This window comes from Hermetia illucens, chromosome 5 (genome assembly GCF_905115235.1).
Source record: "Hermetia illucens chromosome 5, iHerIll2.2.curated.20191125, whole genome shotgun sequence".
Lineage (NCBI taxonomy): Eukaryota > Metazoa > Arthropoda > Insecta > Diptera > Stratiomyidae > Hermetia > Hermetia illucens.
This window is the reverse complement of record NC_051853.1, coordinates 53,297,822-53,442,000: the sequence shown is the minus strand read 5'-3', so window position 1 is coordinate 53,442,000 and position 144,179 is coordinate 53,297,822. Positions and strand designations below refer to the sequence as shown.

Genomic DNA, 144,179 nt, shown 5'->3' with positions numbered 1-144,179 from the left:
TGTATAGTGTGGCGCGACCTTCGAGGTTCCCTCCTTGCCATAGCATTCTAAGGCCATCATATTGGAGAATGCCCCTCATGAAAACAGTTGTACGGAATTTAAGAAGAGTACGGGAAAAGGAGATCCTCAAATAAAAAAAATTAACTGAAATTCATGTTTCCCTATTCAGTCAAAACAATCCATAAAGATGCCGTAAAATAAATAGTAAAATATAATGATAAAAGAAATAGGATAAAATGATGAAATAAAATAATTATATAAATACGTAATAAAAGTAAATAGTCATAGCCGGTCCCAAGCCCGGTTGTGAAAGGAGGAGGGATGGATAGCTTCAGTCTGAATGTCTGTACGCCACTGCAGCGTCTGAAGGGGTAGGTGAAGAAAGTGAAACAACTTTGCAGTCTTGCAGATTAGCATGGCGTCGAAACCGCTAATCGTGGGGCAGTTCGACGTCTAGGCTTTACAATGACCAGGAGCATTGCTCCGCTGCCGCAGCTGTTTCACCACAATCTGGGGCGACCATTAGGTTCACGTAGGCAGGGGATGAAGTAGACTGAGGAAATGAACTTCTTTATCATCCGCTCTTACTACGAAATATAAGCGGGGGTAATTATAACAGTTTACCGCTCCTTTTTGTATACGAGATGAGAGACGAGACTGTGCAGTAAGTCGTAGACCAGCATCGCTTTATTACTCGCAGCGATACAATCCCGGCCATCATTGGGGAGCGTGCTCGACTTGAGGTCATCGTGAAACTGGTGACCAAGAGTCGATGGGGCGGAGGCGGCGGTATCAATAACATCACGCCGAATTGCTGACAACAGTTTCAGACTTTGCCAAAGCACTCTTTTTCACCGTTCAACTGAAGTCTCCGCTTAGGTTCAGAACGAATTCCAAAGAGCATGCATTGAATTCTCGGAAATGGATCCTTTGTATTTCCATACTGCAACTATAATCACTTGTGTATCGTGGCGCAGTTGCGGCTGTCAGAACATCCATATTCGCGTTATTGGTTTGCATGACCGAAGAGAGCTACCAAGGAAAATTCGTCTGGAACATTGGCGGAACTAACTAAGGCAGGATATTCCTAAACTGATTCAAATCAGCTCTGGCAATGCCAGCAGGCGGGTGAAGAATAAAGTGCAGCGGGTTTACACTAACTATTCCATCCCGAATGAGACACCCGTAGGGGAAATTCTGGACCCACTAAAGCAGAAACTTTCTGTCGTATGTAGTCGGTTGCGACGGTAACCCAGACGTGTCCAGAATCCAACATACGCGAGGAATCAGCGTATTTCTTTTTAGATTATTGAACGAATCCCAAGATAATGTCCAGACAGTAGAGTACAGAGGGAATGAAAGCAAAAGAATATTGGGATGGACTTTGGGGGTTACCCACTACGCCTGGCATGAATTTTGCGGATGTTATCGAAGAGGAGATTCTACGAGCCATAAATAGTTTGAAGAACTGGAGGAGTCCCGTCTGGATCGGTTACAGAATTACTGGTATAAAAAATTTACTAGTATTCAGAGTCGGTTGGCACATGGGATAAATCAGGTCATTAGTCGGCCGGAGGAATGTTCACCTTTCTTCACTGCGGTATTACCTACCTTGTCCCCTGAAAGGACAAAAAGGACACGGTGCAGGACTCATCAGACACAAGACCGGTTCCTTCCTTACTAACTCTCTATAAATTCATAACGTCCATTATGAGTGGAAGGGTCAATGTGCATCTCGAGGTCGACAACATTCTGTCCGAGGAGCAGAAGGGCTACTGAGTCGAGTGAGGGGGTTGCAAAGAGCAATCCATTGTGGATTCGGTAGTTGTATGTTAGTTAACTAGAGGCCGGAGAAATCCATTTTGCTATATCGATTACACTAAGGCCTTTGATAGCGTCCCACATACCTGGCTAATCGATGTCCTACGTCTGTATCGTATTGATCCTAACTAATTAAGTTTTTGACGACATTCATTAAAGGCAGCATAGCACCTTATCAGCGCGTTCATCTGAGGATACCAATAACTCAAACCCTATCCATATACGGAGAGTTATCTTTCAGGGGGATTGAGATGAGTGTCCTTTGGTTTTGAATGGCACTGAGCCCACTTTCATGGCCTCTGAATGGTGCTAGACGGCATGATTTTCTGATAAAATATTACCTACGCTGACAAACTTAATGTGCTTAGATGAAATCTAGGTGCATGCTGCTTTGATGACCACCTTAGGAGTCTGTTACAAATAACATATTTGTTTAGCCGTGATATTCGTTATTACGAGCCGCATGCCGGACATAGCATTTGTGATCCCACATCCAAGCTATGATAAGGACAGACTTCTACAAATACCTAGGAATTCTGCAAGGAATCTATGCTCAAGTTGGTAATCTGAAGGATGCTCTGCTGTCCGAATTCCTGCGACTTGTAAAGCTGGTATTTAAATGGCATCTCTCGGGAAAAAGTGAAATAAGCATTTTGAGTGTATTCGTCATCCCATACCACGAAATTTTTGAATGCATTCTTGGCAACCGTATTTGCGAAATCGGTCAAATAACGGTGAATCAAGCCGGGTTTGTCAAGAATTGCGGAGCTACTGACGCAATATACGCTGCGCCGTTATTTGTGGAGAAACACGATGAGAAACAGCTCTTTGCATGGCATTCCTGGATCTGGTATGAACAAATCTGGTATGCTCTACGCCAACACTTAGTGCTGGAGGAACTCGTGTTGGGTTAAATTGCTTCATCACGATCCGAAAAGTAAAGTTCGAAGTGTGGCGGGTGTATCAAAACTGTTTCGTGTCTCTGCCGGTGTTCATCAGGGAAACGCCCCCTCAACACTCCTCTTTGTTCTTGTTATGGCCACTCTCACACGGGACATACAACGTACTGCACCCCATGCACAACTTTATACAGATGACGCCCTCAGCATCTCCTAACAAAGATGATTTCAAGCAATTTTTCCAAAAATGGAATGTTCACCTAATGCAACATAATCTCACATTCAATCCGAATAAAACAGAATCTTACACGATGGCAGTGACATGCCCAAATTTGAAGGGGTTTAAATATCTCGGGTTAATACTACCAGTCAATGGAGACCGTCGTTATAAAGCTGCACGCATTAGCATAACTTGAATGAGATGGCGTACCACAACTGGAGTTTTTTTGTAGATGACGTATCAACGAACGTCTCAGATCTAAAATTTACCCCAGTATCGTCCGCAATGTCGCCCTCTATGATTCTGAGTGTTGGCCGACTATAAAGAACAATAAACGGTGTCTTGCGGTAAAGGGAACGAAGATGTTAGTTTGCATGGTTGATCACGTCCGAAATAAGTATATCCGTGATAAATATTGGTTTCCACCGATCGTGGAAAAATTGTGATAGAGGCATCTTCGGCGGTATGGCCATTTAATTCGGCCTAGAGAGAATTCACTCTCTAGGATTGGTCTGGGAGTTGATGGTAAACGACTAAAAGGTCGGCCGAAACAATGGTGACTTGATACGTTGGATGGAGAGAAAGCCTCGCGACTGCATCCAGGTTAGGCCTTTGATAGAATAAAGTGGCGCAACTGATCACGACGAGCCGATCCCGCTTGTGAACGGGACAAAGGCGAAAGAAAAAGACGAAAAATCTCACTTTGTGCAGCAGGTATTTGGGATTCACATTGTCACTTTGTGACAATATGTCCTTTTCGTTCGCATCTTCTTCTTCGAGTGGGAAGGTTACTCTAGTCGTCTGTGTACCACCATATGCAGTTCGTCACCGCATCGAATTCAAGTATCGAATCTAGGTTGAGTTGTGTCTTTAAGGCCTCGCATATCTCCTCTCTTGTGGTTTTTTAATCTAAGTTCCAACACTCCATCCCAACTTGATCCTGTCTCACATTCCCCAACCGCCCCCCCCCCCCCCATTTCTACTGTTGACTCGATCATGTTATGGAGATTGTTGGACTTATACTTCTCGGGTCTAAATTCAAGAGGTAAATCACCATTCTGCGTGCATTTTATCTGGTTCATGAGTTTGCTTAAGTACTAGAGGGAACTGTCTGTCTTAACTTTCCGGCAAATTTTTGCGTATGTGAGCTTTCCTGTTGCTGTTATAATCAGCGCATCCGGCCGCGATTTTTTTTGGGACCTCTCTAATTTAGTACAAGTAGAGTCGGTTGTGTGTTTCTCCAGATGGTTGGGCAAACTTTTCCAGGGTAAGTTTTCCGAATGAACCGGTTGTGCTTTCCCATTGCTGCGGTTGTCAGTTAGCTCTGTCGATTCTCTACTTGTGTCCCTCTATCCGTCTGTCTGTCATATGCACTTTTCTCAGAAACGGTTATGTTTATTGATAGGAAATTTGGTAAAAAGGTTGGACCTGCAAACCATGCGAACACATGCGGTGAATGTTCACGATTAGTACTTTTCGGAGCAGATTCTATTCTTGACTTTGGGTATAAAGGGGGGAGCCCGGGGAAGCGAAGGGTCAATTATATTAAGGTCCTATTGCCCATGCACATGGTATCTAAGACTCAAAATACTCTTCGCTACAATATGTATTCAAATAAACTAATATATTACTTTATTTTAAAAATTTACTACGAACGTATGTAAAGTTTGGTGTAAATCCGTCGAAGCCAGTATCGTTCATATTTAGCGTATATAAACTGCGAGCTATGTATCAATGGAAACATCTTTTAACTAAATATTCTTACATAAGAGATCCACAAAAACCTTATCTGAAGCGTTAAGCTTCCGGATTCCGAATTGTTTAAAAAAATTAATTGAAGAAATCCTCTGAATTCAGATAAATCAAATATTCAATTCTCTCAAACTACACGCACCCGCTACTCCCAATCTCACTTAGGCTAATACATATGTTTCCATATAGGAGAATTCAATTAAAAAACAATCAAAATAAAAGTAGTAAAAGTTTCCATAGGAAAACGATTATTAAAAGGGTAAAAATGCGGAAGTTTGTTACTGTTCCATGGTGGCTGTCGAGCTTTTCGTTACCAATAGATTGGATCACCGGGATATCATGTAAAAACATTTCCTACTCAGCAGCATTTTTAAGCTGGTCATTTGCGAAATTTTTCCTTCTATTTATGCATAACCACAGCACATGCCAATATATAAAAAATATGTCAAAGGTGACATTTTTAACAAAAACGGGCTTTCATATGTCAGAAGTTTGTACGCACAGTGAAAAATTAGCAAATATCAAAATGTATAAAAAATCTCAAATCTCAGATATTATCTAATTTGCAATTGAGTAATTTTTCGTCACAAAACGGATCATGGTATTGTGATGTCGGCGAAGTTGGCGTGTAAAAATGTTGGCATGTAAAAATGCACTCAAGGTTAGCCTCACCTTCGTTTCGCGGTGCGCGCCGCAGTTTTCTTTTCTGCGCTTGGTATTTGAAGTCGTCTGCAGTCACGGGGAATCTCTTAATTAATCATTAATAATTCGGAGAAGAAACTGTGATCTAATCCCTAGATTTGTTGTCGATTTCGAATTCGAAATTAGCATTAACGCCTCGAGGTCGCGCTAGAATAATTATATTCGGAAAAATTTGGTACGAAAGTTTGCATGGAGTCATACCCAGTTGTCTAGTCATGGACCAAAGTTGGCTGTGAAGCGTTTAATAAAGGCGTGTTCGCCGATGCACTTTTATGACCCAGCGAATTCAAGTTCGTTAACCATGCAATAGATAATTGATTGTATCTCATGATTTTCATGGATATTGAATCATGCAATGTTGAGTTGTTTCATTGCTGCAGGCATTTTAGTGAATGCATGTCTCCGTTTGAAAGTTTCGAGACGTGAATCATGTTGAATTTCGCTACAGGCGTGTCCACAGTGTTTAAAAAAGTCTGTTTCCAAAAATACTGAAATGCAGTCCTATTTCAGCCGTAAGAATTCTGTAGTACAGTCCGAAAGAAGTTTGTTTTATCCATTTCGTTGACCATTTAAACGACTGGAGTACAGCGTATGTACCAGAAATAATCGAAGTTAGCAACTTGCTCACCGGTCTAGACTAGCAAATATTCTAGCTCCAGCGACATAATGCCCGGTGTCATACCTGAAGTATGTGGTTTTGCAACCTGCTCGAAAATTCCATTACTCCCCCATACAAGTTTTTGTTGAGCAATTTAATAACCAGAATGTTAACGGAGATTTCATGCAGATATTCAAAGTGGCTCAATGTAGGCTTCGAAGCTGTAGGTACTGAAAGAATAATTGCAGTTGCGGTAAGGCCAAGGGGGAAATAATCCAGAAAAGATAGCTTAACCAGAAGTAGGCAGTAGAATCATTCAGATGTCACTCGCCATAGAAGGTCATGGTGACTTGTTAAAAGCAGATTCAAAACACAGAAGTGGATTGCAATGTCAGTGCGCATCTATAAGTTCATAGATATTCTCTGTTTTAATGTGAAAACTGTAGGACGACATAGCTTCAATGAAGAGGTTTTCATTATTTTGAGTTCTGAGTCATCAGACCTAATAAACATATACAAATTGTTTGCTTGCCTTTGGGTTATACACTCTCCAAATTATTCGCGAATTCTAATGAAAAAGAGTCAATAACAATTTTGGCTGAATATGTTCCGGAAACCGGAACCAGCAATTAGTGTTTCTTTTTTTCGGGTAGGCTAGCTAAATGCGTTTACGCACAAACTGTTGGACTCCCGCAACGATACGCCGTCAGGCTACCCACTCAACTACCAACCAACTTCAACGTCACCGTCAGGGAGCTAGCCTGGAACCATTTGTCATATTACTTCGGGTTTAACCTGAGCACTCCCTACTTGAGGAGCCTTCCAATCAGGGAATTTCTCTCACAAACGAGAGGGTAGAGGAGGAAGGGAAGTATTAGTTCACGGAACACTTGCTATCCGGCCCCTCTACCGGTCGAAGTCTATCTTCTTTACAACGAGAAGAACCCGAATGTAATGCGCAACACGGCTCCACTTGTCAGCGCTTATCATCATGCCTTCGACAATGTCGTCTGGAGAGTGATCCTTTCTCTTTAAACAAAGTTATTGACGAGTCCCATCCCACCTGTCCTCTTGTCTCATTTTACCAAGTGAGTTCTGTACGATGCCATCATTTTTGACGAGCAACTACCTCCCTTAGATTTTCTGCTGTGCGTTTGTATATGGCTTTACGATCCCTAGCAAGAAGAGCAACGGGAACCACTCTAACAATCACCATCACGGCTGAAGACAGTGCGATAGGCAGACGCTACCTACAAAGCTCCCCATCTCTGTACATACTCAAAGCGCTTACGATATATGTACGTCATTGCCAAGAGCTTTAGCCCATACCTTTGCGCTGTACAGCAGTACAACAGATTGCTTTGACCTCATCAGGAGACGTTACCTGCCAAACGTGGGATCCCCATTTTTACCATTAGTCGATTTAAAGGCTGAAAATTCAGCTGCATCCTTATCGGCTGCTGCTTTGATTTGCCTGAAAAAGCTTATCTTTCAGTCAAACGTCAGTCCAAGATACTTAATCGGTGATTTTGACTCACTTATTGACTCGCCGAATCATATGGAACGCAGGGGCAGGATTTTGTTTTCAGTCGTGGTGACTATTTCGGTTTTTGCCATTGTGAGATCGAAATCATGAACAGCTAATTATTCGCTTACCCGTCGCATCAATATGCCAAATCTGTTTTGCGTCTATTCGACAGTGCATCCGACAATAAGAGCCGCAACATCATCTGCATAACCGACCAGGCGGGACTCTTCTGACATGTCGAGTCTAAGCAGACTATTATAGGAAATGTTCCAAATGTATGAAGGACACATCGGGAACTTCATACTCCTCTGACTCTCCTGCGTCTCATAGAAGAGGGTGCGATTTCTCATATATGATAATCCCTTAATATCCATAAGAGGTAGCTTTGCAAGATTACTTGCATGACAACATCAACTGCGTATCTGCCTGTTCTAAAGCCGAACTACCGAGGCAATAAGTCTCCTTCTTGTCTTTCAACCGTTCCAACTCTTTTACAGAGAAAAGTGATAAGTCGGGGTTCCATGAGGCTGACTACTTGTTTCATTACTTTTCACTGATAATCACTTTTCACCTCTGCAGCGAACGACGTTAGCAACTCGTGAGCGATATTCATCTGCAGGATGCGCATCATACTAACTGCGTCCTAGCTCTTTCCAGTTTTGCTTTGAAGACTGACACTGCCGCACGCCCGCAGTGTGCACAACGGTCTCGTCAGGCATGCCATGACCCCAGCAGCAGCAAGGAGAGAGTTCCTTGCAGGTATTTACTTTATAGCCTACCTGGGCGCATCTGCGGTACGTTGCCCTCCTGCCAGATTCCCGACAGGTTGCAGACGGATGTCTATAATCTAAACATGTGCAACATTTGGTTGGGGTGACCCGGGAGTTTGCAGAGTTGACAGCGATTTAGTTATTGGTTACCTCCGGCTACTCGCAATTGACGGCCTCTTCTACTGCGTTCTTTTCTCGACATGAGCACTTAGGTCTCATCTGACAGTGTGAATATATTTTATGTTATGTGCCATGAGCGCAACATCTGGAGTAGTTCTAAATACACTACAGGTTTGGCACTCTTTGGAAATATATGTATGGTCAAAGCAGTGGAACAGAACATTGGTTAAATTATTGGACGAACTGAATTCCTGCCCTCTGATGCTAATCCGCGTGCTCTCTGCCATTGAAAAGATAATAAATAGTTAAAATAGTTCTGAAACGCATTACAGAGCATCTCGAAAGCTTGATCGACGAAAAGCAGGCCGGCTCCCTTCCAGGTGCTCCGAATTTAACTACATGATTGTATCATTTTGGAGTATTTTATGGAGTTTAGATCTCGCTTCACCTGCTCTCCATCGGTTTTGAGAAGGCTTTCGACAAGGTGAACAGGGAGTGAATGTGCAGAGCTCTACGTAGGTGGGGTATATCGGACATTACACTCAAATTAATCAAAGCGACTAATGATGGTGCATAATGTCTCGTGCTGTATCAAGGTAAAATCTCAAAGGAATTTGAAGTTGAAAGCAGAGTATGCCAGGGTAGCATCTTTTCACTGATATTCCTTTTTTTGTTATCGGTGGTTCGTACAGAGGACCTGGAGGAGTTCCATGGACTACTACATCTTTTCTCAAACACTTCAACTTCCCTGATGACATCTGTTTGTTCCCTCATTGGGTCATGGACCTTGGCCAAGTAGCTCTGGATTTGGAAAGCGAAATAAACAGAGTTGAACTGAAGATAAATACAAACAAAACTAAAGTTATTAGTCTGACGGATTATCGCTCAGTATCTGCATTAATGGGTAGATTATTGAAGGCGTCGATTCATTTGTATATCTAGGAAGCGTAGTTTCTGAAGACGTTGGCAGTGATCTGGCTAGTATCCGACATTAATAGTGCTAGATCCGTTGCGCTACTGCCTTCAACAGTTCCTTGTCGACTGGTGAGTTCGTTCGTTGCGCGAGAGCGGTTGATCCTGACATGCACTTGTTTGCATCTTTGTTGGCGACTTCGAGACTTTGTTATTGCACTTGGATGTTGATCCCACATTGGGCGCCATTTGCAATAAGCTTGTAGACTCTACTCCTAGTTACTAGTTGAACGCCTTCCAGTTTATTTCAGGCTTTGAGAATTCATAGATTTAAGCAGGTACAGAACTGTGAACGCTATAAAATTATATTTTGGGAATGGATTCATAACAAACTTTTCCAATTGTAGATTCAGGCGAGGAATAGAAGAACTTCGAATTTTCAATAAAGGGAAGCAGAAATAGCGATAGCGGTTGTTTTATCACGCTATATAGCGCTTCAGCTGTATGGTAGCCAACGTGGGGTCATAACCAGTTGTTCATATATCCCCCAAGGTTTTTAGTATAGTAAGGGAAGCGAATCAGGACAGGAATTCTCAGCGAAAGTATATCCACCACTTTTGAAGTGAATGAAAGACTCTTTCCACAGTCTCCTCGTGACTCTTCTTAAAAATTATGCAAATAAGGGGAGGGGGGGGAGGGCGTTGCGTGGGAGCTAACGTGCTGCTTTGGTAACCGCCGGTGATGACGTAGGTGTGATTGACGCGCTATACCCCACCAAGGGGCAGATGGTAACCGTATATATTGATATATGTGTGTTACTGTTGCTCATACTTCGCGATAATGATATTCCAGTTCAACGTGTTCATCTTCGTTCGCAGCTACCTGCATACATAGCTTTCTCCTTTTGTTCGTCAATCTACCTCTACGTTTCTGCTTTCTGTTAGGTCTTGTCATATCCTTTCAAGAGGTTGCCGACAATTTCGTCTTCATCAGATCGGGCATATTTGTTGTTACAATTTGGCTTCAATATTGTAGTAATTTATTTATTGCACATTTATTTTGTTTATAAACATTCTAACCTGATGATTTTATATTTGGCAATAGGTTTGTTTGTGCGGTGGTTTCTAGCTCATACAAAACAAGAACAGCTGACTGGGAAAAATATTACTATTCCCTGTGTTGTCTAGTGTGTTCGGTTTATGTGCAGGAAGGAAATTTCCCCTCTGTTAGATTACATTTGGATCATGCAAACGGTGCACATTGGGCATGGGCCGACATTCTGTTTTCTTGTGGGAGAACTCTTAAATCCACTGTTGATTCTCTGGAGATATGCCGTGAATAGTGCATTTGGGAAAGTCGAAGAAATGCGCAATCCTCATACTGTTGTCAATACAGCGCCCAAAAGGGTGTTTCGCGATCACATATCCAATCATAGTACAATCGGATTCCGGCCAACATTCAGATCACCCATTCCGATCATAATACCACCTTCAAGAAGCCTTTCCTACATGGCGTTGAGTTGTTCATGGAAAGACTCTTTCCCCTCAGTATCGGAAGTTTCAAGAATGTAAGGGTGCGCCTTAGAAATGCTGTGGGTTTCAATCGGACACCGAATGTACGCCTAGGCTTGTCAGACTTCAATGACTCAGTGCCGCAGGAGGGAAAGTGGTGTTCCCCCGTGTCCTGCCATTTTATCCCGCTTAACACCTAAATACCTTTACCACCGAAATTTTCACTGAAGTTGCAGTCAGCAAGAATCTTGGGAAAACTGGTGCCCATCACCGCATATTCTAAAATAAGTTGGTAAACCTTTGAAGAAAGCAAAATTTCATAGCCGAAAAGTTAATCCATCTACGAGGGAAAAAATATAATGAAAATTGGCGATTTGAAGGTTGATAGCCTGCAAATCTCCATCCCTTTTAGTTGGCTTTTACATTAAACACCGAGTATTTTTGGTGAACGTTCAATGTCCAACCCAAAATGGAGTCAACATCTTCGCAAGGAAATGCTATTAGCCTGGGAGAAGTTTGTCCCACCTATACCCCACAATGCCTAGGGCCATTCAAATGAAGGTCACTCTTTTTCCTTCCCATACGAGACGGGCTTGAGACCGCATCCAGCAAGTATGTTTTTTAGTTACACCGAGTTTCCTTTCTTTTTCAGCCTTATGTTTACACTACAGATGACCTATTACTCCGAGTTGGATAATTGAGGCTACTAAAATGTTATAATTATCATAATTCGAGCAATTCAAAGTAGGATACCAATTAAGTCTTTCCTTTACAATTTCAAGGATATGAATTCCAAAGTAAATCAACCGTTAAAAGGCAAAAGGTGATATGCAAGCTCTGGTTGATGATGATAATGGGAATATGATTAAACCAAGAGCATCATCTACATCCACCTAAATTCATCGTTCAAGACATCCTTTGCAAATTTTCAGAAAAGGAATTGTGGATTGAGGATTTCGAACAGCATAATGGCCCATCTAACGAGCACTATAGATATCAAAAATATCTGCACACTGGGGATAAACTCCGATTATTGGAATTCTTAATAGCTGGGGATAGTTGAGGGTGATAGTATCTGTTGATTCAGAAGAGACAGAAAACTATTTCTTCAGGCGGTCCAGTTGAAGTGAAGTAGTATTTTATATACCTGTAGAATACAATTTAAAAAAATAAATGATATCTCACCAATATGAACCGGTGGACACTTCTTAGTACCTTTGAAATCAATGCTTCTATACTCTTCATAATACTACAGGATGACTATCCTATAATAATGGTCCGTCTGTTACAGAATATTGTGTTTTCTTGGAATGTTCATTTATTTTCTGTTATCACGGTGAGAATTCAACATTGACTCAGTCAACAGATTTTGTCCTGGAAAATTATATCCTGATAGCAGTACTTGAACAGTTCGTTTATCACTTTCAATCTTTGCTCGTAAGGATATCAAACTGCAGGAAGGCCTTTTGTATCCCTTTCCAGCTATTAACGTACATTCGCTTCCGCTGCATTTGATCATGAAACCAAATGCTTAGGAAGGACATACGTCGGCACATATAAATACGTATATACTATCAATCAACCTAAATGCTCATTGCTCAGTATCAAAGAAAATTGGTGTACCTTGTGCCATCTGACTCTATCAACTTTGTCAAAGCAAGGGAACTTTTCGTATCCATGTCCTAAAGAAGCTCGTGCATCCTGAAGTATCCATTACTGGTACCTGGAATATCAGATAATATCCATACATTCTGGGATTTTGAAGAAAAATTATGTACAAACTATGGAAATATATACGTGTATCCGTAAATATAGTTATGTTCATATTCAAACATGGTAGTTGACAAGAAATACCTGCTAAAGTTCGAAATATTGTTGCAGTGAAGCAAAGTTCCTCTCAACTGGAATATTGAATAAATCATTTGTTTTCAAGTTCACTTACAAAGTTAACTTCCATGAAAGTGGAATTGGATGCGGAATTCGGGATTTATGTTAGAGCCCATGAATATGTACCACAGCGGCGCAGCACGAAAAGAAGCATTTAAGCGCTTTAAGAACTGTAGTCCGTGATGGGCAACTAGATGAATTGCTTATTGTACAACGAAAAACAAGGCGAAAGTCCAAAGCTGGGCCTTTCGAAACCAAGTTCTGAGGTTTTTTAAAGTAAAAAGTATTGAAACTACGAACGGGAGGTCAAGCAGTGGACTGCAAGATAGACTGATGTGAAATGTAGCTATCTTTTTTTTTTCTTTCAGGAGGTGGAAATCTTCAAAAGACACTGGTCTGGACACACCGGCGGTGACCCCGCGGAACCACCATAAGGTATTACATCACGGGGCGGAGTCAGCTCACTCTAGCTTAGTTACCTTTCTTCCATACTTCCTCTGCCTTTCGCAGTTTATTTTGGATAGACGCGATCATGGAGTTGACCGCATTTCAATTCTCTTGATGTGTTAGCATTTTCGGCACCAGATTTTCTGGTACCAGCACCTCCCCTAGAGTCTCCTCTAGATTCCTCCTTTCTTCCACAAATCTCGTACAATGGAAGAATACATGCTCTGGGTCCTCTGGGACTCCATCGCAATTTGGACAGTCGGTTGAGGTGTCCAATTTAAACCTGTGCAGGTATTCGCGATATCCTCCATGTCCCGTGAGAAACTGAGTGAGATTATAATTAATTTCACCGTGTCGCCTCTCCAACCACTCCTTGATGGCAGTAATGATCCTGTGAGTCCACCGACCCTTTCCCGAACATCCTCGCCAGGAAAATAGTAGCAGTGGAAGATTTATCACGGATACATTGCACGTGCTGCTTATAGCTGAGCTTCCTGTCTATCACCACCCCCAAGTATTTGATGGCCGGCTTGGAAGTGATGATATGATTCCCGATTCTAATACAGGCGTAATTTCTCTTCTGGCGTTTACTGATGAGGACCGCTTCTGTTTTTTCTTCCGCAAGTGTCAGATCAGAGCTCTCTAGCCAACTTTTAACAGGACTGACTGCCTCGCTTGAGTATAACTCAGCATCTTCGAGATGCTTTGCGACAACAACCAGTGCTATGTCGCCAGCGTAACCCACCACTGCGGCTTCCTTAGGAAGGGGAAGATTAAGTACATGGTTGTATATGCTGTTCCACAGTACTGGGCCCAATACGGAGCCCTGTGGGACACCGGCGGAAACAACGTATTCCTGGGGTCCGTCATCGGTGTCATACCGGAGCCTCCTTTCAGTTAAATAACTATCGACGATAGCAGCGAGATAGGCGGGAATACCAACCTTCGCTAGGGATTTCCGTATTAGATTCCAATTGGCCGAATTTAATGCATTTTTAACGTCTAGGGTTACTACCACGCAATATTTGCTGCTACTACCCTTTCCGTGAATTGCATCTTCGGACAAGCCAGCAACCAATTTGATGGCATCAATGGTTGATCTGGCTTTACGGAACCCATAATGCCGGTCTGAAAAGCTGCCTTGACTCTCAACTACCGGGAGTAACCTATTATAGATTACCCGCTCTAACATTTTCCCCACAGTGTCCAGAAGACATATGGTTCGGTGTGAGGATAGTTCACCTGGAGGTTTACCAGGCTTTGGCAGAAATACCAACTTCTGCCGCTTCCATACGACTGGAAATATTCCCTCAGACATGCATGCTTTGAATAACTCAGCAAACATGCCCGGCCTGGATTTCACGGCAAGCTTAAGGGCCTTATTCGGTACTCCGTCCAGGCCCGGCGCTTTATTGTCACCTATTCTACCGCAGATCTCCAGCAGCTCGTCTCTGGTGATTGGCGGAATTTCCGTCACATTCAAAGGTGGCTGGAATGTGTTGGTGCCCTCCTCTTGCTGGGGGAATAACCCCTGGATGATTTTCAGTAAGAAGGTGGGACACATGATCTGCGGAGGTGAACGGCCTCTGAATCGCCCCATCACGATTCTATAAGCACTTCCCCGCGGGTTTACGTCCGCTTCTGAGCAGAGCTCCTTAAAGCATTTCCTCTTGCTTCGCTGGATGGCGAGCTTGAGGGTTTTCCGGGCTGCCTAATAGGCACACTATTTCTGTCCCTGATCGACTCTACCTACCACCCTCTGAGCCGGTCTTTTGGCTCGGTGGCAGGCTGATCGATGGCCGGTCAGTTCATCATTCCACCAGTAGTTTGGCCTTCTACTGGGGAATGAGCACCTCCTAGGCATTGACGCGTCACATGCTTTGGCGATGCATTGAGCCAGCTCTTTCAGGTTATCAGGTTGATCTAACTACACCTCTACGAAGGTCTGCTCATCCAAAGATTTCGCAGACCAGCCTGAAATCTTTTTCGGTTTCGGGCATGATAGCTCTTTGGCCTGTGGCTCGACACATGTCTCAAAGAAGATTACCTGGTGATGGCTGTGAGTGTAGCGTTCGCTGACGCACCAGGATATATCACGCGCCAGCGCAGGGCTGAGAAAGGTCAGGTCTACAACCGAGCCTGACCACCCTTTCTGAACTTCGTACCCTCGTGTCGAGAACTAGATTATCAAGCATTTGCTCGAATTCAGACAGTGTCAAACTTGGTGGGGCGTAGCAGCTGTATACATATACACCACTTATTTTCGCCCACACAAACCCACTGGCTGCCTGACTTGCAGTTCATTGTATGGTCTGGCGAACAGAAGCCCATATCCCCGCTCCACCAGTCGAATCTGTGACCCATACTTATGATGGCAATTTCCATCTCAGATTCGAACGTGGTCTGCTCAAGTAAATAGTGAGCGACCCTACAATGATTGAGGTTTATTTGAATAAACCTCATTTTCTCATTGCAGTGAGCGCCTTCCTAGATTCCAGACATTTACCATTTCCGGCAATATGCCGGTTATCCTGTCCTTCTTTTACTTCGCACAATTGGCATTTGCACTCTGCTGTGCTATTGCACTCTCTGGCAATATGGCCATTCTCCCCGCACTTTCTGCACCGAAAAGTCGCTATCTGGGAGCAAGCCTGTCTCTTACTGAGGGTGCTATATGGTTGTGAGTCAACCTGTCACTGCTCGAGGCTAAATCAAGCCTCTAACCTACTAAGATCCTCAGTGGGTGGTGATCGACATATCTTGTACGAAGTGATTATACTATTAACAAAACGCTTCAATTCTAGACTGGAGGTCGAAAAACACCTTCCCCAATCCAGGGTGTTATGTGAGCCGTACCCTTTGGAAAGTTTGTGGTCAGGGTAACTGACTGTGTTCGGAGGGGGATACCTGGTCGTCTCAGTTACTAACTTTGACCTTGCAATGCTGTAGGAGGCTATGGCACGGCGGTCCTCCTAACCCTTACACTTGCCGAAAACAAATGATCGGTAGGAATCAGCCATCAACTATGCTAGTGCGGTCAAGGGCATTCGACAGGCCATGCTGCTGAAAATAATGCATCGGACTACTTCGCAGCGACGAAATCCCGATAATACCAGAGCCTGTAGGTAGACTGGTAAGGTTTTGTGAGAGAAAGGTGGCATCCCTTCTTCTCGGTTGCGATGCCAACGTCCATCACAAAGTCTAGGTAAGCAGCGACACAATTCAAAGAGGTGAGTAGCTTCTTGAATTTATTCTTCGCAATAAGTTAGAAATAGTCCAGTTGAATATTTGATAACCAGCGAAATTCTCAAGGATCGATATGTTAAGGGACAAACTTAGGTGGCAAACTATATTTATCGCGATTGCAGTAGTAGACAAGTATCGTGACGATATTACTTTAGCATATGAGGCGTCGGTCTGGTTGGCTGGTATCACAGCCAGAACTGTAGTAGTTTTCAGTTAAAGGAAATTGTAAGACTTCGAGCGGGATACCAAGTTGTAGAGTTCTAGCTGCTCATCTGAAACTGGGTAATATGCTGGATCATTCATTACTTTGCTTCTGCAGCTTTCACAAGCGAGAAAGGGTTGAAGTCATAGAGGGAGTCGACACGTAAAAGGGTCCAAATATTCAGCTTTGGGTTATGCGCAACAGTGAAAATGTCCACCGTCAGCTGATCTTCTGATCTGACATAAAGGATACTGTCGGTATTATCATTGTTTTGACCATGACAATTCCTCCTTTTGTATTGAATACCAAAGTCCGGAGGACTATTTAGATATTCAAGATATGCTAGCGAGAGAGGTTATGACTCTGAATTTGAAAAGAGAGGGAAGTAGACTTGGACTGAAGCGTGGGGAAGCGTGGTCTCTGCTGACGGTGCCACCGCACAGAATGATTTGTGGAGTTGAAATGCAGAATAAATTGTTTTTATCAAACAAGTCAAAGAGGAGCAGTCAAATTTTTTTTTAGGAGTGATTAGTTAGCGAATAGGGGCATTTCTACTGCTGCGTAAATTCAGCAAGTGATTGGCTATATCTGATTGGTGATAAAAATGGTAAGGAAAGTAAACAAGTCGGGAAACCGTCAGCTTGACGCTTCTGATATAAAAGATTTTGTGTTTTTCTATGTGAGGAGCATGACGCAGTTCTCCATTGGCTGGTAGCATTGACTCGAGATATTTGAATGGCCCAGTTCTGTGAACGGCAGTAACCTCATACGCTTCACACTCTGAGGGTAATTTTATTAAGCAAATGAAAAGAATTTAACCTACTTTAGATATAAACAAGTCGGAAAACTGGAAGTTGGACGCTTCAGGTATGAAAGGTTTTGTGTATTTCTTTTATGAAGACATTTGAGTGTGAATTTGTTCCATTAGTAGGTAACACGTCATATACACATATATTATCCACTGTCGGGTGATATTGACATTCTAAATCATGAATTTCTAAATGATTGGCAACTTTGACCTATTAGAATTTTGTTAGCACTAGTGCGATTTCTACCAAACTTGGTAGAATCAAGCTCTATATTATAGCCGAATATTGCTGCTTTCGTGCTGCTAGAATGAACTTAAGGGGGGTACTGCAGCCAATTACTAAAAATTATAGTCATATACTATCATTAACTTTATTTGAAGGGATATCGGTATAGAAGGTATTTTGGAGCCTAGCCTTTTGATTTTTTTCACATTTTTCGGTCCCATTAAATAAATAATCACTTTCCACTCTCCGCACTCCCTGCCTTTCCAACAAATGTCAAAACTGAGACCAGCTTCGGCAAGTAGTAACTGAGACTTTTGATACCCCACATGACTATATTTGGTGGAAAAAATGTACACTCTCCTTTTGCATGCATGGGATCTCCCCTTAAATTCTACGTAACAGGATGTAACTCACTGTATGCATGAGGAGCGTTCACAGTTCCCACCTTTCCACCAAATTTGGTGCCAATAGCTGCTACAGTCTCCGAGAAAAATGCGTGCGACGAACGGACAGGCAGACAGACCGCAAACCGATTTTAATAAGGTTTTGTTTTACACAAAACCTTAAAAGGGCTGGGGAGAAGTAGGTTCTTCTTGAGTGAAATTTTAATATTTCAGTAGAATTTCAATTATTCTCGTTAATTATGACGTCAACATCTTATTTGTATGCCTTAGGATGCTGGACTGAAGTTGGATTTTCATGAAGCTTGGTATGCGCATGCACGATACTGCCCTCTAGGCCGGTGCAAAATTTAACTTAACTTAAGGGGAGTTTTTCAGTCAATTTCTAAAAGTTAGTAATGTACTATTATAATAGTAATTTTATTTGAGCAGATATCGGAATGGGATATATTTTGAGGCCTAGATTTCATCCAGTCGCACCACCCTGATTTTTTTTCGGAAAAAATGCATGTGAATGTCGTTTTGGAGAAAAATGCATGTGACAGACCGATAGGCGGACAGTGAAGCGATTTTAATGACGTTTTTTTTACAAAAAACCGCAAAAATGAAAACGGATGATGAAAGGGAAATGAACATTACTGTCTGCCTGTCACATGCATTTTTCTCAGAAGTGACTGTACCGATTGACGCGAAATTTGGTGAGACGGTGAACCCCTACACATGTGGTGAATTACATTGTTGCACGTAGAGTTTAAAGAGGGCGGGGGTCTCCGTACATCAGAAAGATGAGCGCAAAATTTTTCCTCACCGAATATGGCCCCTTGGGCTATCATATGAAAGGTACCAATTAGTACTTTTTATAACAGATATTAGTTTTAATATTGGTTACAAAGCAAGAAGTGCCGGAGCCCGAAAGTGTCAATTACTTGAAGGAGCCATTCTCAAAAGTCGAGTGTTACCATTGGACAAAATTCGTTTCCTTCAATAGCTGATTTCGGCAGATTTCTCACCTGATTGATTGCATCAATTGTTGATTTCGTTTTCCGGAATCCAAACAGTCTCCCTCATATACCGCCTTCCTTGTCCTTCTTTGTGTGTATTTAAGAGGCATATTGGCCTATATGACGAAGGTTCGCCTAGTGGCTTGTTTGTCCTCGGGATGAGCATCAATTTTTGTCTCTTCAACTGTGCAAGGAAGATACCCTCTTTCAGGCACGCAGTAAATACTTGTGCGAAGTTTTTGAATTCTGGCCTGTTTCTGAGCGTTGACATCACCTTCTCGCATTTAAACATACAATATTCGTTGATTTCAGCATTCTACCAGAAATTCGGTATTCGCTTCAGTTTTTCGATCACTCATCTTGACTGAAGCTTGACGCATCGTAGCAACTGTAAATATAAATTCCCGTTATCTAATCTCGAGTAAGTCCATTTTCCGCATTTCCATTTGTTTCTTATATAGAACGTGTAATCATCTTTGGAAAATAGGAAGTGTACGTGGAGCCTAGCCGGGAACACTGTTGAGAATCTATTGATTCTCTATCCCACCACCAGACGAAGCTGTGAGCCGGAATAGGCTATTTTCCACTTGATTCTGAAGACCTGCAAGAATTAGGCCTGAATCCAGAAAATGTTGGGCCCCACGTTGGGCGCCATTTGTAATGGACCTAGGACCCTGAGATTAAGAGCCCAGCAAGCTCAGTCGGTAGAGCATGAGACTCTTAATCTCACGGTCCTAGGTTCATTACAAACGATTTGCGCACACAAATCGCAGCTTTTCCACTCTTGTCGCAATAGTAACATTGATCTTGTCTTCATATATGCTCTGGCTAAGTAAATTTCATTTCCGCATTACATATATCGTCTTCATAAAGACTAGACACTTGACGCTGGCTGTGACATGACAGTCATCACTATTCGAGATTCTACAGATGCCTTACCCTTCGCATTTTCGACATAGGTCACATCTTTTATGCAGCCTGGTGCAGTTTTTCGCTGCGTGCTCATATGTCTGTCTGACTGTCACACGCACTTTTCTCAGAAGCGAATGCACCGATTGACATCAAATTTTGTGGGAAGGTGGCAACTGTGATCGTGTGTGGAAATCCAACTATTATTGATAAAGTTGCAGTAGCTCAAAGTTGCCTCTTTTGTGTCAAATTGTTACTCCATGAGGGATAAGTACCACATCGAATTTAATATCGGGTATATGCAACTTATATACACAACAAGCTATATATAATTGGAACCATCGTGTACCCAAATATTCTTACAAAAAATATGTAGTGACCGCGGCTGCGCTGCGGGAGCGGAATCTCATTCGGCTCTTTTTTAATTAATTTGCTTAAATAATGCATTTAATAATATGCAATTACCCTAATGTTCGCCGCAGATTGCACATTATTGAATGCATTCGGGCGAATTGATCTTGACAGAGGCGAATGATTTGCCACATCCGCAGGCGCATGCGCATGTTGCCGCAACATTGACTAGAGAGAGTTCAAGGAACGTAGCGGGAGATGAAGCGGTACTGGGCGAGAACAAAGACGAGAGGCCGAGGACCGGGAAGGCGGTTTTTTGGGTGAACTGTTGGCGGGGGAAAGGAGTTTTTTTGTGAACTGTTGGCGAGAAAAAGAAGATTTTGTGAACTGTTGGCGGGTAATTAAGAGTGTTTGAAACTGTGGAGGAATTAAAGGGAATTTTTGAAGGGACGTGAACGGCACGAACCCTTTGTCGTCTCTGGTCCGGACAAAGGAAGCCTCCGAGACTGCTTCGAAGACTAACCGTGACGCGGTTTAAATTAATATTAACCATCAAAAATTATAACATTCGTGGAAATAAAGTGTTACATCAAAAAACAGCAGAAGAAAGGAGAAGAGGCGGCTGAAATTTTCGGGGAGGCTTTGCCGCAACAACACCTTCATCTAGCGGGGGGTAGAGTTGTTTCCGCAGCCTATGCAGAAGCCAGCGAACATTATAAGGTTTTCGTTTTTAGTTAAAAAAAATAAGAACAAAAGAAAAGCAACAAATAATCTAGTCAATTAAAATTTATATTTTAGGATTGTCATATTCATATCATATCATACTGTCATGAACTTCATAGTACCACAGAAGCATCCTTCGAGCTCGGAGTGACGGCCTGAGTAAGTTTTTTTAAATTTTCTTTGTTTTGCAGTAAATTCGTCGTGGATCTTACCCTCCTTGATCGCGGCACTCGGGTCCGGAGACTTACGGCTCCTGCTGATTTAGCAGTAATGAAACGTGAGGGATCAAAGCGCTCAAAGGACCCCCCCCCCCCCCCCGCAATTCCCAGCCTGGCTAGGACAGAGGCGTGCAAGAACGTATCGAGCGAGCACTTTGATGGAGCTTCAATCTTTGCGGGCGGACCTTCACGGTCAACTTAGATAATTTTTTTTAGGTTTCTGGGATAGCTCTGCCCTCTAGGTCGTTGTCGGCCACTTAGGATGATCGCTCTGATCATTCTACCCATTTAATTTCATTACAAATGGCGCCCAACGTGGGGCCCAACATTTCCTGGATTCAAGACCTAATTTCTTATTTCCAGGTTTTCTGAATCATGAATCAAGTGGAAGATAGCCTATTCCGGCTCACAACTTCGTTTGGTGGTGTGGGATAGAGAATCAATTGATTCAGATTTCTAGTTTTAGGTTTCACGCCTTTTTCCCCGGAGGCAAGTGTTCCTAAGCCTCAGTTTCCTTTCCCACCTTGTAACGTAGAGTTTCCTGCCCTATTCTTGGTAGAATACTATAAGAGCTTGTCGTTTGTTGTGTTTTTCTAGAGATTTAACGTCTCGTAGGTGATTGCCTTCCAGAAGCCTCTGGATCTACGGGCCTTTGCGGCTATACACTGAAAGGTATTGCCGCCCGAGCTTCTGAGGAGTGTCTTTCCCTACCTTTATGTGAAACGGCTATCTCTTCGTTTCAGCATTTGAAAAAAATTAAATATTCTTTCTTCTTCGTAGGGATGAAGTAACGGGTGAGATGAAGCCTTGATGGAATACGGAGGTAGTCGGCTATATGCTGTGTCGTTCCGTCCTCAATGATTCATCTTCACTTTGTTCTCTGACTTCAGACGAGGAAGATCGAATTCTCGTGATCCCTTTTCGCTTGTTTTTTTTTTTAATACTCTACGACGGGGAGCAACTCGACTATTGTTTCTTCATGACCAAACACTGTGTGTGGAAGTTTTCTGCCACAGATAAATCAATTTATAAGGTTGGGATGGCTTTTTGGTCATTCGCTCAAAGGACCCCCCCCCCCCTCCCCACGTTCCCGAGCCTGGTTAGCACAGAGGCGTGCAAGAACGTGTCGAGGGAGTTCTTTGATGGAGACGGTCAACTTAGCCAATTTTTTTTAAGTTTCTGGGATAGCTCTGCCTTCTAGGATGATCGCTCTGATCATTCTACCCATTTAATTTCATTACAAATATCAACCGCCAAACTTTTCCGAGAGCTTCGCGACTTGTTTCTTTTGCTCCTCCATTACTGTTTTCGTATGCAACCCAATTTGATCACGATCATTCTTTGAACGTTGCCACCTGATTATTATTATTTGATCTGCCATCATAACATCATCGATTTGTATGGATGATTTGAAGAGGTTAAACTCTAACTAACAAGAAACTGGTTAGCACTGATGAAGGGAACAAGTGGTTCCCGAAATATCGGTATTTGCAAGAATAAATATCCACACCAACGAAAAAGACACAACAAGTTTTTTATTATTTCATATAATTAATCGTTGGAAACACAACATAATTACACTCAGATGGTTTGCAGAGTCCCTCAATGTCTCTACCAAGTCGGAAGCAAGATTTTCTATATGTTTTCATCGACTTAAGAGCAGGAGTGATGAAAAGACAGGAACGACAGTTAAATGGGCATTCTTCCATATGTCCTTTGAATTTATCATCCTCAAAATGACTACTATAATAGTAATGCGGTCACTATAATATTATAAAATTATCTTTCTATAGTTTAATGGAACTAAACAAACAGAAAACATGGCATGACCATGATTAAATACTATTGTTATCCTGGAGCGAGTTATCTTAAAGCTCAAAAGGAAATTAATTTGTTTAAACCGAAGACACGTGAAACTTGTATCCCAAGTCCTTTCATTCGTATCAATATTTCCTCGAAGATGCTTCTTGTAGCTTCCACTTCCAAGCAATCGATGTTCGTTCACCATTTGATTGACTGAGAATTGCTTCGAGAAGGAATTTATGAAATTCTATCATCATCATTACATTCACCTGAACGAGGTTCTATCTCAATTCATTCCTGTGGCAAATCGATTCTTAGGCGAAAATTTGACTATCATTCAACCAGCAAGATCCACCGCCAAAGGGGTCAACATGCGCACTGAATGGTTCCAATGCATTTAGTTGAGCAAGAATGGAGGTCCTTTTCCTGTTTCGATATTGACTAGATCTTAACATTTCAATATCTGAGAAATGTGTAATCGGATTAATTTGAACGAAAATCCAACTTGACACTGAAAATGGCAAAATATAAATCACGGTGCCATCTTCCCTTTATATCAATCATTTTCCGACATTATTATCCGACGTCGTCGCCTGTAAGGAAGTGCAGTATTGCAGAATACACTGGCTTCTTATTCCATTGTCCCTGGGGGCTGCAAGCTCAGATGCAGCTCCCGGGCGGGATTGTACAAAAGCATGCTGCCACCCTGTACCGCCTTTCTCCCTGGCATCCGTACATATGCATTTCAGATTACATTTCAGATTTTTCAATTGACTGTAGCCGGGCGAAATGCAGCATCTGCCCTTGTCGTCTTGTTGGCATCCTGGCAACGAGTCAGTTAATCAAATGATCCAATTCGAAATATTGTTCGGGAGGCTGGAAGGCGTGGAGCCGAGGCCTGGGGAGCCATAGTGCTCCGCTGGAAAGCTGGTCGGAAGCTATCCATTGTTCATGCCGCGTCATATCAATTTGTCACTCTTTCCAAAGCTCCGACATGTGAACATTCGAACATTCGACAGCGATTTAGTTATGCAACCCGTAATTGATTTTTTCAAATCGACAACTGTGTCATATTCGTTTATCACGGGAAAGTGGGACATTAACAAGTACACATTGTGTCCATTTTTGAGGTCGGACTGTTGGGAGTTGTGATTTTGTGGCCCAGTTAGGGTCACTCGATGCAAGTACATGCAATGAATGAATGTATCGATGATTCGTTTATGGTGACAATTCTAGGACGGGATATTTCTGTGGTTGAGTTTTGAATATTCGGGCAAAAGTGGTCATATAAGCGCTAATTTAGCCTTGATCATTTATGCCCATAACAGTTAATGAGCACTCAGTGGACTAATTAATGAATAATTTGGTTAGAAAGTGGTGATTATTGTTTATTGAATATTGAAGGTATAAGTGTGTAATGTCCAAGACGTTATATTCAATGTATTATCTTTTTTTATTATTATTTTTGTTTAGGGATTGAGGAGTCCTAAGTCCGCATCCACTTGATGCCGGACCGGATCATATGGAGAGCCACTTGCTTCCACTCTTTATGGTCCAGGGACACCTATTTGTGGGTTAACATCCAAAGTTAAAAAATGAAAAGAGGGAGGAGGTTCGTAAAACACGACATGGGTACGAATTACATTCAACTTAAATCCGCCCATAGTTGAGACCAATGCTTGGTCGGAGCTAGACAATTTTTTTTGGGGATAGAGGAACCCTAAGTCCGCATCCACTTGATACGGGACCGGATTTCGTCACGCAGCTCTCAGGGCAGAGGTAAGGCAGCCTCTGATGAGTTACCTCTGCCCTGGTACGAAGCCATAGCCGTTTCGTCCCTTTTTTCGTATTATCTTTCCAAGAATATGTTATTAAAATTTGTCCAATACATTCTTCTTTTTCTCCAGCCTTTGTTCCGTTCACAAGCGCGGTCGGCTCGTCGTGATCGGTTTCGTCATTTGGTTCTATCGAATGTCTGATCTGGGTGCAATCTCGAGGCTTTTAAATCCCCATCCAGCATATCAAGCCACCGTTGTTTCGGCCTGCCTTTTGGTCGTTTACCATCGATTTCGATGCTCAGGCCAATGTTGGCGAGTGAATTGTTGCTAGCGGACCCCACTTGTGAACGGGACGAATGCTGAAGAAAAAGAAGAAGAATTCTCGTTAGCACGAATTGGGTGATCATACCACCGAAGACGCCTCTCTCGCAATTTTTCCACGATCAGTACAACCCAATAACGGTCGCGGATATCCTCATTTCGGATGTGATAAAAACGTGTCACGCCACTACTCTAACGCAACATCTTCGTCACCATTACTCCAAGACGCCGTTCATTCTCTTTTATAGGCGGCCAACACTCACAACCATAGAGGGCGACAGGACGGACGACATTGCGATAAATTTTAGATTTATGTAAAGCCGCCGATGCTTCTCACGGCGTTTCTCCATGAGTAACCGCGCAGCGTGTATTGCGTCAGTATTTCCGCAGTTTTTGGCAAATCAGGCTTGATTTACCGTTATTTCAACGATTTCGCGAATACGGTAGTGAAGAATCCTTTCAAAAATCTTCATGGTATGGGAAAGTAATCAGATCGGACGGTAATTTGAACATTGCGCTCCACAACCTTTCTTTTTCCATATAGGAACTTTGTACTTTCTTGCCAGTCAGATGCTGTTCTACCTTCCTGAATAACTGGATTGAAAAAGTCGCTGAGTCACAGTGTTGGTTTTCAGCTCTTCGCTTTCGAGAGCATAGATGCGTTGTCGGCAGGTGCTGTGGCTTTCCTCGATTTCATTCGTTTTATTGCCTCCTCGACTTCAGTTGCGCTGACAGTTAAGTCCTTGAGGGTTTAACGTGAGCACCTGTCTCGTGACTTAATCCCACGGTCTTCTTAAGACACGGATTGATTTTGTGACCACAATCAGGGCCCCGCTTAGACAAGCAACAACGGTACCAGTCTATACCAAGTGCATGGCTTAGCATTCATACTGGTGGATGCAAGACATACCTAAATTTCTACCGAGCTAAGGAGTACGGCACCCGTGCTGAAATGCAACACCACGCCGAGGCCCGAAGGTCTCTTCTCGCTTGAGAATAACCACAACCCCCATAAAACTCTCACTAGGAGGCCAACATGGGTTTGGTTTGGCCGACAGCGTTGCCGCCCCGTCTTCCTCACCGCCACCTGAGAGCGCTGACAATTAAGCCCATGGTGTTTAACGTAGGTACCTGTCGTGAGACTTAATCCTACGGTCCTCTGCAGACACGGATTGATTTTGTGACCACAATCAGAGCCCCGCTGAGACAAGCAACAGCGGTACCAGTCTATACCAAGTGCATGGCTTAGCATTCATACTGGTGGATGCAAGAATTACCTAAATTACTACCGAACTAAGGAGTACCGCACCCGTGTTGAAACGGAACACCACGCCGAGGCCCGAAGGTCTCTTCTTGCTTGAGCACAACCACAACTACCATGAAACTCCCACTAGGGGGGTCAACCGCAAATAACCGAGCTGTACTCACATACAACGGCAGTTCACCCGAAGTATGAGAGTCCAGGGGCTTTCCCGGTTCTCATGGTACCAGTATACCCCTGGTAAGGTTTCGTGACCAAATTGCCACTTCAGATGAGCCCCCGTGCAGACTCGGGTCTGATCGTCCTAATTAGACCTTTGGAGCATTCGTCTACTGCATCACGGCCGGCAAGCCAAAGTGAGTACAGCGTCTCTCGGTGCCACGACTATGGAGGTTTTCCTCGGCCACTTGTGGTAGAGGCGTTTGCTTTCACAGAGCTTCATTTCACCATCGTCATTCCAAAGCCAAGTACCTCGGTTGATGTAACGCTTACCTGGCTTGGTGACCCTGAGGGCTGCAGAGGCCGCTTTGTAGATCGCGTTTTTCATTTGGTTCCAGAAGGCAATTTTCTCGGAATCAGGTTGCCCTGTGGTGCGTACGCGGTGAAGAAGTGAATAGTGCGATCAGCTGATATAATGGTGAGCTTCAAGAGCCGATCATCAAATCGTTTGACTTCTTTAATGGCATTACGAAAACCCTCTGAGATGGCGATGCCAACATCGTATTGAGTGTGTGGGCTACCAAAATAGAGAAGTTCACAGCCATTTTTACCGCGTTCGTGTTCAATGTCCCCACCAGGCCATCAGGTTTCATGCAGAGAGCATATATCCATGCGCCTTTTTCGAAGGGCTCTTGCGAGTTCTTCGGTCTTTCTAGTTAAGGTGCCAACATTTTGTGGGCAGACACGTATTTGTTTTGTTCGGATTAGCTTAATTACGTCCTGACGCCGTACATACATCAAGAACCTTTGCTAATTTCTTGGTTTGTTACTCGATTCGATCATCTTGTTTCTACTGACATTGGATGCACTTTCTTGGTCGACCTATCGCGGGGCCTGCCACCAAGAGGATAGTACAAAGTACGTTGCCTCAAACCCTTCTCCTTTACCTCAGTTTGAGACCAGCGTACTATGTTAATCGCATGGCGGAGTTGAACTCCCGCTCAAATATGATATCGTACCCAGAGGAAAAGTTAACCGCTCTTAATTGAAAGAATTAACATTGCAGAAACGACTCCTCTTAACTCACTACAGCTAGATCATTAAATCAAATTGGTTAATATTCAGAATGTGCCCCAGTCTGTACAGGCCTGTTAGAGGAGTGTGAAAGTCCTCTTCAAATATTCTGTTTGTGCTAATAGGCTGCTCCGGGATGATCGTTTGACCTTTGCTACAGAGTCTTTTTACCTTTCAGATGTTCCTACGGATAAGGGGTGATCAGAAACATCCCCCTCTGTTATGACATACACAGACTGCACAGATGATTCTAAATGCAGCATTTTTGGTAAAAATTGTTAATGTTGAGAGACTAACTTGTGGAAGTCGTGAACCGGGTGGTGATAAAGTGCCTTCTGCAACAATGAGGGTAATCTTCGTGGGGAACGATTTACCTAATTATATCTTTTTTGTTTACACGAGGGTGGAAGTCTTCTGTTTCAAACTAAGGGCGCCACAATGTTTTAAGTGTGGTATACCCGGTCACATCAACACGTTTTGAAAGGCTTGAACCTCCAGATATCTTCATTGTGCTGCAGAAAATTGCTCATGGGTCGGAGAAGTCAAAAAATGCCCATTATAAGGGGAGGTTTCTCATAACGCTAGAGATGGGAGATGTCTTAAATGGGTAGAATATATCAAAAATGTAGAAATTGCTTTGATTAGAAATGAGTCAAACAATTGCACTGCACTGGTCGGACAGCTATGATAGTTTTTTCCCCTCTCTTCCCAGTAAAGGGAAGTACATAGTATTACTCTGGACTCCAATAGGCTTGCTAGAGACTGAGACAAGTTTAGTAATGCTGTAAAGAAGAGAAGTCTGGGCTCTAATCAGCAGAAAGCCCCAACAACAACACTCCCCAATGTTTTTAAACAAGCGTCCCCTGCCTATGAGAATCCTTTTTACATTATAGTAACTGAAGTAGTAAGTGAAACTGGTATTCGATCAAATGATCATGAATGTAAGAGTAAGGTATCTGACATCGTGAAGATACTTAATCCGACTGACCTGGAATGTTATCACGAATTTTCTCTTGGTCGCATTGGTGAAACTTCAGTATTATATTCAAAGCCAAAGAACAAATAAAGCAAACAGAATATTTTGCTAATACCAATAACTTCGATATTCTTGTCCTGCAAGAAACTTATCCTATTAACCATTCTCTCCTTATTTTGTTTATTTTGGGGTTTAATCTATTATAATAGCAAAGTTTAGGGAAGACAGCTGGCGGTGGCGTCATTTCAGCGTTCCGCAAGTCCATTCGTTCTCGTCAAGTCAACTATGTTTCAAGACAATAATATAATTGTCTAAGCTGAGGCACTCAACCTCACTTCTAATTTCGTGACAAGTTTGACCGATTAGATTTTTGTTAATAATGCTGCCACTTCCTCCAAGCTTGGTAGGATCATGTTATAGCCTACATTGCTACAAATTCCGTGGTTCTAGGATGGACTTAAGGGGGTCTTCCCGTGTGTCGGGTCGAAGGAATCGAATTTTTTTTGTCATCAATTATATCTAGATATAGTGTAGAATATATGGGCAAAATGATTTTTTGATAATCGGAGTCGTTCGGAAATTATAGTGTTAAACACGTGATAAGTCACATGCCAGATTTATGTCGATCGCCGTAATAAAGCGCGCATTTATCGGTCTGAATAACGTTCGAATGACTTCGCTAAAAGGACAAGAATTGAAGCCAAGGCTGTACTTGTATTTCTTCAAGAAACCTAAGGTTTATGGATTAGGTATAGCATATTAACGGTCAGTTAAGGTTTTATGGCTAAAAATCGCATTCTACTTTTTAAATGCGGTTTTCTCGAAACTGCATGTTGAGAATCGGCTGCCACCATCGCCCAAAATCCATCTAACGAAATTCTTTGAAATTTTCAGGACTTATTTAGAACATAATTCCACGGTCCGTAAACTAGGATAATTGCGATCCATTTAGTAGTTTTTTTTATTCATTAAAGAAGCTTTAAAAAACACCAAAGTTCACAAAAAAAAAGTTTAACACGGCACCAAAAATGTACATTTTAATATTTTTAATAATCCTAGTTTCAGGGCGGAAATGGAGAGGGCTAGGGTGTGAACGCCATGATCCGCATTTTGCAAATTAACATGCACCGGAGTGCAACCGCTCACCAGTTGCTAGCACAGTTCGCTGCGGAAGTAAATGCTGATCTAGTACTAATTAGCGAGCAATACCGAAACAAGGACCCGTCCTCATGGTATCTCGACTTATCGGGCACCGCTGCCATCTGGGTTCGAGACAACGTTTGACTTCGTGTTCTTGCCAAAGGCCGGGGGGACGGGTTTGTCTGGACCCGGTGTTTAGGGATAACGTTTTTAGCGTTTACCTAATGCCGAATGAGACGATGCCGGACTTTCGGCGCCGGCTTGATGCTCTGGAGGACGCCGTTTCGAGCACGGAGAGACGAAGCCTGGTTGGCGGTGATTTTAATGCCAGGGCTCTTGAATGGGGCATGCCTCAGTCAGACTCCAGAGGGAAACGGATTCTGGAAATGGCGGCGAGAACCGGGCTCGTAGTTTTAAACACGGGATCCACGCCAACGTTTCGGCGCCCTGGTTGTGAAGGAAGCATTCCTGACATCACTTTTCTGTCGGAATCTCTGGCAGCATCGGTGGACGGGTGGCGAGTCCTAGAAGACTTCTCGGCAAGTGATCAACCAACGAGGAGGCATGTGCCATAAAAGCACAATATAGATCAGCAAAAAGGAGACGCCGCAGCGCTATTAATAAAAGCAAAGCCCGCGGCTGGCAGAATCTTGTTAATGAGGTCAATGAGGACCCGTGGGGACTTGGCTATAAGCTTGTCACTCGGAATATCGGGGCTCTGCAGAAGCCCTGCATACTGAGCACCGACCAGATGGACCGCATTGTGCGGGTATTGTTCCCCAGACACCCTGGACGGGTTGATATCAATAGCGCGGAAAGCGTCGAGGATTCCCCCTTTTCATAATGAGAGAGCTCGAGCTCGGTTCTCACTATGAAAAACAGGAAGGCGCCAGGTCCTGATAGCATCCCGGCGGAAGTTTACAAACTGGTGTTCCGCCAACGGCCAGAATTGCTGCTTGAAGTGTTCAACGCCTGCTTGAAGGAGGGCATTCTACCTTGTCGCTGAAAAGTGGCCAGAATCGCGTTGATCAGCAAGGGTAAAGGAGACCCAGAGCTCCCGTCTGCACACCGACTGCTGTGTATGCTTGACACGGCCAGAAAAGTACTCGAGAAGCTTATCAGGGGTAGACTCGTTGAAGCGATCCGTGCTGCCGGGGACTTATCCGCAAGGCAATTCGGGTTTAGAACAGGGAAATCTACAGTGGATGGATGGAGGTGATGGAGGTCGTAGATGCGTTTAATCGAGCCGGGGCACACAGCCGCCTATCTCGACGGATAGTACTCCTCATAACGCTTGATGTCAGAAATGCCTTCAATTCAGTAAGATGGACAGATATGCTAGGCACACTCCTTTCACGTGCCAAGCTATATCTTGCGGATATTGAGGGATTATCTGCAAGACCGCTCCCTGCTCTATGAGACGCTAGAGGGCCAGAGGAGGATGGAAATCACCTCGGGAGTAGCACAGGGATCCATCCCAGGGCCGGACCTCTGGAACGCTTCTTATGATAGTCTGCTAAGAGTCGATATGCCCGAAGAGTCGTGCCTGGCCGGTTATGCAGACGACGTTGCGGCACTTGTTGCCGGACGCACTGTTGAACCGGCGCAAAGCAGACTTGGCATATTGATGCGACGGGTAAGTGGATGGATGACTGCTCACGGTTTCAACCTTGCGCTGGAAAAAACCGAAGTAATCTTCCGGATCAAAAGGAGAATTCCGACCTTGCGTCCCATATCGATCGGCGAGTTGACTATATAGTCAAAACCAGCGATTAAATACCTTGGTTTAATGCTCGACTCGAAGATGAACTTCTTCGAGCAAATCAAAGCAGCCGCGGACAGGGTTGCAGCTGGAGTCGCGGCCTTGAGTCGGCTAATGGCGAATGTCCACTAGGACGTCTCCTCATGGAAGCAACGCAGTCCGTTCTTCTCTATGGTGCGGAGGTATGGGCTGATGCCCTTGACAAGGAGGTGCATCGTAAACGCCTCGCTTAAGTGCAGAGGCGGGGAGCTTTGCGAGTGGCGTCTGCTTATCGCACCGTCGCCGAACCGGCTGTGATGGTGATTGTGGGAGTGTTCCCCGTTGTCCTCCTTGCGAAGGAGCGCAAAGCTAGCTATCGCCATAAGGGCGAAAACTTAAGAGACGTGGTTGCCCGTGAAGAACGTCAACGCACCCTTAGCGAGTGGCAACTTCCTTGGCAAATGAGCCAAGGGGCAAGTGGACTGCGCGGCTCATCGCCAAATTAGACCCATGGTTGAACAGAAAGCACGGTGAGATTGATAACTTCCTAACCCAACTTCTAAGTGGGCATGGAGGTTTTCAATCTTACCTGCACAAGATTGGAAAGGCGCGATCTCCTGATTGTGTGTTCTGCAATGGAGTGGTGACGACGCTGAATACACCTTTCTCTCTTGCGAGAGGTGAGACGGCCTCCGCCAGCAGCTTTATGCAGACGCAGGGGAGGTCTCTCCAGACAACATTGCCAGAGAGATGCTGAAGAGCGCTGGCAGCTGGAATCCTATTGCGCATTATGTTCGGGCTCTTCTTACTACGAAGAAGATTGAACTCGACCGGCGGAGGGAACGGACGGTAAGGGGTTTCCTGAACTAACAACTCTCTTCCTCTTCTCCTCTCCCGTTGGTGAAAGGAATTCCCTGACTTGAAGGCTCCCAAAGCCGAGAGAGCGGGAGGGCTAGTCCGAAGTAATATGTCAAACGGTTCCAGGCTAGTTCTCTGATGACAGTTGGTAGTCTGCCAGCGTGCTGTTGCGGGAGTAAAAAACACCAAAATTCATAAAAAAAGGTTTAACGCGGCACCAAAAATTTACCTTTTAATATTTTTTAATAATCCTAGTTTGAGGACTGTCTATACGTTAAAATGTCGTTTACTTTTTTCTTTAAGATGATCGCAGCGTTCTCTAGCGTTGCAGCGGAAAAACACATTTGTTTGGAGATGGGTATTTAAACTGCCCTGTATTTCAATAACGAACTATGCGATCGGGCTGGAGAAATTACTATGCACGATCAAGCTTTTAATAAATCTATGGTGAGAAATCCGTATCTGTATCTTCATCCAGTTCTTCACAAAAAAAATTTCCAAGAAAAGCCAAAAAAAACGGCCTTCACACGGGATGACCTCCCTTAAGGGGACTACTACCCTTACCTTTACTGAAAATTAAAGTAATATATATTATTAACTTTATTTGAACAGATATTAGCATGGAGAGTATTTTGGAGCCTAGACACCATATAGTGGGTCCGTGAGAGAAATGATCATTTGCGACTCCATGCTTTCCCCATCTTTCCAACAAATGCCAAAACTAAGACCGGCTTCGGAAAGTACTAACTGAGACCTTTCGTGTGATATTCCACATGACTATATTTAATGAAAAAAAATTTACACCTCCCCTTTGTACGTATGCGGACCCCATGCGCCAATGCTCAGAAAAGCTCCCGTAAATTGTTATGGAGTTTACTTTGTTCCTGTTCTTTGGTCACTTCCAGAAAAAGAAAATGACAATCTAAAACTTTTAGATTGTTGGATGGAATTGTTCCTCCAGAACTACTCAACTCTCGCTTAACTATCGAACGAATGCGAGTTACAATTCGACCCTACCTTTCCCATATTATAAACCAATGAATCATTGCAACTGCAAAAGGGTCACTCTTCGCTGAATTTTTCACTGCAGTTGTGGCACTCAATCCACATATGATTCCCATTTCATTCCAGTCACATTTCCATGGCATTACCGAATTACTGTAGTTCAGAGCGTCTATAACGCTTGGAAACCTAATTACCTGGTGTAATGGTGGTGGCCCTCGTGGCCTCGTCTACGTAGAACACCTTTCTAAGGCACAGACAATCCGTTATGCCCACAACAAGCTACTATTACGAATTAGGCCTATTGTCTACAATTTAACCGGTGATTGAGCTAATGTCCAAGTGTCCAAATGATTACGGCGGGTGACTGACGGCGGACTGGGATTACTTCTGAGCTCCGGTCAGTAAACCTGATAGCATTGACATTCCTAACGTTCGTATATGCAATTCAATGGCCTCATGTCCATTACTTGCCAAATTGTAATTCATAACTTGATTCACTTTTCCATAAATCGACGGATGGAAGTGCAGCGAATGAGGTTTTGGGCAGGTTGGGTGCAACTTTGAATCTCTTTATCCGGAAGTTGGCTCCGATGAGCAGATACTTTTGAGGCGTTTGGCGGACATGGGCATACTTTAACCAGTTTCATAACTAGACTTACTAGGTTAAAAAATGCAGATCATATGAGCATATCAGTGGAGGTGATGGAGCTTAGTATATACTTACGTATACATGCATATGTATATATGCTTGCAATTGGCTTTGATATTGGAGGGGATCCCCTGCCCGTGGAGAAGCAGTGAAACACGTTTATGCTTCTCTTATCCAATATTTACCCTGTCAGTTATATTAGTAGGTATAATTAGACATGAGCACACGTTTATGTCTACGATTCTATTTTAGATAGTAATACATTAGCCCAGAACAATTTTCTACCAATTCAGAAGAAAGTGCATTTCATTCCTCCTTAAGGCTTTTAATTACCCTCGTAATAGATTTGCATTGAAAACAATTTCGTCACGTATCTTTTGAGTATGCACACAGTCTTACAATACCTGCAATTTGCAAACACAATCTATTAACATCTAGTATTATACACAATGTGTAAATACGGCATATATCCTGGTATGCAAATATATGGTTGGAAGCGTGTAATTCCTAGTATTATTTACATTGCAGACCTTACTCACGTATGTATTCAAATTGGTTTACCAAAAACTCTTACTAATCGAAAAATTATGGTTCCAAGTTATTTCAACAATAAAACCCAGTTATATCTTTACGGAACCGATCAATCTAGTTTCGTACAACACCCCGGTAACAAGATTAAATGCTTATAAAATTAGTCACCCACCATTCCGGGAGCCGGTTTGCAGATAGTACATAAAATCTATATATATCTCCCCCTAGCATAGATTCGCACCATCCACCTAGTCGCTACTAGTTTCATTCAACTGGGCTAGTTTCCTTATAACCTAATCAAACCGAATACTGAGCCAGTAGAACGAAAACTCGGTAGGAAAAAGATAATCGCGTATATGGGACAGATTCTCGAAAATGAGCCAACTATTTATATAAAGTTTTCTTGGGGCTCAGAAGAAATGTAAAACCTGATCTGGTCTGGTTTCTTGGTGGACCACTTCATACTGGGTCTAACCGCGTGATGGCCTTGGCAAAAATTATTTCTACATGGAAAGTGATGTATTGTAAGGTGAGGGTACGATTGCGTTGAATGAGTGTGTTTAGGTAAAGATTAAGTAAAATGTGTAATGAATATTGGCGAGAAAAGTTTCAAACAATAATTGTAGACTGCTACGAACAATGAGCTGAGTTATAAACAATCTAAAAATGTTGGTTCTAGTCTATTAAAGTAAGTAAATACCTAATCTCGACCTTTGATACCCATCATGACTATATTCGGTGGAACAAAATTTTACATCCCCCTTTTGCATGTATGAGGCCCCCCCTCTTAATTTCACCGTAGAAAGATGTAACTCAGTGCATGTCTGGGCGTCGACACTTTCTACCTGTTCAGCAAATTTCATGTCAATTAGTGTAGCCGTTTCTGAGAAAGGTCCGTGTGACAGACAGACCTGTGACGAGTTGCTCTCATCAGGCGCGTCCCCTTCCTCCGGATAAGGGAATGCTCGGCGGATGCATATGAATATGTACTTGTACGCATTCCAAGGTGTGCGTACATAGGCATGTTTACGCGCAGGTCTGGTAGGTGGGAGAAAAACGCCCGCCTGTGGATAAAAATGGCTATGGGACCAAACCAATATGGACGAAGAGAAGGTGTATAAACTTGTGGAGTGGGGGCTCGGAATCACAGTACCGACGGCTTTTGGGAGTGGGCAAGCAGGTTGTCCTGGTTGTCGATCTCCCTCGACTGCAGTGGCTAGGTGGTAGACAGCTTGGCCACCGTGGCATCTGATACTACAAACAGCTTAGACAAGGAGGTGTTTAAACCGAACACATCGCTCCCTAGAACACCCATAGCAAACGCCCAAGGGGCAACGTTTGTCGTTAAAAGCCGCAGTGACACCAACCGCATCCGAGCGTAAAGAGTTTGGGGAGGTCCGTCAGTATCGATCCGTTCAGGAGAAGCTCAGCGATTATGAGATCTCCCCCAATATCCAAGGCGGAAAAGGACCTAGGTCACAGCAATCCCGCTGACGCCAGAAAATGTGCGAAAAGAAGAATGGGGGCTTTGGAACAGAAAACTGACCTGGAAGAGTCATCCTTCATTTTGCTTGAGTGAAAATTGTTGAGTTGCCAGAATTCGTCAGAGGTATACATAAATTACATCAAGCAATCAAGCATATGGTGACAGTCATCAGGGTTCTATACAACAAATCGGCAGGAACATGAGAAACATTTAAAGAAGAGCCCTAAAATTGTACTTCGACGATGATACAGGTGACACCCAACCGTATACTCGTGATTAGGCAAAGGAAAAAGAGGGTTCGGGGAAAGGAAGACGAACATACAGGGCATCAGCAGGTCCCTAGCAAAACAATAGAGCAAAACCGAAGGATTCCGCAGCCAAGTTAAAAAATTACTTGGGGAAAGTGCTGCCGTGCCCACTCGAAAGCATGAGATCGTTATACAGTGCAAGGACCTAGATTACAGGGCAAGGACCTAGATGAGGTCCCTTCTAAGGCGGAAATCTGCACTGTCTTAGCGGAGCAGTTCAAGCTGCACGATTTGCAGGAGGTATCAATTGTAAGCCTTAGAAAGGCGTATGGAGGTACACATACAGCGGCCATCCAGCTGCCAGCAGAAGCAGCGCACAAGCTGTTGGATTTCGGGAAAGTCCGTATTGAATGGGTAGTTTGTCGCCTTAGAGAGCAAATTTCATTGAAGAGATGCTTAAAGTGTCTCTCGTACGGACATCCAGCGAGAGTGTGCACAAGTGAAGTTGATCGGTCTAACCGATGCAGACGATGCGGTGAAACAGGTCACATTGCTCGGGATTGTAACAAGGATTCCAAATGCATGTTGTGCGATGGAAAGGAGAGCCTAGACAGCAGGCATATTGCCGGAAACGGCAAGTCTCCCGAGTTCAACAAGGCGCTAAGCGCAGCAAGAAATTGAAGTTGATCCAAATCAAGATCAGTTCTCGCAGACCACTCATGAATCAGAGGTGCAAGGTATAGAAATCCTAACAAAAATGTAATGTCCAGGGGGGGGGAGGGTGTCATGCGGAGAGCAAGCCCTACAGGAATGTAGAGGCGGTCCACAAGTGGGTTCGAATGGGCAGAGATAGGCGGCATATACGTCTACAGCTGCTATGCTCCTCCAAGCCTGACTTTGGCTGAATTCGAGGGCATACTGGACAGATTGGTTCTGGATGCAAAAGAACGGAAACCAAAAGTCATCGCCGAGGATTTCAATGCATAGGCCACAGAATTGGGAAGCTCATTGACGAATGCAAGGGGGCGTTGTCTTTTGGAGGCTTTCGCGCAGTTAGATATCATATTGGCTAATGATGGTCAGGTTAGTACTTACCGAGAAGGGGTGTGGTTGTGGATGTGACTTATGTTAGTCTGCCATTAGCTCGCGCTATGTCCTGGGACGTCAGTCAACAGTACACCCATAGTGATCACCAGGCAATAGTCTTTGACCTGAAGAGCAAGTGAAGCGGTTGGAAATCTGCTCGTCCAAAAATGAGGAGAATGGTTGGTTGGTCGGTGAAAGCAATAGACGTGAAAACATTCATAGATATGTGATTGGACCACGACACTATACAAGTACATCCTCGGAAAGAGCCCTCCATATCACCGACGGTATCGCGAGGGCATGCGACTCATCTAGACGGTATACTTTCCCCAGTAGGAGGCGCAACTGCTGGTGGAATGGTGAATTGTCAGATCTTCGGCAGGCGTGCCATCGGACAAGACGAGCTGCTCAGAGAGCAATGGGTAGGATTGACCAGGAGGTGAAACAGCGAGCTTACAAGGAAGACTGAAGAAAACTAAAGCTGGCTATACAGCGAAGCAAGAGTGATTGCTTCAAGCAACTCTGAACAGAGGCGGATATAGAGCCATGGGGAAGCGCCTACATGGCTGCGATGGGGAGATTTAGAGGTCAGGCAGCTTCACCGATCTCGTACCAAAAATCGTTCAGGGTTTGTTCCCTCAGAAGAACCCAAGGGGTTACAGTCTGCAGACATCTTTAGACGTGACTGTAATACCCTCAGTAACGAAGGAAGAAGTACTGAAGATCTGCGGTAGGCTGGGAGACAACAAAGCGCCCGGAATCGACGGCATACCAAAAAAAGTCTTTAAGCTGGTAGTTAAGTCGAGGCCAGACATTTTCGTAGAGTTGTTTGAAGCATGTTTGGCGGATGGAATCTTAACTGAGACATGGAAAAAACAAAGGTTAGTCTTGTTGCCTAAACCTGGTAAGTCTCCTGGTGAATCATCTTCCAACAGACCTACGTGTTTAGTTGACACTATGGGGAAAATGTTGGAGAGATTAATCTACAAGAGATTACTCCCGGCTGAAGAAAGTCTGCTAGGCTTATCAGACCACACGTTGGGCTTCCATACGGCCGAATAAACGGCCGACGCATTAAACTGGTCACTGGTTTAGCTGCAAATGCGATCCACGGAAGGGGTGGCACTGCAAAATGCGTTGAATTCTGCCTGTTGAAACCTTATAAGGAGGCCATTGGAGGCGATTGGTGTGCCCAATTACCTAACTGCGCTAGTCGACAGCTACTTAACAAATAGAAGGCTCTGGTTCGACATAGACAATGAAACCAAAGAATACATCGTCTACGCGGGTGTTCCACAGGATTCTGTTCTGGGACTGCTATTGTGGAACATCATCTACAATGTCCTAGTTGCTAGCGAGGCCACCATAGTGGGTTACGCCGATGACATAGCGATGATTGTTGTAGCAAAAGATCTGGTGGAGGTGGAATTATATTCATCTGAAGGAATCACTGCGGTTAAGAAGTGGCTGAAGTGGCTCTTGCACTCGCGAAGAATAGAACAAAGGCGGTGCTTATCCCGAAGCGTCGTAAGGAAATCACTGCTCGCATCAGAATGGAGAAGGTTATCATCACTTCAAATTAAATCACTTTAATTAAATACATTCGAGTGATGGCAGAAGGGAGGCTGGATTTCAAGCAGCACTTACAAAATGTTTGCACCAAATCGTACAATGTTAGCATGGCCCTGGCAAGGATGATGCCAAATGTTGGGGGCCCGCGATGCGATTGGTGAACTATATACTGCTTTACGCAGCGCCAATTTGGTCAACTGCATTGCATACTGCAAGTAATGCTCAAAAGGTGGGCGTGTATAAAAAGACGTCCCATCTTCGACGAAGCGGACTATGCAGTAGCTGGAATGATGCCGATCGACATTTTAACAGATGAGATGGCACATATTTATGATGGACCCGATTCTTCCTCTGGTCGGTAAATGAAAAACGCCGAAAGAGGGGATTCCTTAAGCAGGTGGGAGCAACGGTGGGAATAGCCGAAGAAGGCTGAAATGCAGTGAACGGCATGGTAGGGCGGACTCAGAGCAGATTAAGATAAGCAGAGAAGGCGAGAAAGGCGCGGTTGCGAATGCAATTGATGGACGAAGGAAGAGTCTAGAGCCACGTCCACCCCCGACAAAGTACTTTGTGCTGGTTCCACAGTGAGGAAGGCAGGAGTTAGGGGGTGGTTTTACTGGGTAAAAATCCCACATGCTGGGACATGCGTACCAGAGTCTTTGAAAGATTTCCACCTCGGGACAAAAAAAGACTGACAGACATTAAACTGACTTTTATAAGATTTTGTGGGCGAGAGTATGTATTCGCTGTAAACAAAAGTCGTTCAATATTACTCGATATCTTTATAATCCAATTTAAGTCTATAGAGGCGCTGTCAGTTCTGGGCAATCGCTATGCCGTGTCGATGTTGGACGTAAAGACTGCGTTCAGCTCTGTAATTAGAGAACAAATCAAAAATCCTTGCCTAGCTGGTGGGGAATGACCTACCTCAGGGACCCAGAGAGTATACCGTCACAACGGATGTACTAGAAGGTTAGGTACGAACTTCCGTACTGTGGAAGCCATCGTGTGGCAGTAGAAGTGCTCGCTATTCTTGGTATCGCAGCTGACTAGGTCATGGTTGACAGCACAAAATAACCGAATTAAGAATCAGCAAATCCTTTTTAGAAACGGCTCATTTGATGATGGTGGAAGAAAAGATGATTATGTGGGGAAGAAGAAAAGGCTATCAAAGTGGAAGTTGGAGGAGAAACGGTCACGAGTCCGTATATAAAACATCTAAAGTTAATTATCGACGATTAATTGAGCCTCTAGAAGCCGCTAGAATCTTTTTCTTCTTTCCGCTTAGATCGACTATAGCACTCTGAGTCCGGTTCGTCGACAAAATTGATTCAATGTCTGACTGTCGGTTACACTTAATTTACTCGGAAGAGATTGAACCTGTGATGAAATTTCATTGGGACGTCTGGTCCCCGATTCCCTTTACACTCCCGGGAAGGGATGATTTTCACCAAACTGATGATGTAAGGATGCACGAAAGGAGGTTCTTGGAGTCAATTGCAAAAAATTATAGTAAGATACAATTATTAGCTTTATTTGTACAGATTTGATGGTAGGCTAAAAATTAATGATATGATTTCAAATTTGAATACGGGCATAATTTCCGTCTTTTTTCTCCGCAAGCTCTAGATAAGAAATCTCTACCTAACCATTAATATCGTTGATCCCTTCGTATGAGTATAACTCGGCATCTTCGAGATGATTTGCGTGGCTTCCTCCGGAACCGGAAGTTTCACAACATCATTGTACATGATGTTCCAAAGCAGTGGGCTCAGCCCTGTGGGACACCTGCAGACACAACGTACTTCTGAGGTCCGTTATTGGTGCCATACTATAGCCTTGGTTCTTATAAATAGCTGCGAGATAGGCGGGAATACTTATCTTCAAATAAAGATTGCATTTCTCACGTCCAGGGTCTCTACCACGCAATATTTGTTAGTACTACCCCTTCCGTGAATTGCATCTTTGGCCAAGCCAGTAACCATTTTGGTGGCATGGTTGATTCGGCTTTATGGAAGCCATACTGTGACAGGCCTTCCTGGCTCTCAACAACCGGAAGTAATCTATAGTAGATTACTTTCTCTAACATTTCCCCACAGTGTCCAAAACATATAGTTCAGTAGAAGGTTTGATCACCTGGAGGTTTACCAGTCTTAGGCAGTAGTACTAACTCGCTTTCATGCCGTAAGAAATATCCCTTCCGACATGCACGCTCCGCACAACTCAGCGAACATGTCCGGTTTGCATTTCACGGGAAGCTTAAAGCCCTATTCCGTAAGCCATCCAGACCCGGATCTTTATTATCTTTTATTCTAGAGGACATCTCCAGCAGCTCGTCATTGCCGTCACATTCAGAGGTCGCTAGGGATGATTTTTAACAAGAGACTAGAGCAAGTGATCTTACGAGATGAATGAATGAATGAATCGCCCCTTCATGATTACATAGACGTGTGCCCACGGTTTTATGCCTGCTTCCGTACAAAGCTGCTTAAACATTCCTTCTTGCTCCATTGGATGGTGGCTTTGAGGGTTTTGCGGGCACGCTTTTTATGCTCTTGGTCGATTTTGCCCACCGCCGCTTTTCTGGCTTGGTGACAGGCTAATCGCAGGTTGGCTAGTTCAGTATTGCACCAATAGTTTGGTCTTCTGGGGGAATGAGCACCTCCTAGGCATGGACGCGTCACACCCTTTCGTGATGCATTGAGCCACATGGGCAGCTGTTTCCGTGGAGGCGCCTGCTTTTTTGGGCTGGTCTAACCACTATGAAGGTTTGCCCACCTAAAACTCTTGCAGACAAGCCTGACATCATTCTTGGTTTCCGGCATGATGGTTCTCTGCTCTGTGCTTCAACCGGTAACTGAAAAAGATTGCCTGGTGATCCTCGAATTCAAACAGTACCAAACTTGGTGGGGTGTAACAATTGTACACATATACCCGATTTATTTTCGCCCACTGGCTGTCTGACTTCCAGTCCCTTGCATAGCTTGTCGGTCGTATACCCATATCGCCGCTCTACCAGACGAATCTGCATCCACACCCCACAGTGAGGATTTCTATATGGTTCGCAAATGATAACAATTTCCACCTCAGATTCGTAGGTGGTCTCCTTAAGTAAATCTATCAGCAACCCTGCAATGATTGACGTTTATTCCAATATACCACATTTTCGCATTGAAGTGAGTGCCTTCCTGAATTCCGGGCATTTAGCTCTTCCAGCAATAATCCGGTTGTCACGCCCCTCTTTTGTTTCGCACAATAAGTATGTGTGGTCGCTATTGCACCCTTTGGCAGTATGGCCTTGCTCTCCACACCTTCAGCATCGATCGGCCTGATCAATGACGCTGGTTCATGCCTTCGCGAGGTGGCCAAAGCGGAGGCACCTCAAGCACCTCTTTAAAGAAATCTTCTGACGACAAACAACACATCCGATTCGAACTCTCTCCGCCCTCAATAACTTCTGCGCTGCGTCCACTGTCATAGTGAGGACAAACTCACAATGTACTCCTCGACAAGTTCCTTCAACATGAACTGTTCCTTCAAGGCAGTGGGAATTTCTCCTTTGGATGCCACTTCATCGAATTCCTTACACTGTACATCATGACCTTAAGTTTTTGGGTCGGCACTGTGACATTCCTCCCAAGTGATTAACTTGGGTTCGGAAGCCAATAGCATTGACTTTAGCTAAAACATTTCCGCCTAGGTCTTTTAGGCTGGGGTCAGCTTTGCTGTTTTGCAATATCTCCGCGCGAGACAAATTTCCCTTGTTGGAGATCAGAATTGCCTCCTGGCGAATGTGCAATTTGCTTTCTTCTTGGCCTTTTTATTAACTACCTTGGTCCATCTACAGTCTTCGTTACCCTTGGATTTTGTCGATTCGATTGCCGGAGCTCGAAACTTGGGACAACCGCTTTTTCTCTTCGATGCTTTCAGTTCCGTTTTTCGGAATTATTTGCATAGCTCTTTTCCTCGTAGGCGCCTGCTGATTTCCTAAAGGATCAATATCTTTTTTTCGCATTCTCTTGTTTGTAGGCGGTATGATTGCCATATGATTAGGTGTCACTAGGGTCCCCTGTGTGTCTTGACTTGTCCTTGGAATTTCTTTTTTCCTGCTGCGATTTGCTATAGAGTACTCTAATAGTTCTATCCATAGTTTTTACGCTTTGTGCACGTTGTGCTTGTCTTTGGTGCACTAAGTCAGATCTTTGCACCAAGCTATGTGAAGGTAATTTCTCCAGATCAGGGCTCTGCTCCCCGTGAGCTCTAACCAGATTATTGTTTTTAAATAGTCCTTTGGCATTCCTTCACCTTCTCTGCTTCGTGTCTTTGGCAATGACGAAGCTCTCAGAATTGACGAACTTCTCTTGAATGGGTTCTTTTCTTGGTCCTGGAGTATCTCCGGCTATCGCTCCTCTTGAACACGTGCGGTCGACGATGTTGTCGCTTTTGTTGTCCAGCGATCTGCTTTCAACTCATCTTAGATGTCACAGTGGCCAAGTTGTCTGATGGACTATCTGTTTGTCTGTCACACCCGATTTACTCAGAAGGGGCTGCACCAATTGTCTAGAAATTTTGTTGGAACGTGTAGTCTGTGAATCGCTTTATATTTGGCGGGTGGTATCATTTTGCACTGGGTTCAACCTGAAAACTCTCCTTAAATTCACCCTAGCAGTGCGACACGGTGGGGTTATAAATAATAACATAGTGCATAATTTTGGAAAGTTTGACAATAATCCAAATATTACTAACAAAGTTACAGACGGTCAAAATTGTGTATTTCACGTGAATTTACCGTGTATGAACAAGGGGAGTTGGAGCTTGGGAATACATATATATATCGAGGGATATTTTGAATTTTTCGGTATAGGAATAGAAAATCTCTCACAAAAGATGAACACCAATCTTTATACCCGAAGGATCCAGCTTCTGGTATTCCGACTTGTTTATAGTTAGTACCTAATTACATTTATATGCTAAGACTTTTGGTATGGGTATAAGGGTATAAGGGCTTTCCTTTTCGAGAGGAAAGCTAAATGTGTACGTAATGAACTGAATTCTGAAAACCACAGACTTTAAATCTAAAATGATGGGTGGATTTGGTAGAAGCCATATATGCAATAACAGGGTGAGATTTCATGAGGTAAGTAACAGAAGAATTAAAATAGAAAAGGGTGCATTTTAGGCCCATCTTTTGCGGAGGGAGATGTATTATCCACGTAATGTATAACGCTATCAAAAAAGAGTATGTCGAACGCATTGCTTAGCATAGACGTTACCTAAAAATTTGTGGTTGTTACATTTACGCATATGTGGTTCCGAAAAATCGCGTGCACATTTGCGTACTTATGTATGTGAATCAGGTGTGCTCTGCGATATTTTTATATAAAAAAGAAATGACTGAGCCATGCTCAAGAGTTAAGTGTTTTATGCCTTAATGATTTTTAGGGAACTCGGTCTGAGGCCAAATAAGTCAGAAGCAGATATAGATAGCGGCTCCCAAGCCGGCTAAGATAATTTCCTCACTATCACTCTCCATCCATTACATAATGTCAATGATCTTTTGGAGGTGGTCATATTTTCTGAAGGATTTCCGTCGCTTTGAGGCTTAAGGCGTTTTTTTGCTTCTCGATAAAGCAAATTATTCATGTTTTTATTGAAAATTGACGTCTGGACATGTCAAGTGTTTGTAAACGGGTGGACACGCATGTATTTCACAAAGTCAACAACTAGTTCCGGAAGAATTTCCTGTGAATGGCAATATGACTTTCAATGTTTCCTTGCCTTGTCCTTTAAGGTAAACTTGAAATTTGAAAACTTGAAACGAGAAAAAAGATTATTTTCTTAAATTGCATAAGTTGAGCAATTGACATGAAACATTTTTGTTAATTTGCACATTCATTGAGCTTTCGCGAGACAATATTATGATAATTGCGGAAGGTAAAGGTCATGTTAATTATGTAAATGGCATTTCAAAGGAATTATTCAGCATTTATTAGAATATTTAATGTTCTGGAGCATTTCATTATCCACTGTTTCGATGCGTTTGTTGCTGTTGGGATTTGAATGGAAGGACTGAACAACAGTGCATTTCAATCAATTGATGTTCTTATTGAAATATGTATGAATGAGCTTAATACGATTTGAAGGATTACCAGATCAGAGTGCATAGAGACAATATGTTATGCACATTTACAAGCATTCCTCAGTGTAATCTCTTAATAATTGTGAACCATAAATATTCTCATTTTAGAGCCGGGCACTTCTGTGAAAGTAGGTAGGTGGGAGTAATTCGTGAAAGATGATAAGACCTAAGTGTTTCTAAAAATATGCTATCAGAAACTCTCGGAATTTATGGAATCTTGAATGAGAATATTCCTTGATTCCTTGGTAAGCAGTGTGTGCATCTTCTAAACAAATTTTGCCTTTTTCGAAAGTGGACACGGAATCCTTTCAGGACTAGACGACTTACGGTTGCGATCCAGGCAGAGGCAATTCACGAGACACTGCTTCACGTCTGCTTGGGAGAAGTGTCACCGAAGTGCCCTCGTACCTCTTTTCATAATAACAACGTCAGTACGAATTGCATTCAGAATGAAAATGACTTAATAAATTCAGGCCTAAGCCGCCCGAATAAGAACTAGATTTTATATAGGAATTGAGGGAGTAACAAGTCCGTAATCACGGGACTAATTACGATGAAACATTGTTTTTTGGTACTCGGATCCCCCTCTTTTTGTCTAGCTTTCAATTTTCCAATATCTTGAAATTTCCTATGAGGAGGAGCATTTAGGGGAAACCAGTAGTGATATGGCAAAAAACGTAATCTTTCAGAGGAATTGGAAGTCCAAAGTAGAGTCCAACAAGGTTACATCTTCTCATCCACCCTTCTATTCCTCTCATTATCACTGGCGTTTTTCATGCTTCTTTGCCCGGAAGACTTTAGCCAAATGACTCTGATTTTTGAGAAAGAGGCAAGCAAGGCAGATGATAAAAAAGCAAAAGTGGTGGTGGATAGATCACATTTTAAAATGGGCGACGACGCTATTGCCGGTTTTAACATGTATTGGAACCCACAAACCCGATGGCCGGCGAATTGGAGTCACAAGGCATAGAACAGTGGAGGAAGAATGCAACCTTCTCGGAAAATCATGGAGCCAGGTGAAAATGAATTGACAAGAACCTGAAGCGATGGCGCGTGGATGTTCTTTATGCGCTATGCACAGGCAGGAGCTCATGGCAACCATATAGGGAAAATGGGCTTGCATTTAGTCTCAAAACATTTTAATACATATGTAATTCCATAAGTCAACAGGCATGGTTTCTGTGATGCCAATAAAGAAGTCGAGCGATTTGATGATCGGTTAGTTTATTGTTTCTGCACAAAGGCCCCACAGGCACGTCGATCTGATGCCGAGAAAGACGAGAAGATGTTTGCGACGAACTGGATACTCGGAACAACGAGACAGATCTGTATCGACTTGTGTCTCACACTTCTACTGCGAAGCAACTGACCTGATACACACTTTGCGATCACGCCTAGGAAATATCGCGGGACCACCACCACCCTCTCTACATTGCATTTTTGGATCTAGAGAAGGCATTTGATGGTGTGCCACACAAACTTATCTGGTATGAACTAGTGACCATCTCAAGAGTGAAGTTGAAAGTTTGATAGGCGTAGTAAATCGAGTTTGTTAAAATTGATAAAGCAAAGCTTACTCCAAACTACAATTTTATTTTATTATGTATATATATATTTCGGGAGCAACTTACTCCCTTCATCATTACAAAGCTATGTGGCGCGGCACGAATACCAGCGGACAGATGACGCCACCGGCGCTCCACTTAGTTCAGACCTCGCTACAAGAGTGAGGAACAGAGTAGGTGGCGAGAAACGTCAGATAAAAAATAATAATAAGAAAAAAGAGTTAAGAAGATAGTTGGCAGTCATTGTGAAAAGAACGAGTTTTGTGCATAAAGAAAATAGTTACGGACGGAAATCAGTATAATTTCTACTATCCCTGAATTATAATAGGAGTACTTTTTTGAAATTGTGTATTGAACGTTGTTAAATACAAGCTCCTAAAGCTACTGCAAACAATTGCGATTTTGTTACCAGTCGTCTTTGTTCTTGTCATGGGCACATACTGTTTATAAGCAGTCGTGTTTTCCTGTCCTTCCACAGCAAAGCTGATCTTAAGTAGCCCACCCAAAAAGGAAATTTTGAGGGCCAACCCCAATGCAATAAGCACTCTCATTGCCAGTGTCAACGACTTGCCTACAAATGAGCGATTTAAGTATCTGGGATGAATGCATCAGTGCAATTTGGATGAAGTGACGTTCCACAACAGGCGTTCTTTGTGATTGACATTTCAAAGCACGCCTCAAATCCAATATTTATTGGGTGTCGTCTTCAATGGTTTCAAATATTAGCCGCATATAAAAGCCAATGAATGGAGCCTCGCGGTAATGGAAACGAAAATGTTATATGGTGTAACACGCTATAATTACCCGTGAAATGAAGTCATCCGCGAACGATATGGGATTGCACCGATCGTAGAAAAATTGCACTGACGAGAACTTACATGCTAACATTGGTTTGAGCATTGAAATGAATAAGAAAAGATCAAAAGGCTGGCCGAAATAATGGTGGCTCCATGATTAGAAGGTGATTAAGGAACCTTTCGGGTTCATTGCGATAGTAGAGCAGACCTTCGATCATGCTTGGAGATTTTAATAGTCAAGTAGGGACGGAGCCCGTATTCAGGCGATGCGTTGGTTCTCATAGCTTACATAAAACTAACAATGATAATAGAGTGCCGATTATTGTGTTACTGGTTTGGTTTGCGTGGAAAGCGGCCCACAAGCTACCAAATTGAACACGTGCTAATTGAACGCCGCCATCTCTCAGCCCTAGACCCAGTAGACTAGGACCACTATCTCGTTCGCATAGTCCTCTTGGAACGAATTATTACGGCGACTAGATTGACACTGCACTCTCAAAGAACCCCCAGCAGGTGATAAAGCCTTAACCACCTCGATGTCCACCCTGCCGAGTCAAAGAAAGAAATCTTATTTCCGAACGTATGGACATATTGAAGCGATGGGTAGAGTAATTTGATGAACTGCTCAACAACTAAAATGCCGTGGAATTGGAGGTACCGACAGCTGCAGACGACAGACAAATGCTACCACCACCAAGCATGGAAGAAATAGTTTTTGCTTAAAAATCGTGAGTCGCCAGGAACGGATGGAATTACAGTGAAACAAGTTAAATATGGAGGCGACCAATTGCATCAAGCGATTCATCAGTTTATGCTCAGGATGTGGGACAGCGTATCGGAGCCCGAAGGTTGGCAACGAAGCATTATCTGTCCCATACATAAAAAAGTTGCTGACTGCCGCCTCTAAGATATTTGCCGCTATCTTGCTGGGCCGTATAGACCCATATGTTCAGAACATGATCGACCCATACCAAAAAGGCTTCACTCCAGGCAAATCAGCTACAGATAAGATTTTCTTTGTGGGGCAAGTAATGGACAAATTGTTGAAATATGGTCCTCAAGTGTATCGTCTTTTCCCTTTCAACTTCAAGGCCGCCTACGATACTACACGGCAATGAGAGAATTCGTTATCCCATTAATGTGCGAGTTCATATAAAAGTAGCAAAATTATTCTCGAGAAGGTATGAGACATCCTCTTAAACCTGATGTTCGAGTTCAGAACAGGAAAATCTACAGTGGATGCTGTTACGGAGGTCGAAGGTGCGGTTCATCGAGTCGAGGCACACGGATAGTGCTCCTTATAACGCTTGATGTCCGAAATGCCTTGAATTCCGTAAGATGGACAGATATGCTAGGCACACTAGAAAACTCATTTCATATGCCAAGCTACCTCTTGCGGATATTGAGCGATTATCTGCCGCTCGCTGCTCTATGAAACACTAGAGGGCCAAAGGGGGATGGAATTCACGTCGGTGGTAGCACAGGGATCCACCCTAGGGCCGGACCTCTGGAACGTTTCCTACGATAGTCTGCTCCGACTCGATATGCCCGAAGAGTCACGCCTGGCCGGTTATGCAGACGACGTTGCGGTATTTGTTGCCGGACGCACGGTTGTTGCGACGAGTAAGCGGATGGATGACTGCCCACGGTTTCAGCCTTGTGCTGTAAAAAACCGAAGTAGTCATCTTCACCAGAAGGACAATCCCGACGCTGCGTCCCATATCAATTGCTGAGTTGGCTACAGACTCAAAACCAGCGATTAAATACGTTTGGTTAATGCTCGACTCGAAGATGAACTTCTTCGAGCAAACCAAAGCAGCAGCGGACAGGCCTGCAGCTGAGCTGCCTTGAGTCGACTAATGGCGAATGTTGGGTGCTCTATATCAACTAGGAGACGTCTCTTTATGGGAGCAACGCAGTCTGTTCTGCTCTATGGTGCGGAGATATGGCTGATGCGCTTGACAAGGAGGTGCATCGTAAACGCCTTGCTCAAGTGCAGAGGCGAGGAGCCATGCGAGTGGCGTCTGCTTATCGCACCGTCTGGGAACCGGCTGTGAAGGTGATCGCGGGAGTGATCCCCGTTGCCCTCCTTGCAAAGGAGCGCAAAGCTATCTGCCGCCGTAAGGGCGAAAACTTAAGAGAGGTGGTTGCCTGTGAAAAACGTCAACGCACCCTTACCGAGTGGCAACTGTTCTAGTAAAATGAGCCAAGGGGCAGATGGACTGCGCGGCTCATCGAGAAATTAGACCCGTGGTTGAACAGAATGCATGGTGAGATTGATTACTTTCTGTCCCAAAACTTCTAAGTGGGCATGGAGGTTTTCATTCTTACCTGCACAGGATCGGGAACGCGCGATCTCCTGATTGTATGTTCTGCAATGGAGTGGTGACGACGCTGAACACGCTTTTGTCAGCAGCTATATGCAGACTCAGGGGAGCTCTCTCCAGACAACATTGTCAGAGAGATGCTGAAGAGCGCTGGCAGCTGGAATAATATTGCGCATTATGTTCGGGCTCTTCTTATTGCGAATTACTCCGCCGGTGGAGGGATCGGATGGTAAGGGGTTCCCTAAACTAACAACTCCCTTTCTCCTTCCCCTCCCATTGGTGAAAGGAATTCCCTGGCTTGAAGGCTCCCAAAGTCGGGAGAGCGGGACGGCTAGCCCGAAGTAATGTGTCAAACGGTTCCAGGCTAGTTCTCTGATAACAGGGAGGTATTTAGTTGGTAGTCCGACAGCTGCTATTGCGGGAATCCAACACCTTGTGCGTAAACGCATTCACCTACCCTACTCCCAAAAGAAAAACCTGATGTTGGAAAAACTGATCCGCGATGATGATGTAAATGCAAGAGGTACAATCCTATTCGAGTCCACCCAACTACTGGCCTATAATGACGGTATTGATATTATGGGAAGACCAGGGATGATCGAAACGAGATCCCATGAATGAAGGCCACCATGTCCACCATCTCGTCATGGTGACAACATCAGCAGCAAAAACGAAAGAACCAACAGCATCAAACGGCACTGATAGTAGACTACAACTTTGAGATAGTTGATAATTTTTTCTATCTAAGGTTGAAAATCGCAACCAATAACAACTATGAGGACGAAATCTTCGCCCGATTTTGGCTGCCAGCTTACAAAAACTATCTCGTTCGAAACCACTCACCGCGGGGTCAAAACTCTTTCTTTACAAGACAATGATCTTGTCAATCCTAGCCCTTATATACTCCTCGGAGACCTTGGCCCTTAGCAAGAAAAAATTGCGAACTCTTTGCCGAGAGAAGAATCCTCCGAAAAATTCACGGCCCCCTATATGAGGATGGACGATTCCGTAGCCTCAATAACGATGAAAATGTAAGAGCGTTTGGTTGTGGATAAACTCTGAGTTAATAGATTGTGGTGGATGGGTAACTTAATCTAAATGGCTGAGGGCAATCCAGCCCGAAAATTCTATAAAGGCAGTATTTATGGCAGAAAAAAAAGAATTAATCCTGGTGGACCCTGCGCCAGACAGCTTTTAGGGATATCGAATTGGTAGACTTCGGCGCAAAACCGGGATATCTGGAATTTCTTGCTAAGGCGGGCCTTGATTGGATACCAGTTGTTACTGGTTTGATGATGAAGATATCCCCCAGTTAACACGTGTTTAGATGATGTGGAAGATAGTTTCCTATATTATCTTATGATTTAGTAAAATAAACACAAAAACCGTATTTCGGAGACCAACTGTCCCCTTCCTTTGAAAAATCAAAAATCATAATGAGAACTTTCGAAGACAGCGCATTAATTATTAATTAATTTTTTTATTTAAAACTTTGACTAACTAATCACCTCCTAATTCAAACCATTCCTAGGATGTACGGAACGGGGACATTTTCGAGTTGTCCTTCGCACAGTTTTGGCTATATTTCGATAATACATGCTATTTCGAAGCGAATACTCTGACGCCACACGTTTTTGATTCGGACCAAACTCCAAAAGTTAGGCAGCTTCCGCGACAATTTTATGAAACTGGTTTACCGTGAAAGTTGAAACCCTTTTGATGACGGCTACATTCATAAACATCATTTTGTAAAACTTTTCCCTGCTGCAATCAGTTATGAAATCAAGTTGGAATTTGGTACATTGTGTGAAACTGACTGCAGGCCGCCTTTGCTAATGTTATCAGAAATAATGATATCAGTCAAGTTGGCAAAAGGTACTTTTTTAGTGCGATTAAAAAACTTGTGCAGTTTCTATAAAGCAACCTTCAAATCTACTATACCCGTAATGGAAAAGATCCCTCTTATCCAATTAAGGCTACCATTTCATTAGCAGTATTTTTTTCACGTTCGTAGTCCTCTGGCCCACAAAACCAGGAAAATTTTGAGGGAGTAACACTGAATTCAAGCCGGAGCCACCACTCATAGTGCATTTAATGGATTGATAGTAAACTAGCATTGATATTTACACCTAGACTTTTCTGCCGCTAAATGTCTAAGGTGGATAGACATTTTCCGGTCATTCTTTACTCCAAGTTTAATTTTTACTTCATGACAGCCTCGCCTAATGGTAGAAAAGTCAATAAGTCCCAGGAAGACAAAAATATGTAAGCATCCTGAAATTCCAAAAGATAGTCCTGATATCATAATTTATTAACCTCCCAACAAGAAGTCTGTTCGATTTCAGAGAAATTTTTCTAGAAACTGCTTGACGACACAAAGTATAAAATCTCTTGAAACTCCTAAAGAAATTTCCTAATAACTTTTGGAAACTTGTTCCTTTTGAAAAGCAAGCACTTTAACCAGCAAATAAAATTATCATTCATTCGGAATTTTCAAAGAATTTTCCAAGATAAACTTAATCTTTAAAACCTCACAGTATCTCTCCAAACTGTGGAAAATTTTCGAAAGGAGTTTACACGGAAATTTAATTTTCCACAACCTTCCATAGGGCGCTGTATTTCGTTTTCTGGGATTTAGAAAAGGGAATTTATGTTTTCAGTGTGGAAACCACAATTTATTCCAGCACCCGAATTTTCTTCAGGGGTTGACTTGCTGCGCCTATAATGGCCACGTAGCGTGAAGACCCGGAAATCGGGTGACGTTTGCTGTTGATAAGTATGAGTGGATGATGCTACCTGGCGAGTCTTACAAACGGAATTTATCTGGATGGACATTTGATGGTTCGTATCTTCACACATCTGCTGTATCTTAATGTGAGCTCCTGAGGCCAATATACATATGTCTCGTAACACTTGCAAAACGAGATGTTACCTGCAATTTGAGTTCTGAGGTACTTTCATAGTGGCCGATATATCGTTGCTGTCTACTCATTGTGGTAATAGTAACATATTTTGGTCCTTTCAACTTCTTTAGTTTACGACTTGATTAATAAATTATTAAAACTTTCAATACTTTTTGACTAATTACTACATGAAGCCAATTCTGATGAAACCTGGCCCACCATGTTTCATTAAAAAATAATAGCATCTGTGAGCTGTAATGTTCGTTGAACTTACGGGTGACTAGAATAACCATTCGAACTGGCTATGGGCAATCACGAGGGCTGAACCATTCCAAAAACCTCAAGAAAACTGGCCACTGTAACCTAAGTGCAGCTCCGTTGAAGTGTTCCGTAGGCAATGCCACCCACCTCATGCCATTTCGTGCTTTGGACCACATCGTAATCTGAAATATTAAGTTAGGGAAAATCACGAAAAATTCTGAAAAGCCATGCAACATTAAAACTGGAAACGGAAAAAGTATCAGCTCTACACACGTGCAAAAAACTCTGCGGTGATCAAGGACGAATCTGATATCTTTTTTACCTCAGATGTCAATGAGATTTGACCTGTTGGTGCCCTCTTTGTTTAGCATCCTCAGCCATTCATTATTGTGATACCCCTGTATGGAGCGTGAACTTTAATAGCAGTTTGGGTGATAGGGGAGATATATATAATAATAAAAATAATATCGGGAAGAAAAACGTTCCAAGCCCGGTTGTGAAACGAGGAGTCTGGATGGCTGTGCGTCACCGTAGCGTCTCAGGGAGTAGCTGAGGAGAGTGCAGGAATTTTGCAGCCTTGTAGATTACCCACTGAGGTAGCTATCACCACACCCCTGGCAGCTAGGTAGAAAATGCAAATCCATTAAATGAGAAGAAGATACTTGGGGTCCGATACGGATAACCGGCAGGAGTTATCCGGCTTGGTTACTAGGTCGGGCTCCCGTGATGGACAGTACGGCGTCGAAACCGCTAACCGTGCGGTAGTTCGACGTCTAAGCGCCACGATGACCACGAGCATTGTTTCACCTGCTGCGGCTTTTTCACCACTTTACCAGGCTCGCGTACGCAGCGGGTGAAGTAGACCATAGAAATGAACCTCTTCATCATCTGCTCCTACTATGAAATAACGCGGGGGCAGGTATAACATCTTAGCGCCCCCTGCTGCACCAGAGAATTGTCGAGCGTTTCCCGCAATTTGCGCACGTGACTGTGAAGCGAGCCGCAGACCAATACCGCTTTATTAATCGCAGCGAAACAATCCCGGTCATCAACAGGTAGCGTATTCGACTTGAGGTCATCGCGGAAACATCAACAACACTACGCCGCACTGTGGGCAACAGCTTCAGTACTCGCCGAAGCATTCTTCTTCACCGTCCAGCTGAAGACTCCGCTGATGTTCGGGACGAACTCCAAAGAGCGCAAATGGATCAACACCTTGAAGCTCACCCATATGCAGATCTATCTTCCAGGGGGATTCATTGAGTCCCCGCTGAGGTTTGGGGTGAATTCCAAACAGTGCGTATAATTCTCGGAAATGGATCCTTTATATAGACCAGATATTTCCACGCTCTATGCATCTCCAGCAACTCCGAGAATTCTATTTCAAATGAATGATGAGATTGCATCTCGGCTATGTGCTGATATGTCGCTGCTGCAACTACAATTATTATACTTGTGTATTGTGGTGAAGTTGGCGCAATCAGATTATATGGGCAGAAGATTCGTTTTCGCGTTATTGGTTTTTCAGTGACTGAAGGAATTCACCATGGAAAATTCGTCTGGAACGCCGTCGGGAATCACTAAGGCAAGACATTGCTGGGCTGATTCAAATCAACACTGCCAATGTTAGCAGATGGATGGAAAATAGAGCGCAGAGGGTTTAGAGGCACTATACCATCCCCAGTGAGACATCCATAGTTGAAATTCTGGGCACACTAAAAGAGAAACTTTCTGTCGTATGCAGTCGGTTACGATGGTATGGCGAAAGTTACCCCAGAACGAAGAAGAAGAATTCAACATACGCGAGGAACCAGCGAACGAACGAATTCTAACAGAGCATCCAGATAGGTGGTTGTAGGACAAGCCACTAGCGTCCTAAGAAACCTCTTTAGTTGCTATATCGGTTATGTTATGTCTTTCGATAGCGTGCTAATCGATGTCCTATATCTTTACCGCATTGATCCCAAATAAAGTTTTCATCGACAGCAGTCATGGAAGGAAGACATACTACCTTATCAAAGCGTTCATCTGAGGGTGTTAATACCTCAGAGCCGATCCGTATACGGGCGGGAGGATTCATTAAGTCTTCCTTAGTTTTACATGACACTGAATCTCCTTTCATGGCTACTGAATGGTACTAGAGGGCATAGTTTCGCAATCAAATGTAGTCTATGTGCTAAATGTAACTGGCACACTTGATGTACTTAGGTGACATCAAGCTATATACTGGTACTGATGACCACCTCAGAAGCCTGTTGCGAATAGTAAATATGTTCAGTCTTGATGTTCGGCTGGAGTTTGGATTAGACTAGTGTCGAATCTAAGCCATCCGCAAAAGTCATCACGAGCTGCATGGCGAACATAGCAGTGGTGACTATCACATCCAAGCTATGACCAAGGCAGAGTTCTATAAATATCTTGGAATTTTGCAAAATACACATGCTCGAGTTGGTGATCTGAAGCATGTTCTGCTGTCCGAATTCCTGAAACGTGTAAAACTGGTACTGAAATCGTACCTCTCGCGGGAAGAAAATAGGTGGACTGAACAGATATGCTACTCCTTCACTGGCATATGCATTCTGAATATTGCAGTGGAGCAAGACCGATATGGAAAACGTCCAGGGGCGGATATGGACTACTATGCCCAAATTCCGAATGCATCATCTAAACTCTGCCGTGAAGCGGATGAATTTGTCTTGTGTCATCGGAACCAGAGGCGTCAGAACATCATCGCCAAGTCGACTCGCTGCTCACTTATTTTTACAGTGAAGAGTACTTGCATGCGGCTGTTTGTAAGGCAGACTCTGGGCTGGTAGTCAATTTCCCCAAAAATTTAGCAATATACTACTATTAACTTATTTGGTGTAGATAACTATATGGAGACTACGTTAAGGGCTGGGCATCATAGAGAGGCAGTTTCATGATATTTCCAGATTTTTCGTTTGGGTAGTTTCTGAGATTGTGTCCGTTAAAGAAATCATCAATTACGACCTCTTGCACTCCTCACCTTCAAAACCAATGTCGGCTTTGGAAAGTGCTAATCGAGACCTTTCAATTGATCCCCAATATGACTATATCCGGAGAAAAGGGATTTTATACCTTCCTTTTACATGCATAGGGACTCCCCCTTAAATTCAACGTAGAAAGATATAACTTGCTGCATGTTGGGGCGTTCACATTTCTCATCAAATTACGTGCAATCAGTATAGCCGTTTCTGAGAAAAGTGCGTGACAGACGGATGGATAGAAAGACAGACATTGAACCGATTTTAATAAGGTTTTGTTTGAAGCCCCAGTGAAAAACAAGAAAAACAATGAGATTGTTATATTTTATTTTTGATTTGTCCTGCATGGGAGGCTGGACTCTGCTTCCCTGTTCCTATAACAACAGTTACGGTCTTAGGAGTTTGTGGCATCAAAACGGCGCACCAAAGCGCTAATTGGGCTCCTCGGATACCAGCCTACCCTACCTGCATTGGAGAAAGGAAAATATTAGTGGGTACGAGGCTCCAAGAACACTTGGACATGTAACCAAGAGAAGGAAGGGCGAAGCGTGATAAAATCAGTAGTGGCAAATCCCATCCTGGATGAAGGTCACCATACCTCTAGAAACGACCTAGATCATGGTTGCCATTCATTTATTGGTTGGGTATAGCGCGTCAAACACAAAAACGGCCATCATTCACGGTTACCTGAAATGCGCTTCAGCTTCCTCCCCGACATCTTGAGACATTCGCACTCCTCCTCTACTACTATGTACTACTACTACCCCTATAAAACTAGTCGATCATCTAGAGAGAGTGGATTCCACTGCGCAATGAAATTAAAACCCCTCCTTAATGTATGATCCACCCACTGCCACTTCCATCTTGCGATGACAATGCGCACGAGGCCCAAGCCTGCGCACAGATGAAGTTCTTCGTTTGTGATATTGATTGTCAGGTCAGTGTACTCCGCTGGTTGAACGCAGACAGATGTTGACAAACGCATGAATCTTTTGGGTAACAGTCGAGTTTACTTTCCGTGTGCTAATTCTGTATAGCCACACAGAAATCACTAGTACAAAACAGTCTCAATCTAATCTTGGTATTGAGATAAACGCATTTATAGATTTTAGCAAAGCAACGAAAGCGGATCCAGTGCTGTTTATGGGTCTGGCAACATCCATTTTTGTGCCACCCTCGACAGAATCCATGTTTCCTAGATATACAAATTGACGCCTTCCATGCTGTGCCCATTTATGCAATTAGGGAGAGTGTCACACTGAGAACCCTGGATTTGTTGGTGTTTATCTTCATTCCGACTCTACTTGCTAGATAGAAATTAACAGCATAGTGGAGGTGATTGAGGAGAGATGTCATCGCCCACTGAACTCGTCCACGTCCTCCGGACAAGTCAGCTCGAAGAGAATGAGAAGATTCGTGGATGAGAATTCGGCTGTTGATGGCCTCCACATCATTGCGTTCTGTGGCATCTTTCCCTTCTCTGACGAGCCCAATAGCAAATTTTCTCTTGTCTTCCATGCTTCCACGATTTCGTAGTTAGCCTGATCTTATTACGCCCTTTGGGAACGAGGCCGATATCCTGAAGAGCACCCATGAAAAGAGCCTTTTTGATAGCGGCTCAATGCACACCGATATTCTTAGCCGAGTTACTAGGTATATCTGCCAACAGCTGGATCATACATGTTGACCCCTTTCGTGGCCGATGTCAGCGCTTCTCTTATTACGTACATCCAGGAGGCAACTTCTAAATCTACTGCTGATCGCGAAACGGTCGATCTGATTGTTCGTACGGTGAAATTGCGATTTACGTCCAAATACTGGTGGCAGTAAAACATAGGCAATTTGCTTGTTGAGCAAATAATATTTCCCCTGATCAGGAAAATTTTAATTTTAATACAATTTTTTTTCATTGTGGAATTCAGGGACAAACCTTTTTTTTATTATGCAGAAAGGACAGGCTGTTTTTGAATCAGGGACTACCCATACATTGATATTTCGGTAGCTAGTTGCTCCCTTTCGCAGTCCTTAAAATTTTAACTGAAAAAGGTCTAGCCTCTATGTTTATTTGACAAATTGTCCCACTACCAAAATTGCCAAGTAATTACCTGGCCATTCAAGCCCCCGTATATTTTAATTAGATTTATACTCAAATAATTTTATGTTAAATTAGGCTGAATGATCTATGTGGGAGCGTTTACAAGGTCGCGATTCATGTATTTTCCTTCAAGAAGTTTGGTGATTTTTGAACTCACCATGATGTCCAATGTTGGTATTCCTCGTATCGATTTTATTTCACTTGCTGGCCGTCTTTTCTTTAATGCTACCCATGGTTCTCCTATTTATTCCTTGATCCAGTTTGCCACTGGTCTATTTATTTGTACCATGCAGACTCGATCGCATTCGGGGCAATCAATTTTGTAGTTTCCACTCTTTTCGCTCTGTTGTGGGAAATCTTTTGGGGAACCTAGTTTTTGTTTCAGGTGCATTAGCTTTCTCCTCTTAAGTTGCCACTCTCGTCGCGTTATCGGATGTACTGTACTGTTTTTTCTTTGTTGCCGTTCATCTTTGCAGTGGTGTGAATGTGTTCTTTCTCCTTCTTCGAGCTTTCCTCACTTAGCGGGACCGTGTACCCGTGAATCATGGAATAGAAGGGGACTACTTTTTGGCCCCATGATTCATCATCGTCAACGGCACAACAACCGGTATCTGGTCTAGGCCTGCCTTAATAAAGAACTTCAGAGATTCCATATCCCTAAAAGCTGCTTGGCGTTTTGACCTACGACTTCGCTCCATCCCTTATGCACTTTTCGGTCGAATAGTCGATCCTTATGTAGGAGGCCTTCTTCGGAGGATTCTTCTCTCGAACGCGGCCAAGACCTCGTAATTTTTCTTGGTAAAAACCCAAATCTTCGAGGAATACATAAGAACTGGCAATATTGTTATCATATACAGTAAGAGCTTTGACCCTATGGGAAGACGCTTCGAGCGAAAGAGGCTTTGTAAGCTGAAATAGGCTCTGTTGGCTGCCAAAAGTAGTCTCCTATCTTCATTGTTCAATCTGGATGAAGGTAGACTGTACATCTCGGGTTGTTCTTCCCATAATGTCAATATTGTCAGCGTAGGCCAGTCGTGGACCTGGAGAGGATGGTGCCTCTAGTGTTTACATCGGCATCGGGAATCACTTCCTCCAGTGGAGCTTTTTTGGTATGGGTCAATGATGTTCTGAGCGTATTCGGCAATTTTGTCTATCAAGATAACTGTGAATATCTTACACATACCTCTATAATTGCTGCATTGCATGATACCTCCCGTTTTATGAATGGAACAGATAATGCCCGTTGCCAGTCATCCGGCAGTCATTCGTTGTACCATACCACCAACATCACCAGCCTCTTTGGTATGGCTCAATGATGTTCTGAGCGTATGGGGATATCTTGCCTAGCAAGCAGTTGGTGGTGGCAGCATTTGTCCGTCGTGTTCAATTGGCCGGACCTCCGAGTAGTTCATCAAGGTACTCAGCCCATCGCTCCAATATACCCATTCTCTCTTTGTCTTGGCAGGAGAGGTGTATAGAGCGTCATCCTACTGACTTGTTGGTAAAACTTGCTCCTTGTAGTTTTCTAATTCACAGACCTGTTGGTTCTCGTAGGGTTCCTTTTTGCGTCGGTGAAGTCGCTTCTCCGTTTGACAGAGTTGGTGATAAATTTCTGCGTGTGCACGTGTTATTTGAGAATGCAACATTACTCGATATGCAGCATTCTTCCGTTCCGTTGTTAGCTTCCATTCATCGTCGAACCAGCCGTGGCGACTTTTTGTGCGGCTGGGGCCAGGTATCTTTTTTTTCAAGTGGTTGAGAAGATCATGAAGCATCAGCACGTCATCTCCAGGATATCTGTTAACTGCGCTTATTGCGGCATCCATTTCTTCCTTACAGGTGTTACGAAAGGTTGTGTTGCGAATGGCTTCATTATTCACTCTCATCTAATTGTCGGAGGGGATTGTAGGTGGTGTTATAATTCGAGCTAGGAGCACTATGCCAACGAGATAGTGGTCTGAGTCAATATTGGCCCTCCTATATGTTCTTACATTCATTAAGGCTAAGAGGTGGCGGCGTTTGATCAGCACGTGGTCAATTTGGTTGAAAGTGCTCCCGTCTGGAGAGGCCCACGTATGTTTGTGGACTGCTTTCCGCGCAAACCAGGTACTTAGAACAACTATTTCTTGCGATACTGCTAACTAAATAATCAGCGGTTGTTTATCATTGGTATCTGGTATATACGTGTAAGCTATGGGAGCCAACGTATCGTCTGAAAACGTTCTCCATTCCTACTTGACTGCTCAAATATGATTTTGGTATCATACTTGGAACATGCTTTGAGGGTCAGCTCAACTGCCTCGTAGAAGGTATCCTTCTCCGTCTCTTCAGTCTCCTCTGCAGGGGTGGGAACGTTTATGAGGTTTACATTTCTAAATTTGCCTCGCAAGCGCAGCGTGCATAGCCTTTTGCTTATATTTTCAAAGCCGATAACAGCAGGTTTCATTTTTTGGCTAACTGAGAAACCTACTCCGAGCACATGGTTTATTGGATGCCCGCTAGAATATATGGTGTAGTGGTTCTTCTCTTGGAAACCGGTCTAAGCCAGCACATCTCTTGCAACGCTGTTACATAAGCCTTATACTGGGACAGGATATCGGCTAGCTGCTCAGCAGCATTCGGTCTGTAGAGGGAGCGCACGTTCCATGAGAAAATGCGCAAATCGTTACTCCGTTGTCGTTGCCTGGTTCGTCGTTTTAAAATCCATTCTGTTCGAGGCTCCTAGCGTTGCTTCATAAGGTTGGTTTTCCGTGTAGGGTTGTCAGCCTTACTCAACCCCCAACCAGGAGGAGCAGTTGGTACATTTTCTCCTGTTTTTAGGCGGGAGAGACTCACCTTCATCCTTCTCCGTCAGCAGTTTTCCATTAAGAAAGAACTCCCAGCGATCACCACGTGGAGATAGAGAAAGGGTTGGTAGAAGAGCTGTTGGTGTTGGTTCAGCAGGCGTTTCCCAGGTTTTGTGCTCCATCGTGCATTGCACCTTTCGCCCTGGGACCTGTACTACCTTTTGAGCTCCCCCCTCTCCATGATTGGTTGGAGGTTATTGGGATGGCTCGTCGGTTTTGGGAGATTTTTCTGTGGATATCAAAGTTCATTATTTTGACCTTCAAAAGATGAAGGACATTTGTTGTCCATTTACGTCTGCCTTGCCAAGGTATTTTTTTGGCGATATTGCTGGGACTTATCAAAACGGAGGTTACGTGTTGCCTCCGAGGACATTATCCACATGTCTTACCTAGAATAGAAGGAGTTTTTGTTCCTTTTCCATGTTCTGTTCAATTTTTTTCGTGAGAATTTCACTGAGTACGGGAGAAAAGGGGTTACCCATTGTCACTCCTGAGGTTATCTTGTAGAATCTATCGCCAGTTTCATGTACTGATGAACTTCTTTCTTTTACTCAGATGAACTTTTTCTCCACAGAAGTTTTTCTTTCAGGTAGCTCACCATTATAGTTTGCTATTTCCTTCAAATTTTCAAGGACCTGTCCAATGATTTCTTGCTTGTCTTTCCTCTCGTATTTGCTTTTGTGCTTAATTTTGATACCAGCCATTTCGCAGCGTTCTGGGGTTTCTGGGTTGGGGAGTTTGTTGGGTCAAATATCTCCTTCATTTCATTTGCAGGTTTATGAATTTAGGTAGGCACCTGATACTTGGAACGGTTGAATTGGACATTCGCAATGCTGAAAGGTTTCCAATGCCATCTTCCCATTCCTTGATCGTTTTTCTACCAATATTATCGACTCTGGTAAGGGGTCATTCCTCAGTTCATGGAAGTTTCCGTTATTCAAATTGTTCATGACTGCTTCATTGTACTCCTCCTCGTCAACGATCACATTTTCCGTGTTTGCATTCATGTAAGAAGCGGTTTTTTCCCTAAGGCCCTTGACGAAGGCGGTTTCTTTACTCCTTTTTGGTCCTTTGTCCTTGTATAATTTTGGCTTGACATTTTTTGCGGTTTCCTGTTCGTCTGTTGGGCGTCATTGAATGGCCGCTTCGATGGTCACGATTATGTTCTGTATTGTGAATGTCCCTTCCTTTAGAGCGTAGTTCATCCCCTTATTGAGGAGTCCTAGTTCCTCCTTCAAAAACGTATCCATGGACCCATTTATTATTAAGTTGTTTACTTTCTCGACTTTGCGGTTTCCATTGTCAGTGTTGCCCATGCTGGAGAGTCATAGTACTTTTAGATTATAAGCCCTTCGAAAGGGAGCAACTGGGTCCCGCAATATCGGCATATGCAATTAAATATTTCAGGGTCGTCCCTTATTAAAAAACGATGTGCTTTTTTTTCAGGACAACCTAACGGTTCAACTCCAAAAATTATGATGTCCTTTATTGGTTTTGTTATTACAAATGAGTTCTTGCTTAACTGTCATGACCTTGCTTCCGTTTTTGTTTGGGAGAGGTTTTAGATGTTTCAAGTTAAGAAAAATGCAAGTAATACTTGTTCCCTATTCTTCGTCGGTACCGCAGGCGTGGGATTATTGAGTCACGCGAAACTGATGGTGTAAGTTTATCTTCAATATGGATATTGTCCAAAATTCAGTCTAGTGCTCTATTCTTGATCCCTTCATTGAATAATTAAGCCAAATTCGGAAACATGTTAATTTGCATTTGCCAAGTTACTGGAAATAGAATTCAATCTTGATAACCAGTTTGTGCTTCATCTTGATTTCCGTCTCCACAGCCGGTTGGCTCGTAAGTGACATTTACATGAGTTTATTCATGCGTGTAGATGAGGAATGTATCTCTTGAAGATTTCCAAGCCAATGGGGCACTACCAGTTATTTCTGTTATCTGTTTCGAAAAAGCGACAATCCAGAGTTTTCTCATTAAAGAAAAGGTTATTGCTGCAAGTGTAGAGTAGAAAATATTTAGAAATTTCTACGGAGATCAGCCATGGTCCAATCTTTTAATTGAGTGGAAAAATGATTAGTAATGGAAAGTGGCATGATTATGAATTTATAAGTGGACCCACTGGAAGGTCAGTAGCATAAAATACATCTAACGATAAACATGATTTTTGCATTCACTTGAATGCCTACCGCTTCATTATTCCGTAATCACCTGTCGAAAAGTTCAATTCTCACATGGCAAATAAGCCGGCGGTCGCATCATTAGCGCCACTAATGAAATACCCAAAGAAAATTACATAATTCCCTTGCACACACAACGATGGGAGCAGTTTAGCATTTCTAGTTTGTCAAATATTAAATTTAGCGAAAATATTGTGAAAGTGACGGAAAAATTTCTCCATTTCCTTCAGAAAAACCGCGGAATGAATTCGTTGCAAAATCGCTGCCGTGATTACAAATGTTAATTTTTTACTCAAAAATGCCATGTTACGGTTGTGTATCTTTTTCTCGTTACGGGTATCTTTCGCATCCCATCGTAAAAGTTTGGCACTTATCTATCCGTCCGTCTGCATGCATCGTTAGCTTCATTTGCATTTCTTTTCCAGCGGTATGAAGGTCAAGGTCATTTAAATAAAATGAATCTGTTTATATTAAAAGGCATGAATAACGGTTGTTTTCTCGTCTTTTCTTCATAATTTTGATGTTTTCCATATTTTCAACATAATTTCAGTTTTTCCAGGTGTCCCCCCACCGTAGCTGGCTCCCGGGGGTACTGTATTTTGGGCTTTATATTGATGGCAGTGGTCGGATGATTAGATGAGATATTTAATATGTGTGACATTTACTAGATTTTATGTTAATGTGATTTATGCCATTCAGCACAAGAGCTGAGGTGGCTAGAAAAGGAGTTATTGAAGATTTCTGGTTTATAGGTTTGTACAAGAGGCTAACAGCTAAGGTTTAGATTTTATCTAACGCATACATGCATAATGCATGTCGCTGGTTATGTGATAATGTATTCCGGTAGCGCGTAAAGGTCAACATATTCTGAGACTAAAGAATGGGGACTTTTCAGAGATATGTACATACATTGTATATTTTTTTATTTCTGGGATTATATTATTTATTTATGATTGAATTTGATAGCGAAAAATAATTAATTTGCGGAAAACAGAACCTTATAAAAATCGATTCTTTCTTCATTTAATGAGCGGGTCTTCTTTTTTGTCGTATGTGACGGGCAACTTATAAGGGGGCTATACTTCGTCTTCCGCAGATAATAGGATAGTTAAGAGAATTAAATCTAAAAATAGTTGACATTCACTGGGGATCAAAGGTTGACAGCTATTTACATTTGGGTAACTTCGAAACGATCTTCCTATTAAGCTTCTACACTGCATTCCAAAGTGAATGATCGCTGATTACAAGACGCATTAGGTTTTCAAGGAAGCGTTTCAGATTCGTATCTATTCCCTTTCCCAATGCTTTTTGTAGCCCTTTTCCAGCAGCTTCCTTCTTTTTCCGCTGCCATTCACTGCTCTTGCCCTGTGAATTGGGGCTTAAGAATACACTCAAAGTCTTCCCTGTTTATCGTAGGAGGCGTCAGAAAGGGATAGAAATTTGTCGACTAGCAATCTGAAATACCGAAACATCAACAACGCTTCGAACAGGAACTGACCTCACGTGTACGACCTGCTGCTGAAAACGGACTATGATTTGTTTTTGGAATATGCATTTATCTCCGACTCTGGAGAGCCATATGGTAGCAGACGCGAATCTGGAGTGGGGTTGCTTCTGACGGCTACAACAAGGTGCGCTTTCTGCTAGGAGCAATGGTATGAACAAACAAAGACTTCCGATATAGTGGGGAGGGATGCTTTCTACGAGCAGTTACATGCAGTTCAAGGGAGACTTCCTGAAGATGGTATTGGGATCGTGATGGGTGATTTGACCAACTTGCTTGGACATGTGATCGGGAAACGGGGTTTTGGCGACTGCAACGGTGGTGCGAGGTTCATGGATTTCTGCAACTTCCACTGCCTTGTCATTAGTGGCACATTCTTCGAGCACAGGGCCTGCCATAACGTCAGTTGGGTTTCAATTAACCGACACCGTACAAGCGCAACGTACAATCCCTTCCCGATCAGCAGTAGATGTAGGAGTAGTCTCCCGGATGAGGTGTTGGCTGCCTTACGTCCGCGAAAGAGATCACCATCTGATAATCACTTATATTCGCCAGCGTGTTGCGCGAGTTCAACATCAAAATTCCGACAACTTGCTGATCGAACGGCAGATTTACTCAGTAACCCGCCTGAGAATATCGATGTACATGGGCTCGGTCACGTCTCGAACGGCGTCATAAGGTCTAATTGACTGGGGAATCGTGGAAGAACATCGATGAACGGAAGGGGTTCAAGGCTATACTGACCGTTGTGAATGATGGCGGGCGTGACGCGCTCTAACACCGACACCGAGCGAAAAGTTCACCGTGACAAAAAGGAAGTTGCTATTGAACTGGCCAGAAAAGTGGAAGATGTCGCAAATCGCAATGATTTCAGAAATGTATACCACATCACGAAAGAGTTTGCATGTAGTCGCAAATCTTTCGATGGTTCTGTGAAGAACTCCAACGGTCGAATTCTCATCTGCAATGAAGAAAAACTGAAGAGGCGGAAATAACACTTCACCACGGTTTTTAACCGTATCACATCCGGTGAGATTCCTCCCCTTGTGGATAAAATGGCTGGTCACCGAACTGGATACGGACTGTTCCTCCAAGCAGAAGGGAAATCATTTCGGCCATTAATGCACTCAAACGGAGTAAAGCAGCTGAGTTACTAATCTGCAACTTCTCCTCATATGAAAATCTTGAAAATCCGAAACCTTTCCCAGAAATTGAAAGAAGGGGATGGTCGTCAAGATCCTAAAGAAGGGGACCCGTTTGTGTGACAGTTGGAGGAGGTATTGCGTGCTCTCTGCCGTCGCAAAGATGATAGCTAAAATAATCCTCAAACGCATCAAGAACATCTCGGAAGCTTGACTAGACTGGTATTCGTTCTCGATCCTCCTCAGTGTTCAATGGAGGAATCGACATCATACCGATTATTTTTGAACAGTGTGCGAAGTTTAGATCCTCGCTTCACCTGCTATTCATCGATTTCTCTACGTAGGAGGAGTTCAGGAGAAACTAATAGCTATTACCAAAGCGACATATGATGGCGCAAAATGCCACGTGCAATAGGTAAAATCTCGGCGGATTTTGCGGTCGAAAGTGGAGTAAACCAGGACGTGGAGGACTACGGATCTATGACACCTTTCCTCAAACACCCCTACTACGAAGATAGGATCTATTTGCTCCCTCACCGGGTTATAGACCAACCAATAACATCGAATCGCACCGGTCAAACGATAACAATGAAAGTGGAATAATTCATCTTTGTGATCGTTGAAAAGTTCTTCTAGGGTCGAAAATCACATTCGACAACAGCTACGACGGTGAAATCCGCGCACAGTTTTTGGCTGCCAACAGAGCCTACTTCAGTTTGCAAAAACTATTGTTCTCGAAACGTCTCACCATAAGGTCAAAACTCTTACGGTACAAGACAATGATCTTGTCAGTCCTTGTGTATTCCTCAGAGAACTGGGTCCTTAGCAAGAAAATTCCGAACTATTGGTCGTGCTCGGGGGAAGAATCCTCTGATGAATTGTCGGCTCCCTACATGAGAATGGACGACTCCGTAGCCTACATAACGATTTATGAGCGATACCACAACCGTCTGGTTGTGGATAAAATCCGGGTCAATACGTTGCGGTAAGCCTTATGGATGAAGATGATCCAGCCCGGAAAGTCAATAAGGGCAATATCTATGGTAGAAAAAGAAGACGAGGCGGACCTTGCCTGAGATGGAACAATGGCATAGGTCAGGACGCCAGACAGCTTTTAGGGATATCGAATTGGTGGATCTCGGCGCAAAACCTCCTCCTCAAAAGCTCCTTACTAAAGCCTAGACCTGTTAGCGGTTGTTACCTCGTTGATGATGATGATGTCCTCAGTTTTTGATAGAAACTTTAGCCAATGATACTGACAGCCAATTGATGGTTCCGGTTCAGCTATGGGGGAAATTGAACTTTCTCTTGGACCACCCGTCAGGAATGTACTTCAGCCTGAAAGACCGTTGGATATTGTGGCAGGGCAAAAGTCCCCTTGTTTTTATTAGGGAAGTTGTTCTGTTTTTGAGTCATCGATGCAGAAGACGTCAGTATATCCGCATTCTTCTGGTTCCACCTCGTTTTCTCTATGTTTCAAGGTAACCGGATGTATGGAGATTCGAGAATCAGAAGGCCTTGCAAAACCTGGGTTCAGTTCTCCCAATAACCCTTTCTTTTTCTGTACCCCACGTCCATTTTCCCCATAGATCTAGTCGAATTAGTCTATGAGCTGCTCTCAAAAGAAAATCCAAGGGCTGCAAACTGAGTAATGTCGCACGTCGTGCTTATGGCACCGGTAATAACCAGACACACAGTTCTTTTGTAGTGTGTCAAGCTTACAATGAAAACTCCACACTACGGATGCATAAGCGAACATCGGTCTAATGACAGCAACATATATTCACATTACCGCCATAGGCCTGAGTCACCATGTTGACGCAAAGGTCCGCCTACACAACCCACAAGTTATGAGACCTCGTTTCATCTTTACCTGTATGTGTTTGTTCCAAAGAAACTTCCTGTCTAGAATAATTCTCAGAGATTTCATTTCTTCGGAGAGTTGAAGGGTTGCGCTCTTCTTCTCTGGGAGGCAAGGACCATTCGGTTTTTCCCTTTTTGTCAAAAATTTGATTGTGATTTTATTTGGATTTACTGAAATTCCCTGCTTGAGGCACCAATTGTCAATCAAATCAACAGCGCGTTGTGAGATTTTGATCGACCATTAGCCTAGCCATGCCATCCGCATAAGTTTCAATGTGTGTGGCAGATTTTTCACGTCGTATAGCAGTGAGTCGATCAATACACTCCACAAAAGTGGACCCTTTCGTCGCTTCCATTGTTAGGTAGCGATTAAAGCCCACTTCTGCATGCAACAATCCCCGCGTTTGCATTGCACAGATCCACTTTATTAAAGTTTGCGTATCACAGCACTTTTAGAACGGCGCACAATGAAACGCCCCTTTCAAAGTCCACTAAAACCCTCATCGCATTCCCTTCTTTCAGAGTTGCGTACTCAATCTTTGAAACCAAAGAGTGAAAGGCAGCCTCACGGAGCAACATACTGGTTTTCATTAGGGGATGCAACCCTAGCGCCTTGTCGCGAATGTGAGACTCAATCAGTCTCTCCTGATATTTTAGCGAAAATAATGTTAAGTTCTGTATCTTTCCGAGGCTTAAGCATGAACACTATTTTAACCTTCTACCAAGAGGAAAGCACGTAGCCCAGAGCAAGACATCCACGAAAAATATTCCTTAGAAGTCGCTCTAAGTGATCTATTGCCTCCTTTAGCATCGCTGGATAGATGCCATCCTTGCTGGGTGCTTTGAATTATTCAAAAGATGGTGTAGCAGCTTTAACCTTTTCATTAGTAACAACCAGTTTCGCAGTATCCCAATTTCCCTTGCAAACCTTTTCTGTTGAAACCGCCAATTCTCTCCCTCCCACTTTTGCCACCTATTCTCCTGGTTGGAGTACTTGCTAGATAGTATGCATAGTCTCAACTTTGGAGCTCGTGAAAGTTTCATTTACTTTTCCAAGAAAGTCTAAGTCGAACAACTTATCCTTTTTAAGAACTTTACATAGTCTGGAATTTTCCTTACTTCTTCCAGTTCGTCATAGTGAGCTCTAAACGAATCTCGTTCGAACATTTTACGAGTCTCTTGTTTCACGCTGTGAGTTCCGGAAGTTCAACCAGTCTTCATTCTTATTGTTTTTGGAAGCACAATTCAGAAGTCATTTGGTTGAATTCGCGCGTCTTTGCAGTTTTACCGCTTTGATCTCGGGAAATAGGACATGCCTCTTCAGAGCACTTTAAAAGTGTGCGATCGAGAATTTCCAACTGATTTTCTATCGGCAAAGGGGTCCTTATTCGCCTATGGGGCTGCACTTTATTTCCAAGGAATTCATTGAACTTTGCCCAATTCCTTTTCCTGGGATTCCGTCTTTGTATTATAGACTATTCGCCTGCAAAAATCAGCGTAAGTTCTAAGTAATGGTGACCTAAGAGTGAGACTTCATCCAGCACTCGCCAGTCTGTAATCAGCTGTGTGAACTTTGCAGTGCAAATTGTTAGGTTAATTATTTAGTTTGTACTTGGCTCTACCGCCGTAGGCTCGGACTATACGTTCGCGGTCATCAGACCAGCTGAAGTGATAGAATCTAATAGCTGGTCTTTTCTAGGATTGCATTTGCTACTTCATCATTATCATCATCATCATCAACGGCGCAACAACCGGTATCCGGTCTAGGCTCGCCTTAATAAGGAACTCCACACATCCCGGTTTTGTGCAGAGGTCCACCAATTCGATATCCCCAAAAAATGTCTGGCATCCTGACCTACGCAATTACTCCATGTCAGGCAGGATCTGCCACTTCTTCTTTTTCTACCATAGATATTGCCCTGATAGACGTTCGAGCGGAACACTTTTTGTAAGCACAAATAGGCTCTGTTGGCTGACAACAATCGTGCGCGGATTTCATTATCGTAGCTGTTGTCGATAGTGATTTTCGACCCTAGATAGGAGAAATTATCAACGGTCTCAAAGTTGTAGTCTCCTATCTTTCTTTTTCCCGTTTGACCAGTGCGGTTTGATGTTGTTTGTTGGTTGATTCTCGGTTTCGGCGTTGCCGCCATATATTTTGTCTTGTCTTCATTGATGTGCAGCCCAAGATCTTGCGTTGCCTCAACCATACTTGAAAGCCTTACATCCACCGATTATTATTGATAATGCGATGCCTTCAGCCTCTTCGTATCGTCACCATTCTCTGTCACTCCTTAACAGTCTAAAAGTTGTAATCTCCTATCTTCATTGTTTTCGTTTGACCAGTACGATTCGATGTTGTCCGTTCTTTGGTTTCTCGTGCTGATGTTGCATTATGTACTCCATCTTGTCTTCATTAATGTGCAGCCTAAGATCTCGCGCCGCCTCCTCAATCTGGTACCTTCATCCAGATTGATTGTACATCTCGGATTGTTCTTCCCATAATGTCAATACCGTCAGCGTAGGCCAGTAGTTGGGTGGACTTAAAGTCTCGCGCATTGGTCAGGGCCAGCTTAGTCAGTCTTATCAATTTCGTCGAATTCTCTCATGGACGGGTACAGTTTGACCCTGCCTATGCTATCATAGGTGGCTTTAAAGTCGATGAAAAGATGGTGCAACTGATGTCCATATTTCAACAGTGTCTCTATCGCTTGCCGCAGAGGAAAAATCTGATCTGTTGCTGATTTGCCTGGAGTGAAGTCTCTTTGGTATGGGCCAATGATGTTTTGGGCGTATGGGGCTTTCCGGCCTAGCAAGATAGCGGAGAATATCTTATAGATAGTACTCAGCGACGTGATACCTCTATAATTGCTGCACTGTGTGATATCTCCCTTTTTATGTATGAGACAGATAATGCTCTTTGCCAGTCGTCAGGCATTCATTCGGTATCCCGCACTTTGGGCACAAGTTCCTCGCCTCCATATTTAACCAATTCGGTTGTAATTCCATCGGCTCCTGGCGACTTATGATTTATAAGCCGATGAATTGCAAGGATTGTCACTTCTATACTTCGTGGTGGCAATATTTGTCCGTCGTCTTCAGTTGGCGGGACCTCCAACTCGCCGATATTCTGGTTGTTCAGTAGCTCATCAAAGTACTCAACCCATCCCTCCAATATGTTGATCCTGTCGGAAATTAGATATCCCTCTTTGTCTCGGCAGGATGAACATCGATGTGTGTAAGGCTTCATACTGCTGACTTGTTGGTACAATTTTCCCACCTGGTGCGGTTGCTCCCTGTACTTTTCTAGTTCACAGACTTGTTGGTTCTCCCAGGTTTCCTTTTTCTGTCTGTGAAGTCGCTTCTCCGCTCGACGGAGTTCGTGATAAGTCTCTGCGCGTGCCCGCGTTCTTTAGGAATGCAACATTACTCGGTATGCAGCATTCTTCCGTTCCGTTGCTAGCTTACATTCATCGCCAAACCAGTCGTTCTGATTCATTTTACGGCTGGGGCCGAGTATGTTTGTGGCCGTATTTATGATAACGTTTTTCATTTGTTAATACTTCATCTCCAAGATCTCTGTTCACTACGGTTATTGCGGTACCTTTTTCCCTCTTATGGGTGTTGTGGAGGGCTGTGTTGTGAAAGGTTTCAGTGTTAACTCTCACCTGATGATCAGAGGAGATTCTGGGCGGTGTTGTTATTCGAGCTCGGAATACCATGCCAATGAGATAGTGATCCGAGTCCATATTGGCTATATTGCTACTTTCCCAACGAATATGCTGAACAACATCGCATCATAACCTATTAAGAGTTCACGGCCACTTGAATTTGCATACACTATCAGATGCCTAGTGGACAGTAAACCACTGGCTTTGGGAATCATCTGGAATTGCAAATCTCCTGGTTCTCGCCGGCGACTCTTGTGTGTCACTGTGAAACACGCTTTCTCTTTATCTCTGATCGAATAGTTTTTCTGCCGCCTTCCAAGGTCTAGATTGGTTAAAAATCGAAATTTGAGAAATGCGTTCTGGTAAGTGTCACTGGATAAGGCGTCCAGGGATAAGACTGCCTTCAACGTTTCTGGGCGCGCTTTCTAAAATCCTGAGCCAGGGGAAATACTGATTGAGGACGATTTTGTCAATGAGGTAAGAGGGGCTGTAGTGTCAAAAGGGACCTCTTCTCATATTCTCGAGCTTGCTTAGCATAGGCTCTTGGAGTACATGTCAACAGGGCATCTACACCGGTGAACCTTGACGTCAATTCCATCTTGTCTTAAATTTTTTGGGGGGATTCTGCCTTCTTGACCAACTTCGATCAACTCGGATGGTTTTTTGGCAATAGTTCAATGAGATAAACAACTGAAACAAAAATTCACTTACAAGTCTAGGTAAAATCGATTGAAATGGGGAATATTTAATGTGGCAGTACCAGTTCTGTATAATTTGGGGAAAGAGGAATACATATTATCATCGCCGTCTTGGTTTTGGAGAAAGCGGTATGGTTTTGAAATGCATGCGCACAAAATTATAGGCATGGCCTGCTTGGCTTCATTGACTAAAACTAGAGCATGAAAGTGTCGGCCCGTTCATAATATCTGAAGCTCCCTAATCTGCAGATTGGTACCTTGATCCGAGGGGTACGACATGTACAGGTGTGCATTTATTTGAAATTCATACAACCTTAATAGCAACGACTTTACAGTGGCGGAGAAGGAACACGAGTACGTCTTCCAACGCTAAATAGACAATTTATTCATCGGATTTGAATCACATAACACTCACTTTTACTCATCGTCGTGCACTTAAATTGTAATCACGAATTTTGAGCTGGTAGCAGCCATTCAAAGATGTCAACGTCCGCTCAAGTTGCGACATCAATTGACGGTTTTTTCTTCTTCTACAAACTTAAAATATTTAAACAGAAGACTCGTAACCGCGCACAATACTCCACATACCTGGCGCACGTAAAAGTCCTATGTAACATGTGCACCTCATGTGTTAATACCAACAACAACGACGTGAAAAGAATAATCGGAAAAAATGTCAATAAAAAAGCGATAATTATTGGGATAGTTCCAGTGGAAAGGTAATAACTTATTTGAATAGTAGATTTGCTCAAAGGTAATCATCAATCCGCAAAGTGCAGCTCCGGTGCGGCGCTCCATCGCCGTTTTGGCATCCGCTGAAGCGTCTCCTCCTTTGACATTTTTCGCAAGTGCCTACGGTTGAAATGTTAATGAAAGTCGGATTACCTAGCATTCGCGCATAGCAGTTGGAATCCGCATCGATTGAATAATCACCTATCGATTTGCATCTTTAATATAATCAAGATGCGACAGAACTACGGGCTACGCATTTAGAGTTGTCGTGCCAAAAATCGTTGAAGGGGAGTCACTCAGTTGGCTCTGCAAGTTATCGTAGGTTACGCAAGTATCTATGAAAGTTGGATACATTGAATGATAGGCTGCGCATTACTGCACTGTCCTGATTCTGGAATAAATGAAAGTAAATGAACGAACAACGAGCACCAACCCCAACTCGAGGAAAACCTGAAGTGGTGGTCATCAGAGTATGCGCCTAATGACTAATGCAACACAAAACGCAATTTGTTGTTTTGCCGGCCGCGTTCTGCCAAAAATAGCCGATTCATGATTTGTATCTTAACTTCGTTTCTCAACTGGCTTTCAAATTGGGTCTAAAGCAAAAACCCCAAAACCCGTACAAGTGAGCTCGCATTGCAATTACTTTTTTTTCAGGTCCTTATGTAAGCGCGTCTACGTTCTACGAAAATCTTTTTATGCCATTATTGCCTATCAACGGAACAACATTCTTGATTTTTGTATAATAACATTTTTTCGGCGGCTTTCACCAATGAATGGCCAAATTAATTTCGCTGGAAGAAATGAGAAAAAACATGTTTCTTAACTGGCAATGTGCTGGCTTGGCAAGGGAGTGACTGCATGATATTTAGATTTCAGCAGGAGGAGAGAAGTGAACTGGCTCCAATTTGGTATTTACAGCCTCATTGTTGCTGTGAAGATGGCAATGAATACGACTCGTAAAAACCGAGGAAAGAGGAGCAAGTGGAAAAACTTGTCCTCCCGCAGATGAATGGCCATCTTGCCGCCGAATCTGCTAGTGTTTCTTAGATTACATGCTGCGGACAATTCTGGTATTCCGTTGAGGTAATATCGCGTAAAATTAAATACGAGACATAAATATCTAATAGATAAAGTGAGCATGTATCGCACTACATCTTCTTGGCACGTACGTGTTGTGCTGTTGTCGTCGTCGGTTACGTGCATATTAGCCACCATCGGACTAACCATAAAACCCGGAATCATCTTCAGTTTTTTGACTGAATATTTTCGGTTGGTATCAGCGCGTGGCGGGTTACTGTGCAAATGCCATAGGGCATCGAAATTTGTGCTACTCTTGGCTGTAGTTAGGTTTCAAAGACCTTTAACCTAGTTATGGAGGATTGCTTTCAGTGTGAAGAAAGAAAATGCATAAATTTCCTATTTCAAAAGGTTTCAACTTTTTACTCCTAACATTTTGTATCCAACAATCGGCTCACTCCTTTCCAAATCAATTGCGGTTTCATAATGAACTTTCTGTGGAGATACATCTGTTTTTTGGGGCCATACATTCCTTTTTAATAGCAACTCTCAGATATGCACACGTGCTGAACTATGATTCCAGCAGCTGCATAAGTCATGATTCAATCGACGCTTCCCTTAATACACTGAAGACACTGAATACTTTTCCATTTATCTTATTCAAAGTTTTTAAGGAGTACCCTGTTTTTGGCTACTGACCTGCTGGATTCTGTCAGTAACAATCTAATCGAAAAGTGTAAGCCGTGGTAATTAATCTTATCGCATGTAAGAGCGTAATGTCGGACTTGTAAGACTATTTTAATGTAATGGAGGATATATACATATATATTAGACTTCATCGTGCAAGGATTGTCACAAAGTCCACCGGTCGGCGCAGCATTGAAACGCTCGGAAGGAGGTAGATATCATTATGACAGAGTAGGAATCAGCCAAAAGGAGAGGAGGAGGAGTCATGCGGAGCGAAGCTCGCTGTGTCAGATGCCAATCGATGGGTGTTAATGAGGACTTGATAAGAAACCAGGCCTTGGGAAAACAGGATGTGCGAAAGCCCTGTTCACTTAATGCCGAATAGACAGACAGACTGCATTGTATGGACTTTATAGTGGATGCATCTCTTTCGGGATGATGTTAACGGCCTGGAAGACTTTGAAGTTCACTCACTTTCTCCCATGAAGGAACTGGAAGAAGCAGCCACCTCTATGAAAACTTAAAAGGTACCAGGACCCAACGATATCCTGTTTGGAGCATTCAACACATGCCTGAAGAGGGCATCATTCTTTGTCGCTGTATGGTGGCAAAGCTCGCCAGAAGCCAATAGAATTACAGCCGAATTGGTTAAATATGGAGACGACCAATTACACCAAGTGGTTTGTCAACTTCTGCTCAAGGTGTGAGACAGCGAATCAATGCCTGACGACTGGCAAAGAGGCATTATCTGTCTCATATATTAAAAGGGAGATATCACGCAGTTCAGCAATTATAGAGGTATCTCGTTGCTGAGCACCATCTATAAAATATTCTCCTCTATCTTGCTAGGCTGGATAGCCCCAAACGCTCAGGACATCATTGGCCCATATCAAAGAGGCTTCACTCCAGGCAAATCAGCAACAGATCTGATTTTCTCTCTACGGCAAACGATGGAAAAACTGTTGAAATATTGGTATCAGTTGCACCAGCTTTTCATCGACTTGAAAGCCGCCTATGATAGCATATGATATGATAGCAGGGTAAAACTGCACACGGCCATGAAAGAATTCGGTATCCCGACGAAATTGAGAAGATTGATTAGGCTAACCCTGATCAATGTGTGAGGCCAGATAAAACCAGCAGGATCACTTTCAAGACCATTCGACATCAACAAACGGTCTACGACATGGGGATACTCTACCCTACCCTAACCCTGGCTCTGGAGAAAGTGATCCGTGATGCTGAGGTAAATCCGAGGGGTACGATCCTCTTTAAATCTACCCAAATACTGGTCTATGCTGACGATATCGACATAATGCGAGGAACGACACGATACCTACAAACTGCCTTCATCCAGATCGAGCAGCGGCGATTAACGCGAGATCTTGGGCTGCATATCAATCAAGGCAAGACAAAATATATGGTGGCAACGCCAGCACCAAAAACTAACAAACCAACATCATCAAAGCGCACTGGTCAAATGGGAAGAATAAAGATAGGAGACTAAAACTTTGAGACCGTTGATAATTTCTTCTATCTAGGATTGAAAATGACATCCCATAACAGCTACGATGATGAAATCACTGCACGTTTATTGGCAGCCATCAGAGCCTATTTTAGGTTACAAAAACTATTCCGCTCGGAACGTCCACCATTGGGTCAAAGCTCTTAATGTACAAGACAATGATCTTACCAGTCCTCATGTACTCCTCGGAGACTTGGGTTCTTAGCAAGAAAAATCGTGAATCGAGAAGAATCCTCCGAAGAATTGTTGGCCCCCTACATGAGGATGGCCGATTCCATAGCCTACATAACGACGAAATCTATGAGCGATACCATGACCGTTAGGTTGTGAATAAAATCGGGCTCAATAGGTTACGGTGGGCGGGTCGTATGGATGAGGAAGATCCAGCCGGGAAAATCCATAAGAGCAATATCTATGGAAAGAAAGAAGACGAGGCACACCCTACCTGAGATGGAGCGATGGTGTAGGTCAGCACGCCAGACAACACTTTGGAATATCGAATTGGTGGACCTCGGGGCAAAAATGGAAAAATGGGGTGCAATTTTTTTACCGAATATAGTTATGTTGGGTATCAAATGATTAGTAGTAGTAGTACTTTCCGCAGCTAATTGAAAAAATCATGAAACTGCCTGAAAAAAAAAACATATGCTGCCTCTATACGGTGTCTAGACCAGTATAGTATGAAGCACGATATCCCCAAGTTTGATCAAAATCGGACAATTACTAATAAAATTACCGTAGTTCATAGGCGTCTTTCCCAGTAAATTTACAGCCACTTAAAATACTCCTTCTTCCTTCCCCCCGAACTGCCGCAAACCATTACTTCGCGGGTAGGGCTGCGCTCTAAGCGAACAGCCTTCCGTTCCTTGCACCCTACTTATGCACTTCGCTTTTCTAAGCTCCGACTAAATCCTTTTGATTGCAGAGTTCACTGTATATCAGTTTCCCTCCGACTTCAGTAATTCCCCGACAATGTTCTGGGAGCTTGTACTAATTTTCAGAAAGTGACTTGCGCTTCCCCTCCGAGCAAAATCGTGGACAGCGGACATAACATGTTTTGGATCCTCAGGTGTGCAACCACATTCAGGGCAAAAGGGAGAATCACCCAAACTGAATTGGTGCAAATACTTCCTGCAACCACCATGCCCTGACACTGAATCCGTCCCTCAAAACGGGGAATCAAAGTGTGGGTCCAGAGACCCCACTGCGAATCATCCCATCGTTACCGCCGCTTTGCTAGCGATTCTCGCCTTGCCGCTTTCGGTATTCTATATCCTTTTCGGGTGGATTCATTCTCCTTTTCTCGTACAGACGCGTGCTTCTCTTGTCGGAATGTCAATCGGGATCATTCCCGCAATAATACACGCTACCTTCCGTGAAATTTTTCCGAAGACGCTGCCTACCCTTAGCGCCACTAAGATGTAAGTCATGCTTAATCAGCTCCGATTATTTTCCCCCCACTGGTGCCGCGTATAATAGTGAGCGAACTATTCCGGCCACAAGTAATCTGAGGCCGTATTTCTTGAGTCTCCAATGTTAGGCACCATCTATGCTAACGATACGCTTGCATTTGCCGCTTTCTCACAGGTATAATCCAAGTGTCTCTTAAAATTGATCTTAGCGTCAATTATCACCGCATCAGGTATTTCATAATTGGCTTTGAAGTGATGATGTCACCACCAACATGAATACTAATCCCATTTCTTTACCTACACCCTTGGTAATTGGGACCGCAAAGTCAAGTTGAACAATCTCAATTAACTAGTTGTCGCCAATGAGTTTTTTATCCACTCCCCGCTGGCTAAATTGAATGCATTTTTGACGTCCAACGTTATCGCAGCACAGCATTTATTAGACGACATGCTTGTTTATGTTTTTTGCACTCCCCTTTATCGGAGGTAAGAGCGCCCACAGGATATCGAACAAGAGATGCAGGCAGGTCAGTCGTGGTGTTCACCCGCTAATCTTCTTCATTACCTCCTTGTACGCTGCTCCGAGGCGCTTTCGTGTATCTCTGCAAAAAGTTCTTTAAAGCATTCTCAATTGCTGTTCCGTATAGGATGCTTATGCCTGCCTCGAAAGTGCCGGTTTTTGTTGAAGTGTGGTCTTCCTCTAGATCATTGGCAGATCGTTCTAGCTCGGAAACATGAAGCGTGCAACTCCGCGATTTCTTCATTCCACCACTAGTTTTAACCGATTATTTGCGAGAACTCGCCGCTTCGGCATAGCTGCGTTGCATGCTTTCATTATATGTTTTATCATTTGCTCATCCTTTTCTGAAGCCAATCCGATTTGCGGCCCTCCAATAGCATCCCTATGAATGCATCCTTTTCAAATATTTTCACGGACCAGCCCTATTTTCCAGTACCGCGGTAACGCACATCGACGCATAGCCCAGATTTTGTCTGGAGGAAAATTGCCTGGTGGTCACTATAAGAATAATGCTTTCTGACAAACCTGACCATTCTCCTCGCCAAAGTGGTACTTACGTATATCGATTATTGAGTCCGACCCTGTCCCACGAAAGGTGGATACATTTCCGATATTCACAAACACCAAGTCTAGCTCCGCGAAAGTCTCAAGCAGGATACGGCCACTGACGTTCGTAGTTTGGCTGCCTCAAATCAACAACCCACGCGTTGAAATCAGCCGCTATGATTTTGGGGGCTTCGACTTCTTGCATCCTTTCTTTGAATTCTGCTATCGTCACACTTGGTGCAGCATAGCAACTATATATGTAGGTACCAGCTATTTTTGCCCTGACGATTCCAGCTTCTGGAAATTTTATTACTTGGGTGGCTTGATTTCCACATGCCCATATTTTCGCGATTAAGCTTGCTGTTTGAAGTCGCTTCTCTTAGATGGTCTGCAATGGATGGACTGCAATAGTAGGTCTTTTGCTGTCTTCCAGTGGTTGAAATTGATTTGTATCAACCTCATTTCTTTGCTACATCGAAGGCTCTCCTAAACACTAGGAATCTACTGCTGCCTGCAAAGTGTCGACAGTCGGTATCCTATTTCCCTCCCTGAACATATGATCTTCTGTCCCGCATTTCCTGCCCTTTTTAAGTCGTCACAGTTACCTGTGCATTTCACCGCTATATGGCCAAATTCAAGGCATGTAAAGCAGCGCTTGAAGGACACCTGTTCACTGATTTGGCAAACGCCCAGCCTATTTTTACTTTATCAGCCATCAGGAGTTTCAACGCTACTTGAGCTGGTAAGATTAAAGTTGCTGTTTACATTCCTCTGATCTAGCTGGTTCAGGCCAGGACGCCAGACAACTTTTAGGGGTATCAAATTGGTGGACCTCGGCGCAAAGCCAGCATGTCTGGAGTTCGTTACTAAAGCAGGTGGTTGTTGCGCCATTGATGACGATGAATGTATTACTGCTAAGTTGCTAAGCTAACAATAATGCAGTTTCCGTTATTGATCTTTCTAAGTACCTGAAGGGTAATAAGGGATTCGTGTCCGGTACCTTATTTTTATTGATTACAGGAGAAATATTTTAAAGCCTGAAATGAAGGGTGTGACTATTTCTTTTGATGTACTGAATTGTGCAACAAATATTTTTGAAATTTGGATTGAAATTGGCTTAGCTGATCCATTCTCGATGGTCGTCCATGTCAATTTATTATGACTACAAGCGTGTTGAACAGACCAAGAGGAAAGGAGTTTAAGTTAGATGGGAAGTCCTGAAGGCATCTGAAATTTGTTTCTAAAACCCGACCACGGAGACGCATAAGTGTTAATCGATTGAGGTGAATGTTGATGTAGTTGATTCACTATGCCCCGCGTGGAACTCACTTAGATGCACTACGTTAGTTTTAAGCAAACAGCCAGATTGATCGCCAATTTCTACTGTCCTTCGAGTATGAGTGGTAGTATACGCTAACGGAATCAACAGTCAACAGGCAGCCTTGCGGCGGCCCACTCGTCGGTCATCTTGGAAGAGTGGATTCCACTGTATGGCATAGCCAACAATACAATTGTCGTCCCTCCTTAATTCCACTTTAACGACTGCCACTACCGCCCTCCAATCACATAACGAACGGCCTGTGCGCTAACCAAGTTCTTCATTTGGAATAGTGTCAATAGTTGATAGGGGGAGTGCGATGACTCATCAGGCTGAAAATGTTGGCTTTGTTGGAGTTTATCTTTAGTCCAACTTTATTTGCCTCTCTTTACAAATCCACAGCCATTGGGCCAAGGTTCATGACCCGGTGAGGGAGCAAACAGATCTGTGCAGCCGCGGAGCTTGTGGAAAGATGTCATTGTCCATTGAATTCTTCGTAACGCAAGTTTGTCGCCTCCTTTCCGCTGTAGCTCCATCAGCGTCTGTCTTTAAGCCGATGAATTGCACGCCCTATTTCTTCCATGCTTCGTCGTGCAGCATTTTTCCATAGTCTTCAGTGGGTGGGACCTCCAGGTCACTGATATTTTGATTGCTGCGCAGTAAATCAAAGTACTCAACTCATACGACATGCCAATACGATCAGATTTCCCTCATTATCTCGGCGGGATGAGCCATGAGGTGTATATGGCTTCATCCTTCTGACTTGTTGTTGCATACCTGTTGCGGTTGACTCCTGTACTTCCCGAGTTCTTTGTCGGTAAAGTCGCTTCTCCTCTCGACGGAGTTCGTGGTAGGTCCGCGGCATTTGAGAATACAGCATTGCCTGGTATGAAGTATCCGGGCGTTCCACCGTTAACTTACATTCATCGCCGAACCAGTCGTTCCGACATTTATTGCGACTGAGGGCAAGTATGTTGTATCAATGACGATGTTCTATAGGTGATTGTGCTTCATCTCCAGGACCTCCATTACCTCCGGTTATTGCGGCATTCATGTCTTCTTTATATGCAGGTGCTACACTCATATGATTATCAAAAGGAATTCTAGGCAGTGTTGCTAATCTAGCTTGGAGCACAATGCCAAGGCGATAATGATTCCAGTCTATAGTGGCTACGTATGCTTGTGGGCTGATTTTCGCAAAATACTAGTTCCAATAAGCATTTCTCGTGACAATTCTGGTTACATAATCCGTAATCCACTGTCATTGATGTTTTTATGTAAGCTGTGGAACGGCTGCCTTGGGAGTTGTGGTTTAACAATACACTCAAGGTTTCTCTGTTTGTCGTAAGAGGTGACTAAAATGGATCGAAATTTGTGAACTAGCAACCTACTTTCGCCAGTACGTGTCTGCGTTATAAAATCGGAGCATGCTGGCCTGACGCTCTCTAACGTACTGTGATCAGAAGACAAAAGTAGCAGTGGCTAGGTCACACTTTAAGGAGGAGCGACAAATGCATTGCAGGCTATGGCGTACAGTGGAATTCACTCTCCCAAGATGGCTGACGAGTGGGTCGCCTCAATGGCACTTGGTGAAGAACAATAGAAAAGGGCATTTCATGTAACCGTGAATGATAGCGTGTACGTGTAGTTGACGCGCCATATCCCACCAAGGATTGAATGGCAACCATAAATGCAGAGACAAGCGTATTGCTTGAATACGGGGTCCATCACCACTTTTGTAGTCTTTTTATGGTTGTGATATCATGCCTGGGCCAGATTTTGTGAGTTCATTCCATTGCCTCTTAGAAGTTATCCTTCTTTGACTCTGCAACCTCCTCTTTAAGTACATAAACGTTAATGAGACTTATATATCGGAAAATGCCTCGGAAGCGTAGTAGTATATAGACGTTTCGAAAGTTGATAACAGCAGGTCTCATTTTTTGACTAACTAGGGCATACATGGTTTGCTGGATGGCTTTTCAGACAGGGTGTGGGCTGCTACCTAGCAGCGTGTGTTCGAGAGTCGAGAGTCGAGTCGAGAGCACATGTTCCTTAGGAGAATGTACAAATCGTGTATCCGTTTCCGTTGCTGGATCCGTCATTGTATAGTGTAGGTTGTAAGGTTGTAGCTAACCCTCAACTTGGGGGGCGATTTGGTGCAGCTGGTCCCATTTTTAGGCGAGGGACGTTTCTTACCAATTGACGTTTCTAGGCACGAATGATTCGTCTTCATCATTTTCCGAATGCAGTTTCCCATTAAGGAAGGAATTTCCTATGATCACGTGAAGGTGGAGATATCTTTTGGTGGTAGAGAAGATAGCGTTGGTTCAGCGGGTTTTTTGGTCCATCGTGGGTACCAGACCACATTTTTCCAAACATTTAGGTTAAGCGTCACTACAAGTAGTTAGTACTTAAATAGGGGACATGCTTGGGTTTTTTTTTAACTAATTCCGTTAAATAAAATATATAGAAATATAAGATATATGCAGGATACGATGCCAGAACCTAATCACTAAAATAAAACGGAATTATTTCGTAGAAATGAAGGGAAAATTCCCTACGTGTCTGGAAACTTATCTATTTCGCTTCGTCTAATTGTTGCAGTAGTTTAAACCATGGTGCGCAGGTGACAATAGCGTCTTTTAAAAGGACTCTTTTCAGGCTATTCTTGCAAGCTTAATTTTAATATGTTTCGATCTAATTGCAAGATGTGCACCTAGAGTCGCAACTCCTGAGGATGGTTTCTCTAGATGATACAGTAACGTGATGTCATAAGGACGCTCTGATTGTTGGGACATACAAGAAAAGCCATGGGGTAGGTTTCAGTAAGACTTCAAATCCTCAGGAATCAGTAAAGATATCAAGCCAATTTCAAAATGGACTGCTAAAATCCGTTACGACAAAAATGTGTCAAGTTATCAAACTCAGAATTAACTTTTCTAATTGCATAATATCAAAGCTCCATTGGCCCGAATATTCATAGTTTTCTAAGTGGAAAGTCTCAGCTGCAAAGTCGTTTTCTCTTCTGTGTGGAAACATTACTTGCATTGTTTTCAAGACATTCACACTGGCTTCATACGAGTATGCAAAACATTCTGCATATTGTCTACAAACTTCAGTAATAGCCCCTTTGTCGTACTCTTTTAATTAGAATACAATTAATAGAAGTCTAGGCACAAATACCGACGGCATTCTGCATGCGAGTACGCTACCCTATCTTCATTATACTCGCACATATGCTCGTAGGTAAGACGCTTAAGAACGGCATTGTACTGTTATAAATTTTGTACGACACTGAAATTCATCAAATATTCAATAAGTCCAATATGCAGAATGTAGAAATATCTACTGCTAATAATTCTAGTACACACTTGAGCATATGCAGTGCTCACTGTACTCGGAGTAAAGGCACCCATGTAATATATTGTGTTATTTCGAGTTCAGTTTCTTCCTGCATGCCGAAACCTTGAATCATATATATGCAATCCAGATACTTATGTATAGATTTGTCTTATACTATGTGTGGTGCAATGCTATGCTTAGATACATGCTGAAACTATAAGCGGCAGTTATGTATCTTTAGATAGGTTACATGACAGAATCCGTAAGGCAAACTGGATTGGAGAACATGTCACTGTGTATATTAATACCACCTAAAGGTATTTATGAGTAATAAAATTTCATCTAGAATCTGAAATTGCAACAATCGTACGTGTTAGGTATAGTACTTGGCATGGGGTCCTGTTTAATCTGGGTCACATTTAAATGAGTCCACCTTCATGATGACGGGGCGATGATTTCGCTTGTACCTACTCGAAGAAGTTGTAATTATGATGATCAATTACAAGTGCAAGACCGGCTTCTGTTGCAAATCTTGTGCCCTAGAGTATCTGCAAGCGAAACTATGTCTCTCCGCTAAGTTGCATTTTACTGATTCTCGCCTTCCTTTGAATTTGTCATTTGTTGAATGTAAGAGTCTCTGATTATATACCGACGATAAACTGGTATTGGTTGGTCCTCAAGCCGCACGATCGCAACGTTACTCGTACTCTTGACTTACTGTCTTCTTGCCCACATGTCTGTATGTGTGTTGTTCGCGGGCTTCAAGAAAAACAAGTATGTAAGAAATATAAAGTTGATCTTAAGACGAATTTGTTTTTTTTTCTACCTCGTACACAGCCCGCTATCTTTATATACCATTTCTTTCTACAAGTCTTCCAATCTTTTCGCTTTTTGAAAGAGGGGCCCCCTCTATACCTGTTGAAATCATTTTTTACACCTCTTGGGTATAAAAAGCGAATGTAAGAGCAACAATCACATACAGTCTGCTAAAGTGTTTTTGTGAATTCACACAGTTCACATACGATTGCTTGATACATACAATAGTGCATAATAATATTAATTAATTATTAATATATCCTTACGGTAGACAAATAACTAGAACCTAAAATGAAGAAGTGCATGTTTGTTCTTGTTGCGCTTTTTGGAGCCGGTATGTATTTTATTGTAAATTCAGAATTTGTTTGAAAAAAAAGAGACAGTGCTGAAGCATCCTTGAAAATATCCAGGACCACAATTATGGATTACCAACAATTTCGACTTTCAAGTACTTGCTGCCTTGTGGATTATATAAAAATAATAAATGTTGTGCAAAAACATTCCAAGTTACAAGATAAGTGGTGATCAGTGAAATGGATATGTACAGTACTCGTATATTACGAAATTTTGACGCCGCACCCACTAATGGATAATAAATTGGACATATCACTTTCTGCGTAACTTGCATATGAGGAAAGAGGGTTAGATGAATTGCTGGAACTTTCTTGAAGACGTTGATATTCGATTTCGACTAGTTTTGTGTTGCTTGAGTTTCAGTTTTCGGAGAAGATTTAGAAAATCCCATTTTTTTGGAACGGGAAAGATTAGATATAACGTTCTGAGATGCAACGAAGAAATAAATTGTCGATCTAGAAAACAAATTTCCAACAATTTAGTTTCCGAATTTTCCCAATTAGTAAAACAGTTCTACAGGAGTAGCTGGTAATGCGTTGGCTTTTTCAGTCAAAGAAATATCTTTCCATTTCACACAAAGATAGTGGTTAATTGCATCAGTAATGATTTCGTCCAGTGATTTACAAAAGCAATGTTAATAATTCTGCTGCACTCTTCAGCTTTCCCCATCAATTCCTCAAAACGAATCCTTTTAACCGCCAAATTCAATTTAGTTACGAAACAAGCTAAAAATGAAATTGCAGAAAAACATAATTACACGAACTCCAATTCAATTTTTTGATATTCAATGCAGCCTTTAACATTTATTATTTTTCCTTCCTTCCATTCCTTCGTCCTCCTTCTCTGCTTTCCCGGCTCATTGTACTTTTCGATTATGTCTTTTTGTGTTTTTGCATATTTCTTAACACCATGCTGGGTCTTTTCTTCACGTTGTAAAGGTGAAGAGGCTTCATCTTCATCGGAAATTGTATGCAAGTCACGTAAATTTTTGCAATAGTACTTAATCTTTTTTTTTCTCTTCATGTCGGTGCTACTGCTATTGCAGTACAGAGAAGGCGTTTTATTTAAAAAAAAATTCTTGAATAGCTGAAATTATTGTGGCTGCTGCTGGTCATTGACAGGTCTATTTTTTGATTTGTTAATGCTTCCAGGAATTCTGTGTTGAATGCTCTGGCAATTTATTAGATTTCTGTCTGGAACGAAAAGTTTTTCAATTTTCTGAGAAGTGACTACTTTTTTCTCAATTTATCGATGGAATTTTCAGAGTTACGTACATCCATGAAGGACAAGCTAATTGAAAATATTAATGTTTTCCGTCAAATCATTACGTTTTTAACCAAAATCTTTGCAGAATTCAATGTAAATAATTGAGCGATTAAATACTTAAACGATCTACTTTTCACAATGAATGCGAATCTTAGATTGATAACATTCTTTTTCTCATCTTTTGCTGGCAGTTTTTACAATCTCAAGTTACAATATCTGTGAGTCTGCAATCTGCAAGTCAAAACTATAAATATAAAGTATTTGGTTACATTTGGAAATAACTGCACTTTTGGCACGGAGTAGAGAACTTAAATTTTGTAATAATTCCCAGTACCGCATCTTCTAAAGGTACTATGAATTTTGTAAGCTCCTTTACTTAATTTCTCTAACAACAATCAATGATACTTTCCTTGAGAATTTCCTAATCTGATGGAGTATAAAAGCTGCCCTATTTATCATTCAGTCGAGGAATTTTCCTGAATTAATCAACATTAAAGTCAAAAAAACCTATTGAAGAATTTAATTTCAAAGTAATTCCTAGCCATTAAACCTTTATACAACGATTTCATTCAAGTCTGGGGCGAGTTAAAATTTCTTTTTCCAATTTTTGACGACACCTATATTTTTTAATGAATTCTAAATTTACATCAAAACAGTCCCTTTGAAAATAGTTAAAAAGTAAACTTAACCCTATAGGCTATATAACCAAGTTTAATCCATAATCCTATCTTTTTCCGTCTACCCACAACATCGTCTTAATTCCAAAATTTAGTCAAAGAATAAGCACGTCGCACACTAATCTCCGCTAATTTCCATCATCTATTGCGCATATTATTGCGAATCAATTCCCATATGAGTTCACTACCGCAAATGAATGGAAACGGATAAAAAACCGAGCTAATGAAATGTAAAAAGATTTTTTTCTTCTCAGTATCCGGCTTCCTGTTCTGGTTTTGCTAAAAAAGTTCAAAACTAGTTCCACACTGTTTACCATTCGTAGATTCTCGATTAAAACGACGTACTTTTGCCATAACGTGACTCTTCAAGTTGTCAGTGACATTGAAATTAGACAATATACAATAAATAGTAGCAAATCTTACATATTTTCTTGAATAGGAAATGCGTTTCGTTATTTAAAACACGTTCGCTAACCATGAATTACTGGTTAATGTTAATTCTGTTTACATAAATCCAATGTGAAAATGCTCGAATATGCGAACTAAATCGTGAAATTTCGAATTATAATCTTAAATGGGATTTTCTGTCTACAAATTTCTTTAAGCCTTTGCTTTTTGATTAAAGAGAAAGACAATTGAATTTCACCTTGAATGGAATTTTCTGGTAAAATGCTGAAAAAAGCATCTCTTCCATTTGTACCATAATTTGCTTCATGCATTTCTCTAGTTTTTCCATTTTCCTATCTTAAATATAATAATTAGATTCTGTTTTTTGTTTTGATTTGATTTTTCTTTCCTCTTTTTCCGTCTCTTGCAATTTGAAATTTAATTCGTTTGCTCTGCTTTCACGATTTTACATTATTTACTATGGCACATTGAGTCCGTGATTTTTTTCCATTATTCAAAACTTGCGGTGGATGCAATATGCAATGCAGAATAGTGTAAATTTGCAATAAAATTGTATCTTGTATGTAATGGGATATTGTAGTGGATATTTTACCATTATGTGTACTATATCAGATGCAGTGAACGTTAGAGATTGAAAATTTGAGATTTGAGATACTTGTTGAGATATGCCCGTCGCTTGGGGCTACTGCAATTGTCGAGAAATGTAATGACGCATGCCAGCGAGTACCTAATTGTCTGGAAACTTGTTGAAACATTATAATTGAAGTGCTTAGTGATATATCGAAAGATACAAATGAATGCACACAGTGCAACAAGATTTGCATAGCGTGATATTTCAGCTCAAAACCCCGAACCCGCCAGACCAATCCATCTTGAAACGTCGTTTTTGAAGTTATACCACATCCTCTCCGATACTCATTTTTCTTCCATGAGAACATGCCCTGCTTCCAGTGAAAGTATCTGGCATTCGAACACGTTTACCTTCTCAAGGCTGTCCACCTATTTCCAATCACTATCAATCCAGCATTCAACTATAAACGAAATATTCACGAAATATTTCTGGGGCTCAGTTTTTCGTACTGCGAGTTACAAAACAACTTTCAAAAACAATTACCAGATATTGACACAGCAAACTTATACGCACATATTGCACTATAAATATCGAAATTGTGAGGTTCCCATTAAATATGTGTGTGATATTTTATGTTCATGCATTTGACCTTTTTTGTTCATAATTGCCAAGCTATCATACGAAATATCTTATCAAGGATCAAGTTTCTGGGTGCATGGATTCGAGAGTGCAAGAAGCTGGATGGGAAACTTAAAACAAAACCACTTAGCAAGGGAAGACTTCATCGGATAGTATGTGACGTTGAATGTGGATGGCATCAATGCAGAAATATTTTGCTCTCATATATTTGCATAATATATATTCAAATGGGGGTACATGCTTCATCTTTCGAAGTAAACTTGTCGTCTGACACAGTTCATTTAGATTGCAACATCTTACGGGGGAGTAGCATTGAGTATGTGTGATGCCGAGAGTCAAAACAGCTTTATATCGAAAAATTGTTACTGTCGCTGATGCAGTTGTTGGTTTATGAGGGAAAATCTTGAAAAGTTTAAAGGCGAAAAACCAAGTCAGCGGCTGCTTTATTTTCAAGATTTGAGGTCATGATGTCCCGGATCCGTGAATGACATCCTTTGTTATGCCTAAGTTGGATAAAGTGGAAACTTTCAGGAGGCGAGACTTCCGCTAATTGAGTTTTCAGATAATCTTTAGATGTGTTATGATTCCACTTACTTTCTACGCCTATTTGAGCTCCTTATGCTTGCCTAATTTTATAGATTCGTCCCGCTTTTTCTCGACGCTTCCTTGCATTAGTTATTGGTTAATTGGGATGAGACTTTACGACAATTATTTCGCATTCCAGAAACATTAAGGTGCGAATAATATACTTCATTCGTCATTCAGCAAAAAACACATCAAAATACTTGATCTTTCAATGCCAAATCAATAGCTGAAAGCGGCCAGATGACAGGCATTGAAAAAGACGACTTGCATTTTCGTCACTTAGTTCTTGCTCCTTTGGAGATACTTTCATTAGTTCCATATACATTAGTTGATTTCAACAAGTCAATGACAACAAACGAAGTAGAAGCACTGGTACGTCAATTTCACAACTTTTATTTCTCAATCAGAGGGATATGACCCTCTTCTGGACATCTACCAATAGTTTATTCATTTCATTCTGAAAGCAGATTTTGACACATTCTTTTTAATGGATGTCTAGTTCAGACAGTGCACTCGCTTTGAACTGTGTTGTTTGCCGATCCCCTGTCAATCACTGTACCTTTCAGCTTTCTCAATAATTATATAACACTGTTTCTCTAATAGTGACAATCAGCAATTTAGAGCAATATCCGCGGACATATTCTACGATTGCTAACTTGATCGAACTCTTTTGTTGATCGAGTTGTTGTGCGCCAGTCTGTCATTGGGGTACGGAATCCTTGTTCTTTAGGAGGCCAAAATGCCCCTTGGCCTTCAGTTGATTCTGTTTCGTTCCTTTTTTAAGGGGACGTCCTGTTTTCTCATCTTCAATCTCCAACTTTAGGGGACCAGTCCAGTGGGGTTCCGTTTTGCCGTACATAATGCCAGCCTACTCATCTGCTGTAGAAGGATGTCTTCTTCTAAATAGGGGTATCTGATAAGGTTTGGTTGCAGGTCTGTAAATGATATTATAATGTATATTTACATATTCCTCAAGTATACTCCAAAATAAAGAGAAACTGTCAACACCTTCGAGATTCCTTGCCGCCATTGTCATGCTTTTCCACGTTGGCGCTAATTTTCTTATGTGAGTGAAAAATTTTGTTTTAGTCTTGTTCGCCCTAATCCAACTTCCATTGCTGAAGACTCCAGATCCTTTGTCCTTTGTCTTCAGGGATTGAGCATGTTATATGCTAGTGGTATCCCTTTTGTTTGGATTGAAATTCTTTGAATAACATGTTTCGAAACTACACTGGAGACTATTTTCTTGCTTCAACCTCTATGAAAACTGTTCTTGAATATTGACTTGAGATTGTGTGTTGTCCATATTTGGTTTCGCCATTCGTACCAATTCTTGCATGACTTCAAATCGGAGCGTTGCTATATGTTGAACAATATGCTACCATCTAAACTGCCGTAAGCCCCCTGGTAAACAGTGATGTTAAATTTCCAGCAGTTTTTGAGCACCTATTTTGCTGAAAAGAGTCGATCAACTGTAGACATACGGTCTTAGTTTTTTTCCAATGAGTTTCGTCAGGACTTTGTTTAACCAATCCAACAATGAAATGTGTCCGTAATTGTCATATTGGAGTTTACTTTCCTTCTTGTATTGGCAAGTAATGCTTATGCGACAGCTATATATTTCAAGAGCTCGTCGTTCCATAATTTTGGCCTACTTCGCAGCAATACCTAGAGCTTTGTTACCCTTATTCACTTAATGAGCGTGGTCACGACTGAAGTATGCCGTTTTATGGTCTTTTTCAGCCAATGATTGATTTGGTTAGCAAATTTGAATGCTCCCCTTGTAGAGTATAGCACATTCACATAGTCTCTTCGTACTTATTTTTATTTTTCCCTTCATCTTGCCATGATTCATTTTCATTATCATCATCAGACATGCACAAAACCCAGTAAAAACATCCATGACGGCCAGAATCTGAACCTGGGTCAAATAGATGGGGTCAACTTGACCAATGTATTTTGAGTACTCCTTATTTGATAACGTGATTTCTACAAGTATAAGCGATAACGGACTCAGTTTTGTCAATCATTGCAACAGCTGGTCTCCGATCTTGGCCTGTCGTAGTAAGGAGCTGCAGATATCCTAGTTTTGCATCTAGCCTTGCGGATTAAGTAACCTGGCCATCGCAGTCTATTGAGCCGGGTTTTACCCGCGATTCTGGCTCTTCTTCCTCTATGCTTATTAGAAATCAGATCAGTTTCGAAAAGGAGTAGTTGATTCCGTACCTTAGCATGGCCTCAATTGATAATGCTTCCATTCCTTGAGAAAACCAACCAATTCAGTGTCAAATTGTTAAAGTTTCAATGTAAGAAGTATATAAACTGCAATGATATTGTGGCACTAGGTAATTCTGCTGGAAACTATAAAAGGCAGGGCATATCTGCTGTCTTGTACAATCAGACTTCTTCCCCTTGTGAGAAGGGTATTCAGTTTAAATCTTTTGAACTTCACAGTTTCGACGGCCCAAGATAAAAACTACTGTAATTCAATTGCGTCTTATCAGCAAAAAAATAAGTATGCAAAGGTTATCAATGTACAGGCTCATTCATATTTAGTGAAACCTCTTGGCATCTCCAGCAGCCACAAACCAAATTATTTGGTCAATTTCAAGAATGGAACCCATAACAAACATGTCGTGATGGTTAGCAACCTTGTCAGCGTCTTGATTGAAATTTTCAGATCAAGAACAGAAGATTGCATGTAGGCTACTCTCTAGAAAATATTTTGTCACACGTTGACATTGACCGCCGGCAGTTCATTGCATGAAGTTAGCCTTTAAGTAAATCAATCATACTAAAATTTCTCATTTAGATTTCGGATTAATATTTGAAAATCTATGGCTGCAGTTGTCAGTTAATTGCTCTGAATTCAACAGGTCGGCTGCTGAGTATCTAAAAAGTGTAATGAATGCGCCACTGGGTGAAGGGGATCAAAAAAGATACAGCTTAGTCTCCGCAATTTTGCATAGTCTACAAGTTGAATGATCGCAGAAATTACGTTGAACAATTTTAGATTAGAAATACTATTTAAATTGTAGACTGAACTATTTGCGAATATATATCCAGAAGCAGTGGGTTTTCATGAATAGTAAAAAGGAGGTAAAAAACAAGTAGTAACATACAAGCTCTATTATAAAAGCTTACACAGTTATAGTAAATCTATATCTGTTGCATAATGAATGCAACCATTGCAACATTAAATGGCGCAAAATTTCAATAATTTGCCATGTGTTTTACATTTCCATTTAACCAATATATTATCCTCATTTTTCCACAACAACCTCAAACATTTTTCGGAGTTTTCCGTTAAAATGTACAACACTCTCTTTACTTAAAACTGCTTGTATCGAAAATACTGAAAAATTGCAGAATAATCCGAAAATTATCGACCATTTCATTATGTAATATTTCCTTTGTCTTCTTCGGACAAAAACCATGCATTAATCACTACAAGTAGCATGTTCACCGCGGTCTGGATAAAATGTAAACTTGCTCAGAAAAATTATGGAAATATGCTCGTTGTTCAGATGCGAAATTGGATAAAATACATTCTTCAGGGTAAAAGTTATCAACGTATCTATTGAGATCTACATTGGTTAAAAATGTACTTTTAAGATACACATAATAGGAATTCGCATAATTTGATCAATTTTGTATTAAATTTTTCAAGCGAAAGGTGGCAAAAGTTTCAAACTATTGGGTCAATGGTAGCTAGGTTCAGATGAAGATTATAAAATAGTTCGGAATGAGGTTGGTAACATGCATTATCTAACTTTGAATTTTGATATCTGAACTTCTCCAAGCAGATTCCATTTTTCAACATCAAAACACTATTATTTGAATATTTTTTAAGGTTTTGTGTGAAACAAAACCTTATTAGAATCGAGACGGTGTCTGTCTGTCCGTCTGTCCGTCTGTCTGTCTGTCTGTCTGTCTGTCTGTCTGTCTGTCACACCCGATTTATTCGGAAACGGCTAGACCGATTGTCACGAAAATTGGTGAGAGTATGTAATCTGGTGATCCCTTTACATGCAATAAGTGGCGCCATCTTGTGTTAAGTTTAAGGGGGGCTCCCCGTACATGTGAATGGAGGGTGCAAATTTTTTTTTCACAGAATGTAGCCATGTAGGGTATCAAATGAAAGGTCTCAATCAGTACTTTTCGAATCTGGTTCAATATTTGATATTAGATGAAACATAGGGGAGTGAGGGTTCAAAATATGACCCTCAAAAAGTGTAACAGGTCTCGGTCTCAGAACCTATCCAACCGAAAAATCTGAAAAAAATGACAGTGGTGCATCTCTACGAAATCTAGGCCTCAAAATATATCCGGTTCCGATATCTGCACAAATAAAGTTAATAATAGTATATTTCCACATTTTAGAAATTTACCGGGCACCCCCCCTTATGTTCATCCCAGAAGTACAAAATTTGGCATGTGTGTAACGAAGAATATAATGCACAGTTTGGTCAAGTTTGAATAAAATCGAACTATTATTAACAAAGTTATAGGGGGTGAAACTTTACAATTTTTTGTGAATTTCGTGCACTCTACAACCCGCATGACGTCATCATCACATATCAATTCGTCAATACCACAACGAAATGAATTCTTATGAATTGGGTCCCAGACAATTATTTTGTTTTAGTTTTTTTAGTTATTTGCCAACCAGACATGTGTGTATGTAGGTATATAATATATGCGTGCTAATGAACTTTGCGGGTAGTGCCTAATTCAGTTAGATATAAGACGTAAATCGGAAATATGGCTACGATAAATTTAGATACGTGCATATATGTGTACAGTAGGTAATAGGCAGTTTGTTTGTTTAGGGTGAGCGTGATATCTATGGCTCTAATATGTACGTATGTCTCGTAGTTTGGAAAAATATGAAGGATTATGTTGGATTTGTAACTATATACGGACAGAAAAATGTGCGTCTCTTACATAAGATGAACACAAAACCTTTATACCCGAAGCGCGAGCTTCCGGTATTCCGACTTGTTTTTGTATTGCACTATTCAATAATTAGCTTGCAGCAAAAGACCTCAAACCCTTCACATTTCGAGTGAAGCTTTTTGGTAAACGAACCGTTTCGGATAAAAGTGCTGGTGGTAATTTTTGCATATGAAGGTGTTCATTATCGGATACAATCAAAGCCAAACTTTGTAAAAACACTAGCCCACATTCATGTCCACCTACGCAACATAAATGCACTCAAATGAAGAAGATATGAAGCCATGGGACCGAAAATTTTCATTAAACTTTTCAATGAAATCCCCATCATATAATTATTACAATATCATATGCCTGGAGGCGATGTTGATGGTTAAATATATGCAAAAGTACGTAGATAAAGAGCGTTTTCTGTGGCTGATTGATTGTTGAATGAGTGATTTTAATCTTTCACAACTGCTAGTACACAAACAAACATACATACACGTCCTATGTGAAGAAAGATTGAGGTGCGGATCTATGCAGGCTTAAAGCACCCACTCAAAAATTACCTATTCAGTTACTGCTGCCATTACATAACAGAAGATATTTTATAACCGTCGCGTATCTATTTTTAAAGTACACAATATGTGCATACTTTACGTTTTATTTCTACCTTTATCGAATCTTTTTTGTCTACGACTGGGCGGACGTGCATTGTCTATGGAGAGAGCAATTTCACTTTTTATCTATTTGGGTAAAAATTTACTTTCGGATAGTATTCTATGGAGCTATTTTTGTTTGAGAACAAATATCAATAGATTGACATTTTCTACAGATATTCGTTGAATAATCCGCATAATACGACTTGAGATATGTGAGGCTTCATTCTTGCGAATTGTGAATGGTTGACAGTGGAAATAAGAGAATATCTATGTATCATGTTATTGAAGGAGAACAATAGGCGTAGGAAAATATAAATAGAGTTAGATCTTATGAAGGTTCATCATAAATAATTGGAAATAGATACTCCAACGATTATAATACACCAGGTGTGTCCCATCAGTTCTGAAGTGACATAACGAGCTTATGTATGTCCTTTTGTAGTATCACATCTGGATTTAAACCGATTTTGCATCGATTTCTTCATCCATATGAGCTGCTTTTCTTTTATCACACACACTATCTAAACTTGTGCATTGTAGTTGGAGATACATCAATACATTTATATCAGTTGCCCATTTTCGTACTTCGGTGCCTATCTACCTACTTTGAATGGGTATAAGATATTGTACTTTCACTTTCATTACAGTGTAATTTCAAACTATAGCATAGCAAATACGGTTAAGATACACTCGGTGAGATACGTTGCATATTTTTATTCAGATTGCAACGCTCCCCGTTGCACTGCTATTATAGATATATTATATAGTATTTCTTGTACATATAAATCCGACTATTTTTGTATCTTTTTCTATCCATCTGTTTAGGCTTTCAAAAGTAGTTTGGAAGTCAAAATAGGCGAGTCTGCGCTAAGTATAAATGGAGTAGGTTTTTGTGCAATTATTGTTGGTTGGGCTGGTGGAAGCTTGAAATGCGAAATAAGAAAAGTTTATATCGCTTTTCAGATTCGGAAAAGTAAAAAGAGGTTGAGTTAATTTGAGAAAATTGTTAAACTTTTTTAGTGACTGACATGGCACTCTTTCTGTCATTTATGGAAATATTTTAAAATAAAAACTGGAGAAAAAGTGTCCGCTTTGATTTGTTTTTTGGTTGACACTTCAACTGGGGGTATCCGGATGGCTTACTGGTTAGAAAACTAGGCTTGGTCAACTGAAGGTTGTGGGCTGAAATACCACCGATATCAGAGTCACTTGTCTCGCAGGTTTTCGCATTCATCTAAGACTAAATCACATAAATGCCTTTTCAAAGAGTGTACTCACCCTTCATGGTAAGAGTCATGGTATGATCGGATGTTTCCATTCATCTTGGTACCTGTCTGACCCATACCTGAAGCCGATGTGAGTTCCTCATTATCATCCACGGTGAAACAACCGGTGGCCAGTCTTAGCTAACTGTAATAAGCAACACTAAATATCCCGGTTTTGAATCGCGGTCCACTAATTCAATATTCCTAACAGGTGTCTGCCCTGGTATATGCCTATCTAAGACAGGGTTTGCCACCTCTTCTTTTTCTATCATAGATGTTGTGACCTTTCGCGATGGATCATTTCACCCATAAGGATTATTTAACGAGCCCGCCGCCGCTTATTCACCTGGACTTTATCAACAATGGAATGGTCGTAATATCGCTCCTGAATTTCGTTGTTATGTAGACTAGCCCTTACGTTTTATTCGTCAAGTTTTTGTTGCGGGGGAAACTTATGCAAGAAGACTCTTTATTATTTCATCGGTAAAGGTCCCGTTTTTGAATCTTGGAAACTTAAACGTAATGGCTTAAAGGTTCAATGAAACCATCACTTTTGTAATGGAATGTCCTCTGGTAACTCTTCTTCGAAAAGTCTTGCCTCATAATGCGGCATTCTCCGAAAATATTTCCTGATACAACTTGAAAAGCGCAAAATAGTTAGTCCAGCATTAGCCCCAATCCGATGGACAATCTTTCCATAGTCTTCCTCTCCCAACCAAAACTTATTTTCCCGCAAATTTGTGAAAATTCATGCAAAACGAATGACGTTTAGTCCAATTGTTGTATGCTAATATTTTCCAAATTTTCTTTGCATTCTCATTTGAATTTGTGCAAGTGAACTCAAAATGGTATGTTTCTTTGCGAAGAGTATTTTTAAAAAATAAACACAGATGAGGGAAAGTTCTAGCTTCGATAGTTTGTACGAGAGTGAAATTGGGATCAACATGGACTTGCATATTTGCCCGTTTTTAGTTATGCATTTCTTCTGGTTTCGGCGGAAGGAGTTTGTGTTGAAAGATATCAAAGGAAATTGTATGGACATAAATGTCAGCATAGTATCTGAATTTAAAGAACACGTCATTATCTAAATATGGAGGTCTACATATGTGATGCGCTTTAGTCCAGTTTTAGGAAGAAAACAAATAGAAGTATTTCTCCGAGCCCCTATTAAGAATGCCTAAATCTAGTGCCCCTGGGGTAACAGAAAATTGAAACAATAGGGGCTGGTCCATCTGTGCTATAACTGGCTCACTAACCTTCCAGCTGCCATTATGTAAAGCGCAGACTCTCGTCATTTGGAGCACCAAGCCTATGCGAATTTCATCCAAATGGTCAACCCCAAAAATGCTACTCAAAGCACCTTAAAGAAAATGATCTCGGTGCTGCTATCCGTTTAGTGAAGTTTCTCTACTCCTGATTTTCAAGAGAATTCTTGGCTTAGGATGTATCTTCCTCTTCTTTTTGCTCGGTCTTAATTGACTTCGAGAATGCGCTTTTCCAGACAAAACCCAGGAGCACGCATAATGACCACGGACGGGATAGTACCACGGAGTTAAAATGATTCTCTAACGGCGCTGGATTCGTCAGATGTCGCAACTATGTTAAGTCTACTACCACCAAGACCTTTTTTACTCGCTATATATTTTCACATTCATATTTACTACAGATTTGTGTAGTCATCCAGTTGCATTTCGGGACGTATAACACTGACTCAAATATAAAAAGTTAGATATTTCCCACAAAAAAGGATATGAATTATTCAACAAATATGAATGCTAATTATAAATCGTTAGATTGAAGATTTGCAGTAGTACACATACTATCCATCCGTAACACAACTTTATATCCTTCAGCACAATTCTAAAGATACTAAAGTTACTAAAATTCAGGATGCTGTCTATAGCGTATAAATACCCGTTAAAGATGAATTCATATAGTCAGAGTTTGGCATTTACGCCCACATACTCGTATGTACTCCAGATATGAATATGCATACAACCATGTCAAGTGTTGAAAAATGTTAATTATTTTCATGAGGATTTATCGTATACGGAAATGTCACGTTTATATTGTAACTTTTCACGATGAAATGATTGAATTAGGAAGTCATGATTTAATGCTATGATATGTCATGAAAATTTCAAGATAATATTCTGTGTAAATGGTAGTGAAAAGATAAGAGTAAGAGTATCTATGGAAATTGTCACTTCTTGATGGATATAAAGTTGAAGGGATTAGGAGGATTGGAATATATTATTTTGAGGGTGGATGCTTTCTGGTTAAAAAGTTTGACTTTTACGGGAGAGAATCCTTTTCCTGAAGTGCTTTAGTGTGGTTTTCGACCGAATTCTTTTGAAATCTCGATTTAAATTTGGGGCGGAAACTGCTTCTTAGAACTACGAATCACTACTTCCAAGGAAGTGGAAGTGGATACAATTGCTCTACCTATTTAAAGGATATTATTATAGGTTTTTCCATCTGTTTAGAGATTTTACAAGGGATCCTCTCCTCCATTTATTTCTGACATAGCATATCCTTTTCGATATGAGGTAAAAGTGGTCAAATGAATGCCTTCACCTCTTTCCATGACATTGATAAGACACTCTTGATCTTCGAAAATGGCACATTTTCTGTTTTCAAAATTTTGTAAGGCAGGCCGATCAGACTATTGCGATTTCAGCCACCATTGTTGCAGACTATCCTAAACGGACCTTGTTCTCTCCTTCGATAAATTGCCTCTATCGATTTAGGCGAAATTCAGTTTTCCAATCCTAATTCAGCTGCAGTATTGCTCTCCCATATAATAAGTGGTTTCGATACGTCATTCCCAGGTTCATTCATTCAAAAAATCCTATTAATTCAAAACCAAGCAATCAACAATCACAGCAACTGTATTTATTAGTTTCAGCATTTTTCTCTGAAATCCAGTTCTGCCAATACCTGCTATAAACCACGATACCAACAATGATCATTGATTGTTATTATTGGAAATGTTGCCTCTCAAATTGTTCATACATATGCAAAGCAACTACCCTCATGTTAATTCAATTGTCACTTGAAAAACCCCGCCAGCAATATATAGATTGGCAACTTAGTTACATTTCAATTGGGGTCAATTCAATAAAATTTTAGGAGTAAATTTGGTCACAGTACTGTGATTCAATATAATGAGAATTTCATTGAATTGCGCTTGATTGTTTTCAAATTTTGGTGCTGTTGTGGATTTACACGAGAAAGTCGGGAAAATAGTGTCCTAGAAAGTGCATGAAATTTATGCCTATTTGCATAAAGATATGGTGTTAACAGAGGCATAACTTGTGTAGCTACAAATTATCTTTCTCTACAGTATCTTATATACTAAAGACTTCTATGGATAGGCATTTCGTCTAGTGGCATTAGGAATTTATCTCTTGATAAGCTCTTGGCACTGCTGTCAGCCGGGGCTACTTCAAACCATCTCAATGTTGTTTGGAGTAAAAGCTGGACCAAAAATAGCATATTTGCTGTCAAAATTCCGTGGAAATATCTCCCTGCAACCGATTAATTAATACCAAAAGTATTTGCATTAATTTCACAAAAAGGGAAGGCTTTGCTGACGCCTTAATTTTTCAAAAAATTTGACTCCTACTTTCTATTGCAAAGACTACTCTTTTCTGGAACTGAAAGCTCCAGCTTCTAAATCAAATATTGCTGAGCAAGGAACACTTAGGCAGATGTCAATTTTGGAGCTCAGAATTTATATTATTTTGGCTCAAATTTTTCCACTATTCGTAGTTTTCAATATCCTGGGAAAGCCTTACCAATGTTGACAATAGATGCTGCGTATCTGCGGATCCGTAAGCAACTTGCACACTATCTTCTCGGTAGTGTGCCCCAGAGTTTTGTAATTTCGAAATTTCTACCATATCTATAGGAATTTAGCCACATACAGCTTTCTAAGAAATGCGCAATTACTTAATTCTCAACCTAATATTATTCCAATTATGTAATTGTTTACCTAAATGTTACTTCAATTAAATGTTACCCACCATCACTGCCACTTCATATACGCTGGAATATGTATAGACATATTCATATTGAACTTATTCACCTTCAATATTAAATTGTTGTTTAATTACAGTTGTAAAGGTGTAATAGCAGTGTACAGAGAGAAAATTCCGCAAGCTATGTATCTTGAATGTTTCATTGCAATTTCAATTTCTTACTTACTTTTGCTTTTATTTCGTCTCTGCCCATTTTCAATCTCGTTGTTTGGATTATGTCTGTATGTAATGCATGAAAGTAAAAGTTGTTTTAAAACTGTGTAATTAAATAACGATATTCTTAAAGGCCATTGAGATTTTTATGGATAATTGTATTGTATTTAGATGATATCACGTTTTATCAGGGAAGATAGGTATGATATTTAGTTTGCCTATCCATTCAGTAGTTCTGGACTGTGTTTTTTGGGGTTGAAATGCAATTGAAATAAAATGAAATGGAAGGAGAATAAAGTTTAATAATGCTAATATAATAAATTTTATAATAATATTTAATATATTTTAATAATGAAAATGAAAATAGTAAGTTTGAATTGTTAATCTGATTAATATGTATAACTACGGAGATTTCTTAAATAAAATTTTCATGAAAACTTCTGTATGAAATCACAATTGATCTGGAACTCATTCCCAAATAAATAAATATAAATACGATTTTAAATATATAATTTATAAATATAAAATATAATAAATGGATTTTTAAATAAATATTAACAAATACAATTTTATATAATCGGAATTATTATATGATTTGTGCTATCTTAATAATATTTTACATAATCAAAATACAAATAATTCATAGACACTCGTTGTCTTTGGCTCAGATTTCTTACTAAAATCAAGAAATTAATCGATAATTTCTGGATGGAACTTAACAATAATTACTAAACTTCATGGATTGTGTCCCCACAGATTTTATTTTATACTTCTCCTTTAAATTTTCAGTTTTTCCATATGAATGAATATAAACACTAAACATATAATAATCCTTATAGCAATATAATTTTCCATAATCTAATTTCAGTCTTTATTCTAAACCAAAACCATTTTAGATCTCTAAAGAACAGATTTGTTTTCAATAATAAAACCAACACCACCTCTCCCCCTCCAATTTTACAGTACATTTATTTCTCGATTATTGTGAAAATGAAACCAAATATCTGTCACGAAACTGTATTTAAGATCGAATAACTCACAGATCAGTACCTCCAATAGTACAGTATCTAACAGTATTTATGATTATTCCAACTACAAATTTTCATTCAAAACCTAACTAGTAACTGGTTAGCTTCTGCAAACTCATACCCGCACTCAGGCACCATTCCTACCATGAGAATAGTGAAAGGTTGACGCCATCTCAACCATCTTGATCTCAAGATCTCGATTTTCAAAACTCGATCGATTTCGTTTTCATTATGACGCCATAATCATTTACTCAAATATGTGTCTATAAAAACATCCATTTATATATTGTATGTATGTATATTGATCAGACAAACCACTCAAGAGTGTGCACAAGACGATGAAGGCTACCTTGGACCGACTTCTTTTTGCTACATCACTGGTTAACACCAATTGGTGGACTTGATGGTGCAGAAGACTATGATGATGATGATGATAATGGTGATCATGCATGCTACTGCCCACGATTATGACTCTTGGTGATCCTGATGATTGATCGGTTGATCTTTCTTCTTTTTTCTTTTCGCTTTCAATATTACATGCTTTTCTGACCGACTCTGTCTGTGAGTTGGTGTATTGGTATCTTGTTGCTGCACACAATGTGCAATTACTTGACAAACTTGTTTGACTGGCCAACTTTTTCTGATGAATTTTTCTCCACAAGCTGAGCAGCTTTTTTTTTGCAATTTTCTTACATTTTTTGGAGTCTTGTTTTTATAAGAGATGCAATCCAAAAAAGTCGTAAATAATATGATGTTACTTAATAGTGGAGGTTTTTTATAGGTTTTTCGGTAGATAAAATTATTGTGATCAAGTTTTGTGGGATATTGCAAAATCGATGAGATAAGATTTAAATCGAGCTGATAGTTTTTGGTTCACTGTGAATGCATTTGACATACTTTTTTCCAGTTTTTGGAAGAAGTTTATTTTGAATTATTAAAATTCATGGTTTTTATGTTAATCTGGGCGCATCAGAAAAGAGATATTTTAACTCATTGATTTGTATTCATATGAATGTGGGAACTGCATATATTTTTAAACGGAAAAATTTTCTATATAATTTAAAAAATTGATATATGAAAATGTAAACAGAAAATAAAAAAAATGAATGAAATGACTTAGAAGAAGACTTAATAATAAAAAATCCTTTCACGCGCCAGACTTTCGAACGATATATGTTTGATATAAATAAAAAAAAATAAAAAAAAAGAACTACAAGTGGAAGTACATAATAAAAACTTAGAAAACTATTTAATAATAGAAAAAAATATATTTCTCTTACCACGTGAATGGTTTACCTGTATATTTAGGGATGAATGTTGTTTTGTTAACGAATAGAAATAATTGAAGACCTTAAACCCAAGTAGATAATATGGATTTATTTCTTCATAAATTCATAAATTCATGTAGAGCGGATAGTTGAATTCGAATGCATTGATAGAAATTTGATCCTTTCTATTTCTATTAAATTAACAATGCATAGCTTTATATATATCGAAATTGAAAATGGTGTTTTTAATTAATTCATTTTTATTTAATTTGAATATCTTTCTTACTTTCTTACTATTGCTTCAAAATAGGACTGAGTTTTAGTTACATCTCTACATATTACTTTTTTTTCAAAACACTCCATAAACCTAATTGCTCTTTTAAGATGCTATTAACGATAAATGCTCAAAGTTCTTCATCTTAAACGAAATGTAATTGCAATAGGTCAGCGTTCAATTTGAAGTGCAATTATTGGCAAATTAAGTGTTCAAGCTGGTTACATCAATGTATTCAATTGAGTGTAGCAATCATCAAATGTAGTTTCTTGCACAGATAGGCCTGACACACTCTGCCTTGCAACAAGTTAGCAGAATTAAATATAAATAAAAACGTTACCGGTATGGAGACGAATGTCTACATTTTCCAATTCAAACTGGCTGGAATTACTGCAGCTTTCGCAAGTTAAGTGGGTGGGTTGGGCGGCTGCAGTAGGTGTAGCTAATTTGTTTTCATCGTTAATTGTCTAATTTTGAATAGAAACAAAACAATTAAAATGGAGCAAGAGAAGTCATTTAAAAATTTTTCTGGCTCCTTGAAAAACGGTAGAAAAGATGAAACATTTTACATGGGAGTTTCCAAGTGTTAACAAAAAAAAAACAAAAAAAATATAACTTGAAATTATAAGGATGCTTCAGCATAAATCTTCAACAATCTAAACTTAAATAAAACAATCTAAATCTATCTTTGTACAATTCAAAGCTAATAAACATATTTTCTCTTCTCTATTTCAGCCGTTGCCCAAGACAACTTCAAATGTCCCGATGATTTTGGTTTCTATCCACACGATATCTCATGTGATAAATACTGGAAGTGCGACAATGGTGTATCTGAATTGAAAACATGCGGTAATGGTTTGGCCTTTGATGCTACAGATTCAAAATTCTTGACTGAGAACTGTGATTACTTGCACAATGTTGACTGTGGCGAACGTACACAATTGGGTAAGTATCTTTTGAATATGACTATATCTGAAAAAGAAATGGCCTTTCGGGAGAGGAAAAGGAGGACTTATATAACATATTACAACCAGTCAGACTGCTTCGTCAGGGGGATTCAAATTTTGTTGCACTTCTGATCAGTTTCAATCAATAAAATTTATGACCAACTGTATTGACGAAAATGTACTACCTAATTGTTGCTTTTATCATGGCAACAAAGAACAAACCTAGTGGCTTATTTTTGAGAATTTTACTGCATTCTGTATCACGCTTTACCCCATTTCAATAAATAATGAATCATAAAACTCCATTAATAATAAATGATAGTAAAGGAGGTCATCCTAATTTTGAACACTTCAAGGTATATTTTTGAAAACTCACTCTTTGGAATGTGAGTAAAAAAGGATTAAAATATTTTCCTTAAATGCCCTTCAACATTTTTGAACTACTTTGTTAGCTTTTAAATCATAATAAATAACCTCAGGTAATCTTACTATGTCACTCAAAAGATAAGTCACACGCAAGCTATTTTATTTTTCCTTAAGGACTAAGGGAGTCCCGAGTTCGGCCCAATTGGGGAAAGACTCTCCTCCACTTCTTTTTGTGTCATAGTCCTCTCAGCATGAAACTATTTAAATGCTCTCGCCCAAGGCTGAAGCAAGTCATCTCGTCAATTGGTCTGATCCACCAACAAATCGATGCGGACTCAGAACATCTTAATCCTTAAGAAAAAATGTTCTTCAGTCAACCCGAAACAAGGCGGTTTGTACCTTTTTGTGAATATATTTGACAGGGCAAATAGCATTTTGCATACGCTTTCGGCCACGTTGCTCCCAGGCCGGGCATTAGGCTGCGTCTGATGTGTGGTCTCTGCCATAGATGGGAACGACCATTCTACTTTTCAAGCTATTTGATTCTCTTTCAGTAGTCAACATAGAACAGATTTCGCTTCTACTTTAAGTATGAAATGTAATCGGCTACTTAGTGAAGGTCCTTAAAAAATAGTGACGAGGTCGAACAAAGAAATGGGTGTAAGATGGAGTATGCCAAAGTTTATTACGTTTTTTGTTCATTTAATGGCTAAATTCTAAACAATCTGCTTTTTCGGCCTCTTCAGAATGACGTTCATTCACTTTTACGCTGCCAGCAACTGGTTCGCTTCCATTGCAGCCAATAGCTCCATTTTGTTTCTACGCTTGAAATTTTTGTAAACTAATCCTTACCAAAATGCCGTACTGACTGTGGTTCCTGGTAATACCATGTGAAAGTTCTTTTTCAGTTAGTCGTTGTTTGATAGAAATCTTCCCCAGAAAGAAATGCAGTGAAACTCCGGCACCCGCTGTCGTTTATGTACAATCAAAGCTTTTTTCTGGCGGAAAACAAGTTTAGTTTAACGAGAAGAACCAAGAAATGCTGCTTACGCGAAATGACGCTGACAGAGAATTTTCACATCGAAACATTAGAACTAAGAATGAGAAAGATATTGGAAAGGAATGGGCACTAACGTAGGAGGCGACCCTCCTTCCCTAAAGTACGATAATCGACCCTGTGGAAAGCCAGTGGCAATTGTATGGATAAGATTATCTACATCATACCAAATATGGAAATTGCACGAAATCCAGATAGAATGGCGTAAAACCATCATCTATTGAATGTACGAAAAAGGCGACAACCTGGCATACGAAAATTACAGGAACATCTTACTGCTCAGATCGGCCTAAAAAATATTCCAAACAGGCTGATGAAATCGTCATTGGACTGTACCAAGGCGAATGAATGAATCAGTTTTCCACCGCGAGAAAAATGCTCGAGAAGTGTGGGGTGCTCGGCGTTTACATCCGCCAAATATTTGTCGACTTCAAACAATCGTACAAAAGTATCGAGCATACGTATTGTACAAAATTATGCTCCAATTTGGTATCCCAGCAAAACAAGTTTGTCTCGTAGAAGCAGTCATGACGGGTCAACTTCCCAGGTGAATTCAAAACAGTCTGCCTGATCCATTTTTAGCAGGAAACCACCCTTTGTGCACGCAATCAAATCCTTGTTGATACGAGAAAAAACGCTGCCCTTTCGGTCGACCCATTTAACGTCCATATCTTATCGCGATGAAAGAATTTAGTCAACGCCGATATCGTTTCACTACTAGTTATATGGAACTGGCGGACTTGGTTATTGGAACGAGAGAACTGGAGGCTGCATTCAGAAAACCAAGGTTCAGATCAAGTTGTTGTGCTACAAAGATGAAGAGGACACCCTTTGTTCTCTAAGTTGCGTAGTCAGCCTGTTTAGATTGAGTTTCGCTATTTTTTCCGCTCTTTGGCTTGGTCCTGGTAGAGTTGACTAGTTTTCAAGTAATTATTTGGTGTATCAAGCCAGCACCGCCTCAAGCGACTTTAGGCTATCTTCCATCGACTTGGATATTGAGATTTATTCAAGCAAGGCAGTTATTACAAGGACGGATATCATGACTATAGTATCGATAATGGATGAGATGCAATGTTGTCCATAGATATCTTGCTTCGTGATTGAACCAGACAAACCTCAGGTATTCGACCTCCAATTTCAATTGTATGAACGTCCAAGGACCTCCACTCGAAGGAGACCCTGTTACGAAATTATACCACTACAGATCTCTTGGGGTCACAATTTTGAAGAGATTTCCTTTGGGACGACAATTACGGGGGAATGACGCTCAGTATTCACGCCTCGTCTTTCATAATTCGGTAGTACTATCGTACTTCGTTTGCTATCCAAATCTGCCGCAATACGTCCAATAATATTTTTGTGGTTTCTGTTAACCCATAACTGTGCTATCATCAAATTAGAACAATCAATTATTTCTACGTATTAATATTTGTATAGTTGCATTTGCTGTTAGACCCAGACTGGCAAGTCCAATTATGAGTCCAACCTCTATTAGTGAATACAAAGCAACAAAGGTTCCCAATTTTACATTCATGTTCCGCTACTCGCCCTGTAGTTTTGTTATATAATATAATTTGTAACAAAATTCCATTAAATTCTGGTCTAGTTAATAAATCATATTTAGCCACTCTTCCTCCATTTCATGGCTTCCAACACCCAACATGAGTTATTTCAAAATTTCAGTTGAACAACAATTTCAATATTTTAATAGTTTTACCACATGTTTTATGTATTTCTTCCGAAATATTGTATATATATATCTGCATTTAATTAGCTTCTAAAATTCAGGATTTCACTTAATCAGCGACTAATCATGCAAGCGTATGTGTAGATTTTGAGTGTTCATAGGGTGTAACTAATTATTTCCACAACGTGTTGCTATGTATGCGTATTTGTCCATATTATAGGAAAATTTATCTTTCAAACTGGGAATATTGTTTGTGTGTGGTTTTTTCCGGACTACGTGCTTTTAGACTCCTTTCGTTTCCTGGCAGTCCTGGGGGGATGAATGGGCATTCCAAATAGTTATGAAGAGAATTTGAAATTGAATTCGTATTTGTTGATTGCAATCATCAGAGCGTATGGATATTAATTACATTGATCTTGTGGGTAAATTGAAATGCATATCTGCAATATGGTTATTATAATGGAATTTCAATGATTTAGATAATTGCATATGGATTTCACCGCAAATATAATGGTGTTAAACTGTTCATGAACCATCTGCTTTATTTATTGACAGCAAGTCAGTGTTTAGAGATGAAATTAGGTTGGAATTGAAGCGTACGATAGTAATTATCAGACGAGAAGGCTTTAGAGTTCCAAGCTGCAATTAAAAGCAGTATTTAGATATCGACGCAAAACAACCCTCCGATTCAAGCATATGTCGCTTAAAGGCCTATCTATCATACTTGCAAACATCAAAAGGCTTAGATTTCATACTCATTCAATTCTCCCAATCTTTTCAGAACCTCCAATTTCCACCCCACACTGCGCTCGTTTGTACGGTATCTTCGCTGATGAGGCTAAATGCGATGTCTTCTGGAACTGTTGGAACGGTGAAGCCTCAAGGTACCAATGTTCACCCGGATTGGCATACGACCGTGAAGCTCGTGTCTGCATGTGGGCCGATCAAGTTCCAGAATGCCGTAACGAAGGTAAATTAAATTATCCCTAGACTTCCTATAGAACTTTCTAATAAATGTTCACATCAACATTGTAGAAGTTGCCGGAGGTTTCACTTGCCCAGCTGCTGGAGAACTCGCCAACACTGGATCTTTCTCAAGACACGCTCACCCAGAAGATTGCCGTAAATACTACATCTGCTTGGAAGGAGTTGCCCGTGAATACGGATGCCCAATTGGTACAGTATTCAAAATTGGAGATACTGATGGATCAGGAAACTGCGAAGATCCAGAAGATGTCCCCGGATGGTAAGTTGATTTTTCAGATTATCTTTTTTAAGGTTTTGTACATTATTTATCAATCACACTCACACAATTTAATTGGTGATTATCTTGCATGGGACTTTCTAACTTATCCTAATGTCTTGCACACTGTCTATATGTTTCATAATATTCAAACTTTACATTCTTCTGGTATTTAACACTAAATCTTAGTTTCGCAAATGAAAGAAAGATTTCAGAATAATGTTAAATTATGACATTTCGCGATTTAAATTTTAGAATATATAAATTTTAAGCATGACAGGCAGATGAAAGGAAATTAAGAAAGAGGAGATAATTCTAACAAAAAAGCATTCAAAAACTCGTTAGGAGCAATCTTAATTGTTCACCTAAGGACTTTTCAAGTGTCCACGGTATAAACTCCTAAAAAGGTTCAATTTTTGAATGTTTATTTTGAATTAATTATCCATTTAGTTAGATCGACTTATATCAGTCTAAGTTCCTTGGATACGTCCAAAGCAATGACAACCTACACAAAACAATCTCAAAATAATGTTCAACCAAAACCAACTTCTTGAATCTCTAACCCACCCTATCAATCAATCCGATGAATCTTACAGCGAAGACTACTACGGTGACTTGGATTTGAAGAGCATTCGCAAGAGCGAACTTTTGGCCGGACTCCAGAGCTCTGAGGGACGCCAAGCTAACGCTAAGCCCCTCAAGCCAAGACCAGCTCCAGCTGAGAAAGCGTAATTCTACCTAACTTCATCATAGTTTTTATTAGTTTTGCACGGAACCAGTAGGGCTTCGTGAGATAAAATACTGAAAACAGAAAAAGAACAAAAACGAAATATTTTGTTTATATGAAATTGTTAACTAAACGGAAAACAAAACAAGAAATTTTGAAAAGTTGTTAAATATATTATTTTTTTTTCTTGTTTACCAAGTCAACCAAAACACAAAAATTAATTCTGAAAATATTATAAAAAAATGTGAAAATTGTTGAAATTTATTTTTTATACCATAATAAGAATATTTTATATATTCTCTGTAAGTTAAGCGAAAACAAACTCAAAACCAACTCAACTGAAATACAATCATGCACACAGGTTTATCTAGAAGCATAAAACAACAATGAGTTACAAAGCCGAACAGATCACTGTAAAAATTTTTGTTTGAAAAAGATACTAAACTCATATTTACATAACTGAGAGACTGCTTTTAAGATTAGGAGCTATATGATAAATTTTAGTGAATTTTACATACGAGAGATGGTACTATAAACTGAACCCTTCAGTTTGAAATAATACTCAATAACACGAAAACTGTCCTTACTTTTCAAATGGGAACAGCGACTAGATTATCTTTTTCTTTAACAAACTTCTTTCAATTTCCTTCGTAGAATACAATCTTTTCTTATTTTTACTCAGCACATGTATCACAAATCCTTAGCATTCATAGCGACTTCAAAAACTTTTAAATTGTCTTTAATTCATATCTGATTACTTTACCTAGTTACCATTGCTTCAAAAATATTATATAGTCATCATATGCACTATATACATATTAGACCTCATAGTATTCTCTCACTAAAATTCATTCATTTAGCTGAAAACCTTTTTTATATAAAAGAGATAAAATGAAGTAAGAAAAATAAACTACTACATTAAAATATAATAAAACATTTTTTGTAGAAAAAATAAAATATATATTACAAAAAATTGTAAATAAAAATTGAAAAAAAAAATTACATTCTGAAGTGTTTTAGTATTTACGGTTTTACCATGATTAATTTGTGTCATAACTGACTCATACCATGAAAAGGTGAACTAAATAAAACTTTACATCAACACATGGTGAAATGATGTTCATTGTATCTGATAGATACATCTGAGAGTAATATTTTCATGGGATAATAATTTACCCAGTGGTAAAAACTAACTCAGATATAAAAATGAACATTTTTCCTTATTATCTGGTATTTCTGTGTGTCTCAAGTTCTAATCTTAACATTTAATTTCACTTCATTTTGTCATCACAATTTTAATGTTAATTTCCGATGTTTCTATTTAACATCTACATGCACCATTCACATACTTAGTGTCTTGGTGGTATTTCAAAGGTAAATGTGTGAGTATAAAATTCATTTTCAGTTTATTGGCATAAAAAGGCTTCGCACTAAATTTTACATACCATATACTATATATTGAAGATGTTTATTAGTATGATACATTCTGATTTATTTAAAAATAATTATAGCGATACAGGAGTGTGAACAAATTTAAAAAATATTGAAGAAGTAGAAGTATGGAACAGATGATATCTACGAATGAAACACTTCCTGTCTGTAGGTTGAATTATTATTCCCCCGGTTTTTAAAAGCTTTCAAACTCCTCTGTACAGGGCTCGGTAAGGAAGTGAGGGTAGCATCATTTTACCTGCAAGCAAAGGTCCGCTATATTTCGTTGTACCTGACGTATCTGACGGTCATTTTGGATTTGCGATTTATTTTTATGGCTGCTCCAATCCAGCGCGGACATCACCACACCTTGTATCCACTTGGTATACCTCAAAAAAATTTGTAGACAACCTTCATCTTTATTGGGAAAGGAAACACGCGTACCTCGGTATAAATGACAATCCACTATAGATAGTCTAAAACTAAATTCCCGTAGAAGCGTACCAACTCGATAGTAAATTTCAAGACGGTCCTCCCCCGTCGTCGGTCAATGTAACAGGTTCCACGTTCACTGTCCGCCCGTTTTTCCAAAATGTTTGGGGGTTAAGAACCAAACTGGGGGCCTTCAATGCACCCACCTTGGTTCAGCAGCCTGCCATCTGTATTTCTAAAACACAGCTTGAAAATAATATATTAAAGTCGGAGGAAGTCCTAATTGCAATAAAAGATCCACTCCGTGCGGAACTCTTCTTCTCCTCTCAGGCTTTCTTTATTATTGGGTTGCCTTACGTTTCCTACCGCCCAACAGCCTCGTTCTTGTTCATTGTATGTTATATTTACGTCCCCTGTGCTTGATTCCTTGTATGGAGAATTCTTTGACAGTTTGTTGGAACTTCTTACAGGTCAGGTTTCCTTCCTATCCTTTCTCTTTACTAGCTTAACAATTCTTAGCTTTCCAATTCCTTCCAACAACCTTTCCCAATTTTCTAATCTTTTCTTTTATGAATACTTGTTCTGCCCCGTAATTCAACACCATCAAAACCAACTTGGACCGCACTCTCGATACTTTGCTTTTCAAACTGCCCGAGCGCACCTCTGCATACTTCCTCGCAGATGCTCGTTTGACAAAATCCAGGCTCACCATCCCCCACTTGAATTTGAAGCCTGTTTCGTTCAAACTCCAAAACCGCGCATAAATCAGATAAGTTCAACTTCCGCCAAGCGAGCTTTGAAGGTCTCAATTCAGCCTGGCATCATGTATTATCTTCTTCAACTTGTGATCAAGCTGTTAGTGATTTTTACAAACAATTTCCGGTCTCCTCTTCGGTTGTGTCTCGTCTTCTCTTGACTGTCTTCGTTCTTACCCAATTTGGTTCACCACGGGGAACCATAAAACATCCGCCCAAAGCATCACTGGGAAAGAAATTTCAGACTTTTGTGAATGGCGCCGACCTTGTTCACGGTCATTAGATGAGTTGAATAGAGAAAAACAAATGGCTTCTCTCCTATACGATTGCATTTGCTACTGCCACTACTGGTCACTTAGACAATTATAACGCCATTAACCTAGCACTGTAGAATGACTGCAACTAGGTCTTGGGACCAGAATTGTCTCAGCATAGTTGCCAGTAAGAATTTTGACATTAGGACACAGAGTCTCGGTCTCGAGGATTTTTCATCGAAGAATATCCTGGCTCCTTTTTCTGATCCAATAGTACAGATTTCACTAAACCTAACTCTTTGCCCTTGTAGCAGGAATATATAAGGGCGGTCCTGTACCTTTGCCAACCTTGCTGTAGCAGGTAGGAAGAGGGTTTCACATGCTGCAAGTTAATTCATTTACCTTTATTTGGAAAATATTCATCAGCACTGTTTTGATTTCCATAGTTTCCTTGTGATGCTTTTTAGCGAATTTGATGTACACCTTTTTCGTGTAGTGTTCACTATGCACAAGTATTTGTCAATATCCTATCTTCTGATGCTAAATGTTATGACAAATACGCCAAAGGCTTTGTTTTAGGTTCTCGGTGGCTGTTTCAACTTTAGAAGAATCTTGTCTAAGTTCTGTGCAAACTTTGTTAAAATCGGTTTGTTGAAGGCACAAGCCATAAGCCACAATAAATAAACTCATTATCCTGGTCATAAGTAGCCTCCAGGTATACTGCGGCCCACCTACGTTCGGCACTGTTATCGTTAGAGCCATAATTGCGTCGTTTGCTTTTTCTCAGCGTTATCCGGGAGTCCATTGCAGAACACACACAATCAGGAGATCGCACTTTTCCAATCCTATGCAGGTAAGACTGAAAACTTCCATGCCCGCTTAAAAGTTGGGTAAGGAAGTAATCAATTTCACCGTGCGTTCCATTCAACCATGGGTCTAAATTGTCGATGAGCCGCGCAGTCCATCTGCCCCTTGGCTTATTTTTCCAAGAAAGTTGCCACTCGGTAAGGGTGCGTTGACGTTCTTCACAAGCAACCACCTCTCTTAAGTTCTTGCCTTTACGCCGGTAGATAGCTTTGAGCTCCTTGGTAAGGAAGCCAACGGAGATCACTCCCGCGATCACCATCACAGCCGGTTCGGAGACGGTGCGATAATCAGACGCCACTCGCAAAACTCCCCGTCTCAGCACTCAACACTCGCTTACGATGCACTTCCTTGTGAAGGGCATCAGCCCATACCTCGGCGCCGTAGAGCCCAATATTCGCCATTAGCCGTCTCAAGGCCGCGACACCAGCTGCAGCCCTGTCCGCTGCTGGTTTGATTTGCTCGAGGAAGCCTATCTTCGGGTAGAGCATTAAACCAAGGTATGTAGCTGTTGGTTTTGACTCTATAGTCAACTCGTCGATCGATATGGAGCGCAGGGTTAGGATTCTTCTTTTGGTCTGGTTTTTTCCAGCGCAAGGCCGAAACCCTGAACAGTCTCCATCCGCTTACCTGTCACATCAATATGCCAAGTCTGCTTTGCGCCTGTTCAACAGTTCGTCCGGCAACAAGTGCCGCAACGTCGTCTGCATAACCGACCAGGCGGGACTCTTCGTGCATATGGAATCTCAGCAAACTATCATAAGAACCGTTCCAGAGATCCGGTCCTAGGATGGATCCCTGTGCTACTCCTGGCGTGATTTCCATCTTTGGGCATAATAGACTTGTTGCTTAAAGCTGAGCTATATGTCTATCATCATTCCGAAGTTTTTGGTGGCCAGCCTATTACTGCAGATGTGATTCCCCATTCCAATGCAAATGTAATTTCTTTTATGGAGCCTGGTGAAGAGAATTACATCCGCTTTTTCCTTTGGCACTTTGGCAGTGTCAGCTCCCCTTTCTTTTTCCAGATCTTCATAGCACTGATCCTTTTGCTTGAGGGTAATAATTATTCTCGAGATGCTCTGCAATTACAATTACTGCCTTTTCGTCGGCGTAACCGTACCATATACAGAGTTTCCCGCATCTGGTTCCGATTTCCCAAATTGAATGCATTGTACTTTTCAATTACTTTCAACTCTCTAAAATCCCGACAATTCATATCGTCAAGGGACTGACTTAGCCGGATTGCCAATTATCAGGAGTGCAAAATACAGGAAATTAACTAAATTCTTTAGTCGGAAACACGAATTATCATGATTCCACTGTATTAGCTGCTACTGTCTTTTCCGGGAATTAGATTTACGACCACACCATGAAGGAGTTTTATTGCGTCAATGGTTAATTTGATTTAACGAAACCCATACTGTCAATCTGAAGGGCGGAGGAAGAGCCCCTTGGTTCCCAACAATTGGAAGCAATCGATTGTTCGTTACCCACTGCAACATCTACTCTATTATATCTCAGAGAAATACATAAGTAAGTTCCAGTTTTGACGCTCCCATAATGCAGAAAATATGCCTTCAGATATGCATGCTTCTAACAACTTAGCGAGCATGTTTAGTATCACTATCACGACGAGTTTTAGGGCCTTTTTCCAGGATGTGCCGTCTCGAATCTGAACTTTATTGTGATGAGCAGATCTCCAGCAGCCCATGTATATCTAGCTTCAGCTCCTTTAGTATCGTTTCTATTCAGGGTATCCAGTTATAATAATAATCGTTGGCGCAGCAATCCATATTGGGTCAGGGCCTTGAAGTGTGTTAGAGCACTTGGTTCAAGACCGTGACGGTACACTACGGGATTGCAGTACCCTGTAGGAGGCAATGTGGTCAGCGTTACGCTCGCCCGAGATTATTACCCTGATTTGACTCAGGTACTTATTCACAGGTGAGTCGATTAGTATCCGACATCAAACCACGATACAAGTTCCATTGCCACCAATGAGATTTGATCCGCGACCTTCCGTACGACAACCTTGTGCTCTAACCACTCTGCTATCCGGACACAGTTATGAAGTTACTTTAAACGACCCAAGAAGCTCAATATTTATTTCATCTTTTTTACGATTTCGGGAATGACTTTCCTTTGTTTTTGTTCTTGTTCATGATTGACTGTCTTCCTGGGGAGATAAACTATTATTTATAAAAGACGAAGTATTAAAATCTCTCAGCTTGAAACCTATGTGAGAATTTATAGTTCGGTGTGTCATTGTGAGATTTTAAGTCCTTTTTTAGTTTGCACCAAGAAGAAAACAAAGGGAGCTTATTTGTTACTAAAGGAGTCTTTATGGTAGCTACGTCAACAACTCCGAACAAAAAATAAAGAGCTCTTTGGGGGCTCAATCGGTAAAGGCTTTAGTGTGGCGTTGCATCTACTACCATGAATGCTAAACCTGCACTTAGTATAATCTGGCACCCTCGTACCAGTCACAGCCGGGCTCTGATTATGGTCACAAGTAAACGGTGGGCACTCGCGTTAAACCACCTGGACATAACTCTTCCTTACCCTCCACTTTTTCAAGTTATTAGCTAAGCCGCTTCACGCAATCCACGCCTGCCAAGGTACATTGAGAAATCTGCTCGGCTTTCTCTTCTTCTTCTCTTTTAGCTAAATACCTATCCTAAATAGATAAAAATAGGATATATTCATCGCCATACGTGACAGTCAAAGTATTGATGCACGCGCATTCAGCATCACAGTGCATAGCAACTCCTCAAGTTTAGATTAGAATATTGGCTATAACTATAGTGATTACTTAGCTGCATTAGAATAACTATACAGGGCTAGTGTGCTAAAGATTGGCGATTTCATGCCATATCCTAATGAAATTAGAATTCCTTACTCCCACTTCAGTCTTACAGCACATTATAAAAGTTTTGTGTTTTTTCCGAAGATAAATCTCCTGCCATACGGTTATGTTAGACTTTTACTCATTAAAACTACCCTTCCCCTTCGTATAGCCCCCGGGGCGAATCTAGGGTAGTTAATAATAATGTGTTTCACATCTCCTTCCTCCCATGTCGGGCAATATAAGGAGTTGTCTTACCCAAAACGGTAAAGATATGCGCGATACCTTCCGTGTCCAGTAACGAATTGGGTTGGATTGTAGCTAACCTATCCATGACAACGTTTAATCCACCTTGCGACATCTGGGATAATTCCCACCCCTTCAGATACAACAATGTTGCTTCAGTTCGTGTCAAGTATTGACGATAAGTGTAAGATTCGCCCATTGCGTATGTTGGGTCATAGTGACGTCGACCTTTGTTCGCCAAGATGTCGTGCCTACCGTCACTCACTTATTCCTTTATGGGCATGCAATCCTCTCTCTATTTGCCTAAACTTGCCGACGCTCAGACAGGAGCTGCAGCAAGCAAAATCGAGTTGACAGCTCTGGAGATAAGAAGCTGACGATTTTGCTTTGGGCGGCCTATAGTCGATTACATTTAACCAATAATGTTGTTACTCAGAATGCTTTCGTTGCTTTCAAGATGTGCTTCGAAGTTTAATTTTTGGTCAATCATGAGTCTCCAGATATTTAAGCGCTGGTTGCGAGCGTATGGTTTCTTCGTCAATCTTAATCTACCGACTTTTAACTACGATTTGATTTCCCAAATTGCCTCTTTAGTTAAAATCTCATTCTTCTTGATGTCTTGTGCCACGCTGGTCATTTCGATATCATTTGAGAAACCGATAACCGCCATTCCTTTGGGGAGCTATAACCTGAAATTCCATCGGACATTACCATCCGATCATCGAGGACCGATCCTAGGTCCATCGTCGGAATCGTAATACAGTACCCTCTCGCGGAGGAACTCTGTGACAATACGCCCGTAATATTTTGGGTTGCCTAATTTAGCTGAAGCCTCAATATTTTTACATCGATTTTCAAAATTGAAGGGGGGCTTCTCATATATGCGAAATGAAGGTGTATTTTTTGTGTATGGGGTATGAAAGGACTCGATTAGTACTTCCCGAAATTGATAATAGTTTCGATGAACAAATGCCTGCTTCAGCCAAACGTTTGCTTTAGGCTGTTTGTTTCGATTGAGAGATTTAAGATATGTCCAAACATTTGTCTGACCAATGTCTGTCTGATGTCTGAGACAGGCACATTTGTCTGATTTAGAAAAAGTGTGTAAAGAGTCTCTCTAGGCGCACTGTTTGAATAGCTTGGAATAATCATCTCTAACTCTTCTTCGATTATTGCTCGAATGGTTTAATATTTAGAGAAGTAAGATTTGGCATCACAAGTTCGCGGTTTGAATCTTCATCATTCACCATCTTATTAAAGTTTTTTGTCAAACAAAACCTTATTAAGTATCGATTCGATGTCTGTCTGTCCACCTTTCTGTCACACCTAATTTACCCGGAAAAGGCAGAACTTATTGCCATGAAATTTGGCGAGAACGTGTGATTTGTGAATGTCTTTACACCCAACGAGTGGCATTATTTTACGTTAAGTTTAAAAGGGGCTCCCCATACATGCGAAAGAGGATGCAAACATTGTTTTTTACAGAATATAGTCATGTGATATCAAATGAAAAACCTTGATTAGTCTTTTTCAAAACTGGTCTTGTTTCTGACGTTGGGTCGAATATGGAGAAGTGAAGGCTCAAAATGTGTGGCCAGAAATGTATAGCAGGTTCCGAAAAGTCTCAAAAAGATCACAATGATGCATTTATACATCCCATTTCGGACATTTATATATCAAGAATATTTTGAATTTTTAGCTATGTTCGAATGGAACAAGTCGGTAAACCGGAACCTGGATGCTTCAGATATGAAAGGTTTTGTGTGTTTCTTGTATAGAGACATTTGAGTGTGCATTTGCCCCATTAGTATGTAACATGTAATATACGCATATATTATGTGAGAGTAGAATTTGTTAGTATTATTGTAATTTCCACGAAACTTGGTAGGATCATACTCTATGTCATAACCTACATTCCGGCGCGAAACTTAAGGGGGGTTTGGAGCCAATTACGAAAAATTATAGTAATATAGTATTATCAACTTTCTACTAACCGAGATCCTTTGTTTGATACCCTACATGATTATATTTGGTGAAAACAAAATTAACTTACCCGTTTTGTATGTACGGGGCCCCCCCTTAAATTCAACGTAAAAGGATGTAACTCATTGTATGCGTGAGCGTTTAGTTTCATTTGGTATTCATCGCTATAGCCATCTCTGAGAAAAATGCGTGCAACGGACAGACAGAGAGTAAACCGATTTTAATAAGGTTTGGTTTTGCCCAAAAGCAAAACCAAAAATGTACGTAGAAAGTTTCTCACATAAAATGTACGCAAAATCGTTATACCTGAAACGTCCAGTTTCAAGCATTCGGACTTGTATAATGTTCTACGTAAATAACGCTTTCTTAGCGTCGCATAACAGGGAGTCCTTGAGAGTTTTACGTGAGCACCTGTCTGGACGACTCAATCCCATGGTCTTCCTAAGACACGGCACCCGTGTTGAAACGCAACGTAAGGTTTCGTGACCAATTTGCCACTTCAAATGAGTCCCCGTGTCTGTCCTCGGGTCTGATCGCCCTGATTAGGTCTTTGGAGCATTCGCCTACTGCATCATGGCCGGCAAGCCAAAGTGAGTACAGCGTCTCCCGGTGCCACTACAATGGAGGTTTTCATCAGTCACTTGGTTTTGGTTTGGCAGACAGGGTTGCCGCTCCGTCTTCCTCACCGCCACCTCTGAGCACCAGCGTCTCATAACAAAACAGAATTCGAATAACCCGTCCAAACTTGGAGTGATCGGTCTTTGCTCTACGGCTAAATTTTAAGAAAACATAATTTCTAACGGCCAATTGCAAGGAAAATTGCGAGATTTCAGTACACTAGATCAGTGTTCTCACGGTCTTCGACTAAATTTGAATAAAATAGAGGTTTCACCGGCACTATTACTGCCATTGGTAGCCACGCGCCGAAAATTGTGGAATTCAAGTATTTTGGATCACGGATCAGCGTGACTTGGTTGGGGTGGCGCCCCAAAATTGGAGTCTTTTGCGATAAATTCACCAGGGTATGCCTCATATTCGAAATTCACTGAATATTAGCACTGGCTAACCATCAACCAACGCCGCCCCGCGGAATGGAAACAAAGATATTCCACAGGATTAGTGGTGTAATACGCAATGATCAGTCCGAAATAAGCACATTTGCGATCGATACGGCACTGCGTGCATTGTGGAGATATTACGAGAGAAACGTTTTTGATACCACAGTTTCGTTGTCCATACAAGGAGTAACTAGCTAAATGAAATCGGCCTGAACTTCAAAGACGATAAGAGTCGATTCACTGGTCGGCTGAAACAACGATGCCTTAATACACTTGACGATAATTTGAGGAGTTCTTGACAACATCCATAAAGCTTACAACAGAAAGGCGTGGCAAGCTTCATTAAGACGGACCTACTTCGCCATCGAATGAGGGAAAGGATATAGAAGGAAAAAGGAAGGAGAAGAAGAAGAAAGGTTCCAAATTTTTCGGTGAAAAAGTGGCTTATCTGATCGAATCCCAATGGATGGTGCTGGGATTATTATTTATTGGTTAGTAGTTTTTTAGCAAGTTGGAATTTCCATAAGACAATTTTTAACTAGTGTAGTGGCCTTGAGGTTCTGCTCGTTTTTAGCAAACTTTCTTCATTCGCATCTACTCAATCTTTTCTTTAGTCATTATTTAGATTATTTGTAAATACTTGTTTACTGAATGGCCGGTGATATTTTACTATCGAAATTCCGCACCGAGGAGATAGTGACCTTAATCGCGGTTCATCTCGCGAAATGATCGCACGTCAAGGATGCAAGAGGGAGCTACTAATTTTATCTTTAGTTATGTGTGCTGTAGCTCTAGTTATGTATGCTTTGTTTTAATCTCAAAATCAATGTTGATGAAAAAACCCGTGCTGAATTTTCCAATAAAGTACTTGCCATGACTCTCTTCCGTTTACTAGTGACGTTTTGAGCGAATAGTAGAATGCGACTTGGCACCGAAGATATCATATTGAATGGTGTTCTGCTATTCAATATTTTTTGAACATATATGTATCTATTCAGCTTCGGATCTATTTTATTTGCCTACTATTTTTCCCATATCTCTATGTGAACTATGAACGAGGGGAGGCAAATTATGTTGATAGTCTGTTATGGAGATTGATTGATATTTTATGATGAAATTGGTCAACCAAAAATAGCGCCTAAGAAGAATATTTCTTGTTCAATCAAACGAATACGTTTCACTGACAATTTAGTGAATCTGACAATTTTCGACTAAATATTCTTCTGACGTTAGAACTTTGATGTCGGAAACTTTTCTTTTCAGCTCTCCCTGGAAAAAATATATTCATATTTAGTAAAGTTTCACTTTGGAAAGACGCTAACCGTTGGATTTTTTTTCTATTTTTTAGCGAGGACTACTATGGTGATGTCAATCTCAAAGAGTTGAAAAAGTTGGGACTTCGCCGAAGAAAGTAATTTTCTTGAGTGAACATTTTTTGTGTGTCTGATGTGTATAAAGACTGATTGAGTGAACACTAAATCGATAAGGAGTTGAGTCTATGGAAATATTGAAAGTAGTTTAAAATGGTAAAGCTTTTTGTGATTTATTTACTTTGAATATTTTCATTTGCCTTTGACAGGTGTAGTATAAGTGAGTTGTTTTTGCTTGTTTAATCGTTTAAAAATATATGTTCGTAAATATCAAAGCGTTTTTCTTTGACATTGGTAACGATATAAATTTGGTTGCAGATAGAATCGAGGCAAAAGCTATTAATATATTCCCAATATTTTCCCATTTTCTTTCTAGTTGGATTCACTTTTCTATTCGTCCTTTATCGCAATATCAAGTACCGATTTGCTTCCAACAAACTAAATTAGTATCGAACACCGATAGTCTGCCAATTGGAAATAATTTAAATTATTTGTAGGCAATACTAGGGATATAAAATGAAAAACACCCTTTTGATTGCTGTTGGAAAATTTATTCTAACATATTGGTTTGAGGCTGGTTGCATATATTAAACTTATGGCAGAAAAGGCTACATTCTGTTGTTCTACTGCGTCAATGATTGTTCTTGCGTCAATGATTGAACATTTTGATAATCAAATAATATCCGTACAAATACCAGGTCGAAATTTTAAAAAAAGTTCATCATTTGCCTGGCGAATATTCCAGGAGCTTTTTAAGGCTTTATGTAAAGCAAAACCTTACTAACAGATTGAACTCCGCCGTATCCTGTTCAAAGTCATGGTTGAGAAAGGAGGAGGGAAGGATAGCTGTCGCCTGAATATCTGAGTTACACCTATGCGCCTCAGATGAGTAGGTTGTCACAAACTACGTAGCCAGACCTGCAACATAGTTGTGTGAACTATGGCGCGTTTTGAACCATCTGAAGCAGCTATCACCGAGGCTATTCCTGGATTATGCATAATTTCAAAAGTGGGAAACCGTCGGAGTTTTGAGTTGCATTTCTAGTGAGCAAACAGCTCAAGCCGAATATTATCAACTTCAAAACTATCAACAAAAGGTCGTCTGCCATTCGCATCAGGACTCATTTTTTCAACCTCTGGCTCATAAACGTGCACGCCTCGACTGAAGTCAAGGAAAATTCAGTGAAAGACGAGTTTTATGTACGTCTGGAGATACTGTTCGACTCACTCCCAACAAACGATTTCAAAATACTGTTAGGGGATTTTAATGCGAAAATAGGAAACGGAAGCTGGCATCGGGGAACCACTGGAGAACACAGCCTCCATGAGGAATGCAATCATAACAACCAACGAATAATTGACTTTGCCAGCAGTAGAAATTTCGTCGTAAGCTTCACATGCTGCCTGCACCGGCTTATTCACAAACAGATCTGAAAATCACCAGACGCATATACCGACAACATAATTGACCACGTCCTCATTGGCAAAAGGTGCACGTTCAGTGTATTGAATGTACGATCTTATCGAGGAGCAAACTGCGATTCAAACCGTCACTTTGTGAAGGTAACATGTCGGTGCAGAATCTCCTCAGTGCACCTATCGGGAATCAGCCTTAGCAAAATCTTCGCTGCAGCTGAACTCCTGAGCGTTGTTACGGCGCAGGCGTATAGGACCGCCCTTAAGGGAAAACTATCACCAATGCTACACGACGGGAGCAACAGAGAGTACACGGGTTCTGGGGAAAACATCGAGAAAGTCGCAGAGAAGTTCGAGGGATACAAATCCCGGCGAACACGAGTTGACTGGCTTGACGATGAATGCAGAATATCACTCGACGCAAAGAGCGAAGCCTACAGACAATATATCCAAAAAAAAAAAATAAGACGAGTTAGGACAATTAGATATACGAAACGGATATATTTTGATGATCCGACACCTGGCGCCCCTATAGAAGTAACCCAAATCGCTGGCGGCATTGGTGTTCCTGGCTCCACTTCACATCCTCCGACAGCAGAAAAAGTTGATTTCGTCGCGCGGTCTTTGAGGTCAAGCAAAGTGCTGGACGCGGACGAGATTCCGGCGATGGTAAAATCCGGTGGAATGGGTATACTAAATTCGATATAGCAACTATTACTTCGAATCTGGGAGGAAGTGGAGATGCGAGACAATTGGCCTAGGAGCATCATCTATCTCATTTACAAAAAGGGCGATAGATTGCGTTGTGAAAACTACAGAGGCATTTCATTAGTCTGCTCGACCTATAAAATACTGACGAAAATTCTGCAAAGTAGAATAAGAGCATACGCCGAACAACTCATTGGGGTGTACCAAGGTGGTTTCAGGCCGGGTCTCTCCACAACCGACCAGCATTTTCCGTTACATTGACGTGTACCAAACCTTTGTCGGCTTCAAGCAGGCACATGACAGTATAGATCGTGGAGTACTGTACAACATAATGCTCCAATTTGGTATACCAGCTAAACTAGTACCACTGACGAAGATTACTGTGGTCAGCTCGATAATCGTTTTGAAACACATACTGGTTTGAAAGAAGACGGACAACTGTCGTCGACGCTCTTCAATCTAGCACTCGAATACGCTACCCGAGAAATGGACACCAACACCAGCGGTACGCTACACAAGTCGACACAATTGTTAGTGTACACAGATGACATCAACAGCATGTTCCGAAAACGCACTAACGCAGAAGAAATTCTGTATACTTTTGACACTGTAGCGAAAGAAGTTTGACTACGCATCAATTAGGACAAAACGGAAATAATGATGTAATCATGAAGGACGTTGGGAATCTAAACATCAATTCGCAGACAGTTTTATATATCTGGGTTGCAGTGTGCCAGAGGGCCCCAATGAAATTGACGAGGTCAAGCGACGGACACAGCTAGCGAATAAAACTTTCTGCTCGGTACTTTCCATAATGAAATTAAAACATGTGCGCTGAAATCTGAAGGTCATAAGACCAGCGCTTTGCTATGTGAAAGCTGGACCCTAACCTAAGGTTCCGAAAATTTGCTAAACACATTCGAAAGGGAAGTCCTTCGATGAATTTTCGAAGCAGCTCTTGACGGTGATGGGTGACGCATTCGGTACAACCATGAGTTGTATGAACTGCACGATTAGCTAGAACTCTCGAAATTTGTTAAACTACAACCCCTTCAGTGAGCAGGGGATGTCCAACGAACGAGCGACGATCGCATGCCTATGAAGGTTATGCCGGTCTATGAGGAAGACTGAGATCGCGGTGGGAGAGTTCAATATATACGGGAGCTGAGCAACCACTTGGCTTCCAAGATTAAGGACGTGATGACCTGATCGAGATAATTAAAGGACCACGATCCAGGCGGCCAGGGTTTGACGTCGGGCTGTAGTAAAACGAAGTTGGAGTCACTTATATTCATTCTTTATCACCATATCAAACACCGATATGCCTGCAACAAACTGGATTAGTATCGAACATCGATAGTTTGCCAACTGGAAATAATTTAAAATTATTTGTAGGCATTACCAGGGATATAAAATGAAAATCAACTTTTCGATTCATCATCATCAACGGCCCAACAACCGCTATCCTGTCTAAGCCTGCCTTAATAAAGAACTCCAGATATCCCGGTTTTGCGCCGAGGTAAACCAATTCTAGGGTCTGCCTCGTCTTCCTTTTCTACCATAGATCATCCATACGGATTAAGTGACCCGTTCACCGCAATCAACTCAGCCGGATTTTAACCACAACCGGACGGTCGTAGTATCACTCATAGATTTCATAGTTACGTAGGCTACCGAATCGTCCATCCTCATGTAGGAGGCCAAACATTCTTCCGAGGATTCTTCTCTCGAACGCGGCCAAGAGTTGGCAATTCTTCTTGCTAAGAACCGAAGTCTCCGAGGAATACATGAGGACTGGCAAAATCATTGTCTTGTACAGTAAGGGTTTTGTCCCTATGGTGAAATGTTTCGAACGGAACAGTTTTTGTAAGCTGAAATAGGCTCTGTTGGCTGCCAACAGCCGTGCGCGGATTTCATCTTCGTAGCTATTATCGGTTGTGATTTTCGACCCTAGATAGGAGAAATTATCAACACAAAGTTGTAGTCTCCTATCTTTATTCTTCTCATTTGACCAGTGCGGTTTGATGTTGTTGGTTGGGTGGTGTTTGGCACTGACGTTGCCACCATGTACTTCGCCTTGCCTTGATTGATGTGCAGCCCTACGTTTCGCGCCACCTGCTCGATTTGTATGAAGGCAGTTTGCACATTTCGAGTTGTTCTTCCCGTGATGTCGATATCGTCAGAATAGGGTGGATTTAAAGAGGATCGTGCCCCTCGCATTCACCTCAGCATCACGGATCACTTTTTCCAGGGTCAGGTTAAAGAGTCTTAGACCGTTGTTGATGTTGAATGGTCTCGAGACTGATCTTGAATATTGGTCAGGGTCAGCCTAGTCGGTCTTTTCAATTTTGTTGGGATACTGAATTCTCTCATGGCCGTGTACAGTTTCACCCTGGCTACGCTATCATAGGCGGCTCTAAAATCGATGCAGAAATGGTGCAACTAATGCCCATATTCCAATAGTTTTTGCATTACTTGCCGCAGAGAGAAAATCTGGTCCTGCCTGGAGTGAAGCCTCTTTGGTATGGGCAAAAGGCTAAACCGATCCGAATGAAATTTGGTGGACATATGCGAACTATTTCACTCATACAGCGAGTAACATAAATTTATGCGCAGTTTAAAGGGGGCTTCCCATGCATGTAAACGGTGATGTAAAATTTTTTTCATCGAATATAGTCGTGTGGGGCATCAAATGAAAGGCCTCGATTAGTACTTTTCGAATCTGATATGAGTTTCGACATGAGTTGTAAGTGCGCGAGTAAGGAGCCAAAATGTTCACATTTAAAGTGAGACAGTACCCATTTTCTGAAACTACTTAACCCAAAAATATGAAAGAAAATCTGGAAGCTGCGCTTAGATGAAATCTAGATCCTGTGTCCCATTCCGATACCTGCTCAAAGAAACTTACTAAATACTTATTACCAAGTTTTCGAAAGTGGCTGAAAAGTACTACTGCACCGTCATATAGGACAGTATTGTGTATACCCACCCCAAGTTTCATGAAAATCCGGCTATTAGTATAGCAGTTCAAATTTATCAATTTCGTGCATCCTAAGCCATGCAAATAAGATGCTGACGTCGTAATCAATGAGAATAATTTACATTCCAGTGAAATATTAAAATTCCATTCATGAAGAATCCATTTCTCCCCAGCCCAGGTTTTGTGTGAAACAAAGCCTTATTAGAATCAAGTCGATATATGTCTGTCCATCTGTCTGTCTGTCAGCCTGCCACAGCCGATTTATTCGGAAACGGTTGGACCGATTGTCGCGGAAATCGGTGAGAGGCTCCAATTTCTGTTAAGTTTAAAGGGGGAGGGGCTCCCCATACATGTGAAAGCAGGGTGTAAAATCTTTTTTTCGCAAAATGTGCCCATGTGGGGTATCAAATGAAACAATTAGCTTTCGAAACTGGTCACTGGGAACTGGGCATAATTAGCTTTCGAAACTGGCTCAAAACATGACCCTATAAAAGTGTAACAGATTTCGTTCTCAGAACCTACCCAACCGAAAAATCTGGAAATACATCCCGTCCCGATACTTGCAGAAATAAAGTTAATAATAGTATACTAGTATACTTTAGAAATTTAGCCGCAAACCCTTCTCAAATTCAAGACAGAACTACAAAATTTGACGCTTGCATAGGGAATAACATAAGGCATAACTCTGGGAAGTTTGAAGGGAATCCAACTATTATCAACAAAGTTATAGAAAGTGAAACTTTTATATTTGAAATAATAAAAACTTTTTTTTGCCTATTCGCTAGTGTTGGTTTATATTTCGTAAATACCGATATTTCGGGAACCACTTGCTTCCTTCATCGGTGCTAATAAGTCTAGACTTATACAACAAGTCCATTCTTCTTTCCTTTCTAACTTAGTCATAATGTTCCATTTATGAGGACTACAGTGCCCTTTCAGTTGGCTTGATAATAAACTTTGGGTTTATTCTTCACACTTAACTATTACATGCAATCCAAACTTGATTGTATGGCGCAAAATCTATTAAATTCTGAATTATTCCCTTCAATTTAATTTAAAATTTCTTGCTAATTGTTGTATTTACATTCATTGTATATTTATGTGCATGTGCGCTTACTATTATTTTACTGATTCCCATGAATGTAAGCGATCCTGTATGGATATAAACGTATGTTATAAACAGATTGCACCGCATCATCGCACTTGTTGTGGCTAAAAGGCTTTTGTTAATCTCAGATTTTTGCTGTTGGTATTGTAATGATTTTATCACGGTATTCATCTTGTTTTTCGTTTAATTGTTAATTTTCTGTTTCGAGTCTCCAGGACGAACAGGATCGTGTATTGTGGTTTTCGGTACATTCACGTAGTCCAGATGTTGTTATGGTTTATGTTTTCGAAGAATAGATGCAATGTAGGATACTTAGGCCGAAATTAATAATAACATATTCCTGTAGATATGAACATCATTAATAGCTCCTGCAGAGTTCATTTTGAGGGCAATCGGATAAAATAAAAAAAATTTACCTACTTAATGCACTTCATCAGTCTGTTTCCGACTTTTTTGAGTAAAATGTTGAAATTGAGGTTTACGATTTTATCTACATGCCTTTAATTAGATTGGTAATTGCTTTGGGTTCTAGCTTCTCGCAGAAACTCCCTTCCGGCATTTAGCGTAGATGTTCTGTCAGAGTCGATTTTCTCTCTTTTACTGGTATCCTTTCGTTTTCTGGACTCTTTGTATATGCCGATTCATGGGGGCTACCACAGTTGGACTGCGGTTCCATCAGTGTTTTTCATAAATGTTGACAACCCTCTGTTCCCTTGCATCATGACGAATTCTTCTACTTTCTTCAAAAATGTTAAACAGTTTTAACTTTACTTTGGTAACCTGTAAACTTTTGCTCGTTGGCAAAAACGGAGGTTGAGATTGACCTTGCGCTACACATTAGCTTGAAGATAGTTTTGTAAATATTGGTAGTACAGTTCTAATTGTGTCAATTTGATGATACATGTGTTTACTACACCGAACGTTAGAGCTTTCTGACATGCCAGTATCTCTGTAATCATCTGATTTACACAAAATTCAATCCTTTTGACGTACTAGGTAAATTTAAAATTAGTCGGGAAACTGGAAGCTGGATGCCTCAGGTATGAAGGATTTTGTGTATTTCTTTTATAAAGACATTTGAATATACATTTGTCCCATTATTACGCAGCACATATGCATATGCATATGTTATGTGAGGATATCCACATTCAGGTGAAATTGACATTCAAAGTCTTGAAGTTACAAAGAAATGACAGCTTTGACCTGTTATAACTTTGTTATTAATAGTACGAGTTCTACCAAACTTGGTGGAATCATGTTCTATGTCATACCCCACATTGTTGCATTGTTGCATGTTGTGATGCTAGGAAGAACTTAAGGGGGGTTTTGCTGCCAATTACTAAAAATATAATAGTATATAGTGATATACTATTATTAACTTTCAGAGATCGGTATGTACGGTATTTTGGAGCCTAGGTACAGCTTCTTTTTGAGATATTTCGGTTAGTTTTAGTTTCTGATAATGGATAATGGATCCGTTAAAGAAATGATCATTTTCGAGCCCCCGCATTCCTCACTTTTACAACAAGTGTCAAAACTAAGACCGTTTTCTGAAAATAAATAATCGAGACCTTTTGTTTGATACCACACATGACTATATTTGATGAAAAAAACAATTTACATCCTCCCTTTTGCATGTACCCTCCCTTAAAGACAATGTAGAATTATGTAACTCACTGTATGTGAGAGCGTTCATAGTTTTCACGTTTCCACCAAATTTGGAGTTAATCGCTACAACCATCTCCGAGAAAAATGCGTGTGTAACGGACAGACAGACAGAACTATAAGTGCTGGCATTTTGGTCACATAGCGAAAGCTCGCAAGCTAGATCAAATCTATGCTGAAAATATGGAGAACAAGCGCATTTTCCAAAGGACTGCAACGGAATGCCCAAGTGCGTATTCTGCGTAGAAGCAAAAAATAGTGACATTGCAGGAAGTAGTAAATGCCCAGTGTTCAGAAATGCGTTCATAAATACGGCCTAATGAAGTTTATGCAACTCAATCTGAATCACTGTCGAGCGGCCCAAGACCTTTTTTCCCAAAGCGTATTTAAAAACAACGTCGACCTTGCCATTGTATCTGAACAATACGAGAATTTGCAAAGCGGAGTATCGATGGCAGACAAAAACAGTATGGCAGCGATATGGAACGATAGTCGAGCTATAGAAGATGTGAAAAAATATCCAGAGGTTCACCCGTGCCAAGATAGAAGGAATATACCTCTATAGCTGTTATGTAGCAGTGATCCTCATATTAGAGGGATTCACGTCATTGCTGGAGAAACTATCCTTCAATGCAAGTCGCTACAATCCCAAAGTAATAGCCGGCGACTTTAATGCATGGGAAGAAGAATGGGGTAGCAGAGAAACCAACGCAAGAAGACCAATATTGCTGGAGACATTCTCGCGCTTGAACGTGGTACTTGTCAACTCTGGGAGAGTCAACACATTTCAGAGGGGAGAATTTCAATCGGTGGTAAACCTCACTTTTATCAGTGATACTCTATCAGAGACTTGCAATGGCGTGTCAGCGGGGAGTACACACACAGCGATCATCAGGCTATCATCTTCCAAACCTCCCAAAGGGATATTATGAAACCATTAAAAAGAATAACGAATAGCTGGGTAACCAAGAAATTTGACGCGGAAATTTTCAAGGAAGTACTTCTGGAAGATACATTGCTATCGGGAAGCGTGGAAAAATTGCAGCGAGCATACGATGCCTCTACGCTTCGGCGTAGCATTTTCCTAAGACGAAATCCTAATTTCTGATCTAATTCAGAAATTGAGGAATGCCGAAAAAAAAGTGCCTCAAAGCTGAGAGACTCGCCCAGCGCAGAAAAACTGACCTGAGTTCGGGAAGCTACACGTGCAATATAAAAATGCGAGGAAAAAATTGCAAGTAGCGTTGACAAGAGCAAATCTGAACATTTCAAGTGAATGTGTACTGAAGCTGACTTGCACCCATGGAGTGGCTCATATAGGTCGGTGATGTCATCACTAAAAGGCGAGCGCTCCTCACCGATTACTTGTCCAGAGTTGTTGCAGAATATAGTGAACACTATGTTCCCAGTAGATGTGAGCTGTACAAGTCTTCCTGCGGTACATTTAAATCTCGACGAAGTTCCGGTAGTGGTAAATGAGGAGGTTCTAGGCTCAGCGAAAAGATTGACAGAGAAAAAGACTCCAGGATCGGATGGAATCGTTAATATTGCCCTGAAAGTAGGACAGCGTCTGGTATGTTTGCCCAAGTTTTCACATCATGCCTTAGGGAAGGAGAATTGCCCGAGCAATGGAAACTACATAAGCTCATACACATTCCGAAAGCAGGTAATCTATTGGGTGACCCCTCCTCATAAAGACTGATATGTCTGGTCAATACCGTTGATAAAATATTTGAACGAATAATATACAACAGACTGCTCGCTGTTGCGGAAAAGGAAGGAGGCCTTTCCGACAAATAATTCGGATTTCGTACGGCGAAATCAACTGTCGAACCAATCAGCATGGTGACTGGTTTGGCTCAGGCTGCAATACGAGAAGGAAAATGCTGCGAAGTAATAATCCTCGAAGTTAAAAATGCGTTAAATAGTTCAAAATGGAAAAAAATATTGAGGCACTCCACAAGCTACAGACCTCGAAATACATTGTACGCATTGTTGTTGAGTTTCTCCTTGGGAGAATGCTCTTCTCCCTCTGGCGGTATAACGCTTTTGCACTCTGGAAAGCCAAGCAGCAGCAAGCGCGTATTCGGTATCACATTGTTGTTAACGGCTACTCTTGATCTGGGAGCAGGTTTCTGATTCCAAGATTCCGGTCCAGGTTAAGGAGCATCACAATTGTCCAGTACTACGTATCAACGAAAATTTCTATATAGTGGTGAAATATGCATTCTACGAGCAATTGTGATCGCAATGGATGATTTGAACGCAACACAACATTTGAGACGACCAATCCTAATGAAAATCACTGTCAGTGGCAATGACTTACCCATAAGTGAGCGATTTAATTATTTCGGGTCAGTGTTATCAGCCAATGGAGAACCATGTTATGAAATTGCTTCACGCATTAACGCAACCTGAATGACGTTCCACACCTGGTGTTTTTTGTGATCGACGTATCAACGAACGTCTCAAATCTAAAATTTACCGCGATGTCGTTCGGCCTACCGCCTTATATGGCTCTGAATGTTGGCCGCCTATAAAAGATCATGAATGGCGTTTCGCGGTAATGGAGACGAAAATGTGCGGAAAATGGACTAGTGACGTAACACGCCTTGATCCCATCCGAAATGAGGAGGCTTGCACTGATCGTGGAAAATTGTATGGTATGATCAAGTAATTCGCGCTAAGGAAAGTTAACTTTTCAAGATTGGTCTAACTATCGAGGTCGATGGTAAGCAATCAAAAGGCCGGTTGAAACAATGGTGACTTGATGGTGATTTGCAAGCTTCGAAGCCTTCAGGTTAGGCCGACCGCTCTTGTGAACGGTTGGCTTATATGAAAATCCCGGAAATCTGAGACCTTTCTCAGAGAGTGAAAAAGGGAGATGATTGGCAAGATTTGGAAAAAGGGCACCCGTCTTTGGTATGACAATTGGACGGGTATTTGCATTTTTCCTCCGGTTACAAAAATAACAGCTAAGATAATCATGGGACGTTTCGGGGAACATCTCGGAAGGTCAGCCGACAAAAAGTAAGAGGTTTCGATTTTGAATTCACCTATATTCACCATATCAATGCCTTCCGGGTTATTTTCGAACAGTGTGCGAAGCGCAAATCTCCACTTCACTCTGCAGCTCATTTCGAGGAACACTTTCGACAACGGGAAGTGTATTTGGAGTGCTTCACGCAGAAGTGATTTTCCGGAGAAACTGATAGCTGTTATCAGAACGATATATAATGGCGCAAAATATCACATGCTGCAATGAGGTAATATCTCAGAGGAGTTTGAGGTTCAAAGTGAAGTCCGCCGGGGTTATATCTTGTCACCAATATTATTTCCTCTTACTATCAATGACGTTCTTTACGCTGTCTTGACTAAAGGATGTGGAGAATGTCAACAGACAACAACATCTTTCTCCGAACATCTAGACTACGCTAAGTATATCAATTTTCTCTCCCACCAAGTCATGGTCTTTGGCTCTGTGTTTGAAAAGAGAGACAAGTAGATTCGAACTGATGTTGAATACCATCCAAACCAAGGATCTCCGTTTGATGGGTCATCGCACTCTTCCTATCTGAATTAATAGGGAGAGCATCGATGGCTTTGATCTGCTTATTTGTATATCTGGGAAGCATGGTTTTTGCCGACGGTTGTACCGAACTTGATGTAACTGGACGCTTTTCCTGCCGCGTCTGAAATCTTGAAATGGGGTACGCTGGTCTGATACAATTTCGAATGAACCTGGCCGGTGGCCAGATAAGCTACCTGTAGGCGAGTTGATCAAAAGGCGGAAATGGAAATCGGTAAGTCACACATTAAGGAGGGATGACTTTTCTATCTACACCAATCTGTGGGCACAATTATCCCAGGATGGGCCACAAGTTGGCCCCTGGAGCACCTGGCGTAAAATAGTGGGAGAGGAACGTTAGCGTCTTGGCACGTCCAGATGGGCAGGGGGGGGAGGTCTGAAGCGCATCTTAGAGGACAATTGGTGATGTTGCGTATGCGCGGTTTCCCAGCTATGTCTTTTTAAGGAGTGAATTTCAACCATATGATATGGTGGATATCCTGAAAATGTTTTCTGACTAAAGCCTTGTGCAATTTGGTAGTTTATTGAAAGTTCGGTATATTTTAGTATGCTATAGTGGGCGCAGTGCAGAGCCTTGTGGAATGCCCCTTTAGTCTACCGTCCCTTTCGCGCCAGTGTCGTCTTTTCACTCTAGGTTGTGGATAAAGGCAGCAAGATGCATAACTGGAAACATCAATCCTCACTAAGGATCGATAAATGTGGGGCTGTATAGAGAAAATCTGGGCTTGGGGCGACATGAAATCGTTCTGTATTACCAAAATATTATATACATCTAACTTTATTGAAAACCATATAACACCCTATAACAGGATTCAGTATTTCGGACAAGATACAATCCTAATGAACACCACCTTCGACTTCAAATTGCTATTTTTGGAATGTGAGCAGGAACTTCACCCGCGCCTGAGATAAAGAAACTTTTGATGACGGGCCTGTGTTCATCAATGCTCTGGTGCGAGTTGTTTACAGTTTGTATCATTTGTGTAGCAAGGAAGTTTTTTCGTTGCTGAAGAACAACCGGATAGTGTTGAATTTGGCGGACCAACGCTCGGTTCTCCATTAACGACACGCAAGTGAAGGTAAGTGGCCATCAGATAATGGTGTCAGTCGAGACCAATGTCGGCGCCTTTTATGCGTACATGCGCGATATGGTCAATTTGATTAGATGATCGTTACCTGGTCAGGTGAAACCGACTCTGCCACTCTTCACCATCATAATGCCAATGGTTTCCCTTCAACTGGTTAATGGGTAGTAAGCGCTTTACGATTGTGATTGTTAGAAAAAACGCTCTCCGTTCTTTTATCATACAAAACTATACTTAACACTTCTTCTTCTTTTTTTCAAACAGAAATATTTTTTCACATTTGCGGGAATTCTAACTCAAAAAGTAATGAACCGAATATCATGAAATTTGGAGGTACGATTCTCCTCAAAATTACGAAGAATACACCCGGCACTGAAGTAGGGAACAAAGTGTTCCTGAAATATCGATATATGTCAAATAAAAATTGCTAAACTTTTTGCTAGAAGTATCACTAGCATTCATTGAGTACTTCTTCAAAGCCTATTGAGTTTGATGAAAATCTATTTTGATATCGTAACATCCTCAGGAACTTATTTCACTGTAAATGTTGACCGGTTGTAGGTTCTGCAATTTTATCACAATTTACGTTACTCATTTGTGGCATTCTTAGCGAAGGGCTATTAGACCTGAAACAGTATGCTGGGTACTCATTATGCAGACATTCCATATCCGCTGGCTGCAGAAGGTTCGAAGGATATTTACCACACAATCAAGTGGAAGTGTGAATCCAACATTTTCACTTCAATTAAACCCCATGTCTGTTCGCACATAATCTATTCAAAACGCGTAAATCTCATAACATCCCTGCAAACGGCATTGTAAATCACTCGAGGTAGGAATTGCCTCTTTCTATTGTTCCCTTTCTTTTAATTGTTGCACGAAAGCAATTAGCTCGAATGAATTTTGCAGTCGGTTTTATGTAACCCCGACCTGCACTTCTCGGCTGCATGCTCGCTGTTATCCCGTACAAGGACGGGAGGACTATCAATGGCTGCCTTTGCGAGAGAGATGATGGTGCAATTAAAACCGCATTTCCCAGCCAATATGATTATTGTTTGCTGCCATCAAAGCTCTTGGAATAATTTGAAGAGCGCTTAACCCAGGCGCTAAGGGTACATCAACTGCATTCAGGCTTCCTCGTCGTATATTATTCACGCGCCATAACTATTCCCTGGGACTTTGATTTCGTTCCTTGGGCGTTTTATGTCCTGCCTCGTTGGCATCCTGCGCCTTCTTGCCTACTACTTGCTTGGCAAACTACTTTCGCAGATGCCTGGAATGGAATAATCAAACTGACAAACAGCAATGCTAGAAACGTAATGAATTTAATTAAGTGAAGAAGGCGGAAATGAGTGGATACCTCGTTCAGTTAGAAACGCTCAAAATGTTGGCAGGCGACGGTCGCATTCGCAGGTATGAGCGAGCTCATTATTGCTTTGCAGAGGGTGCTTTCTTGGGTTTTGAGGTTACTCGGAATTTAAATTCTCCATTAAGTGATTCTGCTTGTTTCTTTTTGAGTTCGACTTATTTCGCATGTAGAGTTTGAGTGAATGTTTCTTCTGGGTTTTCCATACTACTCTCATAGTAACCTACATAGTTCTAAAAAGAAGTCACTAGGGACCCTCGTGGACGCGGGAGTGCATTTTTAAGGACCTTTGCGTACGTCGCCCTTTAGTACTTCTGCATTTAATTATTAAAAAAATGTTTGGTTGATCTTACGATTAATTTTATTACCGTTCGAATTTCGCTGAATTTAGAAGAGGTTGTAAGATTGTTCCTTTAAAGTCTTCTATAAACTACGTACTTTGCTGGTTTTACTCAGCATGTAATGCTCGCGTTAGTGATTTCAGGGATTATATCAAGTTAGATAATTCCATCAAATTGTGATTCTGGTAAACATGTTCGTGGCTGCAGTAATACCTAAACTCACGATTAAGTTTATTACGTGCGAATTGTTTTTGTGACGATCAATTAATTCATTTATCTTTTTTTTGGCTGGCTCTTTTCAGAATACCTTTTTCTTTTGGGTTTTTGGTTCCGTGGATTCGGTTCCTTCATTACATTCATTATCTTGGAGAATTTCTATTCTTAACATAAGTCCACCTAGTGAATTATCGATTGCCGTAATGCCCACAATATTTCTGCAAGCCTTCCTGCATTTCGACAGGATCAACTTTGCAGTATGCTTATTTGCTTCTGACAGGATTAAAGTTCAGCCACCTGTCATTATGGCAAGCTTGTTCCCAGTTTTTGATAACAGCATAAACCAGTGCTTTTAGCGCCCCAGTTGCTGATTCAGGTCCAGGAATGGGGAAAGTGAATCCTCTTTTGTTGTTTTCTTTGAAACAAAATCTTATTAGAATCGAGTCGATGTCTGTCATACCTGATTTATTCGGAAACAGCTGAACCGATTGTCACAAAATTTAGTGAGAACGTGTAGTCTGTGGATCCTTTTACAGACAGCAAGTGGCGTCATTTTGTGCGGAGTTTAAGAGAGGGCTCCCCATACGTGCGAAGGGAAAGTGACTCATTTTTTGCAGAATGTGGCCATGTGGGGTAACAAATGAAAGCGCTTAATTAGCACTTTTCGAAACTGGTCCCATATTTGATTTGTGAGTGAAACGCAGGAGTAAAGACAATCTAAAGCGGCTTGAAACGACCAAGAGGAGAGGGCTATCCCAAACACCTAAGAAAATGGCGGAATTTAAATTGGCGTGAAACTCCGCTCGCAAATATTTAAGCTCCATCGAAGTGCTCTGTCAACACATGCTTGCACGCCTCAGCACAAGCCACTCTCGGGAATGTAGGGGAGTGAGGCCGCGCTTCACCATACATGTAAGACAGGAAGAACATTGGCCAAGGATGCGATCCGTTGTGGATAATCCCTTTCAATCGCGGTACTCGGGTTCGGAGTTTTACGGTTCCAAACGCTCGTTCGAGTCGTTAATTTTTTTTTTTATTTTCATCCACTTTTCTGTGTCTGAAATTTGTGAACGAGACGAGGGGACGAACGGACTCAGCACCTGGCGGCCATCCCTGTTATCCAAACAGATGCCACATGCTCATCCGTTCCTTCCTCCCTACAAAGAGAGATGATGAAAACGAAATCACAATGACATCGGCGTCAATCTAATCTTCGCTGTTTGAAGTCGAAAAATTGACCGAAGGAAAAGTTTGGGGACAACCAGGAACAGCCTCATGCTACATTCCCATGTTTCAAACTTAATACTTGCCACCAACCAACATCCTTCCCCCACAACGAAGAAAGGATGTTTCTTCAACCACAACGCCAGTATTTCTAATTCTATGCATGATATCAGAAGCGAGAAAGAGCGAATATTAAGGACGGGTAGGTATAGCACCTCGCTACAATCCTCTGTTTCCAAACTAATATGCGTTCACACCGCTTGCTCAACCCGATGCAGAAGTAAAAACGTTTTATCTTTCACCTTTTTTCCTTGCTTGGATTCGAGAAGCTAATCGCATGTAAGGTATTGGAGACGGCCGGCATAGCACCTACAATCCTCCGTTTCCAACCTAATACCAGCAGATGATTAGCTTCTGGCTGGCCACAGGAGAGAGAGGGTCAGAGCCGCTCCCTTGTGAGATCTAAAACATCACACAAAACGAAGGTCAGTGCAAGACACTCTACAGGGCCTGGATGCATCTTCGACGACACGTCAGAGACTTTCCTTGTAGGGTACACCTTATCGTTTGAAATGAAACTCAACACATTTACCAGAATGACTCAAATTTCGTGGTATACTATAAGGAAAGGATAAGAAAACTCTACTCTACAAGACAGATGGAAAAATGAGGTTTTGGAACATTTGCTTCTGGGTAAAAACCTAAACCTAAAATTTGAAAGATGAAGTGGAGCCTAGCTCGGAACAATGTTGAGGAACTATTGTTTCTTTTTCCGACACAACAAAACAAAGTCGGGAATCGAAGTAGGTTATTTTGCAAGTATTTGCAACCTAGGCAATTTTGTGCCTGAACCTAGGAAATGTAACTGAGATGGCAATGGCCTAAAGTTCATCCTATGCGACGTCTTCTTCCAATAGAATAGCGTGAGGATGCCAAAGCAGAGTGAGAATCTCCAAGCCCGCGCCTCACCATACACCTGAGGCAGGAGGAATACTGATTGAAGATGAGATCCATTGTGGATCACCCGTTTCGATCGCAGCACTAGGGTGGCTCCATGCGCGCAGTCTAGTCATTATTTTCTTTTACTTTTAGGTTTAGCTTTTGTGTTGGTCACCCGATGGGTTGGGGCGAATCTCCTGTGTTTATTTACCAGGATCCGGTGCAGACCCAAGTACTGGAAATGACACTTGAGGGATCGAAGGGTTCAAAGAACATCGGCCTAATGATAGCGAAATTTTTCTACATTACTACATGATTCCTAAGTGTCGATGTCGAGGCAAAGGTCCGTCAATAGAGAAACGTTAAACTGTAGATATTTTAATTCCTTGGAGGGTTCAAGAGTTGTATCCCTCAAAGTTACTTCCCCCTTTTTGTAAATATAAATATCATCGTGGTTTTATTTGGGTTTACTGATGCCTACGCCTGAGGTACCGAGTGTCAATTATATTAACGGCGCGTTGTATATTTCTACCGACCGTTCGGAGAGCTCGATCCACAGTAGGCACAGCAACGTCATCCGCATCAGCTTTGACGAGTATTGGCAGATTTTGCAGTTCGCATAGTAGTGAGACAACATACTCCATAGATGCGGGGATAGCACACTTTCTTGGGAGCAATTTTTTCCTTGCTTCCATTGCCCACTTTAGCACACAGCGATGTTTGTGTTAGCATCTACTTAATTGAAGTTTCTTCGTCACTATTGCATCACAAAGTTTCTGGAATGGTGCAAATGTCAAAGGCCCCTTCAAAAACCAGCCCGAATGGGTACTTCTCTTTCAGAGTTGTTTTCAACGCTAACAAGGGACGGTAGTAACCTCAAACAGTGGCTCCAGATATTTTAGCGAGGTTGTCTGAGGTTCTTTCAATTTTAATAGCCAGCTCTCCCAGGCTTCCGTATCAAGACAACTTTAACGTTCTTCCAAGAGGTAGGTACACTGGAACCCAGGTGATTAAGAACGCTTGAAAACTTATAAATGACCCTCACCATTTTCTTTATTTTTTGGAATAGCATTCCTTTCATGTTTGATTACCCGGATGGTCGTTTTGGCCGACCCCCACACGTTCATGACGACATTAAATATCATTATCTTACAGGAACAAACCTCAATTACTATATGCGAACGCTTTAGCAGCGCCAAGTCCCTTATTCTCAGAATTTGGGAGCATGCTAGACCATCTTGTCTTCGATGAAGGGGATGAAGTCTAAAGGCAATTGGCGGTAACTTTAACGTTTGGATTCTCGAATTGGAAAGTGAGAAGCTAATGCAAGAGGGCCCAATTTATTGAGAAAGTTGGCTCAGTTAGACATAACATAATACTGGACAACGAAGGTGACGTCAATAATCCTTAAACAAAAAAAAAAATGACGCATGAAGCATGTCTCTAAGTCAAGGAGACGTGCATTTCCAGCAGAACAGTGAAAGAGACGGGAAAGGCTGAAGTGTGCAAGCGAACCTATCATAATCTGGCTAGAACGGAGACATGTAAGCTAGTGTGGACAGGTGTCCTCAACTTTCGCCACTTTCCAGATTTTCTGGAAAGCTTTCTCTCAGGGTTGATCATAGTTAATGAGGATAGTCATCTTGGTCACCCCCCAAAATCTCACTTCACCATTAGTGTACCATTACGGTTTTGAATGAGGTTCTTTAATACGCTTCGCCGACAATAATTAATGGTGATAAGCCTTTATGCGTTAGTAGCTGCTCTTTATTTTTTCCCCAATAAGAGATGAACGAGATAGGTGAACAATACTGCCTACTAAGGAGGATCTTCTTGGTTGGACGTAAGTACTTTGACGGCCGCCTGTCGGTCAAAAGAACAATGTCCCCTACCCCCTGTAGTTTCCTTGAAGTTGAAGGAAGCACATCTGTCTATGGGGTATATGTCCGTCAGGAATTTGCTAGTGTGCTGGCTCATTAGTTCAAAGTACATTCTCCCTGAACCAATGACCCTGCTGTTTTTTCTGTGGACGATCCGTCAGTGTATCAAGTAATCAGTTGCTAGTTTAATCCGCATGTTATAGGCATGCTTTCCCAGCTAGTCAATGTGTTTCAAATTTTTCTCTTGGGCAACATCTTTATGTGCAGAATCCTAGACGATGACGCTTACGATTCCTAGTAAATGGCGCAATGGTGGTTTTGCTGGATTAATGCGCAGACATGGCTTCCTGCACCAGGCACTAGTGATTCGCAGCCCAGCTTGGATTCTGTTACATAGGGTATCGTCATATTTGCACCTACAAATTAAAATGGGTTATCGACTGCTCCTTTGATATCCGTAAACCTACACAACATCCATCTGCTTATGCAGAGCAATTTCGGTTGATCGTCCTGTCCGGTAAGCTTGTCGAAACTGATGTAAGGAATTATCCCTAAGAACGATCTTACATAGTTGTCTATAATCTTGTTCAACGTTTTGAGTACGAACGATATTAGGCAAACTTGTCTGAAAGACTTAGGGTGAAAAGGATCCTTTTTACCCGCTTTCGGAATAAAGACTACACTTCCACGCCCTTGGTATATATCCCGGAGGTATGCTGCCCCTTACCTCCTTTAGAAGTGGCTTTGAGATGATTTTCAGGCCTCTCTGGAGTAATGCTGGGAAGATGTCATCGATATAATTAAGGGTAATTTCAGTGGTTTCCACTGCCCACTTTACCCTAGCATACTTCTTTTGCTAGTTTTCAGTTCTCCTTTCTTCACCTTGTGTTTGCTGTTGGCGTGTCAGTCAGAACAGCTTCATATGCATCAATGACAATTTTGTTAAGATCTTTCGCCACTGCTTCCAGTTCCAGTTCGTTCCTGATATCATCGCTTTATAGATGGGTCATGTTGGTATTCAGGTGCATTGTGTAGAAGTTCTCCACGTCCTCCTGGGATTCCTTATTATTATTTTTTTATTTGGGAGTTGCACTCGATTTTCATAGAGGGCTCATCCGACCGACGCCCTATAATTCTTGACTAGCGCGATTATCAGAGTATTCTCTGAAGTTATGTCTAGTCGCTCTTGTCTAGTGCTGGTCACGGATGTTGACGTGTTCATTATGTTATATATTTTAATCTTATTGCAAAGAATAAATTCAAGAGCATAATCACCCCCTCGATAGGTATTGTTGCTTCCCCGGACTTCGTAATGGGCGTAGGCAGTGCAGCTGAAGAGAAGCTGTAGTGCTCTCCTTCGACAGTACTTTATCAGTCAAGCGACTAGCTCCGGCGGGATCCGATGCCCGAGCCCAATTTCACAATTGTTTCTCGACTTCTTTCCCCGGCTTCAGTCAGACTTACACAGCTACAAGATCACCGGTCAGGAATTGCAAGACTTACATATTTTAAATTAGATTTAATAGTGATGAAAGTTCTTGGTTTTTTTACAAGTGGAGTTCCAAATTACCTGCATGCTCCGGTGTAATCAGGCCTCCTGAGCCAGCACTTTTCCAATCTTATCCTTGGAACTTCCCGTGCAATTATTGCAGATGCACTTTTTGCATGGTGGATGTTCACCTATGCTATGTTGATGCTGGCCATTGATCTAGGTCGTCCAGCTTCTCCGCTTCATTGGGGAGTAGGTCTATCTTCCTTTTTGATCCAGCCTTTTCCACCTCTATGGCCTCTCAGATTCCTTTGGGGACTTTGATACGTTTTCCACCCGATGTCTCCTCCGAAGTTTTTTTCTTTGGCTTTTCCCTGCGAACGTGAACACGTATGTTGTCAAATCTATAGTTGATAAGGCACTTTTCATGTGCGACCGCCTACAGGGATCCGTCATCCCCCCAATAGTGAGAAGTCCACGCTTTCATTTCACATTGTTTCTGAAAAATCTCCATAATCGTTTATGAAGATCCTCATTCTGGCTGGCCCATGAGATCTTAAGTCTCCAATTTTCCAGCTTTAGCAAAAACACTGTCACCATGTGTGCTGCTGTTATATAATGGTACATAATACCCAGCACATGTCTACTGAGTTGCTCTTTTCCACCGTGGCAATTTAGGGGCTATAGTTCTAAGCCATTCCACAGTGTCTTCCGCAGTCCAGCAGTATGTGACCTCATCGAAAACATATCCTGGTGAACACAATTTTCGGATTCGGATTCGGATTCCTTTGCACTTCTGCCTGACGACAAGGTCTTCGATTGTTTCCTGATCATCACGAGTGAGTATTTACTTGAGAAACGTTTTTGGCAGTATGGCTAGTTGAATACCTTTGACCGCGTTAGCATAGCTAATAGCGGGCTTCTTCCTCTCCCCCCCTTGGTGTTCAGGATTCGGCTTTTGGGAGCATTCGCCACATGTGGGCTAATCTCCGCTGTTCCCCGTTTTCTTGGCTCCCATAAAGATGGCTTAGGTCTCTCTTGAGCCTTTTTAAGGGCATTTTCTGGTTCTAGGCCTTCCTTCATATAATGTAGGTATCATTCAGAACCTACGCTACTGATCTCTGTCTCCTTTCTGAGGGCTGATTTTTGAGCAGTGGTCTTCGTGGTTATAGTGCTCACTGTATGCTAATATTGACCTTGGCTCAACTGCTTGACGTCTCAACTACTATCTTTTCGGGAGTAATCACCTAGCTTTCAGTGTTTCGGAGATGTGCCTCCGCTTGGTTGGCCAGCTTGTGTGCGGTTTGGTTTCAGCTTAATGTAATTTCATTCCTGAACTCATTTTGTTCCAACGATGATTTTGACTGTCTAGTCTACATCCGCAGTACTAGTAGGGTCAGCTCGTTAATAGTAGGGTCACATAGTGCAGAGTGTGGCGGGCATTACTTACTAACGATGTAGGTAAACGAGAGACGAGAGATCAGCTTCGAAGAGAGGCATATCACCCTCAGAGGGAGACAGGTTTTTAAATCTCTAGGCACAATATACAATAAATACAAATGTATATAAAATTGAAAATCATTTCCTACAATATGGGGAGTGGTGAATTGGGTAGAATTCCATATAATTACCGGATACTGCGGGAAAACTTCGAAGGAAACCATTGGCATGGGAAACAGTTTCTATTTATTGGGGTAGCTCATAACGAGGTCAGTGAACTACGCTTCGGTTAGGAACGGGGAGAAATATAGGTTTACTCCTTATACAGCAACTTCATGCAGGGTCACCCTTACATGACAGTTAATGAGATGTTTTCATTACCATATAAAGCCTACAAATTAATGTCCACTGCAGTCGTACAACCCAAATAAACGATTCAAACGAATCCTTTCAAGGCACTCATTTGCGAGAGCTAACAAAAAAGCACTTTCCTGTTCTCCAGTCGTACAATTGACTTTTCTGGAATAAAACAAAAGAAGTGTCGTCTCATTGCGCAAATATAAGACTTTCGCTACTTGAGCGAAAAAAAAATTTCTTAGTCTTTTTTAATTGCCTGATCTTTTACCGACAGCAAAAAGGCATTGCAAGGAATAAGCTCGTACCTCCGTAGATACATATACCTTTCCCTGTACATTCAGAAGACAATGTTTGCTCTAAAATTCATTCTTTTATAACGCGAGATTGGCATTTTATCCTTGCTTTTGTTCCCGTCGGAAAAAACAGAAAGGTGTACCCTGGGTAAACGACAGGTGCTGAATGGGAGGAGGCCGGGAGTTGGAAAAAGGAAATCGTTCATATCCGAACAAAAGATAAAATAACGACACAGTGAACGGAGTTGTACGATTGAAGAAAAAGGACAGACTCACCGGAAAAAAACGCTTAAATACAACCCGGTAAAATGTTTAATAAAAATTCTCATTATGCAGATTTGTATTATGTCCTTGCCATTTTAGTTGTTGCACGTCGTTGCCTAGAATTTAGCGTCCGAAACGAGCTGCTCGCATAGCCGGTATTTACACAGAAAGTTTTCATAGACATCAGGCACGGGGAAGGATGGGAGCATGACAGAGATGTTAAAATAACCCGTCGAGTTGTGTATTTGTCCTTAGATAATTGCTTGCTATTAGTCTCTGCAGCCGCCATTATAATTTTCACGGTAGCTTAGTCCTCTGCTAGAAAGGGGAGCTATTATTGTTGCTCTTGGTGATGATGATAAAGTATTCTTTCCAGTTTTTGATTGTTTTAATAATTATTTTCTCCATAGTTTGTATTAAGAAGTTTCAAAAAGGTTATTAAAAAAAATTCAGATCCAGAATCAAACACAAATATGCTCTGAACGTTCAAACGAGATATCCGAAGTCCGCCCACGGAAGAGTACCTCAAATTGGTGTGAAAATTTTCTATTTTAAGCTATTAGGGTTTGAAAAATTGAGTACTTGGCAGGAGGAGTAGAGTGTGAGCTATGCAGTAGAAATACAAACAGCTCCTCTCTACATAGCAAACTCAGGAATTTAGGAGCGTCCTTTTGGACGCTACATTCGTGTTGCGTTGGATTCTCAGCAAAATGGAGCTGAAAAATTACAGCAACAACAAACGAAATTTAAAAATTTCTCTACGGCCGCGTAAATAACTTCTATAATTCGAGCGTGCGCGCGAAGTTCCTGAAGAAAGACCGGAGAACGTCAAACATGACTTTACATACAGTTACTTAAGGTCCTTTTATTCCTTTTTTATTATACATAGAGTAGAGCGTATTCCATCAAGTTGACTTAATTACACCGTTTCCCCGCTTACATCATGCTGTAACCAAACCTTCTTCTTTCATTTTCAACCGACCTTGATTATATTAAACTTTTTTCACGTAGAGGCCTATTGAACTCTCCCTGGACAGGCTCTAGCCAAATCTTCTTCGTACACTTTCTACCGATATAGAGTCTGTTAAATACCCTTTTCTCTGATACCTACTGCACTTGGTATCATCAAGTTAACCTTTTGGCTGGTATGGCTGTGCATCGCGGATCGTCTGCAGCAGGAGGGCTTAACTTCGAACAAGAATCGAAGAGATAAAAACAATCACTTAATGTTTTATCCTCCTTTGCGGCATCCCGCTGAAATCCTGCCTAAACATTCCACTATAGGTAATTCAATCAACCAACTCTCTTCATTCCTTAGCGTCATAGTCATGAGCATCCTTGCTACTTCCCAGCCCACCCTCCACTGCCTCATTGTCTTCCATCCCAATATGGCCTGGAACTCAGAGTGTTGAGACTTTGTTATGCGAACCGAGCGTTGTTGAATCTAAGTGTCTTGATAGTTGCCTGGCTGTAGGAAAGCAATGGTCCACCCGGTTTGAGTTTGTTTGCAGGTTAGAGCAGGCACACCACCGTATATTTCCGCATAAAATATGTTATGTGCTTATACATTGGTTCAAAGTACGTGTATCTACCTTTGCCCCGCTTCATCTGTTGTGGTGAATCCGTCAGTGTAACAAAAAATCAGTTGATGATAGGCCGTACGTTACTGGTACATTCCCCAGTTTACCTTCTTGCTCCATCTTATTTCAAATTTCTAGTTGAATGAATCCTAGTCCAAGGGATACACTGACATCCCTTGGTATTAGTAAATTGGGATATTACCGAGAAAGAATGTCAATCTTTCTTCGATTTAATCAACTCTCCGCCACGCTGATATCCTTGGACATTTTGAATATTGTCTGCTTTGTCTGTACCTGTATGTGAAGATGAGAAGGGGTGAATTCCTGAAGGAGCCACGGATGCTGTTGGACAGGTCCCCATTGCAGTGCAACAGCAAATAGAGCGGCTACCGTAGTTGAGGTGTTTAAGAAATAATTTGATTTGCATTGTATGCCTCTTTTTAACGAGTGGGTATTAATCCAGATTGTAGGATCCAGATCGAAAACCAGCCTGTTCTTTGTCTATTTCTGCAATCCAGGATGATTTCAATCAGTATTTTCAAAATAGCAAGATTCACGTGAATACCGCTACAAGTGTCGGTCTTACCACTCTTTTCTCCTGAACGTAGGGACATGCAAGTGAAGTTAAGCAGCCATTAGATTACTATATGGTGGTTTTCGAGACCAATGTCAGTACGTCTTTTGCGCTTCCCCTCTCACACTACCTAAGGAGGAAAATCAAGCAACACAATAGGCATGCCTATACAATACTATTCTCGCAGCATAAAGAGGGCACCACGAGGCGGCTAAGTATCCCGTACTCCTACCTATTTAAGAACATCAGGAATTGAATAAAAAAGTTTCAACTGGAAACCGTAGGTTCAAGTTGATTGTCCACCTTGCGGAATTTATTGGGAAACGTCAAGGATCCTTTGGCAGCGGAGAAAAAAAGTGGAATCTACCAAATAATGTGCACCGATTCAACGAACACATCAAGG

The 144,179-nt window shown here is 41.4% G+C and overlaps 1 protein-coding gene across 2 annotated transcripts; it reads left to right on the top strand.

Moving 5' to 3' along the window:
* Positions 1-84,009: 84,009 nt before the first annotated feature.
* On the top strand, positions 84,010-119,537 carry LOC119656798 (protein obstructor-E). 2 transcript variants are annotated; one of them, XM_038063404.1, is made up of 5 exons: positions 84,010-84,197; positions 102,730-102,939; positions 106,833-107,021; positions 107,087-107,297; positions 119,241-119,537. In XM_038063404.1, the coding sequence occupies exons 1-5, from the start codon at positions 84,155-84,157 to the stop codon at positions 119,305-119,307; spliced, it is 720 nt and encodes a 239-aa protein (XP_037919332.1). In that variant the 5' UTR covers positions 84,010-84,154; the 3' UTR covers positions 119,308-119,537. The 2 variants fall into 2 exon arrangements, with proteins under 2 accessions (XP_037919332.1, XP_037919331.1); XM_038063403.1 differs by lacking the exon at positions 119,241-119,537 and adding an exon at positions 107,891-108,772.
* The last annotated feature ends 24,642 nt before the right edge of the window (positions 119,538-144,179 follow it).

Coding starts and splice junctions, on each gene's coding strand:
- LOC119656798 (XM_038063403.1), top strand. CDS start 84,155: ATGAAGAAGTGCATGTTTGTTCTTGTTGCGCTTTTTGGAGCCG. Junction 107,022..107,086: donor TCCAGAATGCCGTAACGAAG/GTAAATTAAATT, acceptor TCAACATTGTAG/AAGTTGCCGGAGGTTTCACT. Junction 107,298..107,890: donor CCAGAAGATGTCCCCGGATG/GTAAGTTGATTT, acceptor TGAATCTTACAG/CGAAGACTACTACGGTGACT.